The sequence below is a fragment of the Zosterops lateralis genome (assembly GCF_965231275.1).
Source record: "Zosterops lateralis genome assembly, chromosome: 3".
NCBI lineage: Eukaryota > Metazoa > Chordata > Aves > Passeriformes > Zosteropidae > Zosterops > Zosterops lateralis.
The window spans coordinates 78,916,602-79,060,780 of NC_139764.1; the positions used below are offsets into that span (position 1 = coordinate 78,916,602).

At 39.5% G+C, this 144,179-nt stretch overlaps 1 long non-coding RNA gene across 1 annotated transcript; it reads left to right on the forward strand.

The window, feature by feature from the left end:
- The first annotated feature begins 7,973 nt into the window (after positions 1-7,973).
- Positions 7,974-91,572, forward strand: LOC310907351. The gene is made up of 3 exons (XR_014589608.1): positions 7,974-8,079; positions 23,687-23,881; positions 91,466-91,572. It is a non-coding gene; the product is annotated as an uncharacterized lncRNA (long non-coding RNA).
- The last annotated feature ends 52,607 nt before the right edge of the window (positions 91,573-144,179 follow it).

Here is a 144,179-nt window from a genome sequence, read left to right on the forward strand (position 1 = left end):
ATAGATTACTTTCTACAAGCACTGCTAACTCTCCCAGAATTATAAAACACAATTACAGAAATGCAGCTCAGATGTAACAAGATGTCTGTAATCAGGTGGGATGAACTTTATCTAAAATCACTGTGCTAATGATTCTGACTCCCTCTGGATCTCCTTGCATATACACAAGCATAATCTATAACACACAGCAGCCCTCCCCTTGCACACAGCAACTGCTTGTCCTTTGTCTAAGATTTGCTCATTCCAGTCCTGTGGTTTCTTTGGAAAAGGAAGTGCTTTTCTATCAATGCTTTGCAAGGTGCTATCCATTAGACAGAGTGACATTTATACCTGTGCCTGGAGCAACACCCTCTAAACTTTGCTGGACTGAACATGAGCTATTTCTATTTCCTCTCCTGAAGTGGCACTTGGGAACATTTTGCACTTGGTGCTGGACATGCACAACTGTCTGTTCAGAAACCTAAAACCTTAGTATTTTGAACATCAGGTGTGGCCTAATTCTTCCAGCCATGTAAAAGGGCACTGGCAACACAACTTAGCTGCCTCTGTTCTTAAACCAGATCTTGACTAGAGCTGCTACACTGTGCCTTTTTACAGAATCCTGAGAGCAGAAATCAGTAATTTCACAAAGTGAAAATCCCTTTCTTTTGTCAAAAACCTCAAAGAGGCTTACTATAGCTAAGGATTGGGTGTGGGCAGACTGTCCCTCTCTTTCCTGCTTTTTTTAGCATAAAATTGAATTACACTGACATAAAGTTGTGTAGTTATGAATATAACGGTAGTGTCGATAGAGTGGATAGTTGTTACTTTCCTCAGTGTAACTCATCACCAGGAAGCTAGGCCTGTATATTTACTTGTCTATGCTGAAAAAAATACATTGCTGCATTTGTGACTGTTACAGTTAAGACTGAAGTGAAACTTCCAGTTACAGCTCCCACTTGTATATCTAATTATAATGTTCTTAATCTTGTACCAGCTTTGCTTGGCTGAAAAATTGAATTTGCATTCATTTGAGAAAAGCATTCATGGTTTTATCAGTCATGAGTAATGTCATAATTTCTATTTCATACCAATAGCCACAAAATCTTGCCTTCATATTCTATATATATAAAGTTTACATATATAACTTGTTATTTTATATGAGTACTTATTTACACATACATACACAGACACATAAACTGATAAGGAAAAATATTTCAGCATTAGGCTTTCAAGGAATTATGAAGTTAGAACAGAGTGAAAGGTTCACAATGAAACTCAAAACTTTACTGGCTATAAGATTTCATTACTAACACAAAACTCAGTCCAACACTTTGCTCAGGCCGGGGTCAACTTATTTTTAGCAGACAGGATAGTCTTATAGTTAAAATACAGGGGAGAATCAGGTTTGTATTTCCACACAAAAACTTCACATTGCTGAGTAGCTCCTAAAAGAAAGAAAAAGAAAAAAAAAGGAATGAGGTCTTATATTGGCAAGAATGAAATCTTGCTCAGTTCAGTGCAACAGCTTTGGATTTGCCTTGATCTGCCCTATGGTTGTTTCTTTGTGTTTTCATCCACTGCACAACACCACTACTTTATTTTTCTACTGAAATTATGGGGCAGAGATTGGTGTGGAATAACTCATCCATGCACTAGTCAGAAGTATTTCTTTAGATATTGAGGTTGGTGTGGTTCCCTTCTGTGCCCTCCTTTCCCCTCTGAGTGTATTTGTGCCAATGAGAAGGTTTCCAGAGAAGGAGGGGTGCTAATGCACACATAGTTACTCCAAGTTCCTGAATAGTTATCTTGGAAACAGCTCTGCACTTTTAGGAGTCATCTCCTCAGGCAGGAGGCAGCAATGCTTCCTATTTTAGTCAGTCACAGACCTCAAGGTGTCAATGAAGAGAAAAAAGATCCTGCAATAGTAGTCACAGCACACAGCATGAGCAAGTGTCACATCATTGTTCATTTGCATTTGCTTAAGAGATCAACGATGAATTAAAAATTAATTTCAAAACTTTACTTGTAATTGGGATGTACTTTCTAAAAATCTAGAAACATAAAGTGTGTATTAACAAACTTGGTCTTAGAAAGATGAAAAACAGAAAGAGGAAAAGTGACTGGATTTTCCCCTGTTAATTGCTTAACACTCTTCACTAAAGAATTTATTGTTGTAACAAAAAAAAAGGTATCTTGAGCTAATAAAACAACATAAAAGTGATGACTTTGCTGCTAGATTTATATGTGAGAATTCTAGGCTGAGAAGGGAGAATGAGTCAGTATTTCTGTCATGCAATAAGGTTTCAGAACATTCATCATCAGGAATCAGGAATCTTGCATCTCTGAAGCTATGACACAAGCTGTGACATTTTCCTCAAAGGATTTTGGAAAAACATATACACATATTGAAATTTTACACCTGCCATTGGTTCCCTCCCTTGCATATTGGGGAAAACAATACTTTGTGAGCAGAGACGTTTTAAAGCCCTTTTATGGAAAGACCATTGTGCCCAGTATTGTGCTAATATTTTCTTAATCTAAGCAGATGTTTAAACAAAGTTGTAAAACTGCAGCATCCGTGGCTGCTGGGAATTGCCCTGTTCCAAAGCAGATCATGGAAACTTGCCATAAGGAATTATTCCTCCATGAAAATGAAGCATAGGTTTGGAGGTGACAGACTACCCCTGAGGAGAAACAAGGAACCCCTGAGGAAGTTCTTTTCTTTGGCACTTGGCTTTATATGAGCTAGAAGCCCCCCTGGGTCTTCTGCAATTTTTCCAATGGGTGGGAAACACAGCTAACATTTAGGAAAAGCAATTTTTGACTGCCAAAACTGCAGTGCCTGACAGTTTTTCATCGAAGCAGAACTGATGAAAATCCAAATATTTGTGGATTTTGCTTCAGATGCAAATATTTTGTAAGCTTCAATCCTAAATTGAAGTCCCAATGGAATTTTGATTAAAACTCCTGATATCCATACCTCAGTGTTTCCCTCATTTCAAATAATATCAAGCTGAATATTTTTTAATAACCTTCTGACTGTATATACATGTCAAAAATATTTTAGCCTAGTACATGCCCATAATGTGGTATGTGTGTTTTCAAAGCAGACTTCAGTGAGGATTTTTATTCAGGGTGTGCTTTACATCCAAAACAATGAGCAGAAAAGATGATTATTTGCCAGGAGGTATCATTCAAACAACCAAACCACACCCTTCTTGGCCTTGGGTCAATTGTGCTATCGATTGCCTCATACAAAATCAAACTGGAGCAAAAAAAAAGGCACAGCTTAAAGCAACAGTCAGTCTTGTGATGCTGTTTGGATTAGCAGAAAGGATATTGCTGAGGCTGAATAAGCATCACTGTCTTCTGTCAGCTAAGTAGACACAGCAGATGTGTCAGAGCTGATTGCTGCAAGGAGAATGATGTGTAGAGTGATTTCAATTTTTAAAAAAATCTAAGGTTTTGTTCACCTATTCAGTGCTTGCAGTTACAAGCATTCATATTAGTTCTTTGAAGCATACAAATCAGGAAGGTGAAGCTGTATTCTCCTTCTTGAAAATCCAGAAAGCTTTCAGCAAGGTTTCCTCACCAATGCCTGCTATAAAAACTAAGCTGCCATGGGATGAGAACCAAAACTCTGACATTACTCTATCAGATTAAAAGATAGGAAAGAAAAGGTTAGGAATGAAAGGTGGAGAGAAGTCAAGAGTGAAATCTTGCAGGATCTGTGTTCTGGCCTGTGCTGTTCAACATGTTCATAAGTGATATGGAAAAACGAGTGAATAATGAGGTGACAAGGTACATTGATGATAGTAAGTTATTTAGGGTGGTAAGGACAAGAGCCTCTTCATGGTTGAAGAAGGACCTGACAAGATAAAGTAACTGTGTAAACAGAAGATATTTGATGTAGGTAAATGTAAAATTATGCATTAAAGAAAAAGCAGTTCTAGTTTTACCTGTTGGTCGGTGTCAAGGTCTGTTGCCACAGCCTTTCACAAATGAGATCTTTGTGTTACAATACAATACACTTTCACGGAAACACCATCTCAATTTGCAGAAAAGGTGAAAAAAAAAAATTTGTTAGATACTGGCTGCAAACAGAAGGAAAAATCTACTTGTGATTATGCTGCCAAAGAGCCTGTGGTGGTGCTTCCTAGAGCAGTGCATACAGTTCTGGCCTCTGTGCATCCACAAGGGTGTAGCAGAGCTGGGAAAAGGCTGGCAAAGAAGGGCTGTCAAAGTAGGGCACAGCTTCTGTAAGGAGTGACTGAGGAGAGCATGAGACACCTGACAAGAGGTACAGTACTGGTCTCTAAAATCATGCTTCTGCTATAGAAGACAAATAGGAAATAGATATCCACTGTTCATTACAGCACAAAAGCAATCATAACAATATGAGACCTTCTATGGAACTAATGGGTGTGAAAGAAAAGAAGGGGTTATTTCTTCCATAAGTCAATGGTAAGCTGTGGAACTCCGTGCCACTGAATCATTTGGATGCTAGCTGGTGCTTGAGTTGAAAACAGTAGACATAAAAGCAGTTTCAGACTAGAATACTCCCTAAGCTACAACAACTGTGAGACTGAGGTTGTATTTTGAGGAAATATTGTTGCAGACCTGGACTGTCCTTGCTGCCTATCCTAGACCTCTGCTACAGACACTCTTGGAAAAAGGACACTCATCTGGATGGACCTCTGGTATGGACTAGCCAAACTGCACTTAAATTCCTGTATTCATGACTCAAGATGCTTTACACTTCAGTGGAAAAATTAACCTTTAATTAGGAAAAGTAAAAAATGCTCCATATCTCCCCAGGCCAAAAAACTCCCAAGTGTTTCTGGTCAGTTCTTGTAAAACTTTAGGTGTGTAATCATTTACAATCAGAAAATAGTTTGATGGTCACAAATGTTTCCTTGGACATTTGAATTTTACATGGAAAACCAAGGGTGACTGGTGTGAATCCTTCCCTCCATGCTCAACAAACTCACCTTCGTGTTTCTCTTCTACATCAAATCACTACAGTGTTTCCAATGCTGCTGTTGGAAAAGCCACAGGAATACTTCCAGGAGTCACTGTAAAAACTTCTGTTTCTTCCCATTTTCTGTTTTTTACTCAAATATAATCTTATATGCCAAACTTTTAAGATATACTGTTTAGTCTCATCATGGAAAGCTACATTAGGCATTAGTAAGGCAATATTCCTTATCCAATCTTTCTACAAGCCTCTCCCCTGTATGAAAAGAACTTGACCTGGCAATCACAGAGCACACAAGAATGTCTCATTATATCAGTCCCAGTGAGTGTACAACAAAGAGGAATAGCAGCACTGCCATCAATCCCAACAAAAATAAAAAAAAAATCAGACTTGTCGAAATGATGGACATGAATACTGTTCTTGCAAAGGAGATGACAATGCTACCAACCAGAAAAAGAGTAGCAAGATCAACTGTTGGAAACACAAGGGAATCTTTGACAGCTGTGATGATAAGGAGTCCTCAGCTGGCAGCAGACAGAACACATCCCTGCATAACGTCTCCAAGCCAGGGGGTGCTGGTTGGCCAAAGTGCCTGCAAAGGAAGAGGGTGATGCAAAACAGGAGTGAAAAACAGAATTCATGTGGCAGAAATCAGCATCAGGGATGGGGATTTTAAAAACACAGCCTTGTGCCACCGTGATGCCTGTACTTGAAATTTTCCTGGTCAAAGTTGCCTGTTGCAGCAGAATCTCTTTCCAACATTTCCAGATGTGCTGTCAGTCACAGAAAAACTCAAAATCTTTTAGGAAATCCTGCTTCAGGAAACTCTTCTCGACCACTTAATAATTTCACTTTTATCAATGTGAGATGTTTATTTTTTGGGTTTTTTTTTCAGCTGCAAATGCTTTTTGTTGTAGCAAAAAATAATCCAATACCATTTTCTTTGGGCTATTGCTTGGAGAAAAAAAAAGTTTGATTTTTTTTTTTTTTTCTTTTTCCTTCTGTCTGTAATAGAGAAAGTAATCTGAAGATTTTAGTATTTTTCATTATAAGAAAGAGAGAGACAGAGAGAAGGAAAACAAAGACTTTTCCACCAGTAATTGCTTCCTCCTCAGTTCTAACAATAATTATTTAAGATCCAGAAAATGTGTCAACTCAGACTTCCCTACAGCTCTGTCTCTCTAGCTTGTCAGAAAGAATTTACAGGGCCACTTAATTACAACTTATAGAGAATGTAACTCTGGTAAGAGAAATATACAAATATACAATATCCTTCAACAACTCATGAAAACCAATCTGGAAGACAGAAACCCAATCAGCAATTGAAATAACTGAAGTGATAAATGTTTTCTTCCAGGAAATTTTAATTTAAGGCTAGGTATTTATATAGAACACATCTGATTCAATGCCAGCTTTTGAGTTGCAAGCAAGAATTCAGTCAGGAAGGTCCTGTATTATTGTGGACCTCAAGAGCAATGCATCCCCTTTATAGGTAAAGAAAGGTAGGCCCCTTAAAGTGAATCACACCTGTGACTGGAGGCTGGCAGCCAGCCTGGAAGAATCAGCTATTACATGGGCTTTCTGGGGAGGGATCACTTTGAGACAATGCTCAGGGATCTCAGGCTGTGTGAACAGCAATCTGAAGCCCACACTTTCAAAAGCCCTTGGTGACAGCTTGAGTACTCTCACTGAAAATAAAGAATTCCAAGTTGGTGGCAATACTTCCCCGTTTTAGAGAACTGCTCACCCTGACAGTGCCTGATCTCTTGTTCAGGCACCACAAGGCAGCTTTCTCTGCACACCCAGACACCAGCTTAATCAAACTGAAATGATGAACTTCCTGAAGTCATAGGAAATGGAAGCTCTAATCCTCCTTCCTGAAGAAGACAGGATCTCCATAAGACAATCAAGGTAATGAGATAGGATTTGCAACAAGTCTGAGCTTGTTCTCCTTGAGGGCTTCTTATTATTCCACCAGCAACATGCCCTTAGGTGCTTTTTTACATTCCAACTGTTGATGCTTTTAGTAAATTCCTAATCTAGCAGAGAAATTACAGTGTCTTGTATGAAAGGATGCATTTAGCAAGATACCAATGTGGAATTATTTTATTTTATTTTATTTTCAATTTTCCCCTAAAAGCCCCTGGTTTACAGTTTCCAAGAACCTACTTTGGCTTCTGGAAGTGCTCTGTTTTGCCACATAGCAATATCAGAGAATAATATGTAATAGACTTACCATAATAGTAATTTCAAATTTTGCATTGCAAGAACAAAGGGGGGACGATACGAATTTATATGTGTTCTAAATACCTGATTAGAATAAACCCCTGCAACTGCTTTTAGATACCTCATCTCCTTGCCTCTTTGTAAAGAAATCTTGAAGATAAGGAAATTGGGAATATTTTGGAAAATTTTTGGCTTGAGAGGTAAAACATTGAAAGCAAATTTATCTGAAGGCACTGGGAGACACCACAGATCTTTTCTGATGTGAGGTTCTTGGATTTCCAGATATTAACTCTTTTTATTTCCTCATTTATCAGTAGCTGAATCATCTATTACTCTTGGGAGTTCACTCTTCCACTTGCCATCCAAAACATAAAAAAGAAGCTGTTCAGAAGAAGATTATGACACAGACTTCCTGCCATCACAGCTATGTGCTAGCTTCTCCTGCCATCACAGCTATGTGCTAGCTTCAGCAGGGCTGCTGGCTGTTGCACTCAAAACACGCTGACATTTGCTGGTGCCTCTGTGAACAACTGGCATGATTTGTGATCTGCTCTTTGGGCAGGTGAATGGCAGGAAAATGCAGGCAGTGCACTTAGCTGGTAGGCGCCTGTCCTCGCAATCCAAATCCCTGGCTGATATAGGATAGACAGTGTATTGCCATTTCTGCCCTCTTGGCTGCTGCTACCACCACCTTCTTAGTTATTTATTTTTAGCTGGGGCTGAGAGGAAAGTAGCAAAGCAAGTTACACAGCAGATTCAGATATAGTTTGCTACCAGACTGTTTCTTGGAGTTTGTCATGTTCAGTATCACTTGTGGATTGCTATCTTGCAGCATAAGAAAGGAAGGAAGGAAATGAAGGAAAGTCAGAGGATATTAGAAGCATCAGCACCAGGTTTTGATTCTTTGCAGCGTTACACTAATGGATAAGTAAAATGCATTTAAATTTCATTCACATTCAATGTACGTGGGTGGAGAATGTAGTAATTTGTTTACAAGATTATTTTGCATGTAACTGCCTTTCTTGGACAGAACTTTTTATGTGTGGAAATCAAAAACCAAAACCAAAGAGAGAGAGGAGAAACAAAAGGAAATATGAACATGTGCCCTGCCCTGCTTCTTGAGCTTTTTTTAACACTTATCAAGGAAAGGGCTGACTTCGAGCTGTTTGCCTGCAAATCTGCAAAATATTGTTGATTTCACTGAATCTGCATCAAAATTTGGGATTCTATGTGCCATGAGATGATTGAAGCTCACAAACATTGGCTCAGCTTCAGAGTCTCAGAGTATGAAATACAGAAGTCCTATTAGGAACGAGCCTCTAAGGACAAACTGAAAGTACACAACAGCAGAACTCTTGCTGGGGAGGGAGTCACTATTTCCTCCTTAATGTTATGGTGAGAGCCCTGAAATGGCTGAAGCCTCTGGGAGTAGGAAGCTTGCTATTGACATCTATTGATGAAGAAGAGAAAAGCAGCTCAGTCTGCCCTGAGAGCACCACATATCAGAGGAAGGATAGGGCTGGAAGCCCTGAGTGAGCACCAGCTGAGGAACAAAGGGAGAAAAATTAACCTACCCTAAACTTTTTTTTAAAAAACCTCATTTTCTAAAAGAGCTTCTGTGTAGTGATCTGTTCTAAGAATCAGTTTACTTTGTAAAGATCAGATCATAAAAATCTGCAATTTACAGTTAGCTATATGAGTTGAGTGATTTTTCCTGTAAGCTATGCCGTTTTTATCCTCTTTAGGTCACCAGCTGTTGTCTTAAAAAGTTATACAATATGGTAGCACTACTTTTCTGTTTTCTACCAGAAATTAAAATCATTTAATAACCATCACTGTGACTCCCCAGCGCTTATGGTATTATCATTTAATGGCTACACACATACATAAATCCCACCTTTCATTGTGTATGCCCATGCATGAGCAGGGGATCATTTTCACATGTAATTATTTGCTATATTTCCCTCATTACTAAGTGTGCGTTTAGTCCATTTGCCAATTTTTCAGCTTTTGAAGAAGAAATATAGAAAGGAATTGCCATCAGGTTTCCATTTCTAGTGTTTCAGTTTGCCTTATGTTATAAAATCCTTTGATACATATAAATATGTTTTCATATGCATGCAAAAAATTATTTTCAAAGTACAGCACGGTTCTGCAGACAAGGAAAACTGCCTGAACATGCTTCCAAACATGATCCCAACACAGTTCCAGTGTGTTTGTCTGCAGCTTTCCTCAAAGTTAGAGTTCAGTCTTCTGCAAAGTTCACTCTTCTGAAAGTTAGCCCTAACTTTTTTGAAAGGAACAAACAGATCCCAACAACAACAGCAAAACCAAGCTTGAATGTATTAAACAGCTATTTAAACCCTCAAACAATATGGGCTTTCTTGTGCATCAGCAGGGAGCTAAGCTTTCCCCAACAACGCTCTGTGATGGATGGCCGTGCATTTGTGTCAGCCCAGATGGCAGGTCCAGCACCTCTAAGGAGGGTCATGCATTTTTCCCGTTTGTACTAGGCTTGGAAAAGTTGGAAGGAAGGAAGAAAGCTTCTCAGATCATGTGAGAGAAGGCTTAGTGCACTGCTCTGCTACCTCAGGCTCTGCCCCATTAAAGGACAAAACCCTGCCACCTGAACTCAGGAAGAGCACAGATAAAAGACAAGAGGTGCAGGGGGCATATGTGCAATTAGCAAATCCATAGAGCAGCCAGAAGCCCAGATTGTTCCCTGACACCTACTCCCAGTTGTTTGGGATTTTTTTCTGTATCTAATGATGCTTCACCAGTTTTCCAATGCTAAATAAAAAGGAGTAAGTACCAACAGCTCAAGCAAAGCCTTCTCTTGAAACTCTTGCAGCAGATTTTGGGAAGACTTAAATCTGCACAAATCCCAGCATGAAAACAATGGTAAGCCCCACTCATCATATTCATCCCAGGTTTTTTCCACATGTCAGTCTTCCACCTCACATAGAGCCATGTGATTGCATTAGTCAGCAAAGCAAACTGCATGAACAAATTAGGATGTTCAAAGCACTAAATAATTGAATCATATCACCTCTTCTGTACTGGCAAAGTAAAGACATTCAAATACAAAATTATTTTGTTTTGTATGAGTCAAAACACAAGTTTGATAAGCACAAGCATCAAGTAATGTTTTGCTTTGCTGTTAAACCTTCAGACCTCTTTCAAATAATGAGAAACTATCAACTCTGAGAGGCAGACATATTCCTTGACAGGTGCTGCACTGTGATGTGGACAGAAGTTAACAAACTCTTTACCTCTTCTTGATCCCCTCTGTGAACACCATCAGTTTTATATCTGGACAGAACTGTAGGTTTCTGTCTATGTGGTGTTATAACTAGACATTGAAATACGACAAAAGTACTTGAGCCACCTATGACCTTGTATGCAACACTGAAAATCAAATGTCCTCTGTTTATTCCATTAGCAAAAGAAGATAACTGCCTTTTTATTAAAACTTGGCAATCTGTTTCATATTAATATAAACACTGAAAAGAGGAGTATAAATTCTTAGTGTGCAATGCTCCAAATGTACATTTGATTAAAATGATGCCTCTTCAGAGAAGGAGACTGTATTTATATATATTGGATAGAGCACTTATATTTTTTGGCAGGCCCACATATAGAATTTGCATGTTAATATGCCAGTATGGATACGCTCTTTTCAAGTAGCACACATCAGAACTCATATTGTTTTCCTTTGGGTCCCTACCACAACATCACTGACTGCAGGGGGTAGATGAGGCTTTTAAGAGAACCTAGGAATACAACACTGTTGAGCTTCACAACTTCTAAAATTCATTAACCACCAGCATGTGTAAAATTTCATAACACTTGAAACATTTAACACCCATGCCCATGAGGATGGAAACCTAGGAAAGGATAAGAAAAAAAGTCTCAGGCATGTCTCTCAGCTAAATCTACAGATCATAAATTCGCAATGCATTTCATCGTCATTCATGCTACCGACCAAGCAAAAAAACTCTTACCTGGAGACTGGCAGACTTCATCCTATGGCATGTTTACGAGGCATCACTTTTTTAGTTCTATTAATCCTTCTCCTTAAAAATCTGAAAATTTATACTTGGAGTTTGTCTGCTATTTCTGAAGACAAGAGGACTCCAGAAATTTGAAAACACTGGGTATAGTATATTATACCTTTCTTTACTACATGGCCCTGTTAAAACTTTCTGTTTTATTTCCTAAGATTTTCAGCAATAATAATAATAATAGTAAGAAGAAAAACACTTCTAGATATCCACATATGATTTTCATGTAGGTTTGGCCACAAGAGGGTTTTTAAAATTGTTGTCTTTAAAAAAGTAACACTTAAAACTCTCAAAATGTTCCCCATGTGCTTCAGACTGGAAATGACTAGCCTCAAAAACAGTTGAGCAAGATTTACTTTGCAGAATAAGATTTTCCCATCAAGAGAGATCTGAAGAAAAGTGATTTAGATAGATATACTCAGAATTAAATAATGAAGTTGGCTGTATCATGCAGGTGCCTCTGAAATTGTCAGCTTTGGACAGCATCACCCATGCCTGTGAAATTTGTGATCATATGAGACTTAGGGGCACTGGCAGGAGTGAGTGCTCCCTTGTGTGGTTCCAGGTGCCCATCCTGAGTGCTGAACAGCAAGAGTCAGCACAGGGCACTGCTCACAGGCACAGAGTACCTTCCACTGCAAGACACTATTAGGAGCAGCATTTGAGAGATATAGTCTGAAGGCTATAGTTTGTTAGAGAAAAGCAGTAAAACTCTCTGGAAGTTGGTCAGGCGAAGGAAAGGAATTCCTCAGTATATTTGAGGGATAAACAGAATGGATTTTTTTTTTTTTTCTTTTTTTTTCTTTTTTTTTTTTTTTTTCTTTTTTTTTCTTTTTTGCAATATGTGCTTGCAGTCAATCCTGAAAAGCTTCTATTCCATTTGATTGTACGGGGCTCTGATCAACTTAATCTAGTTGAAGAAGTTTCTGCTCATTGGAGGAGTGTTGGACTGGATGATCTTTAAAGGTCCCTTCAGATCCAAATCCATCTATGAGTCTATGATTCTATTTAAGAAATAGATGAGATAAAGTATTCAGATGATTATGAACTAGGTGTTGGACTTTAAAAAGGAATCCAGTCTCCATATGCAGGTAGAGAAATTTCCAGCATTGTCCCATGGGAGAGAGAGGTTGCAAAGCTCAGTGGTTACAAGTCCCTCCCTTCAATAAGTAGGCACCTGGCTGGGGGCTGCAAGGAGTCACCGATGACCACCTGCACACCTGGCATCCATAGACAGTTCCCCAAACCCAGCACCTGAGAAAACAGGCAGTATCTGCCAGCCCTTCCTATCTTTTGGTAGTGTTCCAGTATTACAGTCCTTGGCCATGAAGCAGAGAATTGAATGGGAGGTATCAGTGCCCTGCTCAGTCTTGATGAGCTCAAGTTTCCATTTCCCATGAAAGCATCTTAATCACAAATAGGGAGGTGCTGTATAAATGTGAACAGCTTCTGAATGACAGGAATGGAGATTTTGGACCTTAATCTGCTTGACTCTGGCTGCAATTCATAAATCTTTGAAGGAGAGGGGAGAGATGAACCCAGAGTCCCCTACCCAGCAAGGGTCTATGCACATTGCTGGCCATATGGGGATGCTGCTTGAGTATCTGGGGTCAGATTGGGGCAAGAAGGACAGACAGCACAGCTCTTCAGGGACCTCCCACAAAATTACTTCTGTCCCTGTGAGATGTCAGGATGAATTGCTGCTCACAGTAGATTGTGCAGCTGTTCAAACTCTGATTGTGCTGCCCTCTGGGTGCTTGGAGCTTGGCTCTCTCTCACACTGAACATGCCTCTGAGCAAGAAATTCCCAGATAATAGTAGTTAGATAACATGCCAAAGTAGCTGATACTATTTTTTAAAAGGTTTTATCCCTCTTCCCCTCCCTTAATCTAGGGGTTGACATCTTAGATATTGAGCTGCTTGGGGCAAGGCCCATGTGGTCCTATTTTCAGACCATACCCAGCACATTATAGGCCTGATGCAAGCCAAACATGTTATTGTGAGTCAGTATTGGAAAAAGGTTGTTAAGGGCAATACCTTTCTGAGGTTGCCAGGCAGGCTGTGGGGGCTGCTGGATGATACACAGTGGATTTGCTTCCTTCTGCCTGAATGCCTCCTTCTCATTTCAGTTGTTGGGAAAGTGGCCACTCCACTGAAGATACTTGCTGCATGATTTCATGCCTGTGACACTTTATCAGAGGGTTTATCTCCTCCCATCTCCTTAAGACTGGAAGAAAAAGTGATCACTGGCTTCTTCCTAGTAATTCTTCCTTCTTTTGAACATCCTGGCAATGGCAGATTAATTTTCTGTGTGCTCTTTATGTAGTTCCAGGCTGTGGTTAATATGAAAGCCTCTATGTATATAGCACATTCTATTCTGCTTGGCTTTGTTTACAGGTCTCTGACCTACTTTTGCCATGCAGATCTGGGATCCATTGCATCTTATAGGTTATTGTGTGAAAAAATTAAAAAATAATGGTATAAAAGCCAGTGAAAGGGCCTCAGATTAATTCTTATTTCTCCTTAGTTTATTGCTGTTTGTGTAGCTCATCAAGAATAAGCTACTTCCCAAATAAAGAATTAGGGACTGACCATTAAGCTGCATAGGGATGTTCTATGAAGTGTTGATCTGGTACCTTAAACTCATCCTAGTTAGGAAAAAAAAAAAATAAAAAATATATATATATATATAAAATGTATTTAAACCATTTACTTCCAGGAAATACAGAGTAATCCATGGAATTATTCAGGTATTTATTATTCAGGTATTTATTATGCCCTTTCCACAGATCTGTTGAATATGATGGCCACAGCCACTGGAGTATATATGAGTTTCTCAAAAAATGGTATATGAGCCTAGTTTATTTCTGTGGTTACAGCCTTATAAATTTATTTCTGTGAAACCATTTAAATTTTTTAAAATATATATATACTTGATATCCCAAGGCAAGGCCAATGCTGCACTGTGTATACTGGAATAGATCACAGAGTAAATAGAGAAAAAATGAAAATAAAATTCCAGCTGAAATTCTTGTCCAGGAATAGTCTACCCAGATTTAAAGGTTACAAAATGCCAAAACCAAAGAAGTCTTTTCAACACTAATCTTATTTTCAAATTATTAATGTCTTTCCAATCATAACATTGGTTTAAAAATAATAATAATATTTACCATCTACTGAGTGCCAGGAATTAAACTCTTTGGGATATTCATTTTTAGTTCCTAAGTGACACATGGCAAGATAATATTACTTTCCTGGATTTTCTGTGCTTGGGCTGGGGTCTCAAATGGGTCTGCATTCTCCAAATCTTTGAGAGCTGTCTTTGCAATGTGCCAAAACCTTGTAACTCTCTGTTGCTGCTACTTATTGCCACTGTTTAAATTGGTCATTAGCACATAATAGAAGCAAAGTAGAGGAAAAAGACAGTCTAGATGTGAGGTCAGAAATAAATATGCACCCTGGACAACATCTGTAATGTGTTTTTTTTCCCTTTTAACTATTACTTACATAGTTTCTTTGTAAAATGTGTCTCACTTTTGCTGCCCAAATTCACTGTGAAACAACATGAGATTCTCAGAGATGGTGTTTTGGGAACATGTATAGCATTGCCAGGAACCAGGAGTGTGGAACTAGGAGAGTCTTGCATAACTACAGGTGACTTCCATGTGTATGGACATGACCTTGCAAGAAATCCCTGAATTCTGCTTGTCCATATCATGCTTGTCCATACTTTTCTGGACAGTAAAAACAGAGAATAAATGTATTACACTTGTCAAAGATGAGAAATGTTAATGAGGAAATCCTCTTGGAGTGAAAACTTGAAAAAAAATCCTTCCTGTGGATTTTGCAACATAGCTTTTAGTTATTCTTTGACTGGTTCCAAAGCTAGCAAAGCAGCTATTCCTGGCTGCAGTCAAAGCAAGCCAAATTTCACCAGAAAATTATTTGGCTTATGCTATTTTTGAGAATGGCAGTTAAATGGAGAGGAAATTCACACACATCCTTGTGAAACAATATCCAGTGTGAAAATCATAAGTAAATTAGAGAAAATTTACTGAACAAGCTGTTTCTTTCTACATTAAGCACTATTACTCATGGGGTTTTTGATTTTAAATATCATGGTCATACTTGTGCTTTCAGAGTTAATGGTGAATCCTGTTGTACACATGAGAAAAAAATGAGTAATCAAACATCTTCAGAGAAAGCATTGATAATTTTAGCACGGCCTGATTTTTATAGTAGTGTTGATTTTTTCTTCTTTAGTTTTGTATGTTCAGTTATAAAGCTTTAAAGTGCTGCTGAATGGAACCTCAGTTTGGTATATTTCTATGATTGTATCTTTACATAAAAATCTTAAATTACCATGTTTTGAGAGGGTAATGGTACTTCCAGAAGGTACAGAAATAAGCTCTTCTTTGCCACCCAGGCAGCCAGTTGCTGAGCTGACCTGCCACTCCGACTGAATGGGCTGTCCTGAAAGCTGAAGAAATTCATTACAGTTTGGATACTTGAGCAGTGTCAAGTGATCTCAGTTCCTGAAGCTGGAGATGATGTGAGGAGTGATTAGCACAGCACTTGTCCAAGACACAGCAAGGGTTATTGCCATCCTTATGGTCAGCAACTGCACAAACATGAAATGGGCTGAGTTTGTGGAAGTTGGTTTCCACAAATTATTTGAAGTGTGGGGCTACCCCCAGGCTCTATTTATTATTCCAGTTCTTGGTGTAACACTGATGAAAAACTCTGTTTACATTAAGCTGTTCCCATTATTGGGACAGCATTATAGCCATTTTCCCCAGTGCTGCCTTTGCCGCAAAGTGCTGGCAAAATGTGACGTTATGACAACTTTGTTTAAAAATATTCAGCTTAAGATGAGGAGCTGTATTAGTTCTGTAAACTCCTTGGTGTTTTAAAAACACAAACTTGCATGTCTGTCACCTTCTGAGCCTAAACACTCCTGCCATAGGATCTAAGGCAAATAAATATTTGTCCATTTTGTGTTAGAAGTTTGGCGAGGCTGGGAGCAGAGAGGAGCAGCAGAGGGCAGCGCCAATGGCCCCATCCAGCCATGGGCTTTCTCAACATGGCCATGCAGCTCAGGAGAGCCTTGGATGAAAACTCCTCTCTTGGATCCCCTTTGTGATGGAATATGGATAGGCCTGGCCTGCTGAGTCCCTACTTTCATTGTGAGCAGCACTGTAGTCAGATAAAGATGTACAAAGAAACCCATTTAGACAGGCTTTATTACCCTGGTTGCCTGGAGTACCCTCCTCCCTGTGATGGCAATAGGCTTGGCAGCCAGGGAAAAAAAAGGAAGTTCAGAGAGATTTTACTGGTTTGTTGTCACTGTCAATAAGTTATAGCTTTGTTTTTAATAGCCAGCCTCTGGGTAGCACTGCCCAGCAGACATCTGAGTAGGCACTTTTCACGGAGGCGGCAGATGGATGACTGGGGATTACATAACCCACCAGGGCTGCCAGGCCCTGCGCAGACCCACATGTGACGCATTAAGCAAAGTCTTGAATAAGCCCATGAAAAGTGCAGGCTTGCAGATTCGGGGCCGGCTGGAAATTCTGCCAGAGGGTTGCTGTGCCCTGTGCCCTGTGCCGAGCCACGCCGCTGCACCCAGAATGGATGCAGAGGCACCCTGGCCACCTGTGCAGGCTGTGCTGGGGAGACAGATGTGTCTGTTTGTCCCTGTGGAAGTGGCCACCCTTTGCCTTTGCTGGGAACACAGCCACATCTGGCCCCTCTAGGGATGTGGCTGCATGTGAGCTTCCCTGAGGAGACAGCCATACTTATGCCTCTTACTGGGACCAGCAGGTTTATGAACAAGCAGAGGAGAAACTATTTGGTGAGGGAATGGCCCCCCGAGGCAACTAGGGGAAAAGAGAATGGCAGTGCATGAACAGGAATTTTTTTGAGGGGCACTCCTTGTCTGCTTAGAAAGGGACATGCAGCTCTCCAGGAAAGAAGCAAAACAGAGTGTTGCTCTTGGCATTTTCTGAACTTTTTTCACCTGGAAAGCCTGTTGCAGCAGCCTGTGCAGTGACAACTGTCTCTCTGCTGGGGACTACCAGCTCCCTGCTAGAATGGTGTGAGGGCTTCAGGAAGGATGGGAGCCTAGGTGTGAGCACCGCAGGTGTAGCAGGGTTGAATATCTCTTGGTTAAAATAATAAATCAGATCTCAGAATGAAAAAAAATTAATTAAGATCATTGTGTATGTTCACGTTCCAAACATACCTGATATCAAAACCTAGGTCTTACAGAGTCATAAAATCACATAGAATTATAGAACAGTGTAAACTGGAAGGGACCTGAAAAGGTCACCTAATCCAAACTGTTTGGAATGATCAGGGACATCTTCAACCAGATCAGGTTTCTCTAGAGCCCTACCCAGCCTTGAATATTTCTGGGGATGGATACTATCTCTTCCAGTATTTTACCACCCTCTATATCAGAGTCTTTAGGTATCAAAATAGTTTGTGAAGGAGAGCAGAGAGGAGCTGGCAGGAGGAGACTTTTCAGAGAAGCTCTGGCAGTCCTGTTACTGCAGTTTAATGACTACTCCTTGAACTAGGAGCAGTAACAACTGTGGGCTCAGAAGTGACTACACTCTTGGTTTGATAGTAACCCTACCTACTGAACAAGAAACTCTGAGAGGGAAGGCATCTTGTGCTTTTCTCTGAACTCAAGGCAAGTGTTAAAACTTGGATGTAACATAGAATACTCAGATAACACGCTGAGGATGGTGATAGAGGAAAATGACCAAACAAATTCAGCTAAAGTACAGGACAGAGGCTTGGCTAACAAGTTGTGTTGGACCACAACTACAGCATCATACTACAGAGAGTTCTGCATGTGTGTTTTAATGAGGATACAAACCAATGACTCACCCAGTGCTTTGTGCTGTAAGTTGCTAGATCACGAACATGGCACAGCTCAGTTTCCAACTAAGAAACACTTCATTCAGCAGTTAAGTGGGTTGTTATCTGGCAGTCATTATATATGTGATTTACAAGGAACATACAGATCTCCATTACCAGTGTGAAAGACCACCAATATAAAATACAGCAAATGGGATTTTTATCTTTCAGCACACAGCAAGAGTGGATGCATGAGCACACTTTTCAGGCTGTATGCAATCAATCTAGTGTAAGACATTATCTCCAAAACAGACTAAACTTAGGACTGCTTTATACGACTTCTTACCTTTAAATATATTTGACAATCTGCTCCCCTGATATCTTGAAAGTTTTCTATGGCCAGTACAACATGTTCATTATGAACATTAAATGGTTACGGATGGAATGGGACATGGTTATGTCAGAGGAAACTACTGACAGGATAAGGAGCAAACATTTAACAAAAATCAGAGTCTGTTTCTATTTTGTATTTTAAATCAGCTTCAATGATCTCTCAAGATGAGAGATATGTGCACAGACTAGAAAAGCTGGCAAGAAGTGAATGAATACTCCTAAACAGACACGAGGAAACTGTAAAAAAAGGGAAGTTAAAAAACAAACAGAATTTAGCAGTAACTGTATATCTTTCATATTTTACAAAGTTGTGTTGTAACAAGGAAGAATCTGAGAGCAGAAAAAGAAAACAAAATGTCTTAAACTTTGCATCTGGAGCAGATATGAGTATCCTTAAAGCAAATAATTTCTAGGGCTGGTTTTCAGAAAGTACAAAGCTTCTTAATTGTAATCAGGAAGCCGTAATCAGTATAAAATTTGGACTAGCAGTACTCTCCCTCAGCCTTAGAGCACATGAACAATCAAGAGACTCACAGACCTGCTGGGCACCCTGACTGGGAAGGGAGAACTCAATGACACTTGGATCATTTCATTCACTTAGGTGGGCTCCAATCTGGCAAGCACTTAGGATGTAATGATTAAGGCTGTGTAAACAAATGGGAAATTGTATCCTTGCTAATATTTAGTATTTTTTCTCAAACGGAATTTGAAAAAAACTACATTGAATAAGACATTTAGTTTAAACCAAACATAATCTCAGGTGCATACAAGGAAATTATAGGAAACATTGCATACGAGTCAGAATAATTATTATTTATTTATTTTCTACAAAAATCAAACCAGGAAAAATATTTTCACAGACAAAGCTGTTAAACATTCAAACCTGCAAATAGATTTGGGATGACCAAAACCATATGTTCTGGAGTTCCCTGAAGCTTTTTTTCCTCCAGTTCTTGTGCCTAACTTTGCAAATACAGGCAGTTTACTTGAAGGCAGCAGGGCTATTCTGACCTAAAAAAATGCCAAGTATTTGCAATATGCAGCCTTTACATGTGTGTTTCAATCCATCTTGGGAATTTAGAGTCCATCTTGTTGTGAGTAATCACATGGATATTAAGAGAAGGATTTTATATGAACATCGCCTTCTGGTTTTGCTCTGTTAATTGATAATAAATGCTCTCTGTTTGCCAACATAACAGTGTGAACTCAGAAGCAAATGGATTTAAATTAGGAATGAATTTTTGTTTATATGCTTATGTCTCACACAGATTTTTAAATTTGTCTAATGTCAGAGCAGGAAATTAATGTGTCCTATGATCTCAGTGTTGTGTATTTATAACTTGGGTTAAAGGTGGCATCATAAACCTCCAGAAAGTCCTTGTATACAGAAAAAACAATGAGGGGGAGAAGACTGCTGACCTCTCATTCACATCAAGAACATTCAACCATAAAATCAAAGGTTCATATCAGTGATTTTTGTAAGTGAAAAAATTCCCTATTGGCGAATCTGTGATGAGAAATGCATTGCTCCTGTCTTGGAGATAAGAAGTTTGTATGTCAAAATCCTTTTCAACTGTGGGGATTTGGGGAACAATGATTTTATAAACACCCTTTCCACAAAAACTAGTGAAGGAGAAGGGAAGAAGAAAAAAGAGTTTCTTCCCAAATCACCTACAAGGATAAGGGCAGTTTCTTTTCTGCCTTTTAAGGGGACAGGTCTTGGGACTCTGTTACTGAGAACTCAGGGTCTTCCACCCCTTGTTTCAGTAGCAGAAGGAAAAAAAATCTTTCCCTGGGAAATTCAGCAATGTTATGTATATGTGTGGGCCCCTTCCACTGCTCTCCAGGAATGACCTGTCCCACTGCTTCCCCATGCACTCTTCTCATTCTCCCATTTTTCCCAAACTTAAGAAGTCTGGAAATAATTAGGAAATCTAGTCAGCTCTCTAGCACTATATAATTCAATTTACTACTCTGTGTGTGAAAATTTGAGCTCAAGGCAGTGTTTATCTGTTATAAAAATGTGTTCTTGCAGGGGAAAAAAATCCTTCCTGGTTACTTGTGGCTTATATCTAGTTGCTTAAATCATTAAAATCACAAGATTAATGATTACAAGCTACAATTTTTGCCATTGCTGTTTCAGTGTACACAATGATTTATTTTTTGGAGCATGAAACATAAAAAAATACAGTAGAAGGTACTTTTGCAGAGTCTTCACCATCATCCAGTCCAGATTTGAGAACAACAGTGTGAGAATAGCCTCACTGTGTCAGCATGTATCAAGATGATAGATTCTTCACTGAGCTTGAAGAATAATATAAATAAGGTGCGAAGTTAAGAAGCAATGCTACCTCACAATTTTTTTAGTCTCATACTGCTAACAATATAAATGCTTGAAATGGGAGTATTTGCTTTTTAAATAAACGTGCTCTGTCATGATTTTCTCTTTTTCATAGAATTTTGAATATCTGCTGTTTGTTCAGCATTAGAACTGGGACCATAGGAATGGTAGAGCTTGCTAATACAGAGGAGCATATAAAGATGTAAACAGCTTGTTTAGATGGGGCTATACATAGGCATTTTTCTGCTTTTCTGGCTTAGAAAACCACATTTTTTTAGGGTAGTATATTCTGCCCCACCCATCTCTGGTCATGGTTGGCCTTGTGTCAAGATTGCCCTCACTGGCTATATCTACATGAGCAACTGAATTATAAGGGATCTGGAGGCTGTGAGGTGAGCTGTCACAGAGCACCCACAGCCACATTACTGAGATCTTGCAGGGAATGATCTCTGCCTCATGCTGACTCTCACTGCTACAGAGAACTAGCTGAAACCATGCCTAGCACCATGCTAACCATTTAAAATATAGACTATTGCATTTATATAATTATATAAAATATAATCTATTGCATTTATTTTTGTAGTTAATAAATTGATACTTAATTTTTGACACCTGATGTCAAGATTGTTGGGTGCACAGAAGGAATATTTCTTTTATATGCATCTTCATAACCTTTTTGAAGTGCAGGACTGGTAAGGCAGTTGAGATGTGTATAGAGAGTAGCAGAAACAGCCAGTTAAAAGTGCATGGAGCAGTGTTTCCTTGCTCAAGTTGCCTGGGGTTTGCAGAGATGTGTAGAGGTTGATCTTCCACTGCAGGCTCATGCAGCATGTGGAGGTAGAGTGAAGCACTTCAAAATACAAATACTTACTGGATATGGCTCTCTTAAAGCCATAGATACTAAATTTCCAAAGAAATCGTGACTAACAAGAACAACCTTCAACTCTTTCTGCTTGGTTAGTCAACCTTTGTTGTATGACTTGTAAAACTATTAAGACATATACATGATGATTAAAAAAAATAATTGTGTCCAATTGTCACTTTTTACACCTTTCTGTTTAACTTAAGGTATTTTGTCTCCAGAAGTGACAGAGTATTTGACAATATAATTTCAGGTAGTTTGGTTACAGAACAAAAAGGTGGGTTCTGGATAATCTGCACTTTTCACTCTCATTCAGTACCACTGTGGCCTCTTTATCATTGCTGCAATATGAACAATGATATATCTGTCTGACCATGGACTTTCTTTCTAAGAGCTGGACAAGATAAAGATCTTTACTGTGAAGGGGTAGCTAGGAGAAGATGATAACCCTACCTACTGGGATTATTCAGTGACTGATTTATTATTGCCTAACCAAGATTTTAAGGAGCTGTAAGCCATACCAAAAATTAGCTGGGAATATTAAAGTCCTGATAGGAATCATAAGCAATCCAGGGTTTTATAAGCTATACAGGTACTCTCTTTGCAGGGAGACACAGGCTCTCTTCTAATAAGGGAACTTTCTCTGTGCCTTACTTCTATTTCCTACACCCTCAAATATAAAGATTTCAGAGCATAGCGCAAGCATGACACCAACACCTCCAGACATCAAACCCACCCTTCTATCACCACTGCAGTTTTTCTGGGGTGCTGAGTAATATCCAGCATTCTAGGAAGGGTCATTAATGTGAGACGGTCTGTGTTTCAATCACCTGCCTATCAATCAAATTCCTGAAGGCCAGAGTTCAATTAATTGATGACACCCTTGAGGCAACCTAAGCAGTTAACAAGTCAGTGAGACTTGGTAGAAAAACAAGCAGTAAGTTAAAAAAAAACCCACCAACAAAACGTCCCATAACTCTCTTTTGCCATTTTACCTCCCTCTGACTTGTCTTTCCATCACTGCCCCAAACTTATAAAGACAATGCATACTTTTCATGCAAAAAGCATGGACTAGACACAGAAAAACAAGACATATTTTAAACCCAGACATCCTCCATGCCACAGATAGATAGATTCATGATCTTGAAAATGCCAAAGAGAAATAATCAGAGTTTATTGCAGTCCTAATAGTTAATTTCACTGTTTTCTTTTCTTCTTAGCTACTTTAAATTATTTCTCTGTAGTTCACAAAGTTTCAGTGAGGTGTATTTCAAGTCCCCTTTGTATAGAATTTTCTTTGTGTTGCTTTGATTTAAATGATTGGCTTTTTGACTTTTGATAAACTCTGAGGTGGAAGTTTCCGTCACTTACATGACACTCCCAAAATACTCTGAACTATGTAAAGACTTTTCCCAAATACAGAATAATTTTCTTTTGTGGTAATAAATCAGACAAAAATGGTTTTAACAACAAACAAATCTAAAACAGTGAAATTACCTTGGTTTAATCAAGCAGTTTGTATTGTCCTTACCAAAGTGAACTTGCATGTTGATACAACATAGATATATGTAGAACCTAATGTTTTTATTTTATGTAAATGTATTTAAATAACTCATTTGGCTTAATTATGCACCAGTTTTGACCAGGCTTTTCTTTTAGCTGAAAAGTAAGGTTTTGTTGGAGTAACAGATTTTGATATTACCTTATGTTAAAGTTCCCCAAACTCACTAGTTTCTCCAGCAATGTATAACCATACTGGATGACTTTGCCTGACAAGTTTCAAGCATAAGTAAATCTGACAGACCTGTCCTGGTCTGAAAATGTATGATGAAAAGTGAATTTGGCAAGTTTTCCATAATTATGTTTTTATTAATGCTTTGAGCACCTCTAATCTGTGCAGCAAATACAATTATGCTGTCAGTTTGCTTCACCTAAGGCTTTGGTCCTCACCAGTGGTTTGTTTCTGGCTTTAGGTTGCTGAGGGAGGATGGAGCGGTGTCTCTTTTCCATGTGGAGTCAACTGTTTCAAGAGAAAGGGAATGCAAGTTTCTAGTACCTCTTGCTGAGTGAGACCTGAAACAGACCTGCAGCATGAACATCAGAATATACAAAATCTGTTTGGGATGGTTTGCAGCATGGGTTTTATTTACAACAGCATGAAGCAATGTGTAAGTGGGGGGCCAGGGGGTTCGGGGCGGGATCTGGGAGATGCCAGACATTTTCCTCAGCAGCAAATCCCATGCAGAATCCCTGATCTCACTTTGTTCAGTTGAGCTGTGTGGAGGGACCATGTTTTTGAGTAGAAAGCAATACTAAATATTCTGAAAACTGACTCTGTGAGACTAAGCTATTGATCTGTAGAACTAAATGGACATACACATTTTGGATAAAGATGTTTATTATAGCAACATTATAACTTTGCAGTTTTGCAAATCTGACTACAACAGGATGAATTTTGAAGAACACATATATTATTATTTGGATTCATTGAGACATCTTGTGTCCCCTTCAGTCAGCAGTTTAAAGCCAGTTGCTACTCTTCTGGTCCCTTATATGTATTACGTGCTTTAAAAGCTCTCCTTCCAAGAATGAGAGAGAAACCCTAAAGGTCATCAGAAATCAACTTGGAAGATCCTTTCATAGAAGATGGTATTGGATGGTGGCAGCAGCAGGTAAAGTACAGTTGGGATGTGTTAAGTTTAAAGTAGTCCTTAACTCACAAGACAGCTTCAGTGCTCTGCTTTATTTTAGCTCTCCATAACTTTCTATATGATGCTGAGATTCTGGAGAAAAACAGAATTCTAAAAGCATACACTTGTCTAAGAAGCCACACCCAGCTTTCTTGTTTTTAATCTAATTTCTTATGGGACGTCTTCCCTTATAATTGCTGCTGATTGCACCACATTTATTTTCAAATAATTGTCAGCAATTAAAATATGCCAGGAAGATTCTTCAGAGAAATGAAAAAAAGATAACAGGAAGCATATATGGATATTTGGACACAAGAAAAGGGAGACCTGGAAAGGAAAAACTTCTAAGCATGCAAATGATCAGCTGGGTTGGAGTCCAACATTCATTCTGGATAAGGCTTACTAGGCAAACACCAGTTATTTCCTGGACAGGAAGCTCAAAATCTGGAGCCAGGGCAAACGTTTCTGTACTACTGCAGAAGTAGGTAAGTATACAAATAAACTTACCACAAGTTCTTGGATCTTTGCAAGAGCATCCATGGAAGGAAGGTGGTGTCTTTTGTGGAGTTAGAGACAGGCTGCAGCCAAAATGCAGTTAAAGGGACTGGGATTTTCTCAACTCTAACAAAAGACCAGTGCTTTTAAAAAACTTATTAGATCAGAGTGAAAATTATCAATAGGTTTAAAAAAAAAACCCCATTGCCCTGGCTTTCAAAAAAGTTCCATTGTTCTGACAAAATTTGCTGGAGGCTTACAAAGCTGTAAAATTGAAGAGAAAATTCAGGAAAGCAAAAATTCTCCATCAGTCAAATCTGGCACAATCAAATGATGGCGACAAGGCCAAGTGTTTGTATAACACATGCCATGGCTGTCACAGATCCTGAGAGGAGTGCTGGCAGGTCACCACATGACAGCCATGGACCAAAACCCCTTCTCTCTGAATGATACATGTATGCATTAGTGATTGTAAGCAAGAACAAGGAGATTTCTGTAGTGTTTCAAAAACTTTGTGAATACTTCAATGATACGTATTGCTTTGTGCCAGATAACTTTACAAAAACCTTATCAATAGAAGAGATATAGTACAGGGCTTAGAAATGCTAAATGTTTCTGCAATATGTAAACCTTCTCCATTCTCCCTTTCAGTAATACAAAGAGAAATAAAATTCTTACATCTTCAAAATAATGAAAAAAAAAAAAATCCTGGACCGAAATACAGTGAGATTTTCTTTTCCTGGCTTTCTCGGGGTCACACATTTTTACGGGGCAGAAGATCTCACAAGCTTGGTAGTGCACCAGATGCTGGAGTCTGCTTCTGATTCAGATCAAAATCATTGAGTTAAGTCCAGATCTCAAGTTGAGAAACGGCAGGTTTGCTTTCTCTGACAGTTTTGAATGTTTTCAGTATTCTATCCCTACTTGTAAAGAGACTGTCTTAGGTACTGACAGCACAAAATTGAATACAATGAACCAATTGTTTCCTATTTTTTAATTTTTAAAAAATATTTTTATTCAATTATGAAGTCATCTGTTCTTACCAGTCAGCTAATTTACTGATGTAAAGGATGAAATGATCAGCTAAATTTTCAGATGTCTCTCCCTGCAAGACTGGCACCTCTAACTCACAAACTATTTGACCTTCATATGGTAATGTATCACTGTTGCTGTTGGGAAGACAGCAATGAAAAATTTATTTCTTGGTTTCCATAGTGTGATTATTAAAGCTTGTACATTGGTTTAATTCAGGTAGCTTCTGCATGCATCATACTGCTCTCTAGTCATTCTCTTTTCCCTGTTATTAGAAAGGGAGTTTCTTCAGCAAGGTATTTTAAAGAGCTGTTTAATTTGGGCTCTATCACATTTTCCATTTATTATTTGTATGTGAGTCCTATGTTCCATTGTTTCAGCTTCATAGGCCAGTAAATAACATATTTGAAGATAAGTATTTGCGGAAGGGCCATTCCCACCCAGTACCACTTTCTGGAAATGTAGGTCAGAGTTCTCTGTGAAAACTGTAGGTGAACCAGTATCCCTGACTCACCATCCCATTAAACATATAGAGCAGGAGTCTTGACCATGAAAAGAAAACCAAAATCCTTCCTGAGGTTTTCTAGTACAGTTTCATTTTAAAAGCACCTGTACTAAATAATTGTTTTCTGGTTTAGTTTGTGTGGTGCAAGTATTGACATTGTATTCACTTTCTCAGTAGTGACAGCCAAATATACTTTTCTGTTCATTATAATGAAAAAAATGTTACTGCCACAGATATCAATCATGTCTCTGTACATTGTATTTCAAATCAATTTGTGCTTTCTTATATAGTGGAAGAAGGGATTATTTGAATAACTGTCCATTTATCATTCCCATTTTCCCTTTTTTTCAACTAGGACACATACTAACTTATGCTATGCATATTGTTTGTTTTACAGTTCACTCATACTGCCAAAGTTTTATTCGCTTTTAGAGAGTTCAAAGGTAGATTTTCTTGGCACTGTGGAAAATTGAACCTAAAAAGTAACAAAGGTTTTTTTTCTTTGAGTCTTTGTTACCCCAAGCAATATGTGTTTCTGCATTCAACCAAAACAAAACTACAACAGAAGGGAACTTCTTGTGGATAAACCAAGGCATAAGTAATCTTCCTGCCACAGCAAGGAGTTAAACTGAAGCAGGACTTGCTTATGGGACAGAACCTTTTTCAGCTGCACCTTTGAGCTTTGGCAGGCTGAGTTACACAAAGAAACCTGCGTGTGTCTCCAGCAAGACGTGGTCATTTTGAAGCAAGTTTTTTTCTGCAAATGGGCAAAAGTGCTGGGAACAGTAAGGTGTAACATGCAGGAAAAAGGGTTTCTCAGATTCATAAATCACGTCAATGCGGTTTAATATTTTTCCTATGTATATTATTTATAAGCTAATTAATCCCATCTGTTCCATTAAAAATGCTTTTCCTTGGCTTCAGAAACAAAAACAAAAAAAACAAAACAAAACAAAACAAAACAAAACAAAACAAAAAAAAAAGGATCCTTGATTTTAAATTAATCTTGAATTTTGGTTTTGAAACATGCTTAATTGTCTGGAAGCCTTTTCTTTATTTCTAGTTGTTTTTCCTCCTTCTCCCACTAGTATGGCAGAGTTTAATTTTTTAGAGGAATTTCTTCCTTTCTTTTGCGTCTAACTTTTAGTTAATTTACATAATTTTTTGCTTTTAATATTCTAGCTTCCTTTTTTTAAAATTTCATTTTAACAAAAAAAAGTTTGTAAGAAGAGATCCAACAAAAGAGGGGAAAAAGAGGTGTGTTTCTTTCTAATTATGGGGAGTATTGTTTCCTTAAAAAGATATTATTTCCTTATTTTAATGTTTTGTACATTTATCAGTAGCAAAAGGGAACAAAACTACAGGCTTTAAATACAAAGATATGTGATCACGGGACTGTTCTGATATTTCATTAAAAAATTACAGATTAATATTTCATTGCCATTATTTCCCATTTTAAACAGATTTGTCACAATCCTTAAATAATTATAAGGGTATATAAAGCAGCAATTAGGGTACAGCTATACCAGCGCCCACATATTTGCATTAAAGCATTAGCCAAAGTACTAAAAAATATTCTGTACCTTTTCAGATGCCGCTCAAAGACTATTCTGAAATTATTGAAAGGCTATTCTGAGAATTAAAAAAAAGAGCAAGCTTATTCCCCATTTCTGTTTGAAGAAATTAATGTCTGTCTCTGCCTTACAAAGAAGTGAAAAAGCAGATGGTGCTCTTTTATCTCGTGGCCTATTTGCTGACCACTAGAAAGAGTGCTGGAGGTGGAATGCTCTGCTGTCCCTTAATGCGCTGCCGATAGCGAGGTGTTATCTCAGAGCTGCCTCTCAACCTCTACCCCGTCACATTAGCCAAGATCAGCAATGCAGCGTGCACTGTCAGTCCCCGAGGTTAAACACTCTGCCACTGCTGAAAGGCCTTTCTCAGTTAGGGGCCACAACTGTGAACTTTCTCATGAGCACAGAGACTTTTAGGACCAACCTGCCCTTTCTAATCTAGACTGAAGCTTTCTGTAACATGGCTGGTGCTCAATGCAGCTGACGACAGCCATCAGAACTGATCTGATTTCCCAGAGCCTTTCCTTGTCTTACAGTGGTTTTTTGCTGGGATGTATGGTAACATTTTAAATAAGCCCTTCGGGATGGATTCAGGGAAAGGTTGAAGATCCAATTGCACAAGAACTTAGGGAAGGCTTTTCAGTTCAAGGAAACACCCAGTCCCCCTAACCTGTTTACAGGAAGAAAAATATTTTGAATTTCCTGACCCTTTGATTTTCATGGTTGATGTGTTTCACTCGGGGACCCAATTGTCCAAAATTCAAAAGCATATATGGGTATCCAGCTTAGCACTGTGAATCCTATACCTTGTGTCACATCCCATGGTGCCTGAATCTGTGGATTTTTTCTGCCCCTCTCTGGATAAAATTGCTGTGGTTGTTATCCAGTTGTGCTCAGCAGATTGTAGTCTGAAAAGTCAAGGTTATGTCAGCTAGGAAAAGTACGAAGTGCTTAGATTCAAATTAAGGTTTGTTCAAACATGAAGTTGTCTTGCACAGGAATGATACAAGAGGAGATATTTTTGATGGGAGGCTAGCTGGATTCAGCAATGCTTTTGCTAGCATTCCTCCTCACAAGAAATACTAATGTGGAGCTGGATAGCTTCAGACTCCATGTTTTGCTCTCTCAGGGGTGATAGTAATGTCAGCATTTAAGGCAGACTTCTGACACTGCAACAGGATAAAGTAGCTTCATAAGGACTGGAAGCTCTTCCTTCTATGTTTTGGACAATGGCTCAGATAAATACTATTCATGTTTTTAAAGAATTGAATGCAAAGGTTGAATTCTTGGTAGGTATTCATTTCAGTGTGCTTGATTTTTCTATTCCATAGAGAGAAAATTTATTCTATAAAAGGTGTCACAGCAGCAGTCCTCTCTGTCCTCTCCTAAAGCTGGTCCACAGAATAGATAAAAACTTGTCTTTCACTCTCCTTGTATTATTTTCTTCCCCTCCATTCCTTTCCTACAAACATACATCCAGCCAACATTTCATAAATTGTGCTCTGGAAGACATAAAGGTTGTTTCTCCCAGTGGTGAACACTTTGTTGTCCAAATGATATTATCAGTCACATTTGCAGAACAATTTTATTTGAATTGCATCTGTTTGATGTATAATATTGCACTCTTCATTTTGCCAAAGGTAGAGCACTGAAAGGAAGAAAAAACAATAAAGAATGTAACCTCTGTGGGAAAAACAATGAGTAAGAAGGTGCCACTTTCAGAAAGTCGCCTTTGCAGGCAAATTAATACTACTTTAAAAGCCAGTTATATTTCCCTGTAGGCCTAAAAGAAATGTGTGTGATAGTTGAATTTTGCAAGACCAAGAATTTTTCAGCAAGTGAAATAGACAAATACCTACTACTAAATTGCTGTCCAACTCATTTCCCATTAATTTCTTGTCCTGATAAAAATGTTTTTATTTTACCAGGCTGTAGCTGTTTAGACACTTTCCATAAGCCAGAGAGTTTGAGATGCCCTGTTATTGCTGGTATTTTAGCACTTCCTTCCTACTACCATAATAGCAGAGTCTGTAAGGTTCCTTGTTAAGAGACGACCGCCAGATACTGACAGAGTGCAGAACTCAGCCCCAGGCTTCCCAAGCTTGTTCCCTTATTACTGAAGCAGAATGGAAGCTGTGAATTCACAAAGATTTACTTGGATAATGCTAATGCAGCTTGAGTGATAAACTTTAAAATGGAATGATTGTCACTCAATGCACTGGAAATAAAAGAGCACAGTGCATGTCCCACTTTCCTCTTAAAGCAATTGCCATCAGATTTTCTTCTTGCAAACAGGAAAGAAAAGATTCCTTCTCTTATGCCACCTCACATATCATGCCAGATCCCATAAACGACTTCCCCTTTTGCCTGTTGGGACTTAGCCTTAAATGCATTGATTAATATGAAGTAAAATGTAATGGAATTGTCCCTAACTTCACATGAAAGGCTGACCTTGATTCTCTTTGATTTATGGTGTTAAAGAAGGTTGTAGCTGACTGCAAGGCCTTGTCATTAGAGATCTCCATCTATGTTTTGGTCGTCCACTAAACAAGTGAACTTGAGAACAAAAGTCGTTCATCTATGGAAAAGTATGGGATAAGGCTCTTGCACTTAAAGGATACGGTCTATGTATGTCCATAATTTCTTCCCACTCACAAGTTAAAATCCACCTCCTCACACACTCCTGTCATGTGCTAGTGCTGGGATGGATTTAGAGCAACGTTTTACCTGCATGCACTCCAGTCTCCAAAGGCCCACAGAAAAAGAGGTAACATCAAAAAATAAGTAACTCTTCCTTTATGGATGATGGGATACCAGAAGATTAATTTATTTGGTGTTTTTGCATAAAGTATGGCATGGTTTTGTACAAAGTATGGTATAAAATATGTGAACTGTGAATCTGAAAGAGTCTACATCCTGGTTTGAAACCAAAACCTCTTAGAATAAAAGGACAGCAAGTAGTAAAAAGGCAGAATAGCAAGCATTAAAATCATGTATTGGCAGGTATCTTGTAAGTCTAAAACCTGTGTCAGCAGTTTGCCTGAAATGCATATTGGTAGTAATTAATAACTGATTACTTCCCTGGTGACTAAATTTTTTAAGTGACTAGCAGTATCTAAAACATTCCTTACTTTTAGTTTGCATGCCTTCCACACTCCTTTCCTAGAATGGTGATATAAAACAAAGCTGAGAGGCCAAAATATGTAAAGCCGTTTTCAAGATGCTCCACAGGCAGGTACATTACTTTAACTGGAAGGGTTAAGTAACATTGTTGCTCAAGGATATTGGCTGATTGAGAGTGGAGTGTGATGGTTTAATTAAGTTCTCGTGGGAGACATCAGCCACAATTCACTTTTGTCAGCTGTGAAATACATAATTGGCTTAGCTGAGAGGTTTTATTTTGGAAAACCTTCTTCCTTATTCATTCCCTGATCTGGATAATGAGGTTGACCAGCTTGTAGAAACAGAAGGAAAAAAAAAAACATTTATTTACTGTCTACTGTAAAAGTCTTTGATTATTTTCCTCAGATGAGCAAGTTTTAGGAGAGGTTGTAATTCATCATATGACTCAAAAGAGGATCCTTTACATGTCATGAGCAGCTTGATCAGACCCTAACATTCTGTGACTTAATATGAAAAATGTTCTGTATTTATCCTACCAGACCACCAGCAGTGTTATGTTCAGAACATACAGAAGAAAATGCATGATGCCTTCCTGAGCAACATCTCTCTTCTCTTCTGTGGAGAGGTTCAGGTGGAGAGGGTTGTGGGATGGTTAAAGACTTCTAATGACTCAAATAAGATAAGGAACGGGGTTTCTAAATTTCAGTAGAGGGTTTTATTGTCCAGTCTTACTCCATACTTTAAAAGGGACAGTAAATAAAAGGCAGCAAGATCATGGCAAGCTCACTCATTGTAGATGACTCCTTACCTTCTGCCTAATGGTAGTGAGGGCCAAGGTGATATACAGTCACTGAATCTCATTTTGTATTTTCAATTTAAAAGGTTTTCTTGAAGATCTGGATGTACAGTTGCCTGCTCAGAGGGACTGGATCAGAGAAGAAAAAAGAATTGTCTCTGCCAAACTTGTGACTTGATTTGTAATACTTTAAAAAGAGCAATCCATTATAGACTACAGTCATCAGAAGGGGCTGAAAGAATTATCTGCTGGTTGAGGGTTGGGGGTTTTTCTTCCTTTTTAATGCAGGGTGTTTGGTACAAGATTGTTAAGCATTTTTAGATGAGCACTGGACAGAGTGACTCAGGCTGCCACTGAACTTCATCCATCTCCTCATTTACACCAGCAAATACTGCTGCCCTCCTGTCTCACAGAATAAAAGGCAAGCATACAGATTCCTGCACTATTTACACAGAGAAGTCAGAGGTGTGACAAGACCTTGGAACTGGCATCTTGCCAGGGGAATGCTCTTCCCAATGACCTAGAAGGCATGGTTCCACAGTATCCTTATCTCTCTCACTTCAGTAAATTTGAGGGTGACAAAGTAGCCCTGCAACTTTTAGAGTGGCAGTAGCGGGTAGCCCATAATGACTTGGCTTTCAGTGGCAATGGGATTCTTAACTTTTCTAACATTCTGTACTAATGGAAGTCTGTAGTCTAAGTAAAACGCAGCTTTTCTCCAGGAGATATCTGTATCTATCTGTAGTGAATTTGGAGCCACTAGTTGCATAAAAGGAAGTTTAAAGCATCACAAAGCCTCCTCTAATGCCCTTCTTAATATTCCCTTTGTCGTAGCTTTGGAGATTTTTTTACATTTCAATTTTAGTTCCTTCTTTTCACCTCTGCAGCATGGCTAGATTTGCCATGAAATTTCAGGATGATACATTCATCACATTTACAAATTAGGTATTGGGTGGAAACAAACCCATTTCTCCAATAATAACATTTTCATGGTTGTAATATGCCTTGAGCAGTACCATTGACTCATTCATGATTCCAGACGGAATCATCAGGGAAAATGGAAGCTACTTATTTAAGTCTTGGATTTGATCCTTGGTATCTTCTATCTTGTGAAAGATGCTCTAGAAATACAAAGCTGCAACATTACTTGTCTCACAGATTCAACAAAGCAGGACGATTTCCCTACTTAGTAATACACAAATGCTCAGCCACTGAAGCCAAGCAATACTTTTAGAGATGTAAACATCTGCTATATACAATATAACAGAAGTATTACAATATCTGTGTAGTATATATATATAAAACACCCCCAGTGCCTTATTGACAAGGAGGACATATGTCCTTCCTTGGCTGTAATTCTGCTCTTGTTGAGCAGCACTTTATTTTAGACATGGGCCAGCTGCAAACAGAAAGACTTTCTGTGATATGTCTATTATTCTGATTGAGAGTGGCAAAATCTAATTCAGAAGGAGAAAGTGTTTTATGAAGTTCAACAAGAAAAAAAAGGATAAATGTTTTTTAAAGAAAAATACTCCTATTTTAGCTATAAAGAAACTACTTTTTCACAGTATTTTATTTAATTTCAGTAAGATGCAGCAGTGGACATGATTCTATTTATCTTAATTTCATTTTTAATATGTTGTCTAAACTTCCTTTAAATATGGAGGAGATAAACTTCCTTAGTTCCTAAAGCTATAAATTAAAGTAGCAAGAATCCTTTAGTGTTTGTAGTTAAAGTTTACATCCTAACTAATTTAAAAGAATTTCAGATTTAAATAGGGATTTATAACACAAGCACAGAGTGTGAGATGCCATTCCCAGCCAAAACTTGCAGCATTTGTTCATAACAGCAGAGCCAAGTGGACGGAGTGGTGTAAAATATCTTCGCTCTGTTTTACTAATTACTACACGTCTGCCAAAGATACAAGCAGAGAGATAGGACTTCAAGGGATGTGCTGGTGTTAGACTGCAGAGTCTCTTTCTGAAATTAGTGAACATGAAAGGAATGTGTTGCGAGTTCCTATCTACTGTTTATCTGTGAGGGCCCAGCAGATAGTGAGCTTGACAGTGAAATTCTAGCCCTGAAACTGATGAAATGCCAAAGTTTCCTTAGTCCCTGGGACCGCTCAGTGTATCTTTTCTTGCTTCATAAGGGAGTGACTGGTATTTGAGCACTGATAACAGCAATCTTTCTGGTGGTGCCGAGTTAGAAAAGACATTCCTCAAAAATAAACAGCAGAACACAACTACTTTTTTTCCCTGTGCAAATGGCACCCCGTATAAGAATCAAGTAATACATCAGTTTATGGAGCAGAACAATGAATTCTGTGCAGATCTAAACATCCATTGCAGGATGAGAAAATTTCATTCACTTTGATATGTGTGAAGCTAGTGGTGAGCATGGCAAATGAGAGGAAATGTGTTGCAAAAACTTTCTATAAACTTACTAGACCCATAAAAAGATTCCTTTATATTTATATTTGCACATTGTTTTTAGGAAAGTTTATAACAACAATACTTAAGCTCTTGTCATAGTTAAAAACATACTCCAAGTAGAAAAGTAAATTATATTCTTTGCTATATGTAGGTACTGCAAATTAGGTATCTTTACTGTTCTTTGTCTCCCACATACTGAATATAAGAAAGAATATTTTCCTGCTGGGAAATGAAATTTCTATTCAGTGATTATTGTATTGTATTATTATTGTATGTCCTCCACACCTCCAGCATTATCTTAGGAGAAATGTTCAAGTACCAACCAGAAGTTACTTCAAATTAGTAAAAAACCACTTGAAAAAAAATTAAATATTAAAATTTATTTGTGTCCTATCTAGTCATGTACATGTGGGTAAATAATATTTAGATTTTGAGATGTATTATTCTCCTAGTAACCAAAATTTTAAATGCTTTACCAATGGCACATCAACCCTTGCCCTTGGCATTACATGCAGACCATGAACAGTTGCAGGGAAGATCTTATAAGGATGCCGTGTTACCAGACCAACTTTAAGACTGCACAATCCCAAGCCCTGAAGGTGTCCTGAGGCCAATGTCATCAGGTAGATCCATCTTTCTGCTGCACACCAGCTCCCTAGCTCCACAATGAAGTAAAGAGATTCCAGGAAATTGCCATCATCTTCATTCTGATTTGCTTCCAGAACTTTCCTGGATAGTCAGCTTGTGTCTCTACCTCTTAGGCATGTTGAAAACCACTTGCTGTATCTCAGGGGACCAGTCTTGCTAAACCATCTTCTATCTGCACCTCAATCAACTTGTTCTGGCAGGTAAAAATGTCATCACTGGTAACATGGAATATCTGTAGGCATTGCCAAATGTATTTAGGTCAGGGATAACCATAATGATAGATGGAGCTGTCCTGTGTCTCCAGTGTTTTCTTGTAGATTGATATAAAGGATGATGGTAATAGCAAATACAGGTATAGATTATCTGAAAATGCTCATGTCAGATACACAAGAAGTTACATGCTCATTTCTAACAGCATTTGTTTATTCAAAAATGGTCCTGGAAAGTTCTACCAGCTTGCTTTTGTAAAATATGAATCTAATACTGAAACATTGAGTAAACACGTGTTTGCCTGACATGCTTAACACTGGTTTCAGCTTTTGACTATGTAATGCTGCCCCTCTCCATACCTTGATAAATCAAACAAATGCATTTCCATAGTAGAAGTAGAATTAAACAAAAAAATTCATATTGTTTAGTTAAATCTAAAATCACATATAAAGAGTATTATTTCACTGCAGAACGGGCCAGGATATGACTTCACTGAGCAGTGAATGGAAGACACTGTACTTTGTTATTCTTTTCAATATCCTTTCCTAGGATTTCCTAGGATAACTCTTTGTCTCTTGATTTTAAGTGTTCAATGCTATTCCTATAGAAAGTGAATGAGACTATTAGATAGATGTCTTTGAAAGCCTTTGGAAGGTATCTCCATCACCTAAATTTAAGACTGGTTGCTTGCAACTTTTTTGGAACATGTGACTCTAAACAAATCAACTTTAATTTCAAAATCAAAATGATAAAGTGAAGCCTGTTAGCCTTAGCAAAGCAGAAACACTGCTCAGTTTCATTTAATGGTCCCCTAGTAATAAAACAATTTTTTCCAAATAAAAACCTGTTTAAACCAATGTTTTTTAATAAATATTGTTCTGTGCAATGACAGTGTATCATCATAAAGTAAAAATATATCTTTTGGCTGTACATACCCACCATCATGCCAATTTTATCTATATTAAATATATCTATAAAACTCCTTTTCCATACTAACTTCATAGCACAATAGGTCTTTAGGTCTTTAAGTGGAATTATATGAGTGTGAAAATGATCCAGAGAAAGAAGGAGGAAATATTATTATGGGATGTAAACACACATACATACATCTAGGTAGAGTTATACATATAGTAATGTGTGTGTACATATATAACATATAGATACAACTCCACAGACATCTATGCAGATACTTATTTTTTGTTGTTACAGCTGGAAAGGTTCACATAGCCAGACAAATGTATGACCAATGGAATTTTTAGCAGCCAGTGATAATATTTCTTCAGATTATGAAACTTTCTTCAAATGCCTAAAAATTAGGAGTTTATCAACATTAAAAAACCTTAATGACAGAAGAGCACCTTCAAAATATATCTGTTCATTCACTGGCGAGCATTTATCACTTTCTGTGTAATGCAAAGCTTATCCTCTGGCAGACTCAGCAATGTTTCCCGACAAAAAGCACAACCTTTAAGCATTTACAATTTTGTTATGTGTCTTCCTCCTCCTCTTAACTGACCTGTAGGTGAAAATATCAGCAATTTATGTCCATATGGAACATGATAAATTTAATGCACTGATGTCTATTATACTTTTTCTATTTAAAACTGAATTTCTGAAGTAAGGTCACAACTTCTATTTCTAAAAGAGCCATCAGTATGTTTATATTCCTAAGCAAATTTATTAAAACATTTACTTTACTACTTGGGTGTATGACAAGTACTTTATTTTAAACTACAGAGCTACAGATAATTAAAGTGTTGACTTAAATGAACAAACCGTACAAAAATTACTATTCTTTCAGAAAATGTTATTTCCAAAAAAAAAGCCCCAAGGAAAACCAAGAAACCAAACAAAAAACACCAAAAGCCCCCACCAAAACCTTAATCTCAGGGCCCTTGACCAAAATGAAGCTTTTCCTCCTGGTGGAATATGCTCAGTATTTAATACATCTGAGGACAGACCTGTAAGAAAGAGATTGATCTTTTCTTTCTTGAAATGTAATATTTCCTCTCTATGCTGATCAAACAGTAGTATTAGTTTAAATTTGCAACTCAAGACGTATAATTCAATTCACTGGAGTAAGCTCTACTTCTAAAGTAGAAAGTGCCATAATTCTTCTGAAAGGAATCTCCTCTATAGAAAAAGATGTTTAAGCTGTACTGTGTGATATTATTTCTATATACACCACCAATTTTAAACATTTCCTAAAAGAATGATGATTTCAAAACCAAACCAAAACAAAAGGATTTCAAGATGATGAAAATGAATCCTTTTTGCACGATGTTCATATCCCATATTATTAATTACCTTGCTACTTTTTTTCCCACCTGACATCTTAGAACAGATAGTACCAAATGTGACTGTTTTGTGGTCCCTCTTTCCCCTAGTTTTATGTGCAGTCCAGAAGGCTCATCAAGGGTGCAAGTATGTCTAACTGATGTAACAATAAATTAGACAGCTGCATTGTTTCTGTTGTGAGTTGGCCTAAGTGGCGTCAGCACTTTTGGGCGTACCTGTTCTACAGTGGTTACATAGTCAGATTTTGCTTAGTGCTAATCTTTTACTGGTAGAAGAGTGAGTGTGATGTGTGGAAAATAACTTCTGTTACTTGGTGGGAATTTCTTTAATGTTAGGGCATTAAGATCTGCTAACTGGAGAGATGCAAATTGCTTTCTGAGTCACTGCTCTCACCATCAGTGAAGTCAAAGGCCTTCTAGGAAGCAACGTTTTTTAAGTGCTCACTTAGTGCTTCTGTCAAGTACAATTGACATAGCCTCTCTCCCTGTCAGACATCTCCAGAAGTAAAAGAAACTCAATATATGAGTGTGTTGGTTTTGGATTGATTGACAACCTGTTAACCCAACTGGGAAGCAGGATACACCTCTGTTTCTGGCACAAAGAACTGGTTGACAGTCTGGGAAAAAACTTCCTCCGCTGTCATTTCCTCACAGAAAGTACCATTCCTAAAGAAATCACAAACCCATATACTTAGTGTGTGATAGCCGTGTATCTACGTGCCTGCCTTCTAGAGGAAGTTAAAAATCCATAGATTCTTCACCTTATCAATGCATAAAGCAAACTAGATGATGACCACAGTAGCCTTAGTTCTAGGGCCCATGTTTAGATGAGGGCCTGCAAACGGGAGAAATACAGCCATAACCATGTGCCACCCAAACCAGGGTAAGCTAGACCACACGGTGTTACCTAATGAGGTTTCTGTATCCAGCACACAAGAAATTAGGTTACTCAAGATCTGTTATTCTTTTTTTCAGCCTTTTTCTCTCAGTACCCTCTAGCCCCACAGTGGGCACCAAAAATCTGTCTTAGTTTGAAAGACAGGTGTCCGCTGGGGAGGGCAAGGCCTCCCTTAGAATGAAGAATACAAACCACCAAATTATCATAATTTTGAAAATTAAAGGGCTCTCAGGCAAAGACATGGGGCTAGGAATAACAGTTGTTTACTAGTATGTATAACAAGGCAAACAAAACAACAACTACAGCATTAACAACAGAACAGAACCAGGGACTCAGTAACAGCCTCCCTGACCGCAGGCACTTTCCCTCGTGCAGTTCCGGGCACGGCCAGCAGGGGCGCGGGCGGCTCCCGGCGGGCAGGGTGGGTGTGGTGATCCCCCCGCGGCTGCAGGGGGCGCTGTGGGCGGGCTCGGGAACACGTGGGAATGGTGGCTTTGTCTGAGCGGGAAAGAGATGGAAGAGATGGATCAGAAACTCCAGAGCTGTGGCTGAAGATGCAGGAGGTCTGGGCAGGCAGAGGGTGCAGGCTACAGAGTAACAAAGACTCAGAGCACTGCTGAAGAAACAGCAGGGGGTGGGACAACAGCGGCCCTGCTCCCAGCACAGTGACAGGCCCATCTTTAAGTGAGGCAGGAGGTAACAAGGTCTCAGTTCAGTGGCTGCTCCCAGGAGCAGAGAATCCCTCCAGACCAGAAGAAACAGGACTGAGCTGAACTTCTGTAGCAGGAGTGAGTTCCTTTCCCCAAGCAACAGCTACACCATTCTCCTCTAAAAGCTCAGATTGAATATGAGTTTCCCCTCCCCACCATCTCAAGCACTCAGCCATCAGTGCTTCTTAGCAACACAATGGGGAAAAATTTTACCCATAACAAGTAAAGAAAAAACAAAAACAAAAACCAACATACCAACCCCCCCAAAAAACCCCAAACCTCAACCCCCAACAAGGAGTCAAGCAGGAGGAGTAATTTTCTCTCAGGTTATTCCTTATATAAACATAATTGTGCAGATTGTGGTTAAACTCTCCAATCCTGCAAACGCTCACAGCAGTGGGGACAGCTCATTGTTTTTGCTGTGACAGCCCTGCAGTCAATAAGCTCTTGTGGTCATGAATTCTTGATTCAGAGTTTTCCTAGGATAAAGCAACTGAATTAAAAAAGCTACTGAAAAAGTAGGCAGGAGAGAATTGCTAGAACTATGAGCATGTTTCTGGAAAGAGGCAGACAAACAGTCCAGCCTCTCTCATGCTCTTGCTAGTTTTCACTTCAGATCTGCACACAGTGAAAATTATCTCTGCTTTGGAAGAGCAAATGGTACCTTTACTCTTGTTCTGGTTGAGAACTCCCAACTTCAAATGGTCATTTGAAGCACTTCAAATCTCCATTCAGAGAACACCAGACAGTGAAAGCAAGCATGGAAACAGGGTTCTGTCCTCACCATCCCAGTGGCTACCTTGGTGCAGCAGCAAAGGGCAAAGGTGTTCTGACTTGCAGCAGGCAAGGGACAATAATGTGTAACTGAGCCATAACGTGGCAAAGCAACACTGCTCCTTCAGCACCCTCATGGCCTTCTGAGGCCTCTTTCTCCTTAAAAAGAAATTAGTACTGTATGAGGCAGGCTAATGCAGCAGAGGGGAGATGCCTCCACAGAAGCCTCTCTAGAGAGATGCAAGGTCTCCTGAGGGTGGTTTGACCTCACCTTAAGCTTTAAGGAGGTAAAGTGTCTCTGGAGATGCCTATCCCTCTCTGTCTTCACAGCATGTCTAAATGACTGCTTTGCATCATTTGCCTGAGTAAAATGACTTATGTGGGGTGAGATGAACTCGATCTTTGCTCTTGGGTCACTTTGGGGTTTTCAGTGTTTGTTCACCACCTTTATTTTCAGATTGTCGTGTAAAAGAATTCCAGAGCATATTTTAGTATTATTTATTTCCCATTGATTCATACACCGTGGGAGAACATGAACTTAGCTTTATTGCTCCCAGCAGCAGCAACAGTAGACATTAAAATGATAATATATCCATTTTCTGAGGCAAAGAAAAGTTGTGGACAGCTAGCTATTTAAAATATTTCAGAAGACAATAATTCTCCTAGGGAACCTTGAAATGACCATAATTACCAGTCATAGATTAGGATTTAAGAAAACTACTCGGCTGTTCCCAACCTCTGAGACTGGAAAATTGTTTTTCCTTCCAGATTTGTACTAGTTATTAGAGAAAGATAAGAAAATATGAAGCAAAGAAAACAAAATGAAATCTCAGGTTGCAAAGAAAAGTAAAATGAAACAGATTCTTTAGAGAAGATGTCAGATTTTTCTCACAGCAAAAATAGTTTGGGATATAAAATACAACCTGAGCACTAGGGAACTGGTGTGACATTTCCTGCTCTGGCAGAGATTTTCTGTTTGACCCTGGAGAAGTTCCTTGCATACAATCGACCACTGTCGCAACCTTTGGCATTTTATTAAAACCCAAAGTTCTTCAGTCCAACTGATTATTGTAGAATTTAATAATTTATTGAAAAAAAAGTAGTTAATAAACTTCAATTTTCACTTTGTTGATTTTCAAGCCACTTTCATCATCATCATTATTATTATTGTCATTATTAGTAGTAGTGCTATTATTACTAAGACACTACATTAGCGAAAGTGACCTTTTTAGTAATGTCTTTCAGTGAGTATAATGATTTTTGATTTTTGCTTATTTTCTTCTGGTCTTAATTGGTATGGTTTAAAACTGTAAAGTCAGGGAGACATTCACATACAAGTATCACGGAAGTTAGTAAGAATCCTTTTGTATTTGTGTGAGAAGTTGAAAAAGACTGATCCTTTGGAGCCATATATTTGTTACAATTATGTGTATCAGAGTGAAGATGCTGCAGAAGTGCAATATTCCTGTTGGGAGACCTTCACAAAATGCCTAGCAAATGAGGACAGAGCATTGCACTTTAAGCATTTTAGCTTGGAGCTGGTAGCAAACAGAACCCCTTGCTGCTTGCCTTTGCTTCTCAAAAAGGAAAGGATCTGGTATCAACAGTATTTACTCTTGGCCACTGAATCCTCACACATCATGAAAGCGGAGCACCTGGCCACCCTCACTCACCCTAGATGAGACATGCTCTAAGGATTGGTTAGTGTTTGCTTGGACTGCCATTCCCAAAATGGCAAGATCTTTCTCCTGACCTTTTAACTGAGTTGAAATATTTTTTTCTTCTACATGGCTCCTAGCTTAAATTGTTTGCTTGATCAGAGTCTCTCATGCTTTATCCTTCAGGATTCTTTTACCTCGCCATATATATATATCTTAAGGCTTTTGACTGCCAGTAATAGATTTATATTAGAGAGCGTATTTAGAGGGTTTTATCTCTAAATTCCGGCAGTTCTCTGACACTGCTCTGTTTTCCCTCACACCTTGACCCTAATCAGTAGTTTAATACTAAAGAGGGTGGTATATCAGGTGTGTGCTTCTTCTTGTCCACAGCCCTCCTCTTCTTGGGCCATAGGGCCTCCAGTCACACAAGGGTTCTACCCCCCTAACCCTCTCCAGTATTGAACCCTAAGGGCAAAACCAAACACACTGAAAAACACTGCATCCCCCTGGTAATATTTAAAATTTCTTCCTCTGCCTTCTCCTTACCTGTTTAGATGGCAAACTCTGTGGTTCTCAAGTTTTGTCTACTGTAAATCACCCAATGCATTCATTGTATTAGTAGGGAATAAATCAAACCACTGCATTTGTAATCAAAAAGAGTGCTGAGAAACATTCTGGAGATTTTGATAAAGCAGAAATGCACACTTTCCAACTGTGGGCTTCACTGGAGTTACAGAGTATGTGTTTTGGTTTTGTGGCTTTCATGTCAAGAAGGAGAATAAGAATGGAAGAAGCACAGCATTTCCTTTGGTGCCTTAGGTCAGAGCAAATTACTGGGAAGCAGTAATTCTCTTACTCTTGGAAGAAAAATATTTAGTTATAATGGGATCTGTCTTGCGGGTGCTGTCTCATTTAGGCCCAGATATCTTGCATTCTCTTGATGACAAGAGTTCAAGTTCATTTCATCAGCAAGAGGTCAGCTATTACAACCAAATGGGCTGATATCCATTAGCCTCATTGTGTCACTCCCAAGTCCCTGTTGTCCCAATTTGTCAATAGTGGTAGCCTGGGCTGGTTATCTGCCTGCTTTTCCAACAGCAAGTCTTCTGTATTGCTCTTGGATTTTCTCCTAAAACTGAGTCAGAGGACACTTGTCCTGTCTTCCTGGGACTATTCAGGAAACCTCTAAGGAATCTGTCAGCTAAAGATCACCCAAACTTTTATGTAATTAATATTCATTTACACAGAGGTAAGTGAATGGGCAAAAGCCTGTTTCCATTGAAATCAGTAGAAAAAGTCCACAGCTTCACTGTCAGAGGAGACAGACAGTCACACCATCACTAGCTGTGTGAATACCCCAGCTCCCCAGGCAGCCCTGGTGCCCAGGCTGGGATGGCAGTCATGGTGCAGAGACAGAAGCAGCATATACTCAGGTATGTCCTCAGAGACCCAGTGCTGCCAAGCTCCTGCTTTCCTATGGCCATTTCCACTGCTTCTCAAGAACTGACCAGTGGAAGTGCAGCAGCAAACTAGTCCTTGACCATCTCTGGGCCCACCTGGCCCCTCATTTCCTTTTTTTCTTTAAAGGTGTGATGCTTTGCAGGTTATGGGACATCCCTCCCATGGCACTGACCAAGCAACAGGACTGGGGTCCCAGTAAGAGCCCTTCTGGTGGTGTGACTTACACGGCTGTTCAGTGCCCTGCAGGGTACTGTTGTAGCCCAGGGGTAGGGTCCTGAAGATTTTCTCACAGACAGAGCTCTTCCTCATTCAAACTGTCAGTGTTTACAGCCTCATGGCCTCTTGGTCTTTCCTTAATTGCTGGCTTCTCATTATTGGAGGAATGTGTTCACCTCTTTCTCTCTCTCTCACAGACTGACACAGTAAATATTCAAGATGTGCCCCTTGAAAACAGTGAAAATGGAAGCCATCCACTTAACTCTCATGGTTTCTGAGTTTATGTAATACTTCATCACCACATTTACAGGGCTGAAATTAGCCAGCAGTTTTTGTTTGCATTATTACAGGCAGCCCACAGCTAGGGAGTCAGTATGTGGTAGCCAAAGTATGCACTTTGCCACCAATCACAGGTGGTGACAATACAGTGTACACTTCACTGCCTGCTGTCATCACTCTCAACAAGACATTTCAGTGGTGTTGAGCTTTGAAATCAGATTTCAAGGCGACAAGAGCCCTCAGGATTGTGGAATTTAAAGTCAGTCTTTATCTTCAAAGCAGCCTATACAGCTAACGTGCCATATTTGTGTTTACTCTAGTGCTACATCTGTAATCCTTGAGATTTGCCAAGCTGATCACAAGGTAGCCATAGTGGAAGTGAAAAGGAAAGAGAAGAGAGAGATTTAATCAGGGCTATATTTCCAATGTGTTGTGTATTAAAAGCAAGCCTGCCTTTGCTACGTGAGGACTGCAACATGGCAGGTCTGTCTGGTGCTCTTGTGGCACTGACATGTTGAAAGCCACATCACAGGCACGTCAGTTCCCCATCTCCACAGGGGAGAGGCTTCTTTCTTCAAATATCCTCTCCTGCTTTTTTCTGTGTTGGCTTCGAAGGCTTTCACCTCTTCTGTTGCTATTTTCAAAGGGTGGGAAGAAAGATAAGGTTACATGGCAACCTGGACATGGTTACATGTTCCAGTCCCTAGTGAATGTGCACATGGAAAACAAGGGAAGGGAAGGGAAGGGAAGGGAAGGGAAGGGAAGGGAAGGGAAGGGAAGGGAAGGGAAGGGAAGGGAAGGGAAGGGAAGGGAAGGGAAGGGAAGGGAAGGGAAGGGAAGGGAAGGGAAGGACCAAGCAGAGATGTCATTTTGGAATTAATCTTTACTTTCACTTGTGAGGATTCACGCCATAATTGAATCACACAATAATTGTGAAAGAAGTAACTTCTTCAAAGGAGTTCTGGCTCATTGTAGGCATTTGTATGGTACATCTACATTTGCTGTCACTATATGGTGCATTATGTCTCCCATGGATGGATCTGGCCCACTGAAGTGTAGGGGTTCTCTGGGACAGTCCAGGTTTCCTCAATCACTACCAAAAGAAGATGACTCTAAGATCTGTCCATCTTACAGAAATCCATAGATGCAGATTCTGAAAGAAAAGTGTGGGAAGGTGGGGTGGAACAGGGAAAATAACAGAAACTTTTTTTAACCACTGACCTGTTATTTTTTGCCCAGGATACAAAGGAAGTGCTAATAAATCAATTAGCTCTTTTGCTGATATATTTGACAGCTCAATCTGGAATAACTTTTTTTACAGTCCATGGTGGGACAGAGCAGCAAAGCTGATCTCAGGGTGCTCAGATGGGCCAGACTGCTCTGCCCTCCATAGTTATAAAGCTTTGGTCAATGAGCGTGTCATCTGGATATTTCACTGCCACTGAATTTCACCTACACACCACTGAGGCCAGAAGGATTTCTCCATGAGCAGAAGTAGTAAAAATTGAACTTTAAACATTAGTTAATGTCTATATTTAATTAGGAAGTTAGCCAGGAGACATACCACTGAAGTGAAGAGCCTGGGCTGTTAATGACACAGCAAGACAAAAAAAGGTAGTCAGCAGTTGCCAAAAATTTTACTGGGGAAAATGTGCAAAAAATCCCCTTAATCTGAAAGTGCCTCAGCACTTTGGCAATGATATTAAACGCAGAGCAGCAAATTGTTGTCCTTCACTTATCTCTGCTTCTAATTCAGTCATTTCATTTACTGTGTATTTGTGTACTGAGAATTTTTATGGGGATCTGCGGGATTTAACTGTTACTGGTTTGGCTGCTGCACTTAATGTCATGCAGCAGCCCCACACACATGGGAATAATTTTAGATATGCTTTTTTTGTACAAGTGGATATGGATTTTCTGCTTGCTTTGTCATAATCTGGGGTAACTCTGAGATACCAAGATAACTGGTGCTTAAGGAAGAAGTCAAGCCCTCTACTCCCTTCAAGTAGAGTCGGTGCTCTGTCGTGGCTACTGGGGCACCTGGTTTGTCTTCAGGCAGCAGACAGAAACAGTGTCTTGCTTTTGGTCTTCTTCCGTGAGATGCCTTGATACACTATGAGCTCACTGAATGATTCTCCCTAAAAGGGAGGAGAAAGCAGGATAGTAGCAGTGTTTCCTGTGACTTGGCCATTCAGAACATATTTAACTGACTTTGAGTAACACAGAGTTGGCTCATTGCAGTTTCCAGAATCAGAATTAGGCCATGCTTTCAGGGGATGGTAAGCATCCTCTTGTTTAATGTCATATTGTACCTTTTTGTACTTTTTGTTTGTACTTTTTGTTTGGTGAGTGAAGAAACCCTGGCAGTAGCTCACCTATGTTGTCCTGCTCTGCAGTGGTCACAGCCAGCACTTTCTTGTAAGTGACCCTGAAGTGGAGGGCAAATAGTGATATAAAAATCTGTGTGCCAGTTTTGAAAGGTTAAGGAGACATTTTCACATAGTCTCAGATTTGGTTAGTGATATAAATAGCAGCAGAGTTAGGTCAGCCCAGAATCAAAATGAAACTCGGACTTCACCTTGCTGATCAGCAAAAGGAGGCCATTTTCTCTTTGCACGTGCCTTGCTAATTGGGTCCTGTGTGAGGCTGCCTCTGGCCACCAGCAACCTCATCACCACAGCCTTATTGCCTTCCAGTGTCCTCTGGTGTCTGCATTTCTGCATAGAGCCTCTCTGCTAAGTACCCTGTGCAAATCTGGGACAAGTAGGCTAACTGCACCCTTGGAGAGCTGATGGACTTCAAAAATATGTATCTCAGATTCTCTAAGTAATGCCAAGGTAAACGTTCACTTCCCACGAATAGATTTGACCTGACTGAAGTCAGTGGGAGTTTCCTATTGACTTTAGTGGGAGGACAATTTTATGCCATTTGTGTTCAGCTTCTGCCTATACTTGAAATCTCCTTGGAAAAATGTAGCCCTGAGATATAAAGTGGCATGTGAAAACAGAAGAAATTGATTTATTTGAGAAGAAACAGAGAATTATTCTGAAACTGCAATAATGAATAGAAACGCCACATGACCTTTAATGGTAATTTTCCTTAAAGAGCATTTTTTTTCAAAAAGGCAGGTCTCACCTGTGAGAAGCACATAGGCACTGTCCGGCTAAAGGGGAAATTGTTACTAGGAATCCCTCAGCTGAACACACCAGTTCAGCTGCTCCCAAAACTGCTACATCTGCTTCTTTGAAAAACACTTCTTCCACATCCTCTGCTATGGTGCCAATGTGCACTCTTGGGAAATGGATAAAAGCACACTCCAGATTTTCACATGCCAAAGTGGGAATAATGATTCACTAATTAATCCCTCCTTAACGAAACAACAGAATACTTGAAGAAAAGAAAAGCAGTAAACACTGTTAGGATTTTCTGCAACACCAGAGAAAAATGGGAACCATTCTAAAATTAGCTACGTGTGTGCAAGAGGAACAATATCCTGCAGCATTGCCCAAGATACTCATGAGATGAGCCTTTCTTTAACTGGGATTTGTCTCACGTATGTGATCTATTAAAGAAAAAAATGAACTGAACACAAAAAATTGCTTCCTAACAGTGTGTTTATGTTTATCCCATTATTTAAAAATTGCTCAAGACTTATATTATCAACAGAAAAATACAACCTTTATAATCCTTCCAGGGTCAATGATGACAATCAACAAAAACTAGTGTTGGTTGTTGAAATTGAGGGCCTGGAGGCACTGAACTTAGTCAAGTTTTTCTTAAGACTTCAAAGCATTCTGGAGAGCAGAATACATTCAACAAGACTGTTTGGGTCACTGCTTCCTTTTTTAGTATTCATTTTCTGTCCTCCTTTTACTGGCTGATTTCCAAAACATGGGCCAACATCTTGGAGCCTAAACACAGACTGCAGAAAACAAGCCATGCAACCATTGCTTGTTTTGGTGCAAAAATAATGAATTTAGTCTGGGGAAAAGAAAAGGGGTGTCTGCTTATAGCAGCATCTTACTCTATCCTGCACAGAAGGAACAAAACAGTAATTTATCTTATTCTAACATATATAATTTATAATATGTTTATGTCTTTTTTTTTTTTCCTGACAACTTTAATAAGTAGTTGCCCTACAGTCTTGAACAGAAAAAATACTACGTTTTTGGGCTCAGGTTTAACCCCATCCTTCCAGCTTTGCTGCGACAAGTTTTTTGGGAGAGGGGGACCACTTGGGATATTCCTGTCCATCATGTTGTTGTTGATATCCCTACCTGATGACAGAGAAACCACCCACCATCGCAGGCCTCTGTGCATACAAAAATTACTGGCCTATCCATCAGTCCAGTGGAGAGGGCTGACAAGACATACTACACTCAAATGTAAAACACATGGCTGCAAAACACTTAGTTTCCTGGCAATAATTAAGAATGCTACTTGGCAGGTTGGCAGCCACATAAAACAACTGTTAGTCAGCTTTAAATTTATTACTTTCCCAGCTTATTGAAATGAAACCCATATTATAAACGTATGCATGAAACGAGGCCTCAGATGATGAAACGACATGCACATAAAGTCAAGGCAGAAGTAAATTGTCTCAGGAGAGCTTTAAAAAGTTGCTGTGTCCTAAAGCAAGCAGAGAAAAGTACACCTTCTGGGGTGAGCCACCTGGAAACTCACCTGACTGTCGGCTTACTGCCATTGAACAGACAAAATATCAAAAGCTTCAAAATGCTTGCTAGTTTTCATGCAAAACAAAACGGAGAAAAGCTAATGGCCATTAAGTTTGCTTTCCCCTTTACAATTATCTAGGGAGAAATGCCTTGTGTGGGATATATGCATATAGGCAACCTTGTTACACCCTTTGCAATTACCATAAATGAAATAAAGCTGCTGCCAGTCACATTCCAGCTGTCTCTGTACCATTTTGTCTGGCTGGTGTGGCGGCCCAGGCCAGCATTACTGTCTTGGTGATCTCCATGATCATTGTCCCTTCTGCTGATCAACAGGCATCACTCTGATCCCCCACAGCCCCCATCCTTGCTGGTGGCCAAACTGCTCAGTCTCTGACTATCCCACATGATGAACCAAGCTCTCCATTCCTCAGCTTGTCTTAGAAAAATCCGATCCATCTTGATTTTGTTTTGTGAACTTCTGGGAATGATCACAGGCTGCCAGGGAAGGGGACAGTGGCTTGTACTGCATCTTTTGTGAGCCCATGGCTGTCCTGAACCCAAGGGTTGCATGGCATTCCCTCACCTCAAACACTGGAGAGGAACCCAAAGTAGTCTGGGAGTTCGGGCAGTGGATTCAACTGCAGCACAGCAGTGCTATACATTTTTTTCCTGCTGGAAAAGAGAGAAAAACAAAAAAGGGAATTTACAATTATCTAGCACCTGCTTTTTAGGGTCCTGAAATGATTTTGAAATTTAGATCCAAATCCTGTAAACACTTTGCCATATAACTGACCTGACTTGCATGAAGCAATACTTGCTGGCTCTGTTTGAGGTTTCTTCTAAAGAAAAGCTGTACATGTGCTAAAGTGTTTGCAGAATCAGCTCCTTGGAGATAAATTCTTATTTTGAATAGTTCCAATGCTCTTCCTACCATCACTGGCCTCCTGGGGACATTCAGACTTCTAGGGTGGAAGAGCTATGGGTGTTTGTGCTGCAGCAAGCCAATGCTGCACTGCTGCTCTGAGACTTTCCCTCTACCCTGATAAGAGGATCAGAACAAATCTGCCTGCACCACGACTGGCTTTCCTAGTGAATGGCTGTTTCCAAGGGATTCACTGAAATGACATAACCTTAAGTATGCCAAAATCAAAGGGAATCTGCTACATTAAGAATGTGCCTGATCATCTGTTCACAAGTTCTTGGCGGCTTTTCCAGTGGAGAATGTAGCTGATTTACTTAGACCTGAATGCATGTTCCTAGGAATGGCACATTGAATTTTTCCTGAAGAGCTGCTGCATATGGCTTGGTACAGCCAAGAAACCATATAATCAGTATGTATGCTTAGTTTTGCCACTAGACTGAGACTCATGGGTTTTATTTGTTTTTTGCCAGTTTTTTGATTTGGTTGGGATGTTTTGAGTTTTGTTGGTTCGTTGGTTTGGGGATGTTTTTGTGTGTGTGTTTTTTAATTTGTTTGTTTGCTTGTTAGGGTTTTTTGTTGTTTTGACTTTTTGGTTTTGGAGTTTTTTTGCAATAAGTATTTGCCAAAATAATCCTCACCTATACTGGAATTTAAATGAAGCCTTCATGCACATTCATAAAACTAATATGTGTCAAAATGCTTGGTACATTTAAAAAAGCTAAAAAACCCTCAAATTTTGAAAATAATTTTGTAAGTGTCCTTTTCTGGGCGTGACCATAAGATCCCTTGAATAATGGAAAATCAACAGGTGCATAAATAAGCAGAGGAAGATAGATAACATAAGGTAAGGAATGGAAAGGGAAGAAGAAAAAAATATTCTGAGGCTGGAGGGTCAAAAGGAACAGGAAAATAGAAGATTAATTTGAGGACAAAAATAGAAAAGGGGAAAAATAATGTAAGGCAGCTGTAAATTGATGTGCCTTTTTTTTTTTTTTTTTTTTTTTTCCCTTTTAAAGTAAGCTTAATTCCAGGATGTAAAAGTAAATTAAAAAGCACACAGATATTTTCTAGGTATGCGTATATATATGGTTCTGTATAGATAGATGCACTTGCACACAAGTGGACATCTTGAGCAGCCTATAGAACTCTGCCACAATCCCCTCCAAAAACCCACAACTCTAAACTGTGCACAAGCACACATGACTGCGGTAAATGGAGCCCAGTTGTGATAGAGGGTCCTCAGCTGCTTGAAGATATCGCCCAGACAGCTTTCGTCCCTTCTAGCCAGCCTGCTACAGCAGGAAAAGCACAAGAAAAAGGACAACAAAGTCCGGAGAGGAAAGGTTTGCCCAGAGGCCTTCATATTGGCATAGGGAGAAGAGAGCAAAAATAGATGTGGAGTAAGTAATTATTAAACTAACTACCTGGAAAGTAAAATGAAATAAGGCAGAAGGATGAACAGAGAAACTTTGGGGTGTATTACAAAGCCACTCTTCTATGCTATATGTAAAGAAACGGGAAAAGATTGCTGATAAATCTTTCAGGATGACATTGCTTTGGGGCTGCTATGTGGACTAATATGTTTAGGTGTTACTGTAAAAAAAAAAGCCCCAAACCTCCCCTGCCCCCAAATCCACCATGAAAACAAATAGAGGAGGAAAGAAATAAGGGAAATCAAAGCAGTACAAAACCAGACTATTTTTCCCCCTTCTTTTTCTTAGACTTGTGATTAGCTGAAGCATAAGACAGTTTGCTGATATAATGACTGCATTTCTATGGCAATTCCCTGCTTTGATTTGTGAATATTTTGTTTCAGTTTGGGCACTTTGGTCTGAAATTTACCATACACCCCCTTCACTTATGAAATAAAAAGTTAAATCTTTCAAAGGAAAGGTGTTGAGGCAATGCTAAAAACTATGCTAAATTAAATTTGTTAAAAGTTGACACATTATTCTCATTTCTAAATACTAGGACTTATACTTATGTGTGCTCCTAATTCTTGGGTTTAGGTTTCTTTAAAAAAAAATGTCCAACATAGACACTACATTCTTATTTTGTGAACTTTTTGAGTACTTTTTTTGCTAAAACTCTTTTGCTGTGGGGAAGAGGAGTATATCCTCCCTGCCTCCTGAAATTTTTGAATTTCCCCCATCTGATACAGACTCAGAGTCTGCTTTCTGGCAAGTTTTCAGCTGCCAACTGAAGTTCCAGTCAGTAATGGCATTCTCTTAAAACATGTCAAGTGTAGAAGTTTTATGATGTACTGTATACACGTGCTACTAAAAATTTGCAGCAGGGCAAGTCATTTGTAATGAACTTTTTTCACTTGTGAATTATCTGCAGACAGACAGACTTTTTTTTTCTCCCTAATCTGATTTATTATTTGCAATTTGTTTCTGATTTCCATTGGTAATTTTTGATCTGCACTTTTTTCCCTCCACCATCTTTTAGTTTTGAAATTCTCATAGTAAAAATTTGAAGTGGGATCTTTCAGCTGGTTGTTTGGTTTGTTTTTTATGACCTGGTTGGATGAGCTAAGTTGTCTAGGTTTGTATTTCTGGTGGACATAACCTCACTGTAAGTTAGACACTAGCTTTTTATATGCCATAAAATTTACTTCCATCTGAGAAAAGACAAAAAGCACAACACAGGCTAATCAAAACTTGTGCTCAGGCTTAAAAAGGAGTTTGTGCTTTGTTATGAATGAAGACAGATTTTTTCCTAAATTGTCACAGATTTAAGGTCTGCTAAAAACAATAGATACTGATATTTGCTGTGATTAAATTGCAGGTTGTAGGGACAAATGTTAGAGGAGAAGCTGCAGAAAGAAAAAACTGTTTGCTAAAACAGAGTTACAGCAACCCTCATAAAGATGGCCTCTAAACTACTGTGGCATCATGGCATGTTTACATTTTCTCTTGATATGTGACAGTGAGAGCAGAGGACACGGGAACAGTTGGTTTCCACTTTTTGGGGAGTACCTTCCTTTCGAGGGGTCTATCATGGCATCTACACCAGCAGCAGGGGAGGGGGGGAAGGACAGCTGTGGGGTGGTCGTTGGCTGGGTACACAAAAGCAAGGCAGAGACCACAAACAGAGTCCCGTGTTCCTGGATGTCAAGCAAATGTTTAATGTCGAGGCATGTTTTATGTCAATCAAACACATAAACCACCGTTACTGTTGCTGGGACTGCATGAGCCCATAAAGATGCACTTTTAAACCTTTAAAAGTAAGGTTCCATAATTACATCTCATAGAACCCTCCAGGTCCCACGGGTGCCTTTCTGCTTTTAAGATACCCAAGGTGAATGAGGTAAAGCAGAAAAAAAACCCTTCCTTAAAGCTCTGAGGGCAGAAAAATGCAAGCGCTCTCCAATTCCATGCACAAGATCTCTCAAACCTTGATTTATTGGCTTTAATAACTGTGGGATTTCTCTCTGCTTTTTGGCTCGAGAAATTGAAGCCATGAGGTTGTGAGAATGTCTTTCTTCCAGAATAATCTGCTCTAGTGCCAGTCATTGGAGGAAGCCAGCAGGCTCACTTTATTTGAGCTGCAGGATCCTCTTTTTAAACTTCTTTTAAATCTAGCTTGATGCTAAAGCAGCCTCCTTTCACAATAAAAAGGCCTCTTCTGGGCAGCAAAAGGATAAACTACATTATTTTCCCAGGTATATCTTTAAACTGAAACAAGCCCCAGAGGTCACAGAAGCACTTTTTGAAATTATCTACCAACTGTAACACACAGGGGTCCATGGGCCAGCTCCATAGACACAAAGCTTTCTTCTGTCTTCTCCAGTGTGATGTGGGCAGTTAGCATTAGTCGGGAATTTTCCAACAAAACGGTGTTGTAAAATGCCAGGTCATTGGTCCCAGTATTTTCATTAAAAGAAAGATTTCTGAGGTCTGACATGAAAATTTTGAGCAAAACAAGAGAGCACATGGCAAAATAACTTACTTTTCAGGACACTCCAACCTGAATTGGATGGAGTTGAGCCTGGAAATTGTATTTTTCATGTTACAGGTGGATTTCCAAGCACCAGGCTTGGAAGACAGATGTTAGCTTCTTTTTTATGGGACAACAAAGCTAGTTGCAGTCATTAGGATTTAATAAACTTAGGCCTCCACAAATCAGAAAACTTTCCTGCCCATTTCAGTTCTCTAATGAAAAGCTTGAAAAACATTCTGTAAAAAAAAAAAAAAGTCTAATTTGCATTTTGTTTCTGTGCAACTGTTTATTTATATGTATAAATATTTGTGAATAAGCAAAACAAGAGGAGGAATGAATTCTGATCTAACTATACATTGTTTAGGATAAACAATAGAAAAAAAATTAAAGAAAAATCTAAGAAATTACAAGCTGAAGTTCTCAGCTGACAGTACATCTGTCATTTGCATCTTGATATGTTTCTTATTTCCCATGACAGCAAGAATTTCCATTTATGAGGATTCTTTTAAATTTTGAATTTCCTGATTTTTGTCAGGATGTGGAACAGTTTTAATTCTCTACATGTAATGAGAAGTTTTGATTGGTTATTGGAGACTAACCTACCATTATTTTACACAGCCCTACACAATTCCAAGTCAGTATATTCAGGGTTGAAGCACAAATAGACTTTCCTGAGCTGGCACTAACACTGGCAAAGAGACCTGGGTGCACTGTGCACCTTCTTTTCCCCGCAGGAGGGCTCCTCTCTACTTGCCAGGCGGGTTTCCCTGGCCCCTGGCTGCAACAGCCTCTCAGGATTTATTTGCAGTGTGTGATAATCTAAATTCCTCATGAACACCTTCCATCACTCGCTTGCTGATCCGTGTCCTGTTCTTTTGGCTGAATTACATTTTAAAGTCCCTCCTGGCTTCCCTCAGTCGGGTCTGATGCTGTCTGCTAAGAAATGACCCTTGTCCTGAATGACTATCAGTCATGTTTGCCCTAAAAAAATACAATGTACCTATAGTGTTAAAGCAAATAAGCCACATGTCATATTAGCAAGTATGTGCAGTTTAAGACCAGCAGACCAGAAAAGACCCACCTTGTATTGTCTTATGATTCATATTTAAATATTTCTTCCCTCAGAGGTGGGAACTCAGTTGGATACGGTCTGTGTGGCCCTTTCCCACCAGTCCTGAGTGACCAATAATTAATTTATGCTGAATGTAATTACTCCCTTGTTAACAGTAGTTTTTCTGCACTTTCTCTCGGTTGGCTCTGGAGACGTACATGTTGAGTGTGATGTATGACTCCTGGCACAGAATGAAACTCTAGTCCTGTGAAAAGACATAGATAAAGTGAGGCTGCTCCATTACTCGCTAATGAATTTATAGGCTCACCACTCTTATCTGAAGTGCAGCAGAGAAAAATTCTTAAAGGCTATTAGTGTAGTCTTGAAATAAAGATATTGGGACTTGGGTTTCGCCATCCTTCTCTGTCCTGTCACTTCAAAAGGCACTTCAAAACAACAACAACAAAAAATGTTTTTAATCTGGAGGCAGGAGAGCAAGACAGACAGCTGCTGCAGCCTGGGCTACACATTTGCCAAGAAACGCCAGGGCTGGAAAAGCAAGGAATAATGAAAACACTTCCCACGTGATGATCCATTAATGGTACATAGGCGTGCGCAGAGTGGCGCAGTGCAGTGGGGGATGCATTACAGATCCTGAGCTGCTGCAGCTATTGTGTTTCAAAGCAGTAGTCATGTTAATGTGGTGCTGGCAGGCAGACATGAGCCTTTTTGGAAGGCGCTATAATAGCTTCCTAGAAATTAAAGACAGAAGGGGCTGGCAGATCATATCCCCTGTCCTAAATACTGTAGGCTGCTAGGGATTCATGCAAATATCTTGTACCACTACCAGTTAAGGCAAACACTTCAACCTTAAAAACATGATCTTGGTGTCAGCAGCAGAAGAGATCCTAGACCTGGTGCCTCCTGGATGAGAGTTCCTTGTGCTAGTAGGGTACAAAGCAGTTTTACCAAGCTCAGACAATCCTGCTGGACAAAAACTATGCCCCAGGCCACAGGGGTAAGTAGAAACCCCCCAAGATGCAGTAAGTCCAGTCTAGAAGAGAAATTCTTCATCAGCTGAAAAGTCAAAATGCAAGCTTGAGCTTGCAGACAAGGCACGTCAGTAGTGGTGCAACTCAACATACCCATCAGTGAAGGGGATTATCCAGTGGAAGCTGTGTGGAGAGGGAATCAGGAGCTTAGGAGATGAACTATTGAAGGGGAGACGTGGGGGGAAATCCTTCCTGATGTTACCACAAGGAAAACTGCTTGTTTTGGCACATGTGTGGGAAGTTTCTTGAAGCTCAATTAAAAAATTACATGTGTCAATGACCAGATAGCTGTTGTGCAGAAACCTGTATTTTAAATCATAGGGGGTAACAAAGGCCTTGTTGCACTCTGCTGGGTAAAATTTGATTTATGCCAGTTAGCAGACCCTAGAGAGCTAACCTGATACTGCCACACACCAAACGGGGTTGACAAGAAGATCCCTTGGAGGATGGTGGGAGGGTCAGATGACAAGGGCTGTTGGCTTCAATATAAGTTGAAAAGAGCAAATGTGAGAAAATATTTACAGCTGAATTCATCAAAGCAAGCACAAAGTGGTTATACAGGAGACAACTAGGAACAGCATTGGTCCAAGGATGGCATTGGCTTGTTGAGGGTACTTTGTCTAAGAAACTGTGTAAGGGGGCAACACTAGTCTGCATATCTCCAGCACTGTTCTTTTGGTAATATGGGCAAGCAGGGTCAGAAGAGATGATTAAAACCATTTTACCTTCCTGCAGCCAGAAAAGCCATTTCAGCTCTACAACTATATTTTAGAGAGAGTGACCACAAAAGGGTGCTGCCCAGTCTCAGAGGGTCTGATCACATGGCATGTTGGCCCAGCCACACTCACATGGCCGATCTGCACTTCAGATCTGCTCTCTCTCTCTTTCCCTTGTTGAGGATTTCCCCCTGGTTTGTCTTGAACTAAATAGGATTTGGCTTCTGCAGAGCCTGGAGAAGGAGCAGGTTTTCACTGTGGGCTAGTGGGGATGGAGGAGGTGGGTGGTCGGAGGTCTCAGTTGGGGCACCCCGGCAGGGCTGGCAGCCATGGGGCTGCAATGAGCCGGCCTGGCAGGACACAGCAGACTGCATTTCCCTGCCTTCCTCATGGCCTGGCTTAGTGCACGGGGCTCCAGACCACAGCCCCGGCTTTTTCACGGAGAACAAGGCCCTTTTTATTTCTTTTTTTTCCTTTGGATTTGGCTGTTGGAAAAGAGCTAGAAACTATTTGCACCAGGAAATACAGGCTGAAGAATGAGTGTGTCAGCCCGAGCCCTCTTGGCAGGGCTCCTCTGACTGCCAAAGTGAGGCGGCAGTGCGTTAGGAGGCCTGTTAATTGTCAGTGAAGACAAAGTGAATAGCTGTGGATTAATTGAGAGCTTCTACTATTGTTTTTCTAGAAGAAAACTTCTTGCTTCTAGGAAAGAACTGAGGATGGTGTTTCTGTTCAAGCACACATTTATCTCTGTTAGACATTTACCAGGTCTTCTGGGGATATACAAAAATATATGGGGATTTCCAGAAATGTCCTTTGCCATTGAATTCTCATCAGTACAATGCCAAATATCAGACTGGTCAGTTAGCTTTTGGAGACTGTCATAATTAGCCTACAATTAAAATGTTTCTTTAATGTAAAACTTGAACACATTACTGAGCTGGATGTTTTAGCAGAAAGAGAAGTGACTTCATATATTGAAGGGAAAAGACTTGCTGCAATGGATCGCCTCTGGCAGGCAGGGAATTACAAAGCACTTCCTGAAAGACAGTGGCAAACACAAGTAAAACAGTGCAAAGCCCACCTGCTCCCCAAAATCAGGTGTAAGATTTTGCATAATCTAAAGCAGAGATCACAATGTATCAGCTTTAAAGCAAGACAAATACCCCTTCACTGATAATGAAGGCCTCTGCCAGGCGAATTCTGTCTGAAAGCAAAAATCCATTTTGCACGGCTAACAACCCCTGTACTGCCGTCAGCAAAAGGCTTTGGCATCAAGGTCCTGAAGTGGGAGCAGCTATCTACATTATAGGGTTTAACAAAAGTGTATGGATTTTAAGTTATTTTATGCAGGCAGCTTTCATTTCTGAATCTTTATATCATTTTTTATTTGCAGTACCACAGTTTCTGCTGTGCAGCTGCTTAGAGAGAAGAAAGGGTTCATTTGGGTAAAATGGGAACTTTTTTGGCATTGCTCAACTTTTACATCTAACCTGAATGTGCAGGATTTTTTTAAGCATTAAATCTTGCAAGAGGAAGGAAAAGAAAGAAGAAGAGTTTTCCTTTTCACACCACACCAGATCTAGTTGAGACTGGATACATGGAGTAAATACCAAGAGTGAAATTCTAGCCCCATTGAAGTTAATGGCAAAATTCCCACTGACTTCAGCTGGGCCAGGATTTCACCCTTTGAGTATTTCCAGCTCAACCAGAAGCAGGAAATACTGGAAAGCTCTTGACAGAGCCTGTTCTCATGATATTTCCAGTCCAGATTTTCAGGCCCTTTTACTCTGCATTGTTTTGATCACACAGTAAAATAAGAAGGGTGTTGGGAATATGCTGTGCTAGAAATACTTCAGAAGGTAAATGTAGACATAGAGATGAGATTGAAATTAAAAGGGAAAAAGGATGAATGAGGTGACATCATGTAGAATGTGATATAGTGAGTTTTGGGTTGACTTTATTAGCTCACTATTACATAACAGAATGGTTGTAACGTTCTGTGGAAATGACATATGAGCTGGTATACTACATTTATATAATTTTCACTGAACATAACTCCTGCACAATGTGGAAATCAGATCTTTACCCCAAGTCACACTGTTGTGCTGTAACTGCACACAATGCTTTCCCAGAGCTCCTCAGTGCTTCTGTTGCAAAATGTCTCAGGAAGGACAAAAGCTGCAGAATACAGTAGTCTTTCATGTACATGTAATTAAAAGGAAATACAGTTGCTCTGACCTGAAGGCTTCGGGCAGGAAAGGGGGTTCTCTCTGCCACCATCTGTTGGCGAATAGGGGAAAGAAAGTGCGTTGAATGTTGTCATCTCAGACCTGCCCACACCCCAGCTGCACAGATGCTCCCCAGAAAAAGTTTTCTCCTTTTAGCTGCATTATCACAAAGGAACGTGGCAACACAGAGACTGCATCCACACGCATCTCTGCCCAGAATTCCTCTGTGTGTTTCAGAGGATTGTCTTGCACCAGTAAAAACAGTGTGTCAGCCCAACAGCAAAAGGAACAGGAAAATAACATTATTTTAAAGGAAATAATTAAAGTAAAGATGCCAAGACCAATGTTTGGCTTCAGTTGTGCCTCCCCAAGGGATCCTGTGCACCCAGCAAAACTTCCTAGTGTCCCAATATGAACGCAGTCTCTTCCTGGCATGATATTTCACTTTGACATGCCTTGCTGCTTTTCTCATGGTTTTCCTAAAACCTAAGGTCCTAAGACCTTAGGAATTGCCTGCTTGACTCAAGTTTTCATCTGTGTTTCCACAGGCCACAATCCTCCCTGAGTGCTATTCTCACTTTTTTCTTGAAATTGTGGCTACAGGATTTGTGTTTCTCTTTCCCTCTCCCATCTCTCCCTCAATCTACGAACTCTGATTTCTGTGGAGAACTTGCCTTTGAGATGGAAGCACTGCTTTTATATAATCACAGAGCTTTTTTTTTACAGAGGAATAAATCAGGGGTCTTTGGCTATTCTAGGTGTCCATAATGTCCCTTATGCTCTCACTAATTTTCAATAAATGTCATGTTTCAAAAATATCCATCTGCCAGATAACTTTCTCCTAATCATCCACTAAACACAGACGAAATCAGTATGCCAGGGTTAGTCTCAGGCAAACTTAGGAAGTATTCCCTAGGCATGAGGATTATGTTTGTCAGACCTCACATCAGGATTTTGGCCTACACTAGCCACTGAGAGAAGCCACAGTGGATCTTACTGAGTAAAGAAAAGGCATTGATGGTGAAGCACATTTTGTCATTTATTGAGTTACTTCTTTTCCAAGACTAGTAATTGATACAATTTCTTGAACATCCGGTCCTGATTTAAAGATATGAAAAACTAGACTCTCCCCGATCCTGTAAGTATTTTCTGAACAATAATTGTGAAAAAGCAATTGTTTTTCTCAGTTTTCATTTGCCTATTTTTCAAGCTTCCAGCAATTTGTTCTGGCTATGCCATTCTTTGGTTCTTTAGTAAGTAGGGTGTAAGTAAACCACCAGTTTCTCTTGGTGAAGGTATTACCCAGTGTAATCAAGTGGCTTCTTAGTCTTCTTCTTGATAACTTAAACAGATTGAATTCTTTGAGTGCTTCAGTGTGGGGCGCTTTCTTCAGTCTCTGAATCATTTTTATGGCTCTCTTCTGCACCTTCTCCAGTTTTTCAATATCCTTTTTTATAATGTGTACATCAGCAGCCTATACAGTGCTGCAGTATCTGATTAATAGGCTGTAGATAAATTTCTTGGTCTGTTTTCTGAAGCCTACCCTGAGTCCCCCTTTACCTCGAGTAAAATCTTTGCCATTCCCCTCACAGGCAGGAGGCTGATCTGCATGGTCTGTGGCAGATCAGGGGCAAATGTGCCCTGCCTTCAGTGTGTTGCAGCCAGCTGTGGCTAAAACCCAGCCAGGGAGTACACTCAGTGGGCAGAGAAATATTCTCTGGTTCATAAACCTGGCTAGAGGTTGCTCCTATTATCTTGGGCTCAGCTCCAGGCTAACTTGGTGATACAGTTTTTGGGCGGAGCATAGAGAGAGGAAGTTCCTGCCTGGCAGAGGGGTATGGAGAGGTTCTTAGGGGGGGTTTTGTCCTAATACCGAGGGCAGAGACTACAATCTGTTAAGGTATTTAGTGGTGAAGGTATTTAGAAAAAGAAAATCTAAGAACAGCTACTTAGTGAGCCTAGAAATGTTGGGTGAATAAGCTTATTTCTCTTTAAAAGGATGCCAGGTTTATTGCTGCTGACAAGACCTGGCAAAACTCTTACAAAACTGCATAATGTGAGTGGAACTCCCTGATTTTGTTAGATTTTTGTTGGTAGAAGGCTTGCATGAAAGGATTTGTCAGTCTGTAGGTTCAGACTACACATTCACTTATTTAACAGAGCAGAACGACATATGTGCCTATTTCAAAGAAATCCTGCCATGCCTTTCATTGGTAGGATAGCCTTTAGATTTTTTGTGTAACTGCAACTTAAAAAAAAAAAAAAAAAAAAAAAAAAAAAAAAAAAAAAAGGAAGAAATTATAGCAGCTATTCTTCATAAAAGGTACAACCCATATGTGAGAGAACAATACAACCCATATGTGAGAGAACAGTCACAGGGCTGGCAGAAAAAAAATGTGAAAAAACTTGTTTTAAACAGCAGTTAGAGATTAACAAGGTACCTGGAGAGCAGATCCCCAGTTGCCCTTTTCCAGGGTGCTGGGACAGAGATGGCCTTGGGTTGTTGTTGATCCCATCCCTATTGGAATGTCCATGGCACAGCAGCCAAGGAAGAGCCACATCTCTAATGTCAGTGGCTCCTCAGGCCTCATCTGCCACAGCTGCTGCTGCAGACTGTAAACTGAATTTAGAGATGCAGGACAGGGCCTTGAGAGGAGACAAGGAAATGGAGTAAGAGAAAAAGTGCTTTAGCCTCACACAGTACGATGAATAGTGGTTCTTATTATGCTGATAAGAGTCAGGAGGCTGAGGAGAGCAGACTCACCTTAGGAACAAATGAAGGAGAAAAAGGGACATGTATGGACATGGCGGGGCAAAAGGAAGAGCAGGGACCTTTAGCATAGAAAGATGCCCTCCAAGAACTGGAAAGGCCTGAGGCAGTAGTGGGCTGCTGTGTTAGTGTTTCTTGTTAAAAAATATTTAAGGGAGGAGCATGCCTGCCCAGCCTTACAGCCTGAAGTCTGCGGCTCTGAGGAGTGAAGCTGACTTGTATCCACTGTATGCCAGCTCTAGGGGTAAAAAAAGGCAAGTGCTCCTTTCCTCTGACTGAAAAGTATACAGTATGCAAGAGTGTGCCTTAAAATACAATCACAAACTGTGATAAAAACAGCCCAAAGCCAAACCCAAACTTTTTTGGATGTGGAGGCCTCTATTAACATAAGAGATGAAAAACAGAATCTCATCTGGTCAATCTATCCCCCATTAAAAGCCAGTTTAAAGAAACCCAAGTACTCTCCCTCACTGGGAGGGCTTGGGCTCAAGCTGCCTGGATTAGGAATGCACTATCAGCTCTGGAGATGAAGATTGATGTGCTTCTGATCCTAGATGTGGGGTTTAATATGAGGGCATTTTCTGTGGGCAAGCCAGATGCTCAGTCAACACTGAATGAGAGGGAGCTCAGGAATAGCTCTGCCTCTCTGGGTTACAGATGGAGTTTCTCCATCGGTGCACTCCCAGATAATTTGCTAGTTTTGCCCTGTCTTCCTTAGTTAAAAATTTATTTTCCTCTCAGATATTTCCTTGTGCATGCATTTAAATACATTCCTGAAAACATATGGAATGATAATATAGAATGTAGTTTCTTAAAGTCAGCCACAATGAAAATATTGGTGCAGAGTGTTTGAACTCTTGCCTGTGAATGACAACAGGGGTTTTAATTTTATTTGTGGCGCATATAAACATAAACACATCTGTAGGCAAGACCCTTGGTCATTGGCAGCAAGGTGTTTTAGCAGCTCACCTCCCTCTTCATACAGGTGAAGAGGCATCTCTTTCTGCTATTACTATTACCAAATAAATGAGGTAGAGGCCTTGCATAGGGCAGCTTTTAGATGTTAGGGATTGGTGTGCCATGTGGAACCTCAAAGATGCTTGTTGAATAGGGGAATTAGGAGCAAAACTTCATGCAACTAAACCATGGTTGTTACAAACAATCTCATTGCTTTTAGATAAAAAAGTTCTCTTTCAAACCTAGGTTGCTTGGTTTTTTAGAGAGTTGTTCAAACTTAATCTTTTTCTGAGTGGACTTTAAAAAGCCATATTGATTAGGGAATTAGTCAATTTGTTAATTTTGGTACCATCGTATTTCCAGAAAAGATAGATTGAAATGCTTTTAATGCACCTGATCTGATTTAGAAACAAAATTCAAAGACCTCATGGTAGATAGGTAGAACACTTATCTGTCAAAAATTCATAACTTATTCAAAGCTGTTTTTCTTTTTTGAAAGGTTTTTATTTTAATACTTTCTATTAAACTTCGAAAATATTCCTCTGTGGAATATTAGCCTGAATTTAAGAAGAACACTTTTACTCATCTCTTAGCAGAACTATAATCTCTTAGGAGAAGTATCATGTGTTCTGACAACTTCAGCAGTTTGAAAAGAGGAACTAAACTCTTCTATTCTAAAGGAAAAGGATTCTGCCAAATCGTCTCCCCCTCCTTTTTTTTTTTTTTTTTTTTTTTTTTTTTTTTTTTTTTTGTATCAACAATCTCAAGGTTTGACTTGGATAGCTATTTTTTATTATTTTTCTGGAAGAGGCCAGATTTTTTTCCAAAAAACATATGCATTGCTACTAATAGTTTGGCTTTGATGCAGCAGGATTTTTCAATAAAAATACCTGAATTATTCCAACAACTATTAAGGATATTTATTTGCCTCCAATTCTCCTTCATCTCTTGAAAAAAAGCTTTCAAAACTTTTTGAATGCAGGATCAGTTCACAGCTGGCCTCCTCCTGCTGTTTGTTTTTAAGAAATAATGTGTGAATATTGTATTATTTGTAAGATCATAATGCTCAGATTATGGCTGGTACAGATTAGTGCCATCGCTAAATCTGGCAGCATGCTCTTATTCAAGCTGAGCACCTCAGCAAGTCCTGCCAAGAGGCATCTGAAGTGATTGGAGCTGGGGCTTTCTAGAATTCTGCTAAGCTTTGCACTTCTTTAATTTCATCATCATCTGGGCAAAAAAAAAATAGTTCTGTTTAGGAAGCTTTATGATCGAGCTGCCTTATAGATAATGTGATGATTGAACCTGGAGGCAAATATGGCAGCTGAAAAGACGGTTCTGTGCACTTGTTTGGTTCTACTTTATTTTAAGATTTTTTTGTAAAAAGGAAGACTTCAAGGTCCTGGTTTACAAGGATGACATGTCTATGCAATAGCAGTAATTACAGCTGAAAGAAGCAATTTATCAGTTTAGCTCCAGAAAAGCTTGATTTTACAATCCTCCTCTTTCTCATCTGGTTCTCCCTTCAAACTTGATGCCTTTCCAGGACATACCATTTTTTTGTCTTTTGTTATAAATATTGTGCATTCTTTCTTTTACTTTTCAAGGACATGTGTTGTCTTAGAAGTTTGTGTCACCAGTCAAAATAATGCCATCGCTTCTGAAAATATTTTCATTTTCTGACATGTACGGAGGTGCTACAAAGCGGTGCTGACAACTTCATCTCTCGCATTCCACAAATCTTATCAAGATATATCATCAGAAAACCACACGGGCTATATCCGGGCTCTGACAAACCTGAAGCATGGCCTGCCAGCCACAGATAAGGCTTGAAATGTTGGTCAGTGAAAAGGTGATAACAGCAACAAGGATCAAATGCATGTACAACTTCACCTTTAGACAGCTGTGGTTTTTGGCTGAGTCACAGTGTTGGAGAAATCTTTGCTCTGCTTTCACGGATACCCCAACATCTGCGTGCTGCAGGTCGGGCACACAGCATGGCCACAAGGGCCAGAAGTAGCCCACATTTTGGGAGAAGCTCTTAGCAAATGTAAACCTCATGGGTCACGAGGAGCACCGAAAAGCTCCACTGGAAGCCTGGCGCTTTGTTCGAGGGATCAAAAGGATTGTGGTGCTTTGTTCTTCTAAATGTGGAGAAAAATTGCAAAATGCCACAACAGAAATAATAAATGCACCCCATTCCTTCCCCCTGCAAACCTCCTACAGGAGGTCTTGCACCTTTTTTAGTCCTCAGAGGAAAAATCTGAAACAAAAATAAGACTACCAAAACCATTCCAAAAAACAGTAAACTGGCTCTGTACTTATTTTTGGTTAATCTTGGGATTTAAACTATCACTATTATCGTTAAAAAAAAATGGAGTTCTTAAAAAAGAATTTATAATCATTTGCTTAATGGTGCTTTCCTCATGCCATCCGTTTCCAAACAAAGCTTAGTTTATGGCTATCATAAGAGATTATGTTCCCTTACAGTTGCAGTATTTCTTCTATAATGATTTATTTTAAAGGGCTTCACCATGATAGCTCTCCAACTTTGTTCCTTCCTGTATATCACTGTTCAGGGTCAAAAGCTGGAAAAAGGGCTGGTCCCAGAGGCCTAACATATTTCACCAGTGGAGACTCTGGCTTTTCACTTCTCCTTCTCTCCTCATCACTTTATGCTTAAAGAATAACAGATGTGGAAACATTTAGAAAAGAACTAATTGAATTTCACATAACACAATTTAGCATTGTTTGAGGAAGTACCTAAATCAACAGCACATTTTCTGAAAGGCCCAGCGTTGCCTAATTAGAACACCAAACGTGTGACTAATTGGCCACACTTACACCAAAGGCTCTGTCGCAGATGAACGGCTGCCTATTCATCTTAGCTAAACTTAGGCCAGCGGTTTGGCTGTGAGGTAACTGTGGTTGTTTTAAATGAGTTGTGCCAAACATAACGGGGAAATTCAGCTATGGTAGGAGAACAAATCCATGTAAGAGCAGAGCAGTAATCAGGACGCTTACGCTCCGGCAGCACCCGGAGGATTACCAGGAGATTATCAGCACATAAATTATTGGATTCTTTGTGCTCTGTAATTGGGAAACTTAATAGCCTGCTCTTTATCATGTCTACTCCATTGTCTTTAAAAGCTCAGCATCTAATTAAAAAGTAAACTGATATTATCAGGAAAGGCTCCACTCTGCCCAGCGCTTGCCACTACTGGGTCTGTTTTTTGCATGCAACAGGATGCTTTCTTTTCTTCCTTGTCTTCCTTATTTCTTTCCATGCTTGTCTCTTTCTTTCTTTCTTTCTTTCTTTCTTTCTTTCTTTCTTTCTTTCTTTCTTTCTTTCTTTCTTTCTTTCTTTCTTTCTTTCTTTCTTTCTTTCTTTCTTTCTTTCTTTCTTTCTTTCTTTCTTTCTTTCTTTCTTTCTTTCTTTCTTTCTTTCTTTCTTTCTTTCTTTCTTTCTTTCTTCCATCCTTCCTTTCTTTCTTTCTTCCATCCTTCCTTTCTTTCTTTCTTCCTTTCCTTTCCTTTCCTTTCCTTTCCTTTCCTTTCCTTTCCTTTCCTTTCCTTTCCTTTCCTTTCCTTTCCTTTCCTTTCCTTTCCTTTCCTTTCCTTTCCTTTCCTTTCCTTTCCTTTCCTTTCCTTTCCTTTCCTTTCCTTTCCTTTCCTTTCCTTTCCTTTCCTTTCCTTTCCTTTCCTTTCCTTTCCTTTCCTTTCCTTTCCTTTCCTTTCCTTTCCTTTCCTTTCCTTTCCTTTCCTTTCCTTTCCTTTCCTTTCCTTTCCTTTCCTTTCCTTTCCTTTCCTTTCCTTTCCTTTCCTTTCCTTTCCTCTCGCTTTCCTCTCGCTTTCCTCTCGCTTTCCTTTCCTCTCGCTTTCCCTTTCTCCTTACATACTCCCCTCCCTTCTTTCCACATTCTTTCTTTCTTTCCTTCTATCTTTATTTCCTTTGTAGGTCCACCCACCTTAAAGAAATGAAGGCCGCTGTGCTAAACTGTTTCCTACTGGAACATGGCATTGGTGCTGTGAGGATCCCTGATTGTTCATGTTGCTTCAGGAAGTCACAAAGCTGGCTGCTGAAGTTTTTAAATTGTTTCCTATAAAACAATGTATCAACTTGAAAATAAGTGCAGAAACAGTGGGATTTGGGGAATAGGATTAGATGCTTTCATCCATACCTGCTAACATCCCCAATTTTAGGTAGGATCACTGGATGTTTTAGAAACAGGTTCTGAGAAATCTAGCACCCCAAGATTATTGGCTTTTTTTTTTCTTTTTTAACAATTACCACAGCCTTCTCACCTCCATACCTTCTAGTAACTCTGAAAGATGGCTCCTTTTCTCCAGCACAATATTTCTGCAGCCTCCAAACACAACTGCTGTGGGCCTGGCTCGTGGTGCCCAGTATGGAGGCAAAAGCTTCCCACACACATAATCCCCAACCTGCAAGCAGCTGAGGGCTTTTTGCCATGTGCTGGAGAGCAGTCAGGGGAGATATGTCTGAGACCTCGTGCCCTCTTGCCCCAGGGAACCCTCCACAGAGTAGCCTGCCCTGGTCACACCAGCTGACTGGCTCTGCTGATCCCAAATACTGGGGGGAAAGACAGGGCCTGGGTAGAGGACTTGGTGAGGAGGTGCAGGAGGCAGCTGCATGTTTTGTTTGCCTGAAGGCCTGCAAGAGCTCCCGTGGCCTGGACAACCTCTTCTGGTCACAATACTCATGTACTCTACTGTTTGAAGGAAATTTATTTCCTCGACTTGTGCATCACATAAATAAAAGAGGGGGTAGAGCTGCTGAGTTTGCTAACATCCTTGTTTAGCATTTCTTGAGTGGTAATTTGTGGGTTGCTGCTGATGGGAAAGCTGCTCTAGAAAATCTGAAGCTTCCAGAAAAAGATTGAAGAAATATTGTGCAAAAGGATGGAAGTTTCAGATGAGTGCAATAGCTTTCTTGCTCTGAAACCCTACCTGCATTTCTTAGCTGTCTGCTTTTTGTCTTGGTGGGGTTCATTTGCCCCATGTGTCTTTCTCCCTCACTAGATTTTAAGGCCACATGTTGTCCTTTGACAGAAACTTGTTGTGTAACAAAGGTGAGAACAGCACCAGAATATCAGTACATGTTGCAGTTGACAAGCTGCAATCCAGCTCCCACAATGAAGCTGTAGGCAGCCTTGGCCCCCCTAGCAGAATCTAAGAAGCTCAGAGAGGAGAGAGGCAGCCTGTACCTGTAAACAAAGCCTGTCCAGAGAAAATGGTATTCCCTATGAAGAAATGACTGCAGATTGACATAGGAGGGAGGAGAGAGAGTGATTCTGAGTTAGGCTATGTTCATTTCTGGAGTAGGGGGTCCATTTATTTTTCCTGTGTTCAGAAGAGTTATTTGAGTTATTTGGCTGGGATAGCTAGTTTAAGAGTGTGTCACCTAAAGCAAAAGTAATGGAAATTAAAATTTAATAGGCTACTAAATTAGGAAAGAAATTTAAGAAATCATCTAAATCATTGTTCTGTCCATGTCTAGGTAATCAACCTCATGTAAATATTTGCTTAAAATCCTTCTATATCAGGCCTTTATTATGCTTGCAAGGTAGCAAGTAATTTTTTAAAATATTTCATCTCAACCTTTCCTGGAAGTAGTAATCCTTTTATTTTTATGTCCTATCTATTGTGGTCATGAAAATCAGAAACCTCCTCCCTCTTTGCAGTGGTACTTTACGTATTTGAAAATCATTAGCATGTCCTTTCTTCACAGAACTAAACAACTCCATTCATTCATCTTTCTTTAGAGGTCATGTTTTTTCTAATCCTCTGGTCAGCCCCTTTGCTTTCTTCCCTACTCTCATGCAACAGAACTATATTCTTTCAGTCTGTCACAGTGTCAAAGACTGGAGATCTCAACCCACCCAAAGATACTGAGGTTGTGAGTCCACAGGTGCCCAGTTAGTATCAAATAATAAGCCCCAAAATAACCTTTAATGGTACTGAAAATTATTTGTCTTCAGGATGCTTAGGACAGAAAGTTTTGGGGTTTTAATATGTATCTAGTAAGTTTTTAGTGTTCATACTTTCAGCTGAAAGCAAAAATTTGACTCCCCCTAGTAATATAATTCATTAATAAAATCAGTCTGAAAAAATCTGTCAGATAATTAAAGGCATGATATAAATACAAACTTGTGTATGTGTGCAGGCACATATGAGTCTATGCGTAGTAAAGCTGTAGTGCTTAAAAATAAACTCTAATCTGCTTGTTTCAGTCACATGGACCAGTTTTTCTGATAGTTCTCTGTGGTAATTTGCTTACCACAAATTCTTCCCAATTTATGTTTGAAGAAAGTGATGAAATGTTCAAAGCGTGCACAGCAGCAAGAACCAGTTGCATCAACTTTCACTTTCATTCTACATAGTAAGAGTAACCGAATACCTGAAAACTGGAGGAAACCAGAATACAGAAGCAGTTAATTTTGAGTACCTGAATTAGTAGATAACAAAACAGTGTTAAAAGCTACAAAAAAATAGAACTGATACTTTCCTATTAAATTCTCACGGGTACTACATATATCCATGACAGGCTTCTCCCTTGATCCCCAGGTGAATGATCCTCCATAGAAGGGGCCACTTAATGTGCATTACGTGTATTATCCGTCACTCCTGGGCTCTGCAAGCACTTGAACTCATACCAGGCAGTCACAACAAAACTGCCCAAAGCAGAGCAAAGGAAGGCCACTTCCTCTGCCATATTTTGGTCATGTTTGCCCTGTCTGTAGCTGACAAAGGGTGGGCTATGGCTCCAAGAGCTGGACAGATTTCAGTGGTGGTGAATGAAGAATGGAAATGTGCCTGCTATTATGAATGTGGCCTCTCTCAATGGACGCCAACTCATAAAATATTTTTTAATTAAAATGATTGATTACTCCCTTGGTGAATCTTCACTCAGGTTTAGAGCCCAGTAACTTGTTACACACCATACAGCTTAATTGTAACAATGTTTGAAGAAAAATTTGTTGAAACATGCCAGTCCCTTTGCAGTCCCCTGCCAACCTCCAGTCCTGCAAGGTTGCCCAGTGCTTTGGGAACACTCAAAACCAGCTTCTAAACCAGCAAAGATGCCCATGATGTGCATACAAGTTCTCCTTCTGCCCCTCCAGAATTAGATAAACTACTCCACCCACTTATTTTCTCAATTCAAACATTGTGTCTAAATGTGTGTGTATTGCAAAAATATCACTTTCTATCACTTAGAATTTGAAACTAAACCTTCTCTTCTTGAATACAGGGTGGATGGATTTTTTTCTTCTTTTGAAGCCAGAAAAATTTTTCTTTTTAATCACTTGTAGCTGTTACTTCACTTGCTGCTGTTGTTTACAGATGCACCCTGCTCATACTTGGGAGCCAGACATGCTGTACAGCCTCTTGTCCTGTATTTGAGACAATTGAAGCCCTGTGCTTAAGTGTAAGTGGTCACTGTGAGCAGGCACTAGAAGGCTGACTGCCTCATTTACTTGGTTAGTGCTCTTGATTCTCCTTTGATTCTTGTCCCATGAAGGGAGAGAACATCCATTATGTATTGGTGGCTAAAACCATTTGGAATTAATTGTCAGCTGCCAGTCACAGATGTGCAGTTTTTCTGTTGTTTCTACTAAGCACAGTCTTTAGTCAGTACAACCATTTTGGAAAAATCATGCATTGCATGACTTGCAACTGGCCACCCCAAGCTAGGCATTTTGTAAATGTGAACATTTCACCCTGAGCCTCAGCTTCTCTGCTGTAAAATGCAGCTAATTATAGGTTATGAATATTCATTTCAGAGATTCACTGTTAAGACAAACTATTTTGTGTTAATGAGGATGTGAAGGAAGGCAATGCCACAAAAAAGCCCATGAAGAAATGAATAATGCTGCATCCTGTGCCAAGCATAGAACATTAATTTTCATCAAACTGCACATCATATTGTGTAGCTAAATCCAAAATGCAGACCTAATTAATTTAACTTTTATAACTGCTTGGATGGAAAGGGATTATATAGTTCCCACTGTACAGCAAAGAGAGGAGATAAGAGTAAAGCAAGGAGAAGAAGAGAACTTGGGACATCAGAGAACATGCAGGACTTCATCCTTCCTTAGCTTCCACCACAGAGGAGGTGAAGTTAAACACCATGTACCCAGCCAGGGAGAGTGTCTCTTTATATAGAATGTCATTACAATATACAGCTCATTGTCATAGCACACTATAGATATAAAAATTTTCTGGATTCAGAAAGAAATTAGACTTGTTAATGATAAAAGAATCCCCATGAAACATCAAAGTCACTGGAAACTGGAAGCTGGTGTACTGCTGTTGGTGTTTTAAGCCCAGCTGGCAATGAAACACCACACAGCCACTTGCTCAAATCCCCCTTTATTCTCCCTAACCCTGCTGGAATGGGGAGGAGAATCAAAGTACAACTCTTATGTTGAGATAAGACCAGTTTAATAATTGAAAATAAAATTAAATTTAATATTAATGCTTAATAATAATAATAATAATAATATCCTTCTGGGTAACTCCTCCCAGTTTATATACTGGCCACGACATTCTAGGGTGTGGAATATCTGTTTGGCCAGCTCAGGTCACCTCCTTCAGTTGTGTACCCTCCCAGTTTTGAGGTTGTTTTGAGTGCCTCCTCACTAGCAGAACATGGGACAAAGAAGAAAAGTCCTTGAATTTGGATAACTACAACTTAGAAAGAAAACCAAAGCATCAACACCCATCTTGTTCAAATCCAAGACATAGCACTAGAATAGCAACAGAGGAGAAATTACTTCTACTTTAGCTGAAATCAGAAGAACTGGTGGAAACATCATTACATACACCCATCCTGTTGGTACATCCTGCTTTCTGTATCTACCCATGGTCACCACAAGAGAAAAGAAGCTGAGACAGAGGGAGCTCTGTTCAAATATTGGTATTATCATTCTCAGAAACATTGAATCATTTAGATTGCAGAAGACTACTAGGATCATTGAGTCTAGCTGTTAGCCTGCACTGCCAAGTCCACCACTAAACCATGGCCTTAAGAGACACGTACACATATTTTAGACATGTCAGGAACAGTGACTCAGTCACTTCCCTGGGCAGCCTGTTATAATGCTTGACAACATTTTCAGTGAAATTTTTTTTTCTGACGTCCATTCTAAACCTCCCCTATTGCAACTTGAGACCATTTACTCTTGCTGGATCACTGGTTACCTGGGAGAGGAGACCAACCTCCTCCTGGCTATATTCTTCTTTCAGGTAGTTGTAGACAGCAATAAGGTTCCCCTCTGAGCCTACTTTTCTCCAAGCTCCCTCAGCCACTCTTCTTAAGATTTGTGCTCCAGATATTTCATCAGCTCTGTTGTCCTTCTCTGGACTTGCTCCAGCACCTCAATGCCCTTCTTGTAGTGGAGGGCCCAGAACTGGACACAGCACTCAAGGTACAGGGGGATGATCACTGTCCTAGTCTTGCTGGCCACACCAGGGTGCCATTGCCCTTCTTGGCTACCTGGACACACTCTGGCCCATGTTCAGCCACTGCCAATCAGCATCCCAGTGCAGCTTTCTTTTCTTTTTGGCAGGTTTCCATCCACTGTCCCCCCGGCCTGAAGCTCTGCATGGGGTTGTTGTGGCCCAAAAGTTCCTAGGTACTGCTGATAGCATTACAAGTGCATCTCAGTGGATTCTGGGATGTTTGGAAAAGGAATAGCACTATTTTTTTTTCTGCATTAGTCACAGCAAAGGCATCTTTATGGCCTCTGTGCACGAGTCATCATGTAGCTCTTGAGGGAGATTTTATGAGCAGAGCTCATTTCCATTTTAGAATAAATAGGCTTGGTTTTTTTCTATGCCCTACTGGCATGATAAAGAGGATGTGAACAGCTACTCCTTTCAAATGGCATGAGAGCAGTTTCTTTTGAATAGACAGGACCAATCCACTCACTGTGCAGACTGTGCCCTACTCATGTTCCTAAAGTGGAGATATTGCAGATGCAGAGCTCCCGTTCCATAATGTATGTAATGTAAACCAATTGGATTTGTCTTCACTAGCAGGAGGAGATTTCAACAATATATCTAAACTTAGAGGAGGAAAGCATTCTAAAATTAGCTATTAGTCCTGGTAATTATCCGGAACATATTTTTGTTAATTCTAAAAATGGCAGATTTAGAAACATTCCATAATTATTTAATAATCTAAAAGTGCTTTTAGATATCTGCTACCCACTTTGAGCTTCTCTAGAGGAATTTCCTGTAGTAAAGAAAACAGATGCTACACCTGGAATGATTATCTTTGAGCATGTATTTAATGGGCAGCACCTACTATACACTTGATAGAACCTCTTGTCTACATTCCTATTCTATAAGGCAAATAGTGTCTTAAGATGCACAGAGTTTGATGTGCATGAGATCAGTTTAAAAAATGCTTCAGGCTCATGGACTTTAAGACTGTTGATCAGTTTGGCTCACACCATGAAACAAAGCACACAACAATAGGTAACCTGAGCCTAATATTTGTAGCACTTAGAACAGGACACTTTTCATCTGTTACTGAAAATGCCAATAACTTTCCCAGTGTCCAGCCTGCTGGCATACGAAATGTCAATATCCTCTTTTTTCCTACAACAATTGGAGACTAGAACTGATTTATGACACAAACTTGCCTTTTTCTTCTTTTTTTACTAATTTTTCATATTCATTGTTGCTCACACTTAACCTTTTGACTCTAATTCCTTAATCTGCATGATGCACATAGAGGCTTTGTTCTTTCTGACAAGTCTTATCATTTTTTATCTCTGTCATCTATTTTTTCAGCCATTAACTGGTCTCAGGCTCTCTGTATCTATAATCTGTTTACATTCTTCTTCATTATTTAGTGTTACTGTAATTCTTCAGCAATCTTTCTCTAGAGCTAGGGTTTTTTCCCTGCCCTTTGCTCCTCTTGAGCCAAATTTCTGTGACAAGAAGCCCCCAAACCTATCTGAGGATCAAGACAAGCTAGACATGTAATAGTGACTGTGTGCTAAAGCCTGGGCTCATCCTCTAATGTAATTTAGTTCACTAGTGTGGACATAGCCTATCTGTGAGTTTCTGAGCCTGTGCCTGAATTCTTCCTGCAGTTTGCTTCAGGGAAAAGTAATCTAGAAATTAATATCAGCAATCCAGCAATCAGGGGTAACTCTGTTGTAATGGATGTTGTAATAAATATGTTTAAAGCTGAGTTTGGATTGCTCAGACATTTTAAGAAGTTATTTATTTTGACTCAAATTTGTTTGGACTTTATTTATGTGTGTAGTATCCCTTGGTGCTGCGTTCAATCAAAAGCATAAAAAAGATGTTGGCAAATATTGCATCTTTCAATTATTATCACCTGTAACTTTTGAGGCAATAATGAAAATATTGAATGTTTGGCCTAAACTTCTGACTGAAATTCCCTTGGCAGTTCACTGCATGTCTCCTCCAGCAGTGTTGCAATGTGCATTGAATGACATCCAACAGATGATGTTAAAAAGACATCAAGATCAGGAGATATTTATTCCTTCTAAACGCCCACATGACTGTAAACTGCTCACTTCATTAATCAACATTTTGGGTTTTTAAAATCTCTTTACTGTGTGAAATCTTAGGCCATTTTTCCTCCTTAGTGTCCAAATTCAAACATTTTCTGGAAATATGAACCCATTACAAATATAATCTGATTTTCACCCTGACCCCAAAGGACAGAAAGACAAAAATAAATAAATAAAACTCAAGTCCATTCCACAGCTATGAAATGGAGGCACATAAAGACCAAAAGAAAACGTATCCACTAATTTGGGGCGTCTGTTTTACATTGTTGCAAACCAGGTCCCTAGACATGCAGCAAGCCAACTATATCTCATTACAGCCTTTCTATGAAGGCATTTTTCCTGAAAAAGACACAGGATAAATTTGTGGTAGAATACCTATTCCAAAATAGTTTTATGAATAAGTAACTGTCGGCACCCATGCGGTAAGAGGTGGATTTAAGCAAGACTGCTGAGCACCAGGGTGGAGGTGCATGTGCTGGGGCTGGGACAGAGCCTGGCTGCTGGGGACATGATCCTGCCTGGTCTCTTTTCGGGTGCACAGAGCCCTTCTTCTCTGCACAGCATCCAGCACTGGCTCCTGGAGGCCCTCCCTTGCTTTGCCATGCACCCTCAGATCCGTGGGGTGCCACCAGACCATCCCCTGGGTATGATACCATCAGCATCCAGGCACTTAGGCCCTCTCCATTCTCACCCAAAGACTTCCCCAGAGCAGGTGGAAATTATGTCCCACATATTGTTCCAAGAAATTAAAATAAGAAAAGAGACAATATTTACTGTAAATATTGACTACAGAAAAGACTGAGAAAATGTATTCTCTTTGCCAAGTTCTACAAAAAAGCTGTTCTTTTCTTTCAAAAGGAACAAACATTAACAAAGATGAATGAACATGACCAAAAATGATGGTCTATTCAGAGGAAATATGTGTGGAGGGTGAGGAAATGAATGTAGAGGGTAAGGAAATAATCTGTGCTGACTTAAAACTGCAGTAATCTCTCCATAACTACCCAGACTTCTCTACTTTTTTTTTTTTTTTTTTTTTTTTTTTTTTTTTTTTTTTTTAACGTAACATCAGAAACACACAGTTAACCCGAAGAAAGAGCTCAATAAAAAACTGTGGGATATGTAAGGAGCTCGGAAGAAAGGTGAAGCAAGCCAGAGGTAGCCGCTGATAAGCTTCTGTCAGTTTTGGAGGTGTTCTTGCTCAATTGTGTTCAACCGTGAAACTGGGCAAAAAAATGCAGGGCATGCCAATGAGATGAGGGGAACACACAGAGGCAGGTGTAGCCACTAACAAAGAGGAATTACTGACAGAAGGTGAGGACACAGTCATAAGATGTGCCAAGGGAAGTTTAGGTTAGACATCAGGAAAAAATTCTTCACTGTAATGCCCAGGGAGGTTGTGGAGTCACTGTCTCTGGATGTTTTTTTAAAAAGTCTGGACGTGACACTCAGTGCCATGGTTTAGTTGATGAGGAGGTATTAGGTCATAGGTTGGACTTGATGATCTCAAAAGTCTTTTCCAACCTAGCTTATTCTGTGATTCTGTGAAAATATCCCATAAGGCAAACAGGGTGGCCTTTAGAGCAGAAAGAAATTAAACAGTAAAGAAATCATGTTCAGACTAATAATTTCTAATATAAGCAAGGTGTTTCTCAGCAGGGAGCAATTGAGGAAGAGAGATGTCTGTCTATTAGAAGGACACCAAATGAGTATGAGATGGTGTCAAAAATCTGAATTAACTTCAAACAACTACTAGCATATGTAAACTGTGAGATCAGACAGAAACAGCATGTATACAGGAGTCCAGGTCTACCTCTGCGTGTTGCATGTGGTGCTGCTTGAAGCCCAAGCTGGGTTGGAGAAGCCTACGCTGCATGGAACATCCTTTGTTAAAAGACACTGAGAAGGATATCACCTTATTAGTTCCATGTTGGCCCTAGAATGAGCAGGGTGATACCGAATTTTGGGCAGGAAGCAAGAAGGTTTGACTCTGTTGGAGCAATGAGGTCTGAGAGGGAACCTCGCTGGGAGCACTGCAGTGAAACTTCAGTGTCTGAAATCCCCTCTGTTCTGCACCTGATTCTTTCATGGCAGCAGTGGTAGTAGCTGTTTGAAATGGCTCTGGTAGCAACAGGTATTTGACACATTGCTTCTGTTTTTGAACCACAAGTCAAGGCAAGTTTTTCCCCTGGGAGCAGTGAGAAGTAATTGAGAGAAGAAAATAATTCTGAGCATAGAGCAAAACAACACTTGAACATTAACAAACTGCCAGGAAAGCAATGTATTCTTAGATTTCCCATACTTCAGGGATAATTCAGTGAAAAAATTCATAGTGCATATGATTGCCTTGAAATAAATACAACATAATTGTGTATGTATTTTTAAAAAAACTCAAGTCAAAGTAGTCAAAATATTGTAAAAAAAGGCTGGCTCTACCATCCAGCAACTTCCCTGGTGTATTACGAAATATACATACCTCCACAATGATGACAGCTAGAAACATCTTATTCCACCCTTTCATATATGTGCAAAATGTGTTGTCGATCCTTTCTGCAGTAAAAGAATGCTGAGGCGCCATCACATGAAAGCCTGTTTTTTTGCAAACAGCAAATGTCTATAAAAATACAGTCCTACATCTCTGTGATAGATAAGAAATACTAAAGGAGCAATAATAATTAATGGCCATACAAGATGAAACTCCAGTTACTCAGACGGCTGTCTCCACATAATCTGTATTTTATACAAAAGGAGAAAGAACTCAATGGAATTTCAGCTGTGACCGGATAAAAACTGCCAACAAAAAGTGATAAGGAAAGTCTAATGTGCATATTAATCATGTTTATAGCGCCTCATTTGCTGATATATTAGCCTAAACTCCCTTTCAAAATACATTTTTTTGATCACTGGTAGAATCATTTAATACAATCAAACTTTAAATAGGACCAATTAATGTTTCCATCTTCTATTAATTAAAAGTAATTGATTATGATTGTCTCCATAATAAATCACAGAGCAAAAGAGTTTGAAAATGTACTGTTGGATGGAGTTGGATTTTTAATAATGTGGAAAGATTTAAGCCACACACTGTATCTTTACGTGTTTATTGCCTTAGTTTGCATTCCATGTTTTTATTATCTAAGTATTTTTTGGACTACAATTTGGATCCAACAGTCACACATTATGTTAAAAGGCTGCCTGAAGAATTCTGCACATCTCATGTTGGTGACTTCCTATTTCTTTGTATAAGTAAGCAGGAATAGATAACTAAATAAAGCCTAGAAAAGTATGTATAAATTACACATCCTTGGGTTTTTTCCTATTTCTCTAATTTATATTTTCACCATTTTTTCTTAACCTTCATTTCTCTATGGCTCCCAGCAAATATACACTACACCACGGCATGATTTAAAAGTGGCTTAGCCTTTTGTAATGAACAATTTATTAGAATCCTTGCTGTCCTGTATCCTGTCTGATCTGTGCTTTGCACAAACTTATTTGTAATTTGTAATCGTGTGAAGCAGACAGCATCAATAGGAGCAGACAGCTTCCTTTAACTTCAGAGGGTCATGGACATGGACAGCAGGTGAGGGCATTTTTCCCTGTTAGCTTGAAAGTACACCTCTTGTTTGTGTTTTTGGTGCACTGCTGTAATATCTGCCTCACAACTGCCTGTGGATGCATCCACATTTAGATGGAAATAATAAAAGAGGAGGAAAGGGAATGGCCATTGCACTGGACAAGCATCCCAGAGAAAGCCTCTGCACTTGAATAGAAAGCTTCCTTAAAGAATAAGTGTCCACACGCATGGAGGGTAAGGAAAATACTTAGGGCTGAGGGAAGCTTGTTTTAGGGTTCTCAGACATATTTGATAAATGCTTCTTTCATAACAGCAGCAGGGGGATTGCTTGATTGTTTCATACGCTTCCTGTGTGATTTGCAAAGCTGTCCTGTAAGCTCACATGACCCTCTGCATCTTTCCATGTCTTCCTTTGCATCTCCCTTCCAGCCATTATTAGCTTTCTCCAGGGGCACCAAGACTGGCCCATTAGTGGCCACATTCTTCACCACAAATAATTGCCAAATTAGTACTCCCTAACTAAGTGCATGCTGGAGAATTGGCCCTTTAATAGTTTCTTCAGAAGTAAATGCCTCTTATCACAGCAGATAAGACTCCAGGCATTCATTTTCCCCTTGCGTGGAGTCGTTTTTCTGCATCCCGTGCTTCAGAGTGTTGGTATGTCCCTGTGCGCCGTTCTGTTTGCGTCAACGGGCTGCGGTGATTATTCTATCACCACATTCATGTTACATTTCTGGACAGCTCAAGGTTATGTGATTTACTGGGTAATCCTACTCTTTTTTTTGAGAAATTAAGTGTCTCTGCTCTCCTAGCCTTTCACAGAGAACTGGCAGATTCTGCTGCAGTGGACCTCCCTCCCACACACAGCCTGGCTTCAGATGAGCTTGCCTTCCTCTTTACAGAGCCTTTCGTTTATATCAAGCTAACTCAAACAGACTGGAAAAGAAGTCTTTTGCCCACTTAGCTCACGTGCATATCTTGGGGGCTACCAAATTAAGGCCCAGTCTGGGATGGGGTAAGATGTGACCTATCTTTGAATGGAAAACTTTGTGTCAAACTGTATATCCACCTTTTGTTTCTTTCTAAAGAAGAAATTATAATTTCACTCAGTAAAATTATTAATATAAGTTTAAATAATTGTTGGGCAAATAGTGTGCCAGGATGACTTCATGTTCCCAAATTGCAAGCTTAATCTACTGGAACTTTTTGAATCTTTGATTTCCTACTGATAACATGATGATGTGCATGTGACCAGTTAATAAAGTCATGCACATTTAGAGATGTCCTAAATTCAGGAGTTAAACTAAACCTCTGCTTGTCCCAATTCCATTATATTGCGTTCCTAAGAATGTCACCATTGTATGGTTCATGTACACCACTATATGATTTAACAAATGACAAGCTTTTTCCCTAGATGCCATGACTTCATTCATTCAGTTATGTTACTTTTCAAGTGATAACACTCTAATTAGCTGCTGAACTTTGGTATCCCTTGCATACCCTTCCCAGTCCAAACGTTCACTTATCTCTCCAGAAGTGCTACATGACATCCTTGTTGTTTCAGGAGAACACAGTTACCATTCACTGACTGCCCCCACACTATCTAAGATAAGTGTTATATGACACATCTTCTAATTCAGAGAAGTGCACAGGCAACAAAAGCTGTCTCTCTGCACAAACTTCTCAATCAGCAAACTCAAAGCACCACCATCTTATACAAAGTACTGAATTACTTTGTTGTAACATTGTTGAATATTTAAATCTAGCCTGGGCAAGGCAGGGATTATCTTTCTTTCACATGTACAGTGTCTGTACATGTTATGCTGTCATTTCTGAGCAGCAGTAACCTTGCAGAGGTACAGTGTTATATGCTGTATTTTAACTTTCGCAGTCCTGAGCCAAAATACCCAAAACTGAATTTAGATTGATTCACAGAAGGAATTCACTCTTTCATGGAACTCCAGTTTCATAAATTTTTATATAAACAGTTTGGATTTGATATTAATTGCATATATACAAAGACAGGTTTTTCTCAATTTGCTCAAAGAACAGTTCTGGCTCCATTTTGACTGTTTCTTTCTTTGTCCTGTGTTTTTTACCAAGTGATGAAAACAATTACAGGAATAAATCTGTACCACACAGAGTAACACAGTGCAGACACAGCCTTAGACCAGAGCCTCACAAGCCCTTTCATACTATTCTCCACATCCTGTTTGACTAGCCCTAATTAGTCCCCTACCAACTTCAGGTTTTCTGCAATTCTTGAAGAAGCCTTACACTTGGAAAGAAGCACTTCCAAAACCTGCTGCAAGGATCCAGTTCTCTCACTGGGACTCTCTCAGTCCATCACAGGAGAATACTTACCGGGGAGGAAGAAAAACATTGTATTGGAGGTTTCAGCACGGGGAATGGGAAACACATTAGTGATATTCCCCTCTAAGACAACTGCTGGAGATGTCTTTGCATTTTGTCATCCATAGATTGAGGACTTCTTGCCAGTGACATAGCCCATGAGAAGGACCTCAAAAGTAAGCTTCACAAGACATTTAAGTGCAGAACTAACAAAATGTTGAATGAATTCCAGCTGGTGAAAACATATGGCAGATTCTCAGTTTTATCTTTACTATCTTTGTTTGCAAACAAATGTGCATTTGTTCTCCGTTTGTTTTTTACCCAGTGACTTCAAATGAGCATCATTTTAAGTATAAGTCCCTGGTGAACATACAGTCCCATAAAATCACACCAAATTATATGTCAAGTATAGCAAGAGCTGTTACAAAGAGGAAGAGTACAATCTGTTCTCCATGCCTGTGCTTTACAAAGCAAGAAGCAGTGGGCTCGTATTGCAGGAAGAAAGAATCAGATCAGACATTGAGAAAACTTTCCAAGAATAATGCCAAGAAGCACAGAGGAGGTTGCCTGGGGAGGTTGTATTCTCCAAGCCTGGTAGCCTTTAAGAACATACTAGATCAAGATCTGTCAGAAGTGATATCAGTATCATTGAGCCTCCCTTTCCATAGTTTATGATTCTCCTTTGAACTTAATTAATCTTGCAAGTTTTAGAAAGCATGCATCCAGCTGGAAAATAAATTACCACTCAATAGTATGGTATTTAAGAATATTTACACTTCTAGAATATTTAAGAAGATTTACACTTCTAGAATATTTAGGAAATGGAATAAAAAGTTTTGCTCTAAATATAAATTATTATTGAACTGAATCTACAGAAACTTACAGCTCAATCTACTGAAACCCACTGCTGAGAAAAGGGCCAAAGCTGGAAGACACCATTCTTTTGTTGGTGTAAGTCCTGTGTTCTTATTTCTCCTCCCAAAAAGCAGAGTCTCAATAAATACTGACATTTGAGACATTCCCAGAGGTAAGGAGTTTGAAGGAAATGGGTTGTAGTAAGACATCTACATAATGAGCTCTGAGCTTTTACATTTTTGGGATCACTACTGGTGTACCCGTCAGAAGTGATCCCACATTAGCACCAGCCAGACAGGCAATCCTAGTGGTGTTTCTATAATTGTGACGTATTTTGATCCTCCAGATACCTACTTGGTTATTTTTTACACTTTTGGAAAGGGAGGTCTCAGCAGGCTTCATTAATGTGTCCTACCACCTCTACTAGACAGCAAACATCATCATTTTCTCTGTGGCTGCTGGCACAGAGCATTTGTTCTGCATTTGGGCATAGAACATGTGTACAGCTGTGACTTCCTCTGCATGTGCAGAGCAAGGTCTCACAATAAAGTTGTCTCTGTGTCTGATCCTGCAATATAGGAGTGCAGGGAAGATCCAGCACAGACACGGTGTTGCTATGGAGTGCTAGTTGATGACTCTGCTTCACCTATGATGATCATTGGCAGCAATGTTCCTTGGTGTCCTAAAAGTCCTGAACTACTTGGTATTCAGTGTGATAAATTGTGACTTGGAAAGAGTCCTGAAACAATAAGAAACTGCAATAATCCACAACTAGAGTTTTTAACAGCGTAAGAACAGGATGTGTTTTCTCGCCAGTTTTATTTGTGGGATTCAGAATGCCATTAAAGTAGCAGAAAAGGAAGGGGGGGTTGCTTTGCTTTGCTTTGCTGTTAAGGGTGGATTGGTTTATTACTGCATTCATTACAATTAAAATTCCATAATATACCCACATAAAGGTATATGTTGCAGTTAAGTTGATATTTTTCTTGCTTTATTTATGACCACATAAAATATGGTTTCCTGAGCATAATCTCCAAAAGCTCATGGATTTAAGCTCCACCCCATTTATATATATCTTAAACACTACACACAGATGTAATTCCTGTGGCTCCTCGACTCACTCTCCACACTTCTTAAAAATGGTTCAGGCCAAAGGTAATATGTTTCTTATATGCCAACTCAGACAGCATTAAACTGTTGGTTCTATATCTACTCTCGGGATAACAAGTAAATATATATTGGATTTGAGACTACAGCTCAAAATGCCAACCGAAACCTGTATCTGAGGATATTGTGTACTCATACATGGGAAACAACCAGAAGGACAAGCCCTAGCTCCTCAGAAGTTCCAGTGGCACGTTCCCCCTTGCTCCCATTGTAGGATAGGTCAGAAAGACACATTACAGGACAGTTTTGGATAGAAGACAGTTTTGTGAGCAGCTGAAGTTCTTGAGCAGTCCCACAGAGAGGCTGAGACACCTCTGTGAGGTGCCTGCGGAAGCCTGTGCCTCTGAGATCATGTTTTAAGACCCAACACATTTTCCCTCAGTTTGCAGAAGAACCAGGAAACGGGAGGGCTTGAAGCCTTTCAGCACAGAGGCAGAAAAGGAGGGAAGAGGATGGAATGAGAGGAAGAAAATTCCTTCTGGCCACATGAGAGCTTGAAAATGCCACCAGAGGAAATTAAATTTTTATGTTCATTGACTAACACCTGGCTCTGCTGCAAGGCTGAATTTCTGATTTTTTTTTCACATCTTCCAAGCTTATACAAGAAAGAAGCAATTCTGTGCTCTCCTGCAAACAGATTTTTAAAGTGATAAACCTCTGTATATGACCTCAGATCAAAATTTTCAGTTTTATAAGAGGATTTTGAAAAAATTCATAGGGCTTGATGAAGAGAAGAGAGAGAATCTGGAAAAAGAGTTTTTTGAGAGCATCTAGATAGATTCTTGAACCTTATTTTAACAAAGAGATAAATATGAAGTGGCTCAATTCTTCCTCCTCTGCATGGGAAATGTGTGATGGCAGGATTTTATTATTTTTTTTTAAAGTCTGTAAAAGCTTCCCAGGTTCTAGTAACTGGCAGCCCTCAGAAGACATTCTGTGTTATTTCACACTGATGTTCATTAACCACTGAAACTGTTAAATTAGGGGTTTGCACTGAAATTACTCAAGGATTCTCCTTGTATCTCTGATGTGGATGACTGCTTGAAAGATTTTTGTCAACTAGTTTTGGACTTGCTGAAGAAAGCCTTGCTGAGGGAAGTGCCAAATTCAAAGCTTTGTGCAAGGTATGGGATATTGTAGGTAAAGGATTATTACATATCAGAAGATGCAGATAGTCTGGTACTGAAGTTAAGGTTCTGTTGCAGTGCAGGTGGAAGACGGTAGCCTTTCCCGGAATACTTCCAGCAATGGGTTTTGGATTTTTAGATCTGCCCCTTTTAGTGAGGACAATAAAGTCTTTCAGAGATGATGATACCTGACAGTAAAACTGCCAGAGAACCTCCCACTGATGTCATGGGGAGAGAAAAATACTTGAAGGAACAAACAAGATTACAGTTCAGAGGAAAGAGAGCCTTGCTGCATTCACCTGGGCTGCACATGAGCCTTCACCTCACTGGTGAAAGGGTATAAAGACCACAGGGCCGATGATAGACTGTGAATGTATTGATTTCTTTTTGCCTATTTTTGGTTGTAAGACAGTTTATCTTGAGGGCAAATTTTTGTCCATGTGACCCAGAGTAGGTGCTATCTCAGTACTAATGGCTGGAAATTTTCATCAAGAAAGATGCATGATGAAACAAGTCAGAAACAAATGTACCCCAGTGAAAGAACTTGAAACCTCTTCTCCCTTGTTCTTACTGTTGTTTCATTTGAGGCCTTCTGCTAGACATCTGGTCTCTGAAGGTTGAGTATTAAGGTGGGGAAATCCACCAGCCGTGCCCACATCACGCCTGGGGTCTGGTGTTATTAGTTACTTCCTTAACACTGATGAAATACTAAAACTCTGTTTCCCTATTATTTTATCTTAATAATTGCTGAAGAAATGCTTACAGACATTGGAAGAGTGGTTTGGAAAACCATTCAGTAAGCCATTAGCTTTGATGTTAACAGATTATACTCTGCAACTAATGGTGAATTTTGCTGTTATTTCCGTTCTAAAAAAGGCAGAAAAGATGGATTTTTAGTTTTTAGAGGCCAAATTGATGAGATTAACTGCATGCATTTCATTTATCAAGAGCATTAAGTGTTTTGCAGTGACTGATGAGTGTATTTTAGATATACTGAAAACACATAGATATATAGTTTATTTCTTTAATGTTAGAAGTTGTCTACAAGAGAGCCATTATTTACATCCTTTATATCTAATCAAGATAAACTCTCAGTCTCATAAATAAGAACATACTTATTTGCTTTAGTGACTTATTTGAGTCTGGAAAGATTTGCTGAGCAGGGGCTGGGCTCGCTAATATTTCACAAAGCTAAAATTCAGTCTTGATACATTCTTGACATGAGACACATCATTTTTCACATATAAGAACAATTACCTCATGTTTACACAGCATTTAAAGCATGGAAAGTGATTAGATTTTACCATCTCTGGCATGCCCGGGATGTACAAATTGCTACTGGCTCTTTATATATGGAAAGACATCCATTTAATGCTCTTTAATTTGGTGCCACTTATCTGCCTGTGGAAAGGTTCACTCCTGGTGCTGGTGATGAGTATGAAGTACAGGCCTAGAAATAACTGTCAGAGAGGGAGGAGGCTTTAACAGGGAGATAAGTGTTAAGATAGATCTGCCTCCTCGAATCAGTGGGATGAGCCCCATATCCCAGCAAGCCCACTCCTCACAGGGTTGATAACACCTTCCCGTGGTGGGAGAGGTCAGCCAGCTCCTGCGGGAAGCCTGTGGAGCAGGGAGGGAAGATGGATCCCAACCAGTGAGAGGAAATGACTGTATGATGGATTTGAGCTTGCCAATGACAGCTGTTTAGCAGGTAGAGGTGCACCAGCAGGACCTCCTGGGAGGGCAGAGGCATCCTCTTGGCACAGCGGGAACCTTCTCCATGGCAGGCTGGGAGCTCTTAAAAAGGGAACCAAATACATCAGTGTGGGACGCTCATGCCCATGTCCCTGTTCCTCTTCAGAGAATATCTCAGCTCAAAAACTGAATAACAAATCCAGACTGCAAAGCTCACTTTTCTAGCTGTCTGCCATGATCGTCCTGTGTGGGGTCTGAAGACCAAGCCCATTCTCCTTTCTCCAGGTGTCCTTGCCATCACCAATACAGCACCTGAGCTGTCATCGCCAGTAGACCAGAGTTAAGCTCTTCATTTGCACTGGTGCCACTGCAGGGATGCTACCACATTTCGTTCACTGCTACTTCAGTAGCAGTGAACACATTGGCTTTGCTCTGTGTACACAGAGCTGCTTAATAAATAGCTTACATATTACACTTGCTTTAAAACATATTGCATGCATTTTCTAATGCCAAGATGGAAGTGCCCAAGGATAGACACCTTGTCTCAGGGTCTGGGATATTAAGTAGTATGGGTTGATCTCCTAACCTCCTTCCCAAGTAAGGGCTATACTGCTGGCTATCCCAGACTAATAGACTTGTTATTCTGATTCTTCTCTGATTCTTGTATAGCAGAGTCTGGCACAGAGAGTGGGCCATGTGTGGTGTTTCTCTCAAAGATTATGAAAATAGCATGAAAATGCTTCAGCTTTCCTGGAGTGGCCAATTTTCTGGCTATAGTTTTTGTTTGTTGACATTAAACGATACAGTTTCGTATTCTGGAAACACCTTCATGAACCATCCTTTGTTTGCTTTTGCAGTCTCAGGTAGGTTAGTAAATAAGTACAGACCCAATGTCTGGTGCAATCAGTTTCATTCATCAGTGTGTGATATACTGGCTTTCATGAAGAGAGTTGGAGACCTAACTTACGGGCCCCAGTGGTCTGAAAAATAGCTACATGCTGTGCAAGCCCTTGGTGCTTTGGCCACCCTTCGAGGTACACAACCTTTCACAAACTTTCAGATCCACAATTCTGTATTGCAGTATTGCTACTGAGGACATCAGGGGATGGGTCAGGAAGGAAAGCAATGAGGTGGTTTTTTTTCAATGAAAACCATGGAAAAAAGTTTCAGGAACTTTATTTTTCTTGTGGGATATCTGTGGCTAATCAAGGGAAATCACCACTCCTACACTCCTACAAGCTTTAAAAATATGTCTTTAATGGAAACAAACACTAGTATTTTTAAGTCCAGGCAGGCTGGAGGCCCTCAGTGTTTTCAAACAGAGTAAATCAGAGAGGGCAACACGCTCGTAATTTATATCAAGTTTACATAGCTTTCCAAGGTTCTAATTAAACCACTTGGTCTCAAACAAAATTTATTTTTCAATAAAACAGAAATAATACTCAATCTAGAGGCTTTGTTCCTCATCTTCAGAACAACTGTAAGGGTTGTCTGTTGAAGTCAAATATGTCTAGTGCACAAAGACCATATGGATTCTCCCCAGTCATGTTTAGGAAGGGTATATATAAAGCGGTATCAGAATCTGAAGTGTACTGCTGTTTAACTCTTTTTAACTCTGGTCTCAAAGGGGAAGAATATGTGGCATTGCACTAAGATTGCATCCAAGTTAAATTCCTCAAAACAGCTCTGACTCCATGGAGATGCACATACCTGCATGGTTCCAAACCCAAGCACTATGACAGATCAATGACGCCTCCAAGGTTTGTCTCGCAGTTGGAGCTGATTCTTACCCAGCTTATTTATTCCCTTGGCTGTTTACAGGGTGACCCCATCCTTACGGGGCTGTGTCCCCAGCTACCTTTAGCCATCACTTAACCCTCTCTCCAACCTGCTGCTATAGCAGGGAAAGCTCTGTGTCAACAAACTGCACAACATTGGCAATGCTTCAGAGCCTGCCGGAACCTCCACACTGCCTCTGCCGCTGCCATGAGCGAAAGTAATTAGAGACCGTTTGCATCAGTTGTTTGGAAATGTGTAAACAGCAGTATAAACAACAGCAGGTCAGGTCAGGAAAGGAGGCTGGCACTTCATGAGGCCACGGCTGGAGCCTGCCCAAGTGTGAAATTCCCAACTGGGAGAGAACATTTGGAAAAACAATGCGCTCGAGGTTTATCAACACAAATCATCTCCTAAGTGGCACATTTTATTTAGAGTATGTGTGGCCTCCATCTAGAAGAAGGGAAGTTTTTATCAATCCGAGCTTTATCACTTCCAGATATCTCCTTCTTTGTTTACTGGCGGCATGCACAATGCCTTCATTTTGAGCAGTCCAGTTTAAACACAAGTGGGGCTGGCTTTTTTGTGGAGCCTGCAATGAACTGCCTGTGCTCCCTTTTCAGAACCGTGCTCGTAAATCTTCCCTTCAAGCCCTGAAATGCCTCTTTGTGACCGTCACCCTTGAGAAACGCGGCATCCTGGCCCCAATACATGAATCTGCTTTGGCTAGAAGACCATCCCTGCTCAGGAAAGCACTTTGAACTCTGCTCAGCTTTGAGGAAAGGCTTCAATGACTTTCTGAGGAGAAGGAGGAGGGGGTTTCTGGCATGGGTCAGAAAATCAGAAACACAGGGCAGTCTGTGGAAGGACAGGAGTATATAAATAAACTGTACATAAACCTAAAGTAAGCAGGATGAGAATTGCCTCTTAAAATTCAATTGAGAAAGCTTCCTGGGTGTCCTGAGCTCCTAGGTGGCCACGGCACCCTTTTGACACTATGATTCCTCTCCGCAGTGCTGGCACTGGCCAGCAATCCTCATGAGTAACTGCCACCACTCTTTCAGGTCCCCATCATGCACAAATTAAGGGACATCTGTAGGTGTCAAACCAGAATCAGCTGTTGCTCATGCCTTGCCTTTTCGCAGCATTTGTTATAAAGGGGTTTTCAGCAGTTAAAACTATCAGATTTTTTTTTTCTTTGAGGCAGACTGGCATTATAACTCTTATTTTACAGTGGGAACAATGAAGAAGCTTGCTTAAGTATCACTGAAAAACCCAGTGGAAGAACTGAGAAAAGCCATATTATCCCTCTGCCTTGGTTCCTCACCAAGAGGTCATCTGTCTCCCTGTGTATGGGTAACACAGGTGTTACAATCTAGGCCTTGCCAGGACCATGAAGCCACTTCTGCCATAATTTGCAGAGCTCCCTGGGAGAAACACAGCATATTACCACAGCTTAGCTGTCACTGTCACACTCTAGTCACACAGCCACACAATGCCACGTCAACAGTTGGATGGGTCAGCATTTGGGCACAGTGGCTAGAGCTGTGCCTTCTGGGAGATGCGCTCCCAATCTTCTCCCTGCATCTCAGGCAGAAACTAGTGCTGGCTTCACTCCTGGCCAATGCCTGCTTGGGGGCAAGAGGAGGAATTCAGCCATGTGAGCTCAACACACTGTCCAAGCAGTTGTTCATTGCCTCAATGGAAAAGGCAGAATGCCAGGTGGGCTTATCCCCTTGGCCACAAGTCAGACCTTGCTGAGTTAAGCCAACAAGAGTTATTTTCTGCCCATTCCAGGGGAGTTTTCCAGCATGGTAGTGTCAGCTAGGGACATGAATATTTGATTACTTATCTGCTGTAACAATCTAAATGTACCAGCATCAACAAGATCACACTTTTAAAAGTCTCTTCTCATACTATATAGGTCATGTGTGGAAGCCTTAGTAAATCTTTGTCCTCATCTCCTCATTTAGCCTTAACCTTAATGTCTTCATTCTCCTAAGCTCTTCCTGAGAACAAAATTTGGCTCACCTTGTGACACTCAAAATTTATTGCCTAAAGTGTCCAGACTAATAGAGGACCATGGCACGGTACCGGCCCTGTGAGTGTCTTCAATGTGCAGGTGGCATTTTTTCCCTGGCAATGCACATCAAGTGCAGTCCAATCGGCTTTCAGGATGTCTTTAAATAAAGAAATAAAATAAATGCGACCAAATTATTTGCTAGATATCATGTCTTCAAAAGGTCACAGGGAAACAAGTTTTGACTACAAAACATTGGGCTGTACAGTGTGGGACAATGGACAGGCATAGAAAAGGAAAAGAAAAATTTTCACAAAAATCTATGCAATGGTTGGTGAAGGGAGACCATTTGCCAGTACAAGCTGGAGAGTCAGTTGCTGTAATCATCTGAAAGCTGGTCTTGATGACTTTCTTCGCTCTATAGCCAGCATCTTTCCTATGAACCAGCAAGACCATTCAGCTGGTGACTCCCTCTGTGGAGGGAATGGGCATCTAGGAGGCCAAGATAAGGTTAGGCTGCTGCTTTTTTATTCTGGATGCTACTTTTTTTCTGTATCTTACATGGTATTTATGGAGGAAAGAGGGACAAAATAACTGAACAATGAGTGCCAGAAGCTTAATTAGAACCATGGCCAGCCCTATTGCCCACAGTCCAAGCCATTCACTGACTCATAAGAACTGAGGCATTATGTAGGGAGCGGTTTTATGAATGATGCATCATCACTGCTCCTCATGTTGTAGTACCATATATTAGTTGCTCTTCAAAAAATGTGAAGGAGTAAGAAGATGAGAAACAAAACTATGTAATTCATATATCCATACAGAGCAAGGGCATAAGACAAACCCATAGAATCCTTGCTACAAAGAATTGGACATTTGCTCTTTCCTTTCTTTTCCTACCTTGTAACCAGCTATTCAGCCATTAAACAAACTTACTTTTACACAATAGCACTTAGCTGTAATTAAAGTTCCAAATTAGGGAAAATTTTTGCTGAAAACCTTTTGAAAATACAACAATTTTATCATATGCTTGCTGACACCTTCAGAATAGTCTAACTGGTTTTTCAGACAGGACTTCATTGTGCAAAATTGTTATTAACTCTTCTTCAGGAACTCATGTGTTCCAAGGTGTCCTCTAACTCTGCTTTTTGTTATGTTTCATCTCAGGTTGCTTGGCATGGCCATGATGCTTCTAGGCATTTCTTCAGCATCTCACAAAAAACCCTCTTAGAAGTCAGCATCACTTATGCGTTGTTTCAGTCTTCAAGGACCAGTAAAATTTTAAGCAAGAGGTTTCACAGAAACCTTAGTAATTCAGCTATTTTACCTCTGACTTCATCTAAATATGACCCGGCCTAGATGATTTCTGGTTGAGTGTTTCATCAATTTGTTCCATAACTACTTCTACTCTGGTTAAGTCCTTATAAAGAAGGGCTCAGACTTGGCAACATGGCAAGGAGTAAGAAGCAAACAGATAAAAAGTATAAAGCCCAGAGCAGCAATAATCCTACCCAGCAAAGCTGGCACCAGCTCTATTTCTGGATCCTGAATGATTTCTTAGAGTACATGAAATTCACAGGGTTTTTCCTCTTGTCCTCATCTTTCACTGTGATTAGTTGGGTTACCATCTTCATATCTCTTCTCTTCCCTTGGAAGAGATCTGAAGGAACAAGGAAAGGCTTTCCTTGAGAATATCTACTGCCCTCAGAAGTTATGCTCATATCCTAATTTAAGATGCAACCAGTTTGTCACACCTTCTGTTGTAAGCAAACACAAGGCTGGGGCTGATGAGGAGCCTGTGTATCCATAAATATGGCATTGAGGTACTAAAGCAGGAAGCAAGAAGGGAAAAGAGCCTGAGGGTCAACCAAAGGTCCAAACAGAGCTGGGGAGATGCAGGATACCTAGCTGAGCCAAAGGTCTTGAGACATCAGATACTCAGCTCCTCCACTGGCTACTGTCTGCTGCATTTCAGTCAGGTATCAGACAACCTAAAACCATCTTTATTTTTCTCATGGAGTGTCAGCCTCAGTGTCACCATGCAGGGACTGTTGGAGCTTTATGGCCTCTTTTGAACCCATTAATACTGGCAGCACCACGCAGAGTTCAGTACCCAGTTTCAGTTTATTTAAGACTTGTTTTAAAAAAACATTATGTGCTGAATTTTATTAAATCAACTTAATAGGAGCTGTGAAGTAAAACAAATAAATATGGAACTCATTTCTGCAGTTAGTGGGAATTATTCTGTTTGTTTACAAAGGCCATTAAAAGCTTACTGGAGGTGTTCATTTCAGCAAAGAGGCCTCATTGATGGATCAGCGCAGCCTTGTCAAAACTGTATCCAAAATTTCACAGCAGTGCTCTCATTAGGCTCTAACGGTTGAAAGAAAACACAACTGAAGAGAACTATTAATGTTTCCCGGTGGCCTCCAACCTCCTTCACATTAGTTTTTCCCAAACCACACTGCATAAAAACTTTTCTAAGATTTTTGGGGGCTGGTAGCTAGCAGAAAGGACAGAAAAAGGAGGAGCTGAGTGCTTTGTGTTCTTAAAACAAGGCATATTAAAACAGAAACCTTGATAACTGCAGAGGTGTTTAAGCTGTTTCACAGTGTAATGTCTCTGATAAAATGCTCAGCAGCAGAGAAAGAATTATGCATTAGTAAAAATGTAAGAATGATACCACAGAGTATTAAAATCCCTATTTTAAAACGTGAACTAAGCATTTCTTAGGTGTGAGAGTTCAGGGTTGACCTTAACTGCTAGGAAACACTAATTTTAGTTGCATTTCAATATGAACACATGGAGCCATTGTATGTTTTCCCCCACAGACTTCCACAAGTGTATATATACTTTTTGATGTACATATTTTTCATATCAAGAAGTCAGAAATACAGGTTTGGAATAATCTCTTGTCAAAACAAATTCTAAATTTGCTTTTAAGCACTTAATGTTTTTCAAACACAGGTGATCATCTCTGTTGCCTCCATCATTAGTCGAAATACCCAAAGAAGTGGCCTGCTTTTAGACTGGTACAGAGCCTGCTTCTCGGCTGGTGTCACAAAGGGCTTTGGGTACTTGGCATTTCTGGATGTAGCACTTTTGCATGGCTGCACACCTCCTGAGCACTTTTTCAAACATTGTAAGTAACTTTTCTGAGCAACTCTTCAAAGAGAACATGTGTCAAGTGCTGCAGTGGTGCAGATGACTTCTTCCTATAGGTAGCTGGCACAGGCATCTTGAGACTCTGGTGTGATTCTCAGGAATGGGATGAGCACTTGAAGTACAGCTTGGCCACCCTTAGTACAGTCTGCTATAGATCATATGATAAAATCTGCCTTCTATTTAGGCTTTCAGAAACCTGATAAAGAGTCACTTCCTTTTCATCTTTGGACCAGTAACTTGCAAAAATAACTAATGTGATGTGATAGCTTTGCGTTTCTTACATTTTTCCCTTCTTACCTTCTTCTTACTTTCCCCAGGTGACAGAAACAACTTCTTGCTGTTGTGTGCAAAACCATGTGATGCAGTTACCAGCTGGAAGAGACAGGTTACAAACCAATGAGGACTAAGTCCTTGGAAGAACGTCACATGCCCTGGGAATCTGGTGGCCTGCTGGCTGCCTGAATTCTCTTGATGTTGTCTCCAAAATCATCACTGTGTCAGCCTAAAATGTCCATGCCTGGATGGTCTGAGAGCTCAGTGCTGTGGCCATGAAGGAGAGAGATGCAAGGAGAAGAAGGAGGTGATGATTATAGTGGCTATGTTTCCTGTCATCTTCTCATTTTAGAGCAAGCACATAGGGTTGCTGAACTGATCCCAGAATTGCTCAAAACAATCAGCATCTGCCCCACTCTGGCTCACACTGTGCCTTGTGAAGGCAATACTGAGTGAGCATCACAGGAAAGGGAAGGCGAACCACAATGTGGAGCTTTCACAAAGGGAATTCCTTAGTGTGTGCTGGAATGCTCTTGGGAGGTTTCTGTGATCAGCATGAAACAGTCCATGGATAAAATACAGAGGCAAGTCTGGGGACGTGAGTAAGATCCAGAGTCTTGAACAGTAATGAGATAAACTAGAGAAATTGAATCCAAACAACTCAGAGGATAACGTAAATTCCTAGTGTGGGAGGAAGAAAAACAGTATTGTACAAATTTCAGCTGTGAAGATACTCAGACAGTAAATATCTTATGTCAAGTTCTGGATTTCAATCAGTTTTATTTTATCTTTGTTTCAATAGAATTTTTTTCCCTAAACGTAATCCTCATTAAGTCATGTGAAAGATCCAGGCTAACTGTTGATATTACAGATAACAGGGAAGATGTCAGGAACACTCTGACTGTCCCCTTTCCATAGCAATAGTGAACAATAATTCCTGAAATCTGTGGCCTTTTAACGAGCAGCTATAGTACAACAGATTTCCAAGAAGACTATTAAACAGATAGAAATCTCTTTAAAAAATTTATCCAGCTTGGCTAATCAACTGCCACTGTTGTTTAAGGTTGGAACTTTTTCTATACATTTTCATTATTTCAGAACATCCCCTGCCAGAACCATTGTAAAGCTTTCTATTAAAATCCTTCTTACTGTAGTGGGATGAATTTTTTTCTTTTTCCAAAAGACTGGTTTAATAGAAACTTGGCACCAGAAAAAGTGTTTCTGTTTCATTACCATGCTATATAAAAGTTCATGGGGCTCTCAGAATAGTCTTTCTAAAAAAAAATCATTAGCATATGCTTGGATACAGAACTTACTGGCAATTATACAGTAGTCAGCTTTCAAATACACACTTCCTATGTTGTTGCTAGGACTATTAGTGATCATTCTTAAAATGCAGAGTGAGTATTAGAATGCAGTTTATACTCTGCAAATTTTTTCAAAATGTTATTCAAGTCACTCTTGTGGTAGTTTATACATAAAGAAAGAGCTTAATTTTTTTAAGTCTATTTAATTTACACTTCAAGATATTTTGTTTAAACCATATTTCTAGCATTTTTATTATAGCAACTCTCTTCAGTGTAACCCAATAAATTCCTATTTGCCTCACAAAAACAATAATAGTTTTTAGCACTTACATAGAACTTTAGGTTTTTAAAGTGTTATCCAACTATTAACTAATTAATGTTTGTTCAACGCAGAGTGGCCACATAAAGAGGCTACAGTGAGTGAAAGGAACATTTTGTCTGTCACTAGTAACAAGATTAAAAGTGTTGATGTTGTACAAACTCAAAAATGAGACACAGTTTGAAATAACCCACCTGCTATTAATTTAACCCAAATTATTGATAATCTCAAACTTGTAGATTACTTCTCAGTGCTATCAAAGGAGAAAATGAGGAAATGCTTGTTTCCCTGGTTTGGTAGCCAACAACATGTGCTGGAATAGGAAAAAGCCTTCTGTCTTTCCATTTTTGACTACACATAACTTTTCAGCAGCACAGGAAGCAATTTTTCCTGTGTACCCTCTGGATCATTTTGTCATGCCAAGGGATACAGGCTGCATAGGGGAAGGTGTCCTTGTGTGCTCTTCTCCCACCTTCCCTTTCTTCCCTTTCTCACAGACAGCCTCAAGCCGCCTCCTCCCCTGACTCATCAGGACTTGGACCTTAGCTTTGTATTAGAGATGCTTTCTAGCATACATTTGGTTTCAATGTATTAAAGAGCTGATTGAGTAATCTTTATGACAGATGGGGTTTCCTGTAAATCAGGACCAAAAGATTACCTTATTCAGTTGTATCCGATGTGGTTGCCCAACAGTCCCCTCCACATCGTTTCCTGCAAGAGTCCCTCAGTTTACTGGGCTTCTGGACCCACAATAATGATATTGCAATAATTTCAAAGTATGACTCTTGCATGTGTTCTGGAAATAACATAGCCATAAACGTAACTGGAAGTTTCTAACTGTCAGTGATTTCATACTGATTTTAACAATAGCCAGTAAACATATAGTTCAGACTTTAATCCAATTTTTTCAGTAAAACTAATTTCAGTAAGATTCTCCAGATAATACTTTCTTGTGGGATTACTGCACAGCTTGGGTGGTGTATCATTCAATCTTCGTCTTTTATTAATGCACTGTGTATGTAATATATGACCCCAAATCCTTGCCAGTGCTGTGTTCCTAAACCCATGGAATTAATTAGCTGCTTCCATGTTCAGTTTTGACTGCTTTAACACCACTGGAATGCCACTAATCACATTAGACATTAGCACCATTCACAGACTTCTATTCTTATGACTTCCCAGTGTTTGCAGCCATCCACAGCTGACATCTACGGAGGAGGCAGAAACACTGTGGAGACTCTTCTGCTCACGAGACGTCCCCCTGACGCCGGGGGAACACGCCACAGCTGCAGAGCTCCATGCTGACACATCTACTAACAGGATTAGGACTCTAAGTAGAAAAAACATATGTCGTTTGCAGTATAGCTGGAGAGCTACCAACAGCTGTAATTAAGGATGCCTATGCATTTCCATGCTAAGCCCCTGTTTTCATTTGCTCGTAACTTTCCAAAACTTTCACCTATAAGGCTGAACTTTTACAGTCCTGCTTTCTGCCAAACTATGGCTTTTTTTTTTTCTGTTGTTGAAAGTTTGAGGAAAAAGGAATATGTCCAAATTTTGTGAATGAAAGAAGAGAAAAATTTTTGCAAAATTCCCTCATGTAAACATGTGGATTGGAACTGATTTATGCTGGATTTTCTATTTCAGTGAATTTTCATATGGCATTTTTTACTCTTAAAATATGTCCCAGCAGCTGGCAAGTATAGAATAATATTTTAATAAAGAAACAGAAATAATGCAACACACCTTTCCTCTACACCTTGAAATGTTCAGGAATAGAATTTTAGGGTCAGTGTAATTACCAGCCAAAAAATTATTCTCCTCTCAGTTTCCTCTCAGACGCAAAGAGATCTCAGACGTCCATTCTGTATATGCAGCTGTAATAAAGCTCCTCTTGTGTTACTCAGTGTGGAAATAGGGAATGAACAAACAATACTAAACAAGCAGGCATGTCATGACCCTTTCTTAGCCTGTTGGGATAACATCATGCGGCACACAACTGTTCACTGGCGCAACTAGAAATATATGAATATTCTTGGCATTTGCAGACATCTCAGACTGTTTTGAACCTGGACTCTTTCAATCCTCTGTAAGTCTATGTCTCGTGTGCCCCTTTCTACCTGATGAAAAGCAATCAGTATTAAAAGTAATATCAAGATTTTTTTTTAAGATAGAAAGACTTAATGCCTTACCGACTCATTTCATTTCTGTCTTGTCCTTGATCCTGCCTCTTCCTTCTTGCTCTCTGGATGCTGAATTTAGGCTCTTGTAACTCAGCAATTTCACAAATTCTTGCTGTATGACATGCACAAACTGTTGAAACATTAGGTGATAAATTTACCAATGAGTGAATTATCTTTGAAGAAAGAATAGGCCTTCTGTGTTGATGGCAACTATTTAAATTAAAAGAAAAACCCAACCCTCTCTTGTACTGTTTATTACTCTTAGGGAGAAAAAAGAAAGAGCACGGGTGGGAGATATCTAGGATTTTTCATTTTTTCTGATTTTTTCTCCCTTTCTGGATTAATTGGATGATTTTTTTTTTTCATTCACTTATTACCTTCTTCACCAAGTTTTTAATTCAAGACAGAAAACTCAGTTTTACTAATGAGACATTTAGATGCAAGTTGCTTTTAAAATGCAGCTATTTTCTCAAGCTTTACCTTTGCAAATTACAATTTATATTTCTGAACATCTTGGGAGAGAGAGGCAACTTTTTCTAACAGTACTGATCTAGAAAACCTTCATAGAGGTTCCTTCATAGAGGTATCCTGTTCTTTTGAAATATACCCATTTGAGGGTAATGAGCACTTAAAAAGGGAGCAAATGATCCTAATAACATCAGTGAGGTTTTTTGTTTGCTTCTTTCATAGTTCTCAAAAAAAGCTGTCTTAGATTACCCACAAATTAGATTCCTTATTAATCTAAAAATTCTCTTAGACCAGCAAAATTACATGATGGCTGTTATTTAATTGCTACAATGTAAAAGGTTACAGTATAATATTTCTGGGATAGAAAAAAAAAGGAATTTTTAGGAGACAAAAAAACTCCAAAAACCTCAAATAACAACTTGCCCTGCTCCCCTGAATATACAGTGCTAATAAATGGCCTTTAATCAAGTTCTGTGTACTATTTCCTGACTGGACTCTCATCCCACTTAGGGTCAGAGTGGCTAGTCAACATTTTTTCATTTTCAAAACTTTTGTAGAGTGGACTTCTTTGATGTACACCAGCTTGCATAAAAACCCAAATATAAGAATGTTCATTTCTTCTTAGACACTTCTTTAAGACTTCCATGACACTGACTCAATGGCTGAGCAGCTAGGATGATACTGTCTGTCTTTGTGGAGGTAGACAGAGGCTCTGGAGGATGCAGCAGTCACCCTTTGAAGAAGTAGGTACTTCAAGATTTTCACTATTTTGGCAATTTGTCACACAATTCAGTGAAAAGTACATCCCTAATGCAAATCCCAGGCCTCTTCCCCAAGGCGCTGGTATGCAGTGCTTGTCAATTAATTATCAGAAGATCCTTTTTTAGCCTTCAAAAAGTAATGTATTCTCCCCAAATCACTTAAAAACACCATAATATCTTTGCTAAAATTTTTCCAAATAATGATTGATACCAAAAAGATATCCCTGAAAGAAAAATGGTCATTTCTGAATGGTTGAAAATCTGGTAAAATTATTAGAAGATGAAAGCAGGTTTTTGTGATGAGAAGGGTTAGATAAGTAGTACAGTAGTTCCATCTTCACCTATAATATTTGTGCATCCAAGTAGAGTGTGAATACAGGATTGGTACAGAGGAAAAAGGTGTGTCATGATACTCGGAGCATATCATGTTAGTTCTGGGATTTATGTTTTTAATACAGCCACTCCTCTTACTCTACTATGGAGGCACAAACACAGCTGAAAACAGGCTTTAGCCCAGCATATAAAAAGGAAACAGGAGACAACAGATGATGTTTGTTGATTCCCATCTTATTCTTGTCCAATCCCCACCAGTGTGACCCCAGCCTGTTAAAAAAATCAGAAATCTCAAAAATGCACATACTTTCTAAATTAAAAAAGAATAACAAAAGTAATCAAGGAAAAATTTAAATAAGTCACTTAGCTGTAGAACTCACCAGATAAATAACCTTATTGTTTTTTACCTTGAACTGAGGTAATGCTCACATGGCATGTTCAAAATTGTACTCCAAGTTTTTTCAATTTGTTCTTAAATTCCATGTAAATAACCTTCATACTGTAGGGTTATGTGTATGTGCTTGTTTTTGTTTTTTTCCCCTGAGAGAACTCCCACTATCAGTTTGGAAAAACAATTATCCTTCCTGTACCTCTCATGATCATTTCCCAACAAATGAAGTGGAATTTTTTTTTGTTTTTGCAGCCAGCTTCAATCTCAGTTGAGTCCCTGTACTTCAGCAATTCCCTTAGATTTTAATTCCCAAATACTTGGAGCCAACACACTGGTCTATCAAGAATGGCTCTCCAAAGCCTCAGTGCATGTACTGGAAGCTATGAAGTGCAATGCAGTTATTTCAGCTAAACATTACCGGCTCCTGACCCTGGAACGGGAGAAGTCAAAGTTCTTTTGGAAATGACACATTGTGACCTGCAGTCTGCTGTAGCACATTAAGTCTGATAAATGATCAGAAATGATGACTTAAACAAGCATCTAAGAGAGAGTATTTTGCTTAATGTACCCAGCAGTTAACCTTATGTAGTCACGTTGCATAGAGGGCTCATTTGAAAGCCGTGTAGGCTTAGCTGAGAATAAACAAAGCATTGCAGTACCATTAGATGTTTTCTACATCTTCCTTCTGTGTTAATGTGGTTCAGTGCTTCTGTCATGAAAATTAACTGAATGGAGTTTCCCACACTCCGGATCACAAAGAGTGCACTATATTGCCTTTATGGGAGACATTTTGTACTTTCCTGAACACATGCCTGTTTGAAGAGCAAACCCTGATTTTCATTGCACTGAAGAGGTCTGCAGCATAGGAAATAAGAAACTCAGAAGTAGAAAAAAAGTGGAAGTGATGTCAAAACCATGCAAATTTTCCAGGTGGCAAAAAAAAAAAAGTCCTATATATGCCCAAAAAGAAGTTATTTTCTTTTCTCACACCCGCAAAATGTTCTCCAAGTGAAATGACAAATCTAATCCTCCTGCCTAATAAGTTCTCAAATTTTTAATTTAGGCATTTTTGCTAGAGCCCTATAGGTACTAGAATAATGTGAGCTTTTTCTCTGTATTAAGTTGCTCAACTATAATGACTTCATCATTTCATTTAAGCACCTGTTCTGGAAAATAGGTCCTTATCCTCCAAACACTCACATCCAGTAACTATTCCCATTTGAACTCTAAAAATTGTATCCCAGCTCTTTAGGGTGATTTACAGCATACTATTAGAAGCATCTATAAGCACCTGAAATGTGTCAGTGGATGAACATGAGCAATAATTGTAAATATAGTTTATGAGTTAAGCAGTGCACTGATATTGGCAGCCAATGCTCAGCAAAATATTGAATCTCCCAACTCCTATTTAAACTCCCCACTGACTTCAGCTGGAATTTAGACTTCAAATGCGGAGTCAGGAGACGAGATGCTTTGCTGATCTTGGGTCTTTGGCTGCAAAATGCTGAATCTTCCCAAAGGAGCCAGTGAAAATGATAGTAGAGAGGTATTTCATGCATGCATATATCCTCTTGGAGTTTGTTCAATGGAGGAAAATCTCTCTTGAAGTTCAACTGTCCTTTTTGTTTCTCTCACTGTCTTTTTTTCACAGGCTTTTATTGCCAACAAGCTGAAAGAGTGTCTGTGCCCTGGAGGAGGGGTTAGGATATGTGCTCTGGCCATCAAGGCACACAACCCATCTCTTCAATGTCAAGAGGAAGGGTCCAACTCCTTTATCCACAAAAATAATTTTATTTTCTTATGAAGAGGAAACATATTGTCTTTGCTTCTTCTCTGCCTCTACCCCTTCTCTGCAGATGTCCCCAACCTCCATGCAGAGCAGAGGGATGAGGCAGGATTCCCAGAACTCTGGAGGGGAGGGCAGGGAGGGTGACTTGAACTTTCCGTGCACAAGGCATGACTGTGCTCACAGAGTTGAAGTTCAAGTCCCCTCTTTGCTACTGCCTGACATACCTTCAGCTTTGTCAGCTTGGACAAGACATCCTTCATTCATGGTGCTTCCTTACTCACATGTCAAATATCTCCAAGATTTGCTCCACTATTTGACAGGATATAATTATTGCAGGGGTGAGCTTGGCCCAACACACCTAAATATTATTTTATGTTCCTACTTCTTCAGTAGCATTAGTAGAAGGCCCATATCCATGTAAATACCAGAATTCTCTCTCTTACTTTCTGTCTTATTTTAGCCTTCTGTCTTATTTTAGCCTCCTACTTGCAAATCTGCTGGAATCCTTTGCATTATGTATTGTTGGACTGTTTCTGTGAGACTTGAGCTTGGCTGCAACTGGGATTTCTTTACTTTTTGTTATTAATGTTAGTATCTTAAAGAAAGGAAAATAAACATACAGTCAGAATTTCCTGCGGGACAGTGGGAAGGGGAGAGATCAGATCAGCTGTAAGATGTTGGTGTTATTTTCCCAGGATATGCTTCTTTTTTAGGGTTTGTGGTTTTTTCTCCTTTTTATTTATTTATTTATTCAGTCTTTCTAAAATCACTTACAAGCTCTTGGACAAAACTGGAAGATTTTCTGGGTTTCAGAAATAGCAGAGTTCAAATTGTCAAAGACCACCTCTAAGGTGAATGTCCCTGTGCTCAGTGGTGTTCTTACAGCATGGATGCTTCCATAGGAAAGAACATTTGAAAATGCAAGACCTAAGCTGTCTCCTTTCCTTGCTAAACCTGCCAGTGAGCTGCTGCTGCTGTCTTGTCCTGGTCCTCACTCACCTCTGACTGGTCCATGAATATTGCAGACTCCTGAGAGTGAGGAGAGCCTACAGCTGTGCTAGCACAGTGTCAGCACAGTAGGATGATGTTTTGTCCTTAAGCATCATCCTCTAAGTTCCTGTAAGAAATAGAAGCAAGAGCAATTTGCCTCCCTAGGAACTTTACCTGCAAAACTTTTATTTCTATCCAAGCTAGTTAAGCCTGTTGGCTTACTTATGCTGAAGTGTTTCTTTGGGCACTGGCTTGAAATATCTATTTGGGAATTCCTTTCTTGGAAAATCATAGCTTAACATCTGAGATTAACCTGGCATAAAAAGCTATCACACATGAGGGCAGAACAAGTAAACACAGCTATCATCACATTAAAGACAGGACACTTAGGAGGCTTTGAAGCAAAGTAGGTGGAATTTCTCAACACAGGTCCATTTTTGCCCCTTGAGCAGCCCCTCTACTTGGAGACATCGCATGCAGAACTTCTCTGCTATGAAGCCAGAGTGTTGTTCTTCAGTGTAGTACAGGGCAGAAACAGTATAAATAGCAGAGGATAGTAAAAGTGATTACAAAGCAAAAAATTAGAACTCCACACCTCATTTATATGTAAATGGCACAGACTATACACTTTAATACTTATCAGTTTGTTCTCCTAAAGAGAGAACATTGGGTGAACCGTCAAAGTGCAAGGGCAAAGTGAAACAAGGATTGTTCCTCTCCACTGGGCCACCCTCTAAAGCTGTACTTCAGGCTCAGTTTTCCCTGCAGAAGTTCAGCCATGGAACTTGCAGGACCAAGATCTTTGCTGGAAAGTCCCCTCCAATACCTCCATTCCCGTGTGTCAGGAAAGTTTATCCCCTCTTTGGAAGCAACAGAACATCCTTCCTCAGATGGACCAGCCTCTGTGCACAGAGGGCCCTGTGCACACAGAGCTCTGCATCCCTGAGGAATATATACCCAGACAAAGTTTTGAGTATTTGGCTATGATCCTGGAATAACCTCAACGAAGTCGATGGATTTTCCCCGGATTTACTTCAGTATAATGAGCTAAGAATTTGGACCTCTGTGCCATATTGTGTGGAATTTTATTAATTTTAAATAAAGTTTCCACCTTAAATGAATTGCAAGTGTTATCTGTTTATATATATAACTTCATGCTCTTTATTATTTAAAATGTCCAATTTGCTAGATGAAAACATAAATACTGACTGCAGCTGTAGAATTTAATAAAACCTCAGGTTTGAGCTAGAAAGTGAAAAAAAGTATATTATTGGAAACTTGTGGTCAAACTTGAAGCTTGAAGGAAATATTTTAGCACTATCACAATATTAAATTGCAATCATTATTTAATTTATCTTCTCTGAAATGACTTAAGGGAAGTGCACCAAAAGTCCTATTTACCTAAGCCAGGAAATAAGTCAGTGATCAGCTAGGTGGATGAAGTAATTGAAAGCTGACAAGGGACAATATAATGCCACTATTGTAACAGCACTTAGAAGTATTGTTTGAATTTGACCTGCTTAGGAATAAATGTTGCACAGTTTTCATTTCATATAGAAACAGAAAAGGGAAAAAAGAAAAAAGTGTATGGCAATAAAATGTGTTCATTTTACTGAATTATTGATATTTTTCTTTAAATTGAAAAATATCAGCTTTGGCACATCTGGAGGAAAGGAATGTTCCCCACAATTACTGAGATTTTGAAAAAAATATAGATATATTAGAAATTAAGGTATTCACCAGTCAGTCCTTCTAGCAAAAGGTCTGAACCCCTGGGCAACCTGTGCATTTCAATTGTCACTTTGAACTTTGGAACAAAGGGGAGACTGTAAAACCAGTTTATAAAAAGTATTATGAGATACCACAACTGGCATTTTTATGACCTTATTAAACTACATCCAAGTGTCATAAATTTTATGTAATGAAAGTCAATAGGATCGCTGACTTGATTTTAATATTAGGAACATGCTTATTAGTTTAAGGATTTTTTTGAATAAAAGGGGTATTTTTGTTGTTTTTTTACCTTAGCAACTGATGTTATGTGGAAGTCATAAATGCCAGATTACATTAATTTTTTTGTTCACATAATATTGTTAGTAAATTACTCGGGAGTAATGAGCAGCTTTTCTCACTAAGTAAAGCTAAAGGTGTTAATTTAGACCCAAAATATTTACCATTCTTGTGACAAACAGCAATTCACCAAGTTTAGATATGAAAACTAAATTATGGTTTAGAAAAAAAGATCTGTCTTTCAAGAATGAATACTCAGAAAATCTTGTAACACTTTTTCCCCAGTGCCCTGTCTCTGCAGTAGGAGAGGAGCTACAGATGTCTGTTCAAAATAAAACCATTTTTAGATATATGGCTGCTCAAGATGGAGAGCTTATGTCCAGAAGTAGCATAAAAATGTATTGAGATATATCAGAAGCAGAGTGCTCACCACAGGGGGATATTATCTGTGCTGTTCTCTTGAGAACATCAGTTAGCTGAACAAAAGGTCCAGCAGTCTGCCTCCAACACTACCCAAAAGAATAGTCTAGGGAAGAAGATAAGAGTCATGAGAGAAGAGCATGTACTTATGGGACTTCCTCTCTGCTCCATCACCCTCCTCCAGTCATTTGCAACACTGGCAAGGAGAGTTGGGGCGAATGCTCATTAGCTGCAGATGTATTTGTGGGAAATGCTTGGTTCCTGAGAGAAAATGAGTGATGTTTGCTCTTTGTACATTCCATCTAGCCAGCCTGCCTGGTTTTCCTGAGAATCAGGAACAGCAGGTCTGTCTTCCCCAGAAGTCAGACATGAGCATGTGGAGGTGGCCAAGGATCACCCAACACTTATCCTCAGACTGCCCAATGCATGTTCAACATGTCTTCTGAGAGATCCCATCCACAGACAGAGCTAGGCAATCCAGCAGCTTGCAGCAGTAGAGCTGCAATCCAGCAGCTTGCTGTCCACCGTAGCCAGGATAACACTTTCTGCCTATGGCAGCATGCCTCCAATGGGATGACCAGCAGGAAGGTCAGTGCTTCCATCAGCCAACACTCCTAAAAAAGACTGCAAGTAGCAAACAGCTGTCAAGATATGGGTAAAGCTATGGTTGATGTTCAGGTGTGCTTTGTGGAAATTTTGCTCTTTTTTTTTGGTTTTTTGGGGTTTTTTGTTGCAGGGAGAATTACCATTCTGCACTGGGATCTGAGACTTTTGTGGACATCTAGTGTGCCATTTTCTCTCCCACTTTCTTCTGCAACACCCATTCTCCATTCTCTATATCCATTTATCAAAGGCCAGAAGAGCCTTTGATAAATGCACAAGATGGTCCTGCAAAGACTGCCCCACTGACAGCTCTTCATGGAAGGAGCTTTCTTACAGGCTTGTGGGACAGCCACTGGCTGAATGCCATGTTGTAGTCCATAAACGGCTGTAGATAGAGAACATGGGGTTTATTACCTTGTAGATTTCCCTAAAATATCAAAAAGGAAGTTAAAGATTATTCTAAGCTTTGGGAGGGAAACAAAACTGAAAACATTGATGCAATCAGTGAGATATTAGAGAATTTCAAACATAGACCTGCTCCAGGACTGTCAGACTAAAGGGGAGAAGAGCGAAGAGAGGAAAGAGAGAAAGGAGAAAGAAGAGAGGCTTCTAAAAAAAACCCCAACAAAACAAACAAACAAACCACAAAAAACAAAATCCAAAAATGAACACTGGAGGAAAGAAAGAAAAAAAAAAAAGTAAAGTTGGAGGGGAAAAAAAAGGGGATATGAGAATGCCAGAAATAACAGACTCAAAATCTGGACAAGTTAGGAAAATAAGAAAGATTTGTTTCTAACCAAGAAGGGACACATAAACATAGACAATTTGTTGCTAGTGAAGTAGTCTCAATGAATGGATAACTACTTGTTTTTATTATGATCACACAATTTGTCCCGACTAAACAGTCTGCCTGGCAAAAGACTGTACCTTCATCAGCACATCTCCTAAATGCCTGAGAAAGAAAATGAATGAACTCTGGAGGAGCAGAGCAACAGGAGGAGCACCTGTTAAAATAGATAGCAATTTGTTACAGATACCATTAAACCGCAGCTGTGCATAGGAATTCCCTGCATGGAAAGCAAGAAATGTTAAAGAAATCCTTAAAAGGACAGGATACCTACTGCATGAATGTCAGGAAAGTTGTAGTTAATTTTAAACTGTGCATGGGGTGGAGCAGCCTTAAACAAAAGATAATTTGCTCAAGTGGGAATGGAGGCAAAACCTCTGCAGAGACTTTTAAGGAGCTTACCTGCTTGGACCACAGGGAGAAGCTAGTAAAGCTAAGAGGATAAGGTAAAAAAAAAAAGTTGTTATGTAGCCATGGGATATATCTCACTAGGAATCAGCAGTCTAAGTTTAGGCTACTAATGGGACACACTGGTTTGAGGTCTCAGTTTAATTGATAGAAAACTACAGAAGACAATTCTTTCCTTATTTTAATTAAGTGTCCTAAGAATAAAAAAATACCTCTCCTCCCAGACTATTTTTCTCTGCTGACTGAGTGCTTGAAACTGGGTTGGTGGATTTTTTATTCCCATACTGATTATCTACTGAATCACAGAATCTCAGAATAGTCTGAGCTGGAAGGATCATCAAGTCCAACTGCTAAAGCACACTTTGTGGCAGAAGATCATCATGGCAATACACTGTCAGTTTTGTAGAAACCTGAGAAGCAAGACAGATGACTAAACAGGCATGATAGGAATTAAGAAAAATGGAAATGACCCTCTGTGTCACATCAGTTCTAAAAGAGCAATGATGCGAGAAAAATGTTACGGAGTAAACCAAAATATTGTTTTTCAAACTGAAAAATTCTAAAGAAATTAAGGTTACTCAGAGAATAATAGAATATGTGCTTTTGGAAATACCTTCTAACTATGGAAATAAGTTGTCCTGTGTGTATCCTGTGCATGTAGCTCAGGTTTGTGTCTAAATTCACCCGCTAATCAAAGTCCTGACATGTTCCAGAGCTCTTAAATCCAAAGTTCTGTTTCTTCACTGACAAAGCATAGCTCAGAGATGTGTAAAAAAGAGCTGTAAACTCTAGATAGTGCTCAAAAAGATCAGTAATATCATTAACAGTAAGCTTATAAACCAATGAGCAATCATGAGAACTGCTGGGGTAGCCAATCACTCTGCAAGGCACAAGGAGGGTGATGGGGTGAGTGGTGTGTAGTTTAGTGTAGCAGAGGCTAATTTGTATTTCAGATCATTCTTCATCCCAAGCATGCTTTGTGGCTCCATCCAGGGAACTTCTGAGTTCCTTTGGAACTCACGGAGTTATGTTGTCAGCCAGGATAATCTTGAGCAGAGAGAGCAGAGGAGAGAAGTCTGTGCTTTTCCTCCTCCCCAGCTGTGTGTCAGGGCTTCCTGTAGCTGCTCCCCTCCAAGGGCATCACTGCCTGCAGAGAGGGGGTTGCAGTGCTGTTCCTTAGGGGAAAAAATGAAGATGATTTGAAGGGTGTATATACTACATCACTATGATAATACTTGTTGCTAAATTACTACTATTAATTTACAGTGCATTATGATACTGTTGTTTTCTACAACAGAAACTGATGATTGTATCATATAATTTTATTTTGATATTACCAGTTTTCTTGAAAAATAGTATTATTTCTAACACTTGGACCTTTAGAAAAAGCACATTAGAAAAAAAATCAGTAGAGCAAACACAACAGTTTTTCTTGAAAATGGTTCCCTGTTGGAACAAAGGTGGCCTAATTTGAAAATGAAAAAGGAGATTTTTTTTGTTCTCTTTCTGAATGCACAAATTTTCTATTGGTGTTGTATCTTATCTGTATCTAGAAATACAGGTAATATTTTCCAAGTTAACAACATAATCAAGATTAACAATACCAAATTTATTAATGAAAGCTTTGCTTGTATTTGTTTGGAGGTGAATATCTGTATACTTGGTCACCCAAATGATGTCAGACATAGGGATTTCACTTGAAACTGTGCATTCTGAGACAGGACTAAATACAAACAGCAATGTCTGTCGTGTAGTACATCATCTCCTTCCTTTTGTAAAACATACATGCCCTTTGTGTCATGGTAAACCTTGATGTTGAAAGGAAATACAAGGACTGTCTATGGATCTTTAGTAAACTCGGTTCATGTGTCTTTTTTCCCAATGGATCAGTAAAACTGGATTTTTATTCTCCTTTTGAAATATCTGAGTTGGAGGGTTTCCATCTTTCTTTATTAATGTGTAGACATGTCTGATGGTCAGGGTTGTATAGTGCACCCATCTGTAGCTCCAGGTGTCTGAAGCTGGTCTCTAGGCACTGATAACATAAGGTGTGGTCTACAGAGGGGGGATTTTATTAGTTACATCTTTAGCTACTTGAGGAAGGAGAGCATATAATTTAAGACACTTTGAAGCCTTAAAAACATGTGAAATATGTTTAAGGCATCAAAGAGACTGAAATAGAGGAAAACAGCATGAAACTTGAAGTTCTGAATAAAGCATGACTACTAAATGAGTTTCAAAAACACCCAAGCAAAACTAGAGATATTAAAAGAGAAGAAAAGAAGAGAATGAAGAAACAGGGCAGACCATAAGAAGTCTAGTGCTTTCTGAACTGCATGGTGTAAAACCTGCTGGACAGAAAGAGAAAGAGGAAGTGCAGAAAATCAATATGTAAACATCTGTCTCTTCTGCAAGTAATTATTTTCTTCCACTTATTAAAGGATGGTGCAACTCCAGCCTGTGATCAAGGCCCAGGGTACAGAAATACACATCACCAGAAGTTGCTGTTTGCAAGAGATGTGCTCTGATATATTACACATTTATACACAGCTGACAATGTGTTCTGACCTTAGGACCTAATCCTGTAGCCCATGGCATTGATAGAAATGTTAGAATTACCATAATTTGGCTCTGAGATGGAAGGACTTGACTTAGGGTTGGCACTGAGGCAGGGTGAGTTTACCCATCTCTGACCAGCCTCCTGCCTCTGCCAGTGCACTGTGGGAACCTGGAGAGAACAAAACCTGTGTCCACATCCTCTGAGCTCCAGTACCTCTTAAAAAACATTGGTTTTCTTGCAAGCCAGGTCAGTCCTGTGCATCAGGGCAAATCCAGGGCAGACTGGTCCAAAGGCTGAGCTTGCCTTTGCACTCCCTTCTGACTCAGTCCATTGCTTACCTATAGGAGTTGGTGTTTGGGGGGTTCATCATCTGCCCAGCATGACCCCAGCTGAGGTCTGGGATGGTAAGGAACAGAAAATAAAGCTCTACAGATAGGAGCACATCTGCTGAGACAATCCATCGACAGGGGGTGTGACAGCAAATACCCTTGTGTAGGCATTTACCACAATAAACTAAACATCTTATTCCATATTTGATGGGTAACCACCAGAAGCATTGTTATTTTAGGGTCACAAAATTTGCAATTACATGTCAAATCATTGTTGGCTTTACATGCCACTATATACTTTGGTGTCAAAGAACAGACCTTGTCAAAGATCTGCATCTTTGTCTCAGTTCTTTCTGGTCATGTTTTATTGTGGTGACTTTCCTACTACACATCCTCAGGGGGAAGAGCCCTGGTCTTGTCTTCTGAAAGTGCTCTTTTGAAATGCCAAAATTACAACAGGGAAAAGTTCAGTCTAGGGATAGTTCTGCAAAGCAGCTACAATTCAGTGCAGAAATCAGTATCAAGTGTCAGCTTAACTCTACCTTCATATAAAGAGTGGGATGAAGAACACTGACTTTTGACTACACCTGCATAGAAAGGGCTCCCAGAATGGTAGTGGCACACTCCCAACATCTGCTCCTTCCATTGAACTTAGCTGTAAATTGAAATTCCATTGCAATGTTTTTAGAATCAGTTGAAGTAAGGAGACTGTCAGAAATCCTCTTTAAACTCACCCTTATCCAAACAGGAAGCTGACCTCTAACCCCCGGACGTAACAGTACACCAGTGGAAATTTCATTATCCCCGTTTCGGCTGTACTAAGTGAAAATTAATTGTGTAATTATCTGGATGAGCGCATGTGTAAAATTTTACAATGTGCCAGTTAGATTAAGTAACGTGTTAGTGGCATGGTTTAGTGCAGAGTCAAGGCTGTCTTATAAAAACGGCATAAGAAGTCCAACAAGATTTGAAGGAAAAGAACATATGTCTGAATAAACATTAACATGAGAAAGTAATGCAATATTTAATACCATAACCTGAGTAAGATCTTAGCCTTCTCTGATGGAGATTTATCCAGATAAAGGCTGGAAGAGATCTTTTGTCTATCACTTTAAACCCACTTAATTTAATGATCAAAATAGATAAGTGATTAAAATATTAAGCTTTTGTCTATATTGTACTGCATCCACTTTATGCCTCTTTCATGTGTACATTGAAATGTTTCTCTTTTTTTCACTGTTTAAGTAAGAGAAAAACCCCAAAATATAGAAGCAAACACAGTACTCAGGAAATGCAACATGCTGAAATCGATTCCCTCATAAAGAATGGAGGGACAGATCTTTCATGGTTCATGGAAATCCTAATACAGCTATTCAGAAGAAACCATTTCCATTTCAAAGCCATAGACTTGTTTGGATAACGAGATCAGTGGGCAAAAGATGCTGCCTGGAAGAAGTCTAGTCCTTTGAGAAGTAATATTATCTTTAAACAGTCTGGTAGGTAATATATTAGGTTCTATCAGTCTTACTGCCAAAGATTTTTGTGTAGAGTTCCTTTAGCAACATCAAATAAATGCATCAGTAACATGTCTTAAAAACAGAAGGATGAAAGTAACTTATAATGGGATTTCAGTGAAATCAATAGAACAGAATATGTGCAGGAAGGTTTGGTGTTACAGCAAGAAGTCCCACAGCAGCACTCTGCTACTAAATCTGGATGGAGACAGGAGATGATCCAGACATTTCTGTACACAAATGAGGGGTGCATAGAGGAATCAGATCTGAGTTAGTTCCTGTCATGGATTTTAGGTATGGTGAGATCGTGCTCTTAAAAGGGCAAAGCTCAGGATTTTCATTTCTTGTGCAACTTAGTCTCTGAAAGGCTTGTGAAACACAGATGGAAATTTTAGTATTACAGTTCAGTTTTTTATCTGTAATTAATCCAGCAGATATTTTGCAAAAAATGGGCTGCACAAAAAGTATAAAAATTATCAAATCTAAACAAAACCATAAACAAACAGGAAAGAATGTGTGTGACTCACAAACACACCTTTGTATTTCATTCTACAACCTAAGATTTTTTTTGTCTCACACGTCTTTTCAAGATGCCAGCCAGATATTGACTCAGTATATTACTGCATTAACAAATACAGATGCTTGAAAAGGGACAAAACATGATGATGTAGGACACCTAGAGACACAGGTCTGTGTCCTGGAGGTTTTGGCTGCCTCACTACATTGTCACAGAAGGGATGTGGGAAGAACTCTGGCATGTTGCTTGGAGTAGAATGTTTCTCTTACAAGCTTGCCATTCATCATTTGTTCTGGTCTGGGCTGTGACACAAGGTAAGTGACCACACAGAAGCAGTGTGGCTTCAGGAAGAATGTTTAAGTCAATAAAAGGTGTGTAAAAGAAACTGATCTGCAAGCCTTTTGGCCTGTATTAAGTTGACATCCTCTGTCTGTAGCATATGAGCAGGGCTGTTAGAAATGCTCCTGACTAAGCTAAATCCAGGCCTGACGGGGCCAATGGCAAATAGATTTAACTTGGAAGAAAATTAAAGTGAGTTGTGACTACTTCTGTTAATCTCATCCCAAGTACTTCTGTGCATTTCTCAGTCAATGGGAACAGACACAAAGCAGGCTCCTGCTTCTCAGTGTTCACAAAACCAAGTTCAAGCACATTCAAGGATGTCCAGGGCTGGGTTGACATCAAGAATGGGAACAAAAGGCAAAGCTGAGGCCAACAGTTTGCTGAAGCTCCTAGTAAAAAACACGCCCTTCACCTCAAGCCATCAGTTCTCTCCCCAGCCCCATGAACAGAAACCACCCACCTTGCTTTGCCAGGCTCTCACACTCCAGGCAGACAGTCAGAGCCCCCATACACCTTCCTGCTGCCAGCTAGGAGGCATTCACCTCTAAAAGTACAGGAGATCTGCACATCTATGAATACTTCTGTGAGGAACTGGTATTTAGGAGAAGGGGACAAACAGATCCAGGAGCTTTCTGACTTTAGCCTGAAAATTAAGAATACCATTTGTTAAGATAAATACAGTTTTGCTGAGACTAAGCAACCATGGATCACGTGTATGAACCATCTCTATGCCATTTGACCCTAATTTAACTGAATAAGAGGATAAAGTTTTCAGAAAGATTTGTCCTTGACAAATTCATATTGGGTTAAAATGTAGGGTGTAGATTTGCTTTGTTGTTTGGTCTTTGGGGTTTTTTTTTGGTTGGTGGTTTTTTTGTTGGTTTGTGTTTTTTGGTTTTTTGGGCTTGTTTTTTTTTTTTTTTTGTTTTTTTTTTTTTTTTTTTTTTTTTTTTTTTTTTTTTTTTTTTTTTTGTTAAAGAACATGTGGTTCTTTCTCACATGCTCATTATATCACACCCCCCTCCCAATAGCTATCAGCCTGCTACAGCATAACTTTTTCACCAGCACCAAACCTTTCACATGACACTACCAAACAAATGGTCTCCTATTGGTTTTTTGGCAGTTTATTAATTATAGTTATATTTTCTGCACTTTATGGGTTATTGACTCCTTTGTTTTCTACAAAGACAGGAAACATACACTGAAAAAAAAAATCAATGAAGTGTGAAAAGTATTATCTACACTCTGCACAGAAAAAGAAGCCTATAAAAAAGGCCAGGAGCAGGAAGCAACAGAGGGCAAGTTATTCCTCTGTGGAAAAAAAAGTAAAATAATACTGTCACTAAGTTAAAAATAAACTACAGAATATCAGATCTTAGAAAACATAACATATTTTCCTGAAGAACAGAAATCTAAGACAGCAAAGGGAATTCTTTTTTTTTACTGTTCCACTTTTATCCTAGAGATCTGAGGAAGTCAAATGAAAATTTCCTGGCATCCTGGGGCAATAAAATAATCTCATTCTCCTTGTGAAACCACATTAGTGTGGAGATCGAACAGAAGTTCTTTGAGAACTGTAAGTGCTATGTAAGCATCATTTTTCCCAGGAAACTAAGGCTTTGTTTATTTACACTCAGCTATGCCACAAATGTAATAAGAAATAAACTGCTGGGACAGTCACAGACCTGAACACCTATCACACAGGAACACACCAGCACCCAGACCTCTGACAAAGTTGATCATCCCTACAGGAAGCAGCAGGACTTCTGAGGGCAGTGACTCGGACCATCACAGAGTCTTCTCTGCAGCCAGCACCCATGTGCTGAGGAATCAGGAGGGATTTCAGCCAGAGCATTCTCCACTGGATCAGGGCCTCTTGGATTGCCACTAGTAGCTTTTTTGCCGCACAGAAATAAGCCAAAGTAGGCCAAAATAAGAAAGTAGTCTGGTGTAGATCTGACTCATCTCCATTGATGATACAATTAATTTTAGGTGATTGTTTATGAGCTCTGTCTGCAGATACTGGCACGTATTAGCAGACAGAGCTTCTGGTAAACATGGCTTCTGGTTTAGGGCTTTGATTCCCCTGGATAGAATGGCCAGGGTTAGAGAGGACCTCAGAGATCTTCCAGTTCCAGCCCCTTTGCAGGAGGCAGGGACACCTTTCACTAAACCACATTGCTCAGAGCTCCATCCAACTTGGCCATGAACACTTTTGAGGATAAAACATCCATAACTTCTCTGGGCAAATGTTTCAGTGCCTCACCACCCTCACAGATATCAGATTTACCAAGGACAGAAGGTCTCACCAGGGTTTTCTAGAACCACTGTGTTGCTGATCCATGAACAGCAGAACAAATGCTGTCAGGGCACACCAACAGAAAAGCAAAAAGACACCCTTGACAGCTCTTCTCTTTTTCTCTCCTCCAGTCATCAGGAAATGTACTACTTCAAAATGGCAGTCACTGTGTTGGTGGTAAGAGCATTAAGACTTCTTGAGTTTCAACTCCTTCATTTTTAAACTGAGTTGTGCCAAGAGCACTTCAAAATTTGTCATGTTGCTCAAACATGAGACAGTTTTTCCCGACTCCTCAAGTAGCAGCCATCACAGACACCAGAGCTGCAAGGGCAGCTGGAGTCTACAGCTCCCACAGACATTGCTGGCTAATAGAGGTGAGATACTCCTCTACTCCCCTGTGCCTTTTAAATATATTTCAAATAATAATACTAGATTTGCATGTGAGAAAAGAAAGCTAAAAAATAGTTCTCTAACCAATATACTTGCTGCTACTGGAACATAAGGAAACGCGTATAAATATATTCTAAAGAAAAAATGGTTTTGTGTCATTCAAACATGTTCTAATTTGTCATGAAAACTTATAAGGCACATATAAGTTAAGAATGAATAAATGTTGAGTAACGACCTTCACTCATCTTAGCAATTCACATAACATCAAAAGCATGCAAACAGCATGCAATGGTGACTGAAGGCACCGCACAGAGGAGTCCTGCACGTAAAACAACTACCAGCCTCAAGAACTTTGTCTCTCACAACTGTCCCAGCCATCATGTCTCTCAAATTTTTCATTTTTCTTATGTGCTTCATTTTTCTTAACTTCTTATAGTTTCTCTCACAGTAATAACAACTGAGGACAGTGACCAGTTTGGAAGGCAGCAGGTGGTATATGAGAAGACTTGAAAAGAAATCTGACTGCATTTATACAATCCTAAGAGAAACAGCATCGAGGGATCCTTAAGAGACATTCTGCTCACAGGAAAGCAGAATTTAATAAAACAGAGAAGTCAGACTCCTCTCTCTGGTGGAATAGCATGCTCCAAAGAGGTTACTATGCTCTTTTGACGTCTTCAACATTTATTCCCATAAGGGGATGGCACAAAATGTTTCTACAGTTTGACTTCTGATCAAAGGCTACATAGCTGTAATATTCAGTCATGTTTTGTGAAGGTCCCCTGCCCCTGCTGATTCCTTTCCTTCTCTGCTATTTCTTCTCATTCCCCCTCTTTCAGGGAAAGCAGCCAGCACTCCTGCCAAATTCAGCAGCAGAACCATGCCTGGTCATTTCTTACAGAGGCCCCTCCTTGCACTCGCCCACCTTTCTTCTGCTGACACCTCTTTACTTCACCAGCCTGAACAAAGTACATCTGGTCACTGAACATACCAACCCTTTGATTATCTCAGAAATAATCCTGTGTCTTCCCCCAGCTGATCTTGGATCTAATAGAAGCAAGCTGTTTTTTCTAAATCTTAAGTACAGACTTCTTTATTTGACAGTGAGTTTTTGAACCCTCTGCCAGTCAGACTTAATGACAAGTGATGATCTATTCATATATACCATAAAATTTCTGTCAGTTTACTATAGATATCAAGACTGGCACAGGAAAATATTACAGGCAATTGCAAGACTCACTACTTGCTATATCACTAGAGAAATTTAACAAGATAATTTAAAGTGTTTTTATTTGCTTGCTGAATTGTATAAGTCTTCATTTTCTATGTGGTTGCATTCAATCCAGTGAGTGACTAGTTTGCATAGGTAGTTCACATCATTTTTCTCCCAGGGACCTTAGGTACCAGAGCATCAGATCCAGCGAGGGACTGCAAAGCCCAGCTCTGGGAGAAGATTTCAGAGACCAAAGACAGGAAAACAGATTTCAGAAATGTGAAGGGCTGCAGACACCCACAACATGCTGAGGGACCTGAAATAGACTGTATCTGAAATCTTCTCTATATCTTGTGTGAGCATGCCTAAGATTCAAGGTTTAAAAGTTTTGACTAGATTTAGTAATGTAGGACAGTCCTCTAATGGTCTTTTTGACCCATTCTCCAAATAGCACTGATCCTGCTTCACATGCCCTCATGGTAAGGGCCCTCTCCCAGGAGGGAAAGACTGGGGCTCAGGTCCTTCCTCCGCCAGACAAACTCAAACACAACTCTCCTGCTTTCCAGAAACTATGCAATTATAGTGGTTCAGAAAGACCTCATTAGTCCTTAGCCCTCAGCACCAGGCTCACTGCCCTGAGGTCAAGCACAGCTTACCCAGTGCATTTTGCTGAAGGGGGATGAGTTTTAACACTTGTTAAAATGCTCTGCTAAACTGAGTTCATAAAGAAAAGAGACCAACAACCACCTCATGGCTCTGTAAGAACCATTACATCTGAGGTGTCAGGATTGTGTGACTGTAAAGCCAAAATACATTTCTATGGTAAGAATAAGAAAGATCCAAAGTAATTATGAAACATGATATACCAATAATATTTGGATAAGTTCAATCTAAAATACTGCTCTGTCCTTACATTAGGCTGATTGGAGCCTGTGATTCCAGCCATGAAGAGAGGGCTTATTTCAGTGAACCTTTAGCCAAAATCAGAAACCTCCCTGAGAAAAAGGGTGCAGGCCAAGAGTGAGGGGGAAGTTGTGGGCTGGCTAAAGCCCTATCACACTAGTAAGGCAAAGCATGTTTTTCTTTAGTTTCAGTTTAACTTCAGAGTTACAGCAGTTTACTGTTCTGCGGTACAATATTTTTCCCCTTAGTCTCACAGTCAGATTAATTTCTGAACAGCAGTGCAATGAAACTTTTGATTTAAGAGATTTGCTGAGGAAATCTAGATTGAAACTCAAGGTTTAGCCAGTACATAAATCAAAGGTGGGATCACTTCAAAGATTCCTTCTTCTACTTGGCACAGACTTGGTTCATTTAAAACCCCCTTTCTCATAATTGTGCCCTTATTAAGATTTGAGCATTTATAAAATGAGGAATGAAGTCTTATAGAGTTTTCTGTAATCATTTCCCCTGAAAATAAAAGTCTACAGAGAAGCAGTGAACGTGGGAGAGAATAGGTCATCTCCTGGCTATCATGGCTACTGATTTTATGGGGTCCTGTCATAGAAGTAAAGCTTTGCAGTAAAGTTGCTTCCTGGCTCTGCCATAGATTTCCTGTGTGAGACCAATTCAGTTAATCTCTTAGGGCAAAAGTCATCCCATCGCAATTCAGAAACTTTGCTGAAGTGCTGAGATTAGGAGCTCATTTACCCTATGGTGTCTTTTTCACTTAAGCAAATGTAGCAAACCCTACCTGGTTTACTCATCAGTAGAGGAATCTGTTAAATTACATACTTTAAAGAAGTGCCCTTAATTTTTAACGTTTATAAGTATGACATTTAAGCATTTACATTGCCCATTTCTAAACAAGCATGTTCCTTTCTTTCCATGCTTCACCTTTCTTTTCAATTAATCTTTAATCTTTCAGAGAAACCCATCTGAACTGGGTTTTCTACATTTTCAGTGTGCCCTCCACATAGGGCTCAACATATCTACACAAACTGAATTGAAAGCCCCTTAAAGCAGTTTCCAACTGCTGTAAGGAAGGAGACTGTAAAAGAAAAGTGTCAGATATGACAAGTATCTTGCGGTTATGCCTGAGTGCTTGCACATACTTAATTGGAAGAACTAGAGAGTGTCAAAGGCCAAAGACCTTAAATAACATTCATGTGTTTCCTTAGCCTGGTGAGAGCCTTTCCATCCCTGTAGGTGGTAACTAGCATGTCTGTGGCCAGCAGCAGGGCTGTGCTGCTTCTTGACTTCACGTGGCTTCTCCAGCTTGGCTTAGCATCCTCAGTCAAGCACTCAAGGCAGCTGTGGCATCTGGCCTAGGGGAAAGAAGGCAACAGGGACAAAAAAGAGCAGAAAACAATGTCCAAAAGAGAAAGGTGAAACAAGAGAAAAGAGGTTACTTGACAATTAACCAGAGCAAACATCTACAACTAATTTCATGTACAGATGCCAGCATGCCAGCTTCATAACACGCCTATGTGATGAACCAGAAGTAAAGTTTGGACAGATTGAAATACATGATATAAGATGTAAAAAAAACTTGACAATAACTTACAGTCACAAAAATAATTTTCCGTGATTTGGCCAAGACTTTAGGTAGAATAGTGCAGGATCAGCAGCTGGTAATTTGTGACTTCCAACAGATGCAGCCTGGGATTTGCCAACTGAGGGATGGTCCTCGCGTGAGCCAGAATTCTACTTACAGAGTTCAGATAAGTTCAGTTCAATACAAATTACAACAAGTATTTGGCTAATTCAATAGAAATTTTTAGTGAACAGCCAGAAAATCCCAAGGACTCCCAAGCCTTAATTCCAAGGGTACTAAAACAAAAAAGGGGAAAAAGCCACAAAAAAAATGATGACATTACATACATAAACAATATGTGCAGAAAAGGATCTTTAAATAAATGGATTTTGATAAATATTTGACTGAATGAAGTGCTATAAACTGTATGAAAGTTGTATAAATAAGTTGAGATGAAAGTCCTTTGCAATGCAATGAATCATTTAAAAAAAGGTTTTGATATACAGAAGCAATGTATGCTCACATCATTAATTTTTCATACCTAACACAAACAAAGCACACACCATTGCAAATACAGTGAGATCTATCCAAGGGGTCGGTAATTTAAAGTTTTGATAGAGTCTCTCTACCCATCCCTAGCTGGGCTCAACATTACAGGGCCATAGCAGTTTACTGTGCTGTTATTTCTTGTTATGTCATCCTTTGGGTGGCTGCTGTGATTTACTGACTCCTACAGATTTTCTGCTCCTCATCCTCACCAGCTCATGGGACATCACTAACCTGACTGCAAGCAACAGGGTAGTAGGAAACCCTGCAGATCCTGTTACAGACTTGCTATAGCTGATTCCTATAAAATGGAAGATGAGAACAGCCTTAGCCCCTTCACAGATGATGGATGCAGATTAGCAGATCTAAACAATTAGTTAGGGTGAGAGAATGAGCCCTTAGACAATTAGACCAGTTAAGCATCCTGCTGACAGCTGTGGTGACAGCAGACAGTAAAACTACCCTTGATGAAATGAGAAAACTCTCTGCCTTTTTTGATTTACTGGCAAGTTTACTTATGGGCTTTAAGGTGTTTAACTACAGTGGTCACAAAGCAGGCACTAACATCCTTCTGTGTGCAGCCAGCAATGCTGGTCGGTGAGGAAAGCTGACACAGCTCAGCTCTGGCAGTGTCGGTCAGCCACGCTTGTCTGAAAGACGAAGGCAAATCTGTCAGGCAAAAGGAGGCAAACTGACTTCCTGTTGTTACCAGTGCAAGGAAAAAGAGGAGGTTTAATGCTTTTAGGTATGTGAGGATCAGAGGTATTTTGTGCTCCCTCTCATTCATATTTTTATATTAAAACTTGCTGCTTGCAAGCTTTTGTTTCAAGTCGCACGACAGCTATTTGGTGAATGTGGGTTTTGTATCCATTAAGAACAAATGATCCCTTGTTTTTAACCCTTTGATTTGGGGAGTTTGTATATCCAGGTGTGCACAGTTCCCTTTCCACTGCCATTGTGCTACTATTACCCAGGAGAGACATTTTAAATATTTGTGGTCAGTTCCACGGAATTTGCTTTAAATGCCAACAAAAATTAATTTGAACAAATTCTAATGGCTTTTGTGCATGGGTTTTGTCTCAGAGTTGTTTTCTGGAACTGGGAGAGGGAGTGGATGTTTTAAATGATCATGCCAAGCTGAGAGGCAGATGTGTTTTCTTTGATCCAGGAGGGGATGCATTGTTGAATGCCTCAGAGTCTTCAGACAACACTTGTCCACGAGATCAAGGAGAAAAGTGTATGTCACAATACATTTTTTCTCACTTAGTTGTTAGAATTACCGGGTACTAAAAACTATATTTAAAAGTACTGTATTGCTTCACAAAACATCTGGAAAAACAGGTAAACACTACCAATTTTTAAGGTGTGATAACAGCATTTTGGTGTTTAAAGAATCAATGTAAATTTTTACATCAGGTGGGTGGAGAAATAGTATATCTTTTAATTCAATTAACACTCTAAATATTGTCCTAATGGGTTAGTGCAGGATATTATCATTCATTTCAGCAACACCAGCTAGCAACAATCAGACATATCAATTAGAGATGTGCAATATTTACCCAGTTTCAGGTTTTATCATAAATGTGAGCCTCAGCTCGTGTTTGATGATGTTCACTGAGACATGAAGCAGAGCTCTATTTTGTGCATGTCATCCCTGGTTGATAGCTTCAAGTGAACCTTTAACTGTGTTTAATTTTGGCTTCATTTACCTGTGACACTATTAAAGGAAGTGCACTGGGTGCAGATCTACACTAGATGAACCTGGTCCACTTCCATTAACATCACTAGGATATCTTTGGGAAGTTCTGTGGGAATTCTTGCTCGCTTTAATTAACCATCAGTAAACCAGTATTTTTTTCAAGTGCCTCAGGCTTTAATTTCAGTAGATCTTCCCCAGCTTTAATGATAATCACCATTGGGTTAAACTCTGAATTTAGGGAGAGATTTCATTGTGTAAGATTTTCAGCATTCAGATTAGAAGTAGACTCTATTTATCTTTTTAATGGTAATGGTTTTTTCTTAGGCAATCCTGGATAATAGATATCTAGGTGGAAAAGACTGTCTACACAATGTGGGTGTGTTTTTCTTTTTCCCTGGAAGATTTTAATGAATTTCATTACATATTATATACCAAACAACTGTGGACGTAAGTGAAAATGTAGAAATTGTTTTCACTTTTACATAGAAATTACTAAGAATGGTTAAGAACTAGAAGTGAGACTATCAACAAAGCAATATTTTTATGACATTCAGAAGGCAATAAGCAATTAGGTTAACTATTCACTCACATGATGTTAGTGGTCCTTTAGTAATGTGAAAATATGAAAGAAGAGTACAATATTCATCTGAACATAGTAGGTCTGAAAATACTTTAGAGTCTCCAGTGTGACATACCAGCTTCTGAAATTTGGGATCTTTCTCCAGCTAAAACATTGCAGTGCTTGGTGTGCTCTTCTTCCTATTTCTGTGTCTGCAAGGAGTACAATTAGCAATTTAGCCCTTATTGCTGGCATTTTACAGTATTCATCTCTTTCCATGGTGATCTTTGTAGACAGGTAAGCTCTTCCACTCAGTAGGACAGTCTCTCACAGTATGAAAAAGTGTCACCTGCAAGGAGCGCTCCAAAGGCAAGTCTAGAGATGAGCTCTTTTGCCCAGTTGATTAATAACCAGATAAGTAGACAACTCACGTCCTTTTCAACTCAAAAGTGAGGATTAATTCCAGATTTGGATTTCAGATGAGGGTTTTAATTTAGTCCAGGAAACAAAGGAGAAAATAGATGTTCCCACATAAAATCAATATTTTTATTACAGTATAAAGTGTAAGTATGTGTGCTCCATAACTATCCAGGAGCATCACAATAATAGTTATCCAGTAAAGGTTAGGTTTTCATTTGAAGAAGCTCGAATTGCTTTACAAAAATAACTTTGCCAAGTATTTTGGAGGACAGAACTGAGAGACTTTGACTTTCTCATCATGGAGAAAGGTTGGGATAAAATGTAAGTCTCCTGATCTGTGTAATACCCTGTTGTCTACTGCATATGAAAGTTCTGACAGAGATGAACAACTGTCCCAGGTATTCTGTCCCAGACAGTAGATGACCCTATGTATGACACACAGGGATACAAAGCAAGGGGTGTCACATGGAAAGCAAGCAGCTAACATCATCTAATCTACTTTTTGAGTTGTGTTTTAGGGGGGTTGGGTTTGTTTTGTTTGTTTTCAAAGAGAGAAGATATGACCCAATACAAACAGGTCTCACTTTGCCTGCAGCCACATGTGCCCAGGTAGGACAGATAAGGAGGAATTGTGAGGATCTGGCCTGGTCCCCCCCTCTGGGAAATTTTGATGATCCATCTGGAGAGTGAGAGAGAAACAGATCAGTGGAGGAAAACTTGAGTTCAACCCTGCTCATATGTTTTTGCTATTGTTGTTCACCTTGCTAGGAAGGTCATCCAGTTTAATGGTGAATTTGGTGCCTCAAAGTCAGCTGGCACAAAGGTTTTTGGATAGCACAGCAAGACACAGTGCTAGAAGATGGACAGCACCTGAAATACAACTCTTCCACGGGGTGCTGTGGGTCTGGGCACTGGGACAAACAGCAGATTTGTGACTGCTACTATTGTTTTTCCTTGTGCCTTCTCATGGATGTTTACTCCTAAATGCATCTCTCCTTCTGTCTGAATACATCAGCTGAAATCAAGTCTTGGGCCTACTTCCCATCTGATGCCCCCAGAGCACTGTCTTTCCCTGTCTAACCATCAGGGGCAGAGAGGACATCTTCCTTCTCACCCTCTTTCTTTCTCACCCCTTTAGTTCTGAGACTCTGTAGGCTGCTGGGAGAAGAACTGGACCAGGTTGTCTTCTGATGAGATGCTCCCAGCCTTAAACCAAGCCCGAATGAAAATTTTTCTTTTTCCTCATATTATGTCATGATTGTGATTCCGGACTCCACTGCTGTGGAAAGCTCTTCGTTTTATTGTCCTTTTTAATTATGAAATCTTTTCCTCAGTAATTCACTGTGACTGGGTAACTGACTCCACATGGCTAAGACGTGACTGTCCTGATTGAATTACTGGAAGAACAGAGCAGGCTGAGCCACATGCATGTGAGACACGGCACAGCACGAGCTCCCTTTGGCGGGTGCCTCGCACTCACCCAGGTGGGACTGGAGCTCCTTCCACCTCCTCAGCCCCCTGCTGCCAGGAACAGCTGGTTCCCCCACCATGACCACCCCAGAGATGGCCCCCTCTGTGACCCTTCCCCTCACTGAGGTGCAGAAACCTGTTGTGGTATCTGCTCCTGCGCCTGGCACAGCCAGGAGATGTCGTGCGCCTGCACTGAGCCAAAAGCAGCATTAACACTGTGCAGACACAACACCAACACTGTGAGCCCGTGGTGGCACTGGACATGCACACACCCAGCACTGGGCTGCAGCAGCTGCCCACAAATGAAGGTGCAGCACAAGGTGTGCAATGGCCACCCTGGCACCAAGAATGGGCTGGGAGTCATGATAGTTCCACCACAGATCCACGTGCAGCTTCCTGGCTTCAAAGGGAAAAGGGGGTGATGTGCCAAGCAGGGATTCCAAAGCTGTGGGTGGTTTCCTTTAATTTAGGAAAGCATCTGATACAGTGTGTCACGACACATCACATTTATTTAATTCTTTCTTCGTTTGGATATGATTACTGTCACATGGAATGGAAACTGAGTGATGCACCATGAGCAAAAAAGTACTGGAAGATGGTTTAAATCAGTTTATACTGAATCAGGGCAAGGAGAAGAAATGTTCAGCATAGGTCTGAGCAAATTAGGATTATTTAACTTTAATGTTAGTGAGTTGAAAGGAGGAGGTCAAATTAAGCAGGCCATTGACATAGTATATTGATAGTGGTAACTGCCTTCTTTAATTTACCACAGGGAACACTGGTAAGATCTCAAGGAACTATTTAATAAATGAGGTTTGCTATGAGAACACAGAAATGGAATTCTAATAATTAAATTTGTATGTAATTTAATTAAGGAGTACATAAGTCCTTAGCAGTCTAAGGATCCCATAATGGTAGATGAAGGAGGAAGTTTTATAGGAGAAGTGCATGGGCACAAGTCATGGACCATTACAGAAAAGCTGCACAGATGGAAAGATGAACAAGAACAGTGACTTTGCCTGATGAAGACTGAAAAAGGAAAAAGAGAAAACTGAATAGACAGAGACAAAAATATTGCAGGAGTGACATGCATGGATATCCCAAAATGAGCATTCCATGAGCAAATTCAATTAAAAATACTTTCTCTCTCTACATGTTTGAGATCTAAAATGAGATGGAACACATTTTCCCATGATGTTTAGAAATTCAAGAAAGATTGTCTTTTGTTGTTGTTTTTGAATTCCATTAGCTATTTTCATAGGGAGCCTAAGACAAAGACAAATGGAGCAGTCACAAAAGTCTCATGCAGCACAGGGACAGAACACAGTGCACAGTCATCTGCTCCAAATGCTACAAGCTGGCTTGCAGTTTGGGACTGACCTGGCATATCTGGGGGGCAGGAGGATAAAAACCAAACCACATGCAAGTAGAAAAATGAAAAAGGCAGGGTGTGGTGGGGAGGCAGGGAACAGCTCGTTCCTGATCCTCGTTCCTCGCAACAATATGCACAAAAATTTCAGTCAACGTTCAAACAAACCACATTGGAAAAAGAAGGTGCTGTGTCAACTATCTTCCAAAACTATTTCAGCACATTCTCTTGAGCTTTTGGCTTCTACTATTTTGTTGATCTCCCCTCTCACTTTTTGTCTTACTGTGCTTACCAAGAGAATCATCAGTATTGACAGAGATCGGGCATATGGCTCAGCATTTTGACAAGCAAGTCCTTTGCTGCCTGCAATAGGAAAGCACGAGTGGAGCAACATTTGGATATTTTATCTCTGGCTGCAGCCACAAAGATGAAAACGCCTGGTGAAGGCATGCCTTAGGCTGCCACCACATGGTGAGAGCAGGGAATGAGGGGAAGTCACTGTTTATCTGCAGTTTCCCTGGCATTGTGATGTTCCCACAGCTTACACTGAAAAGAACTTATTTTCAAATCCAACTCAAGAGGAAAAAACAAAAACTTTATTGGCTTTATTATCTATTAATTCATTTTTTCCAGAACCTCCTTATGTCAATACTTTGTTTCATTTTTTGCATGGTGAGATCTTGTTAGAGTAAAAAGTACTAAGGCAGAAACTACTTCATAAAATGATTTTTCAGATTCATTTGGTTCCCCTGCCCCAGTGTTATGGCTTTCATCTGCTGTCTAAGTCCCAGGTGTTGTTTCTTAGCCTACATACAGATGCTAGAAAAGGGTAATCTTCCATATTATTTCAATTTTTCCTTTGTAAATGTTGACACTGAGTAAGCAAAAAGGAGATTGCTTCAAGACGCTAACATTTCATTTTTTTAACACAGATTTTCTATAGAAATATTTTTATTAGAAAAACCATGCTGCTGGGCCTCTATAAATGTCATTTAAAAATAGTAAAAACAATTTTAAATTTTTTAGACATGAAGGGAAGATTTTTTTCCCCTTGATTGCAACTGCTGGGAGAATTCTTAGGGACATAAGGTGGCTAAAGTTCAAACTGTAACTGTACCCTGGTGCCTGGACTAAAATATGTGACACATTTTAAAAGATTAATGAATTTCAGTGTCCTTTTAGTAGCTAGTAACAGAAATTAAGAACTTCATTTTGCATACAATCTTAAAAAAAACTCCTGCCATGGTTCCAAGCAAGTCACAGAGCAACACTAGCAGGGGAGATTTTTTTTTATGTTTTTTTAAATATCGTTGCCTTAAGAACTTTTTTTAATTGGCTTTTTTAAAATTAGTGGTGTTTGTGGTTTTTTTTTTTTTTTTTTTTTTTTTTTGTTGTTTTTTTTTTTTTTTTTTTTTTTTTTTTTTTTGTTTACAGCAATGGAAATGCAAATAATTCCAGGGGAAAAAAGTACTTAACTTAAAGTTACACCTGATCATTAGTTTAAAAAGCTGTTCCTCAGATCATTTATACCAGTATAACTGTGGAGTTCAAAATTTCCTTGATGAATGAATGAGAGGTGCTTCAGGACATATAGCAAGCTATATTTTTGAGGAAAAGAGAGTAAATCATGCAATATGTCCACCATTTAAAATACTTCATATTAGACCTTTCATTACTGCAACACAATTTTTTATGACCTTTTTTTGTTGTTGTTGTTAATATTAGTTTCAAAAACATTTAAACATCTGATGGAAACGTCTTCAACTGAAAAAATATTTCCATTCCTTTTTGTTTCTTTTTCTTTGTCAAGTACACTGCAAAATAATGCCGTTACTGCCACAGACAGAGATTTTTCCAAGCTCCCTCTCCAGCCTGTACCTATAAACAGTGATTTAAATAGGATTCCCAACACATATTCTTCTTATAGACCTTGAAGCCTCATTTGGAGCTTTAACAGAAACAACATGTGAATAAATATGTATTTGGGGAGTTTTAAAAGCCCAGCTCTGACCTGACGTGCACGGAGCTGTTGCTGGGAGCACACCCAGGCTCTCACATCTCAGCGCCTTTCAGCCGCTCGCAGCAACGAGCTCGTCACACGCTAAAATCCACAGGAAAAATACTGGAAAGTGCATGTTAGACTCGAGGTGTTTCTAAACATTAAAAAGCTGTCTCTTTTTTTTATTATTTTGTACTTTTCCCATAATCTACACTAGGTGCTGGCTGGAACTGTTTGCCATTAAAAATCCCAGTGTTAAGCAGGAACTAGTGGAAGTTTAAAATTAATAAAGACATAGATAGCACCCCTCCGTACCTCAGTTTCAATATTGTCTTTTCAAAGCTCAGCAAAATAATAAAAAAGTGAACTACGACATAAAACCAGACTCAGAAACTTTCTTGTCTCATTTCAATCCAGAATAAAATTTTAATGAGGAATTAAAATAATGGAATTAAAATAATGACAATAACTGTGACTCCTTGCCCCCAGATCTCACAGTGTTCACATCAAGATGCTCTGTGACTGCTGACTCTATAAAGCAGTTGAAGGAAAAAATAAAACACCTCCTCTCAAACATAAGTGAAGAGGCATGGCTGCCCAAATTCTTGAACTGGTTTTCCCTCATATTAAAATGAAGCATTTCTTTTCATCTTCTCGTTTTCAGAAAATTGAGAGAGAGCAGAAGTAACCAGAGCTCCAAAGGTAGAAAGAGCCACATTCACTTCTAACACACAGTGTTTGAACAGAACATTCAAATGATGTTTTAAATTAAAAACACAGACCAAAACCTAAGGCTTCGTAAATGTTAAGGGCCATAACGTACTTTCTGCTTTGGAAGTGGGAGAAAAAACAGCTAGGCACACCCGTGGCAAACACCAGGGAGGGGCAGGGCTACCTGACTTCTTCACCCTCTCTCAGCTCTGTCCCAAAGTACCTGAGTGTGTGAGCACTGCCGCAGCAGTGCCCGGCTCAGGCAGCTGCAAATGCTTGGCATGCCTTAGGGAGCAGGAAATATGCTTTAACCCCTTCCACAGCTATGACTTCACGGCACCAGCAGGAAAGCCCAGTGGCAAAAATGCTACAGTCATGCTCTTCAGAGAGCCGGGGAGGTGTGAGCAGAGAAGGCAGCTGGTCTCGGAAGGTCTGCAGTGCCCAAAATGCTGGAAGTCACTCCCCACTTCCCCCCGGCTCAGAGCACCAGGCGCTTGAGGGCAGGCTCTGTGCACCTGAGGGGGTTTTCTACACAAAGATGGTCTAGGGCTGTTCAAACGAAGCCCCAAAGGGGGTCTGTTACCCTCGTGTTTCCTTACCATAACACAACTAATCCCTCGCAAATTCATTATCTTGCTTTTAGTGCTCAAATAATAAGGAAAGGGGATTTCCAGATACTGGAAGTAAATGTGAAATATTGCTATGTCACATGATTAATTTCATTCCTGATGAGGAAGTCTACCTACTGCAATTTACCTTCTGTCTGGGACACATTATCTCTGAACAGAGGAGCAGCCCAAAACTTAAGCAGTTCTTAAAACTTCCAAAAAAACTGATTAAGAGGGAGTTATGGAGTTTATGGGTCTTGTGGGACTTTACTACACATGGCTGAATTTTAAGTTCATAGTGGCCTGAAGACAGAAAGTTCAGCTGCATTTTAGATCTTTTAAAATAATTTTGATTTCCACCCTTCCTTTAACAACAGACTTAAAATTATGAGATTAAAAAGGACATTCTGCATTAGCACTTTCCACACCCATCTCTAACTAATATATGTTATACATCTAGCACTTGACACACCAGATTTATTATTTTTCTCTTTTACTTCTGAAAAACTACATGGGTTTAAATTGTTTGTCTCACTGGAAAAAAAAATGAAGGCATAAAATGTTTGCTTGATTAAACAAAACTACAATTCTAGTACCATTTTCACAGTCCACCATTCTCCCTTCTCCTGCTTTCCTTGTGAAGCCACTTCTTTTAAATTATCCCTCATGAGTATCAGACTTCTGAAGGACTTTGGGGTAGAAAATAGGAAAAATTGTGTCCAGCTTCTATTCACAAATCAGTAGAAGTTTGGTAGCAAGTTCGCTTAAAATCTTAAAGTAGATTTTAGGAGGATTTCTTAAATGTTGTATTGCATATTCTTCAGTGTACATTTTGTCCAGTCAGTCTCGCCTCTACTACACAATACAGATACAGCTGTGATATTATCTGATGACAGACAGGCAGTGAAATGACACAAAAAGAAAATAATTGGGAAGACATCTTTCAAAAAAAAATTTTGTATAATCATATAAGATATCTGAGCTTTGAAGCTGTATGTATATATTAAAAAAAAAAGGCAAGTAGAAAAATTAAAAAGCTGTTTAAAATAAATCTGCCCTAGATTTCAACACAAAAATGAGGGCTTAACTAAACAGAACTTCTCTGTCCCAAAAGAGCTCTGTATTCAGCTTATGATTTATTATTGTCAGCTTCCTGTCCAGGGATTTACAAAGCCAGCTCTACTTGTTTATATGGTAAACAGCATTTGAAAGTAACAAAAGTGAGCTGTATTAGTCTTTTTTTTTTTTTTTTTCCTTTTTTCTTGCCTTAGATGTGAAGTTGCATATCTTACACTTGCAGTGTCGGGTTTGATGAAGTGTGAGCTGTGAACTGCTGCGTGAATCTATTTCATGCTTGTTTCTTGGACCCCTTCACATTCTACCAGTGTTAATTTATGAAACCACATCTCTCATGTGATTAAGCACTAAAAAACACTCTAATTTTAACGGTAAAATAAATTTTGCGTTTCAGTGACAAATTTTGGTCCCTAATCTTTGGGTTGGAGCCCAGCATTTTGTGTTTGAAGCCAGTTTAAAATTTCAAAGGTGCAGGCATTGTCCATGAGGCGCTCTGGGCTGGCTGCTCTGCAGCCCCCCCACACACCAGCACCGCCACCATTCTGCTCAAGGTTTGTACAGATGCCTCCAGGCATCTTTCAGCAACAGTATCAGATTTGCTTATAGTGCTGAAGCAAATGTTTTCATGGTCTGTCACCTTGATTTTATTAAAGGTGTTGGGCCAGGCTATTATCCAGTGCTGGAAAAGTCCCCTATGGAAGCTTTATAATAGCCTGGGAATTTAGAGCAGCCGAGCATTTTGAGCCCATAATAAACTTTTTTTCGTTCATGGCACAGAGTAGAGCATTTTCACAATTAGTCTAAACCAGAAAAAAGCTCTGCAGATACTTCAGGCTCTAGACTTCTAAAATTTGTGCCTCTGTGCCTTGGATTCATCCCTTTTCACAGAGATCTGTTTTTCCCCGAGATTTTTATTTCTCCTGATGAAGAAAGGACCCATGCTGAAAACTTCTCTTTCCAGATATTTGTGTGACTATCTTAAATGCATGGTATCATCAAAGTTATATTTTTATAAACAGCTTGATTAATCATTGCTTTAAAGAGACCAATTTGGACTTATTCTTTAGATTCAATATGGAGTTGTTGTTTTGGTTTTGCTTTGCTTTAGCCACAGTAATATAAATAAGGATAACTTCAGATCAAAGATTTCCCCAGAGCTGTAGGAAACATAATGTGTGTGCAGGTGCCATGCCCTGCTCTGGAATTTGGGCACTTTGTTGAAAGGAGGCCGGGGTGGTGTTTTCCAAAGGACACAGATCATCTTCATGAAAAACAGGGATTTTTACTTGGGCAGATTCTGATATGTGCTGAGTTAAATGCAATATTTTATTAAAACTGAGATGTTCTTGTGTACCAATATAAAGAGTTCAGTTGTCTGCTGTTTATACAAAAAAAAGGCAAAGCGAATGTGTGCAAGGGGACCCACATGCAAAGCAGAGGGATTGTGTGTGGTCTGAGTGGACTTTTTTTGTCATCCTGTTTGGGAACCAGTTCAGGATCTGTTTCTGTTGGCAGTTTCCTCCTGTTGTGAATATATTAGTGCATTTCTCAAGGCCTCTGTGCAGCTGAAAGGCTAGTAACTTAAGCCTGGAGTATGACAGACAATCATCTTCCATCAGTTCAGACATGGGTGATGGGATGAAAAAGAAGAGATTACATCTCTGAAAACAAAGGAACTAATGCAGGCCAAGACCAGCCACTAGGCTGTAATCTCTGTTTTACCATAAATGTACAAAAATGTCTTATCTCTGGTTTTACAAAGTCATGCGAGAGCAGTTGCAGCTCTTGGGTGCACCAGCCAGCTCTAAGTGGTGGCTCAGAAAAACGACAAGATTGAAAGAAACAGTTTAGGGAATGAAAAAACACACCTCATAAAATTTCAGATACAAAAAAAAAAAAAAAAAAAAAAAAAAAAAAAAAAAAAAAAAATCTCTGGGCATTGTTGCTCAATGAGTTATTTTAAACATTTCATTTCACATTAAAAGAAGATTTATGCAAGATGTGAGACTTGAAAACACCCAGCCAGTAGAAGCACATAGCATTGCATTGAAATTCCTCATTTGCCACCCATGCCAGTGGATTATGAAGGCTAAAGATTTACACTAATTCTTCAACGGACAAAAGTCAAGTGCCAGTTCCTTAATGCAAACCGCATTGCGATGTGAATGTTCCACAGTTCACATCTGCAAATATTATTTCATACCAAGAGGGGGAAAGAAAGCAACTCATACTGAATTTCCACCAAGGAAGAGGTTGCTGTGTGTATTTCTTCTGTGAGACATTCACTCAGCATCCAAGTGTTTGGAGGAATAATTTCCTGGAAAATTTGTGGATGATACCTTATGGGTGCATGGTGAATGCTGTCCCAAGCAGCACCATCCCTGTCTCTTGCTAGATGTCACCCCTCTGATTTTCCTCATCCGCTTTTTTTTTTTTTTTTTTTTTTTCTTTCTTTCCAGATTCCCAGATCCAGGACTGAAAATGAAGCGTAAATCTTACTGCCTAATAACCACGGCAGTTACTTCAATAAAATGTTACTTAAAAGTCAATGGACTACACATGTTAAAGACATTAGAGCTGTTAACAGACCATTGTAAAGTAAGCAGAATCTTTAATAACCTGCATGTAATGCACAACCCCGCGATTTTTGGCGCAAAGCAGACTGTGAGCCTGTGCTCTCTGTGCCAGGGCTCCCAGCAGAAACCACTCTTGCATTCTTCACTCACATGGCAAAACAGGCAAAAGGTGTTAAACACTGAAGCCCGTGGGACAGCTCTGAGCACAGCCAAAATCCCATATTTCCCCAAGATGAAGTGGAGGACTGGGATGGCTGGAGGGTTCCTTGTGTTCAAGGGGCAGTGGCAGGTCTCTGACTCTCTTCTAGAACTCTGCCTTGAGCACAGACACAGGAAGAGGAGCACTACTCCAGCCTAAAGGCAACATAATCCTGACATTACAGTGTTTTGTAGATGTTTTTTGGAGGAAAAACTTGCCCAGGAAAAACTGCCCACGAAGATCTGAGGCTGATAACATCAAATTCCAGCCAAGACCATGGAGGGAGACATCTTCTGTTTCTTTTCTGCTCCTGCTGCACTTCCATTCTCTCCACATCGGTTAAAGGCACTGTTAAAGATTGGCAAAGGAAACACCCTTTGTATTTGCTATGTCCTTGCCTTTGAAGCCTTCTGTCCAGCAGGAAAAGTATGTCCAAGAAAAGTATGTGCTTTCAGATCAGCTAAGCCTTGGATGTTCAACATCTTCACTGTTTTCTCTGTCTTCTCTCATTTTTTATTTTTGGTCAAAAGCTCTTCACAAGCCTCACCTCTCCAAAAAAAGACTGAAGCTGGAAGAAGTAGCAAACAATTGCAATTTAAATTTTCTTTTTATATGTGCTCAGTGGAAACACTTATAAATAAGCTGGAGAAGGATTTATGCATCAGTCTGCTACAATCTGCATGTGTGAGTGTGTGCAGCCAAATTTACACAAGCCAGAATGTCTGCTTCCCTCTATCTCTCTGTGTGCACATACACACATGCTCTTACCAGTACAAGATAGATGTGCTGACCTCATAATTTACACTAGCACCTTTTTTGGCCCTTTCCAGGTGCACATCAGCATTACCAAAATGTTGAAACTAAGTAAAGTACTTAAGCTGTCCTTTACATAAAAATTTGAAGCATGAGACAAGTGTTTTGTTTTTCCTTTCAAATATGACCAGTTAGCATGATTTCTGGTTTTTGCACATAGAAATATGAGATATAAATATGAGAGATCTGTTGGGACACCCCAGCAGTACAGAGTGTCTTGAAGAAATTAATTTGCTCAATGTCATCTCTCATTCAAGTACTCCCCAAGCAGAAGCTCCATCATTTTTTATTAAGATTACATCTGTAGACTTCATAGATGGGAAATATTTTCCACCTCAAAGCTTCCCAATCAAGTTTTGGCCCCTTGTTCATCCTGCAGGCCTGCAGTGTCCACCCAGTTCCACTATCATTTTGTCACATCTTACAAACCATTTTGTCCAATCCTGTAATTGAATTGTAAATACAGGTGACTTATCAACATGTCTCAGTATTACTCCATTCTCTTTTGCTGTTCTCCTCTGATTTCTTCCAATATGCAGCACATGTGTTTGATGGGAGACCTTGAAATGCACACAACAGATCAAGGTAGAATTCAAGGGGGAAGATAAGATCTTTTTGTATATAAAATATGAGACCGATTTTCACATGAGCCAACTTTGCTGCCCCAGCTATGCTGGAAGTGCCATTTTAATTAGTTCTTTCTCAGGTTTTCTCAGCCGGCATGTGTCTGTCTGAGGAGGCTCATGCCTCCTTTTTGGCTTCTCCTTTAGCTGTATCTAGCACAGCCCCCACATCAGGGGTCCTGGGACAAGCCATGCTCCTGGCAACCTCCTTACCCACACCACAACTGCATCCAGCCCTGTGTAGCATTAACACTTTCCAGGTTTCTCCCCTTCCAGATGATGTTGTTTTAAAGCAAAACACTGTAAATATTTTTGAATTCTTTCATGAATATTTTGAAAGCTGTCTCTCCTATCCCAGGCAATTCTGAACTAATTTTGAGGCAAGGTTTTATAAAACCCTACATCAAATGTTTGAGCATTTATTATTTGTTATTTATTTTGCCAAATGTCTCAAATGCATCTATAGGCGACAGGCCAGTGCTCTGATGTATAAGCCAAATACCATAAAGCTGTCTCCATGCAATTTAGAGAACTCTTTGATTATGCATGCTTTGGCTATATTTTTTACTAAATAATGATCTGGGTAGTTAAATTGCTCTAAAAGGTTCAGTATTTGTTGGTTTTAAGTACCTCAAGAGTCAATCCAGTAATTTTTCATGCTTACTTCTCCAGGCTCTGTGATCTGTAAGTGATGGTTACTGATTTCTTTTTCTTTCTCCTGTCCTCAAAGGCTCTTCTTTTCCTCGGTTTTCGTACAAACATACCCGCAAAAAGCCACATGGGAGAGGTGAAAACTTCAACAATTTTTGATCTTCTCTAAAGACTAGACTTCATGCCCTTATGTATGTGTCTTTGTGCATACGGCATATGTGTATACATATATTTATGTACACTTCAGAACAATAATGCTCTAGTTCTGACTGAGGTCTCTGGGCCTCAGGAAAAAATAAGAAAAACAGAACATCTATAATGTATAATAACTCATCAATAGTATGCCATGGATGTCATCAATAATTCTAACAAATAATGCCTGATTTTGGTTTTTGTCACATTTTGACTTGTCTTTGGGAGAACATTTTCTAATCTGGTTATGTAAGTCTAGATTTTACAAAGTAATATGGGAGAAACTTTTCTTACATTAACTAAAAGCTTGCATTTTATTTAGATTAATTAAAGAGCACGAATGACTATATGAAAAATATTGCTTTAAATTTTTTAGCTGGATTTACTTTCTGATGCACAAGGTCACCTTATTTCCCACAGTAGCTCATCAGCATGAGATGTTTCCATGTCATACATATACTGTAAAGAAAATACTGAAATTATACCTGTCTATTTAAAATCCCAAGGAACAACACATAGCAGTACAGCCAATATTGTAATTTCTCAGATTTTGTTGAACAAACTGTAATCATCTTTGAACCAAACTAGACTTTCTAGCAAAAAAAAAATGTGTAGACAGCTCTCAAAATCCCTTCAAATGCAGGTAAAAGTGAAACAATATGAATATTTGACACAATAGCAATGAACAGCCGAGAGTCCTAAGTGATGCAGCAATTGGAATATTATCAGGCCATTTTCAAGAATATTCTTCTCAAGACCCTTAATGCACAAACATTTGTAGGAAGAACAGATAGCTGAAGGCAGCAAAAAATCCCTGATCTCACTACTAATCCACTTGTGTCAGATCCTTTCTCTTGTAAAAAGTATAAGTGGTCTTCACCACCTTGTCAGAAATTTCATCAAGTATTTTCTATAGCTTGAACTGAGGCAGACATGGAACGTTTCCCGTGAAACTGTTTTGGAGGAACATCTGCTCCGTAGGCTCAAAAGCAAAATGTTCTTCTGACTCCATTACAGCTCTCTGCAGATTGTACAAGCTTTTCCTATGTAACCCAACACAACTTTTCCCAGAGGAGTTTCCTGAGAAAGTGACATCTACCTCCTGAAATGCCAGAATGGACCATACTCTGCAGCATTTAATTTTATGCCTATGAGAAGTACTCCACAGTACATTCAGGAAATTCTACAGTCCCATCCCAGGTGTTGATCTAACTAGGAAGTGAACACAATCGGATGGTGCCTGTTTATCACATTAGTCCATGAAAAGTATTTTCAGGTTTGCCTTCAAGCATTACTGTGAAAGTGGGTGGCATAAAAAGCAGTGCACAAAAAAAGAAGAAGGAGAGGGCTGAAAGGGAGAAGCCTGGAGATGGTTTCAGCCATCTGGAAATAAGACCATCTGGTCAATCTCAACAAAATGTAGATTCTCTCCAAGACCATCAAAGTCTCTCTTTTGAGCCTCTTTCTACCCAAGACATGCTTACAAATGGTAGTGAAGGGGATGAACTCAGTAAAGTTCCTGCTTCTCATCCATGCAAAATTACTACAAACCACAGAACAGAGTGAATGCCAGCTGCTTCCTTAGGTATTTAATATTACTTACTAATAAAAGGATTAAGTTTAATAGATTAGGGGAAAACTTAATAGGGGGATAATGACTGGCTTCCCCCAAGAACTGCCAGTCTAGCAGCCGCATGGGCTGTTCTGCCTCACTGGAAGTAGACCCTGGCTTTCAAGGAAAGAATTTTAATGTCTGTGCCCAGGGTGACCTCCCATGGGATCTACAGCCGTGGTTTTGGAGAACAGCTGAAGACCACCCACACCATTGGCTCTCCTGCTCATCTGGAGAACTATCTGTGCAACCGAGAGTGCTGGGAGGAGTTTTCAGCCTCTCTAAGGCAGCAACAAAGCATTTGGATGCCAACCACCTTTCAGGAACACACAGCAGGAACTACCCCAGAGTGATGGCAGTGTCTCTGTGTGCCCAAAGAGCTGCACTAGCCTCTCACCCACAGGCCCTCACTATGCTGGGGCACCAAACACCACTGCAAGGTCTCGCAGAAGAAATAACACAAAAACAACCACAGCCAGGCAATATTTCAATCCCAGAACGCTATTACCTGCACAAATATCTTTTGCTTATCTGATGTCGTGTTATTTCATGTAATATATTCCCTGTTTTATCTATTGACTTACATAAAAAGCTACAAAGACTTATCAACTTTTAGCATTTATTAGAAACTCATTCAAAAGATTAATATAACCTTTTCTTGGCCAGTTCCATGCTCAGTAGTTGGCCATCTGCATATTTTTTTTTGCTCTCCACTGAGTTTTCAATCTCTGTGAAAGAGCAAATATGTTTAATTTTGATGGTTTTAATTTTTTGTTCCAAGCAGTTCTTCTCTCTGGGCTTTTTGTTTGGTTAGTACTTTTCTTTTTAGGGGGGTTCATCTCATCTGCAACTGCTGCTAGAATGTCGCTCTCTGGGAAATATCTTGCACTCTTCAGGATAGTTGCTTGATTTTCCTGGCAAAGCCAAGAAACAGTACTTTTTTTCCCTTGGGCTATTGATTCATGCCCCTTATTTAACAGTTTTCACCCAGAATTCATTAATTTCTTTTGAATGTCCAGTAAGTCCCTCCATAATATTGTTTTTAACTTTTGCTTCTCTGTTATAGAGACTATTGCTTCCTCATTGCTCGCTCATTGAAGCTTTTGCATCAACATTAAATGGCCTTAAATACCTTTCCCACTTGTACTTTTTACAGCACCATCTGTCTTTATTTTTTCCTTTTTCTTTTTCTTTTTTTTTTTTTTTTTTTTTTTTTTTTTCCCGTCTATATTGTTTTATCATTCCACCATTTTGGTTTGTTTTGTTTGTTTGTTTGTTTCCTGTCCTCCTTGCTCCTTAATCTCCTGCCATTTGTATTCTTTGGTTTTTCTGGTAATTTTGGTGACCTTTCAAACCCTTGTAATGCTTTTTCAAAGTGGAAAACATCTTCTATTTCTTTTGCATCTGGGACCCTGGTAATGCTCCTCCTAGGACTGGAGCGTCACACATGGTTTATACCCCACTGACATGGGAAGTTTTTTCCAGCAGGATAGCTCCAGCCTTGATGGAAGTGTTTGGCCACTGAGATAAAATAAAATCTTAGACAGTTACTGTTTCCTATTCCCCACTCCCTGGGACCTGGTCCATTGTCTTTGCTGGCACCATTGTAGCCCTAACAGTTAGGGATGGACAGGACCCAGGCTTCTACAATGCAATCATTTTTATGAATTTATTACTGCCATTTGGAGAAGTGCAGCAGCTGTCCCAAGGTAATCCTTGACTGTCTGAGACCTGACCGATCAGCGCCTTGCAATTTCTGCAGCCTGCTGGTTCTCCCAAGTCCCCTTATGGCCTCTGATTTGGTCTATAATTTTTAAATTTCTCTGTTGCATGTAGTAAAGTTAAAAGACTTAATAAATCTTCTGACAGCTCCTAAAAACACCAGCTTAGGCTCTGAACATTGAGGTATTTCATTTACTCAAAAGTTTTCTGGCTCCTTTTCCATGCTTTCTTCTACACCCTTGTTAAACTAAGTTCCTTTAAAAATGCCTCAGCTAGAGAAATTCTTGCCTCTCCAGGCTCATACACAGCTTTCCATTGGTTGGGATAATTGGCAAGAGTTTTAACACATTCCTTATTTATAACTGCTAACAGTTTGTTAGGACAAATGCTTAAAGCCTTTTTAAAAATCATTGATCTTTTAAATGATTTTTTTTTAATGAATAATACCCTGCAAACAGCAGAGCATTTTTCAGGCTTATTAAATACTTCTGCCTGTATCTTCTTCTCTCAGTGATTTTTTTACTACACTGTGGTGGTGTAGAAAATATCTACTAATAAATGGCTACAAATATTTCTGCTGGTGGGCCTTCTCCATCTGCCTGTTCATCACTCTCCTGGTGACTTTTGCATCTGTGGGGCAGTTTGCACTGGCAAATGGGTAAAAGAAGACACAAGACTGCTTGGCTTCTCTCACATCTCTGGTCAAGGCAGAGACTCTGCTTGCAGAGGGAAGAACCACAAGCTCTGCCAGGGGTAGCATCATGGACATGTAGGAAGGATTTAGCAGAGTTGTGGGGGGACACCTCTGCGTTATAGAGGCTGCTGAAAAGATAGGGATGAACAACAACAAGAGGAATAGGAAGTTAAGAGTGTGTTAAAACTGCAGGAGGAGTATATGGGTGCATTAGGCAGAATATATAGGAAACCAGGCTTTGTTATTTCTGCTCTCACAGCACTTTTTAATCTAAACCAAAAAGGAACACAATAATGAGATTAGCAAATACAAAATCAATAAAAACATGGGTGACTATGGCATTGGAATCACCAGCTACATCAGAACATCATGACTTTCTCCATAGCTTTTCTTTTATTTTTTTAAATTTCCAAACCAGTCATGTCTTTTGAAAGCCTAATCAATTCAATCTTGGAGCTGCCTGGGGGGCAAAGCTCACATCTGAATACAAGACTCATACTTTTCTCAAATTAGTGAGTATTTGAATTCAGTCAAGACTTAGATTGAGCTCATCTCTAGAAAATACCCTGAGCAGCCTGTGGAAAACACAGTTCCCACACCTCATATTTTTCAACTGCTCTGTCAACTGAAAATATTGAGTTTTTTCCTGTTATACTATTACACCATATTGCTGAGTAGCAGATGGACAGTGGATGTCAGTCTCTTCTCCCAAGTAACAAGCAATAAAGCAAAATGGCCTCAAGTTGTGTTGGGGATATTTAGGTTGGATAGTAGGAAAAAATTCTACACCAAAAGCATTGCCAAGCATTAGAACAAACTGCCCAGGAAGGTGGTGGAGTCACAGTATGTAAAAGACATGTGGGTCTGTGACAGTGAGGGACATGGTTAATTGGTAGATTTGGCAGTGCTGGGTTAATGGTTGGACTTGAAGATCTTAGAGGTCTTTTCCAACATAAACCCTTCTATGATTCTATGACAAAAATCACCCACGTATTAATGCTAACTAAAGCATGAACATAGCATTTCAGCTACATTTTACATTTTTACTGGAGTTTAAAGGTCCTATTAATTATGATTACATCAAAACAAGAAGCAATTTAGGCTCAGTAGGTAAGATTTATCCAACCTAATATCAAAGAAGACTAATAGCTAAGGTTGCTTGGATAAACCATACAGAAAGAAACAGATAGGCCTAGGGAAAAAACAACTTTAGACCCTTGAGACCAACCTGGGAGATAACAAAGGGACCCTAAATGAATACATCAGACTTAAACAACAAACCTTTAGATAAGTGAAGTTTGAAGAGATGAAGTTCTTTTGTTGGAATAAAATTTAGGCAATTGTGAAAGGAGATGATAGCTCACAATAAAGGTGTAAATGATGGAATGGTTGACAAGACTTAATATATGTTTTAAACAAAAGATGCATTTCATGTACCACAAAGTTACAGACCTCTGGTTAATACATGAAGCCATTTTTGTCGTGCCTCTAGAGTCAGAAAAAAATTCACCATGAGTTGAAAGATACAAGGCCTTATAGAAGTCACTGTTTTTCTTTTTACTTGCCTCTTTCCCTTCTCCCTTTTTATTTTTCAAACTTTTTTTGCCTCAATTTCTTTTAGGGTTTTTTTTTTTTTTTTTTTTTTTTTTTTTTTTTTTTTTTTTTTTTTTTTCTCTTTCCCCTTGCTTTTTTCCTTTTACCAGCATTGAAAAGAGCACCAAATGCACATTCCTCTTAGCATTTCAATGAATTCTGTGGGGGATGAATAGCAAGCGTGTACATAACCACACACATATGTATGTATAAATTTACAAGCTACAATATCCAGACATCATGAGGCTCTGCTAATAATTTTCTCAACCTTGCCCAGACTGTAGCTACATTTATGATCTGGAGATTTATTGATTTTAGTTATTTTATACCTCTCATAATAGGAAACTACCCTCTGGACCATTGACCTATTCTTGTTATAAATATACTTGAGCTTGCTCTCATCATAACACTATCCCAGGCATCCTAGGTGTTGTTATGAGGTAGTGGTGTTACAAGGAAGGTAACCATACAGAGTTTCAAAGAAAATAATTTAACTTTTCCAAATGAGTTTTCTTTTGCACCCATTAGTTATTGGCACAGACTTTTCTCTTTGCCACGTATGTCAGGGCCCTGATTCATCACAAGAGTTTCTAGGTGTTTTGGTAGCACAAATAATGCATAACAAAAGTTGTAATTTATAACAACAATTCAAACAAGACAAATGAGTGATGCCACTCAGCAGCTTGCATCTGAGAGGCTTTGCTAAAGCTGGATGGTCCTAGGACATTTATGGCTTTCACAAAAAAAAGCAATTTAGGGCCAATCCTTTACTTTGGCCAAACTGCTCCAAAATCTGAGTCCTTAGAGGTGGCCAATGCTTGTGCTTGGTTTGGTTAATAGTGTAGCCGTGGAGAGCATCAGTTCTTTCCATCTTTGAATAGCAACACATCAAATACTTGCTGGTTTTTAGTACAGATTGTATATGTGCTGTACTGGGTCACATGGCAAAGTGTAAATCCTGTCCATAGTCCTGACAGGGACACCTCTGTGTCTGTGAGGAGCATGGCAAGTGTGGGTGGATATCAAGGGCCCAGCAGTCACTTATGTTATCCATATGCAATGCTGAAGTTCAAGTTTTGGAGCAGCAGGCAATTATAAACACCAAGTAATTTTCTGACTAGCCTACATAAGATCTAATGTTGGAAGGCTGTTAATTTCTGGCTGTGCTAAGAAGCTGAAGACTCATGTGATTGAAGTGGGAAATTTACTCTTCAGATCAATTGTATTTTTGTAACTGAAGCTAAAGGCCATGGCTAGGAGGGCCAGTGTGACCAGGTCAATACCAGACATGCCTCAGAATCCAGCATGGAACCTCTGACACAGCTGCAGCTGCTCAAGCATCAGCACCAGTGAGCTACAGGCTACCCAAGAGAATATTAAAGTTAGGTATTCTTGAGTTATTAGAGTTAGATATTCTTGCTCTACATTGATGGTATGAGCACTGTTTGAAGTATTTTCCTCTCCTCATAACCTACATCCCAGTTTCACATGACTTTGAGCAACAGCTTTTCAGTCCTGTTAAAAGAGCTCTCACTGTTGGTAAGCTGTCAATATATATTCATCATGCTAATGTCTTGCTGCTTCACCTTTCTAGATCTCTTCTGCAATAACACCTAAAAATTAAACTTCTGTGCCATCAGAGTCAAAACTAGAACAACATCCAGAAGAAATGTAAATTAGCCCTGTGAAATGGGAGTTCAGAGCATTCTCTATTTTTCTTCATAATTTTCCCCTTTCATTAAACAAAATAAGAAAAAGGAATTCTTAGAAGTAAAGTTTCAACAAATAAATAGAGAAGATTATAAGGATGGGGAAGAGAATATGTGGATTGTTTGGGGTAATATTTTGGAAGTGTATTTACCCAGATTCCAATCCTGTCTCTGAATGCAAGAGTACCGTTGAGGGGTCAAAGTTTGTAGCAGTGTGGAAGTTTGGAATTGTAAAAAATCAAATCCTTTGAGTTTGCTATGTTTTCTGCTATCTCTTTTTTCCATTGAGTGGTATTTATATATTTTCAGAAGCAAATTTGAATCTACCCAGCACCCTGCTGAGCACAAAGCATGGAAAGTCTATTCATCCACCACTAGACTCAAGCCCTCCCAAGACACTGTGATGCTGCTTCCAAGATACTTACAAAAAAGCTGTGTAGTCATTTAATTTATTTTAGGATGTGTTGGAATAGCAGAAGTAAAACAAATATTATCCTTGGCAGCTACACAGAATAGGGCATTATCATCACCCATGGATGATATTACTCTTGTATTGATTCAATATATTCGTGGTTTAAAAACCTAATGAATAGGTCTAGGCTGAATTACCCAGGGTAGTGATATTTATAGAAAAGGAAAAAAAAACCTTATGTTTTAGCAGATGAGAAAATCAAGGAACTCAGAAGAGTATTAGAGCAGATTCTGTCATGTACTTTAGTGTAAAAAGCCAGGATATAAATACAATTATGTATATGTGGAACTAATGTCTCCACTTCTTCCTTAAGTGAGGTTAAATATAAGAATATATTTGAATTATATTAGCATGAAATTTGAAAGTCTTAGTCCAAAATGGAAGTTATGAGAACAAATAACTATATTAATTCTTCCCTGAAAAATTTGCCTATATTTGGTATTATTGTTATTTCCAAATTGAGACCTTTGGAATTTCTGTAATGTTATTAAAACTTATCCAAATCTTGAAAGATTGTGACATTTTAGATTTATTTCATCATCCTTTGGGTTTTGTTTGAAATAGCTTTTGATTGAGCCAATTACAGTACGCTGAATTGTTAAATATATTAAGAGAAGTAACAGAAAGATGACATTTCATTGTTTGCACTCTTCCAAAAATACATGAGCAATTTTTACTTGAAAAGTGCAAAGAGGGTTTGAGAACATGCTTCAAAAGAATACCATCCATTTATGTCTGGCCGAAAACAAGCTTATACCAGACATAATCTGAAAATAAATTTTATTGTGGGGCTTAAAGATCCTCATGCTAATTTGCAAGGTATGCACAAAAAAATTCTGAAGTGTTTAAAATTACATAGGGGACTCTTGCATAAAACTTCCCAGTGAGTTTATGAAAAAATTTCCAGAGAGGTCTAAGCAGGAGAGAAAAATCTATATTGCTAATTTAAACATGAATAGGGAATGGGTAGTGTCTCCCAATGGGTACGTTGAGGGATGAAGATGCTGAGGTGTGAACATTAGGGTTACCTTGAGTGGAATGCAAGAACTATGCCTTGGTATGATGGAACCAAGCTGGGAGGGAACCAAGCTCTTGGTAGTCACAGCCGTATGGACCTGCACATGCTGCATGGTGTCCTCCAAGAGCTGCCTGCTCAGCTTCCCCAACAAAATACCCCCATCAAATGGAGGATGAACCTTCCTGTCCCTCCTCCCAACCACATTTTAACAATCTTTTGAAAATCCACGTACATATTTAACCTTTTGGATGCAATACTGAAATACTTTGTTGCCTTGATAAGGGCAAAATCAACGGCACCCATGGAGGAGCAACAGAGGAAAAACCAGAACACTTTTTTTCCAGCTCTTATTTAGCCAGCATTCACCATGCTACTGTGAGCCTCCTGTGGGTATCTGTAGAGACCTTCATAATCCAAATCGCAGCCAGCTTTCTAGTTTCTAGCTCTTGTGGCTGCAAGGAAAGACAGAACACTTGAATCCCTATTTTGGATGCAAATGTAAAACCGTTTTAGTTATTATCCCTTTCCAGACCCATAATTTGTCTTAATCAAATGGTTTTGGGTATTTGATTGGAATTTGGTGATTGCTTTAAACACTATATTTAAAATATATATATATTTAAAAATACAGCCTTCCTATAGATAAGACAAAGCATGTTGTCCACTCTACAATCTCCTGAGTTTAGCAGTTAATTTGGAGTTCAACACCAAAACAGGGAAGAACTGAAAGACTACACAATTACCTTGCAGGAGGTACCAACTTATCAGCTTTTCTTGCAAGATTTCCTGAGCCCATCTAATTGCATCTGAAGCCAGTTACTGTTTAGCAAGAGTCCCAGGAAAATCAAGGGAAGCTGTACAGCTCGGGTTTGGTTTGGCACATATCCCTGCTCTCACAGAGCATCTAGTGATGTTTGGCTTTCTGTAATGCTGGACCACGACCAGATCTGTACTGCAGCTCAACAAAACATGGCTCCAATGTTATTTGGTAAAAGCCACCAAAAGGTAAAAGGCAGAAATAAAAAATTAGCATGCTTCTAGTTCATTTTGTGCACTTCTCAAGCCAGACTATTGATTCGCATCTGCCCTTTCAAGCAGTTTTTCTTGCACTGGACCATCCTTTGCTAGTATCCCGGGCAGCTGAAATTAAAATAAATGAATAAAAAAGTTGTATTGCAGAATTAGGACACTAGATGGTCCTCTGCACTGGAGGTGCAGAGCCTAGGATAGGTAAATTATGATTAGTGCAATGTAATCATCTACACAAGGGTCCAGTTTCATTAAAGATGTGTTAGAGCACACGTCCATGGCCATCTGTTTCTATTTTGCCAGCTCACTTGATTGGCCATCACAAGCATTCCCATGTGTGCTGAAGCATTGTTGAGCAGGACATCTGGCAATAACCAACACTGCTGTTAAAAAAACATGATAACAACAGAGGCATTAAAGCAAATATATGTACAATAATTTCATTGTTGAAACCTCTACCAAAGCAGACCTGTTGTCCAACAAAGTGACCATTGAAAATGGTCCCTTCCTAAATTTTTGCTTTACTAGGCATGCCAACACTTAAATAGGAAGACGCTTCAGTGGAATGTCTTTTTTTCCTTGGTCCTGGCTTTTGACATTGCTCAGAAGGAAATAAAAAAAAATTAAAGCATTTACAAGGGAATAAAAAGCATTAAAGCAAGTCTGAACTTTTGAATAATTTTCCTGTATTAAACGGAAAAGAACATGTTCATGCCATATGTTGCCGGAACATAGAAAAACTGCATTCTAGAAATGGAACTAAAAAATCAAAACATCTGACTCTTTATCTTGGCAAAATAAAGAATAAGTGTTGAAGGAACCTAATGATCTTTTGGGAGTGAGAAAAGTTGCTCTCATTGAAAATGCATGGAATCCTTCCAACTTTACATTGATGTAACTCCAAGCAGAATTTGACCAAAATTTAGTCAGTAAGTAAACAAATGAATTTATTTACAGCTGCTTTTTGCCATAGATATAAACCTAGTGAATAAGCCACTGGTTTTCCTTTTCATGTTTTTGATGATAACTTTTAATAATGATGAGGTATATCATGTTGAGAAAAGTACACAGCTTGGAAAAAGCAGGATCTCCTCAGTCCTCTAATGTTTCTTGATTTCTGTGTCACTCTATTTTATTTTTCTTCACATAGTTTAAGCCATTCCAGAATAGCCAAGCATCTATAAGAAGACAGAAGTAAGATGGACAAGAGATATGTCTGTCCTTAGAAGCTGAGCTATGTTTAACATCCTTAAGCAAACACAGCTGACATGCTCACAGTTTGTTTATGCATTTCAGCATTTGCCACAGAAACCAAACTAATGCGCATTGATCTCACTTCTTACATTGTAGTATGTAACAAAAAGCTAAAATTCAAGGACTGTGTCAGGACATGTGTGCACAGTCCTGACATCTCCAAACCATGGCATGAGGGTAAAGTAAAATATTGCCAAGAAACTCTTTTTTTTTTTTTTTTTTTTTTTTTTTTTTTTTTTTTTTTTTTTGTGAGGCCACTGTAGTATCTTCCAACAAGTTACTTAGAAGTGTGAATCCTGAGGCTTCAGAGCTAAGGACCTGCCTCTATATGCTGACCAGCTTCATTGGACAATGTTTTACCCAAAACTTCTGTTATACAGGACTCAAGGAGAAAGGAATTTTCTGCTTTTACATATTGTTAAAATAAGGAAATACAAGGTATACGCACTCTTTCTTCTGTAGAAGAAAAGAGTAGAAGAAGAGCTTGAGACCTGTCTGTTCCTTCTCTCAGTGCCTGAGGGTGGTCCATTTAATTTTCCAATAGTGACATAGCTTGGGATGGTGCTACCCACTGTCAGCTAACCATGAGGAGGGCTTAGGGGAAGGAGAAGGGGCAAGAACCAAGATGGTTTTGCTTATTAGCTCACAGGAAGAGAGGGAACAAAGTTCCTTTGTATTTACTGTCAGAAATTGTTATCTTAATCATACACATACCCTGTTGTTGGTCCTCTCTACCATTATCAAAATCCTTTCATTTCACACCAAATCCATGGAGAGACTAGTCTTTGCACAGGTGCCAGGCTAAGTTGCTCTCTATTCTTAGATATGCTGGCTATTTTTAGAAGATATGTCCAAGCTGTTCTGGAGATCCCTGACAGATCTCTGCTGGTAGAGACTGATTCGCACCCCCAGGACCACTCCAGGGGAAGAGGACCTCAGCATGAGCCTTTCTCTTCTCTCTGTTGTGGCTGATTTTTGCAGAAGATGGTTTGGTTTGTTCCACAGTTGAGCCCCAGAGCAAGCTACAGGTTGTGCAGAGACCTCGGAACTAAAAGAGAGTAGGAATAAAGCTGGTGGAGCCATCACACCCACTTTGGACTACCCAAGCTGCTGGGACCTGGCCTTTGTTGCTACTTTACAACTCCTGGCAGAGCTGCTTTTACTGGCAAGAGTGAGATACAGTTGAGACGGAACATTACTGATGCACAATGAAAAATTAAGATGGATGGTCACATTAAAAGCATAGTGGTCACAACTTAACTGTTAATAACCTCAGTGAATGTAATCACATTTCCCCTGTAACCACCCCTGCTGCCTGAGCATCTCTACCACTCATTTCTTTCCCTGGTGCTGGAAGACCCAAGTAGCTGGGACAAATATCCATCCATTGCTGAGAACTGCAGTACATGTGTCTGCTCAGCTGATTACCAGTTGGATCCACCACTTGAGTAGCCAGGAATATTTGCTTTAGCAACACTTATTTGCTACTGGAATAAATGGTTTGCCAAGGTATTTATTCCCAGATCAAACTCACATAAGTTGGAAATGCCAGGTTCTCTGACCTCTTGTTCTGACTGGAGTAACCCTTCAACGCTTCTGGAAAGGCACAAACAGAGGTAAGCAGATATTCTTCTTCTCCCCCTTTGCATCTTCTGCATGGCTGAGGTTCCCACA